At 43.6% G+C, this 119,408-nt stretch overlaps 1 protein-coding gene across 3 annotated transcripts; it reads right to left on the bottom strand.

Annotated features, from left to right (window-relative positions):
- Positions 1-58,932: 58,932 nt before the first annotated feature.
- PGM1 (phosphoglucomutase 1) lies at positions 58,933-116,102 on the bottom strand. Of its 3 annotated transcripts, none has more exons than XM_028511984.2 (11): positions 115,668-116,102; positions 86,426-86,588; positions 85,929-86,075; positions 84,338-84,463; positions 81,425-81,615; positions 79,807-79,961; positions 77,357-77,472; positions 68,122-68,257; positions 65,104-65,287; positions 61,908-62,042; positions 58,933-59,598 (listed from the first exon to the last, which is right to left on the bottom strand). In XM_028511984.2, the coding sequence occupies exons 1-11, from the start codon at positions 115,911-115,913 to the stop codon at positions 59,509-59,511; spliced, it is 1,689 nt and encodes a 562-aa protein (XP_028367785.1). In that variant the 5' UTR covers positions 115,914-116,102; the 3' UTR covers positions 58,933-59,508. The 3 variants fall into 3 exon arrangements, with proteins under 3 accessions (XP_028367785.1, XP_028367787.1, XP_028367784.1); XM_028511986.2 differs by lacking the exon at positions 115,668-116,102 and adding an exon at positions 115,250-115,579; XM_028511983.2 differs by lacking the exon at positions 115,668-116,102 and adding an exon at positions 92,134-92,448.
- Between the last annotated feature and the right edge of the window lie 3,306 nt (positions 116,103-119,408).

The raw sequence follows: 119,408 nt of genomic DNA, 5'->3' as shown, positions 1-119,408 counted from the left end.
TTTCTGCATAGTTGAAGCATGAAGTTCTTTTTTAAATGCCACTTTAGTTCATGGTGTGCTTATGTCAGCCTATCACCATAGCAACCATACCTCTGCATCGCATGCTGCATGGAGTTTGTGACCAGGTCTTAGGAGATGAAGAGGGTGATGCCATCTTGTCTCCAGATAGCGCAGGAGCCAGGCTCTCCCGGACTAATCCTAAATGACCACAGCTCCATGGCAGGCTTTCTTTTAGCCGGGAGGGTTATGGGGTTAGAAGATAATGGGTAAATATTTTAGGACCAACTCCTCGTAAAAGAACAGGGAGGTCTGGGAGAGGATTTTCCCCAAATCTAATCTATCCCTGGTTGGACAACAATCTTTAGGGCCATGCCAGTTCATAGTAAAAAGCTAACTGTTTACCATAAACTTGATCTATTTCTCAACCTAATGTTAAAATCAGGAAATATGCTTTTTGAAAAGATATATATATATATACCAAAAGGACATTTTTTCAGAATTAACAGTAATTTTTAAGGCACTAAAATGATCTAAAGCCTTATGTCTTAATCAAGTACTATAAATATCTCCCCTCTTTAGAATCTCAGCAGGATTTGAGATCGATCACTAATTAGTTGGGGGGAAAAGAGGACTGGCATGCCTTCACTTAAAGTAGGGAAAGATTCCGTTCTTTTTGAACAGAAAGGGCAAAGGTGAAAAAGATATAAACGAGTCCTTCTGCAACAGGCCATGGTTTCCACAGCTGAATGGCAGGTCCTAGAAGCAGGCTTCTGCTTCATAAAAAATGACCCCTTAATTTTAGTTCTAATTTCCCTTTGGTCATAATTACCTGTTATTATAATAATCTTATTACCACAATACAAAACTCTAGAGGATTGAGAAAATATAAAAATCACCACTAGTCCTATCACCAACCAATAACAACATTTTAGAGGTTTGGTTTTATTTTTCTCCAAGTCTGTCTCTGTCTGCATGAATTTCATTCATTCATTCAACAAATGTTTATTGAGCAGTTATTTACGAGTCAGACACTGTGTTCTTTTCCCTCTTTGTGGTAAAACTATCTTTCCCCTTGTTTTCACTGACTAGTATACACAGCTTATACGTCTAGCATCAGGAAAGAAAAAGGCAACATAAAAACCCTCATAATCAAATTCTGCCCCTGAAGCCCAAGGTGAAGTCTCAGGAGTTTCTTGGGAGAGCACATGAGTGGGGAGGATTCCCCTCCTTCCCCATTCGTTTCTCACTGCCATTCCTATCACAGTCCTCGTTCTTGGAGCAAAAGCAGCACAAATGAGGACTGAAAAATAATCCTGTTAATAAGTCAAAATGTCTCAGTGATAACAATGAGCCAGGTCATTTACTGTATTTTGCTGTGTATAGTGCACTCCCACGAACAATATGCACCCATGGTTTTGTGCACATTATACGTGGGATTATTATACCCATTATCACACGTGGTATGTAATCATTATACTCATGTATAATGCACATCCTTATTTTTCCCTCAAAAACTCGGGCAAAAAAGTGTGCATTATATACATGGCAAAATATGGTATTTGTACTAAGTGTGGATCATCTTATTTAATGTTTATAATAACATGTTAGTTATTATCCCCATGTTATTATACATGAGGAAATTTAGGCTTCAAGAGGTCATATGAATTTCCCAAGGTAATATGGCTACTAAGTGGAGGAGGTGGGATTTGAACCCAGGCAATCGCATTCCAGAGTGGCATTTCTAACCATTGTTCTAAACAAACTCTGATGCCATTTATTTATGCCTACCATGTTCCAGGGATTGTGCTGGGTCCTTTATACAGGTTTCTCCAATTCCAAATCAACTCTGTCAGGGAGGCTGTACTTCATAGTAGTAACCTGGAGCCAAATGGCTTTTTTTTTTCAGTCTTTTAAAGTCAATTAAGGCTATCACCTCTGGTTTTGTGCCCTTTCCTCTCTACCTTAATGTGCCATATTGCAAAGAACATGGATTTTAGAGTGAGGTAGGCCTGTGTTCAAATCCCACCTCTTTCACATAGCAAGTTTGTAATCTCAAGCCTCAGTTTTTCATACATAAACTGGAAATACATAAGGCCTCCCTAATGGGGTTGGTGGGTGGGGTGGGGTATCTAAGTGAGATAATGCAGGTAAAGCATAAGAACCTGGCATTAATGTCCAGTAAATGCAATGCTTATTAGTAATAAACATTAAGTATCAGAATGACACCACGCACTAAAGGCTTCTTGGCTCCAAATACCAGAACCTCTCCCACTGTGCCAGGGACCCTTCTGGGCCCATGGTAATGTCCTAGCGATGCAATCAAGGCACTTGCTTTGGTGCCAGAAACTTGAGTGTTTTTTAAACACTGGTTTGTTTTTATGGGGCATGCTTGCAGTGCTGAGAAATGTGCGCCTTTTCTCATTTTTCATGAGGAATAAACTCCTTTACAGCCCCCTCATCACAACTTTGCTTCAGAAGTTTAGCAACTCAGCCACATGGTATGTTAGAAAAGAATTCAGCAATATTTAACCCAGCACCCCTCAATTACAAGGGCAATGTGCTGCCATGGTTTTGCTCCATGCCACCTAGCCATATTGAGCACTTTGAGTTATATTGCACATTTTGAATTATGGATGGTGGAATGGAAAAAGGAAACCTTTTCTCGCTCCCATCTGACTCTACTAATAAATCAATTTGGTCTTCCAAGTAGCTTCTAATCGTCATACAGAGAGAAGAGAGCTGAACCTGGCATCAGCAGACCTGCCTTTGAGGCTTGGCTTTATCAACTGCTAGCTTTTTTACTTTGAGCCAATGAATTCCTCTGAGCCTCAGTTTTGCTATCTGTAAAAAGGGGGAAAATGATACCCAACTGCTAAAGCTGATGTGAGAACTAAATAAAATAATCGACATGAAAGGAATCTGAAAACCCTGGATAGCCACAGAGATGCCAGGTGTTATTGTGGCTTGCAATCATTAAAATCTCAGTTGTTATTGTTAGCCATAATACTAACAGTAACCCCAATTTGCATTTCATTCCTGGTAGGAAAAAAAGCACGTTCCAGGATGACATCCAGCTTCGGTCTGTGGTCATAGTTTACTCTTCAAGACTTGTACACAGGTGGCAAGAGACATCCCCAGATGTGTCTAAGGTAACAGTCACACCAGACAGCCATGGCTCCAGTGTCTGATTCCTTCTCTCTGAAAAACTTTACCCTGTTTTAAGAACTGGCACACACTTGACATGTTTGAAGAGTGCCAACGATGCCAGTGTGGCTAGAGCGTGGTGATCGAGGGAAAGGGTGGTAGGAAATGAGCAGTAAGAGACAAGGACTTCTCAGGTCACTGAGAGGGGAAGCCACTGGTGGACTGGGTAGAGAATGGTGTGATCTAACTCACACTCTGTCTTGATCATTTCAAAGCAAGAGTGCAAGCAGGGAGGCCAGTGAGGAGACCATAATCCCGACAACAGGCATGGTGGCTTGGGCCAGGGAGTTAGTGGTGGAGGTGATGAGAAGTGACTGAGTTCAGGATGTGAAAAAGAATGTGTGGGAGAGTGATGTCAGGGATGATCCAAGGTTTTGGCCTGAACAAATGGAAAAAGACAGTAGAGCAGGTCTTAGGGAGATTAGGAGTTCCACTTTAAAAATTTTTTGAAAGAATTACGCTTGTGAGTTTTATTAAGAAATTTTTCCACTGTGGTTTTTTTAAAGACACACATACACATAACATACACTGTACTCTTGAAAGTAATACCTCATCCATGATCTCATTTGATCCTTCTTGTGAGGTGGCTGCTTCTGTCCCCACTGCGTCTGTTAAGATTTGAGCAGAGAAGTGGAATCACTATGGTTGATAAGGAATTAAGGATTTATTAAAGAAATTAGACCTTCTGCAATATGTGAGCTGCTGCAGAAGTGTCTGTGGGATTGTCATGCCTAAAATTGACATAACTCAGTTGAACTGAGTTCAGGAAGGAAAGCTAGATGTGAAGCAATAGAGAGAAAAGACAGACTGGAACCTGCATGGAAAATATGGGCACTGTGAACATAACCTGGAACCTGCATCTGTCTCTAACCTCAGGGGCATGGATGAACCTGCAGGAAAACTGTGCCTTATGCATGCAACTACATGCACTCTGACCCAGGGCTTGAAAATGCTACAGGAATTTTGAATAGGAACTGAAGGGCCTGTGGGCCAGGGGGCAGCATGCCAAGGAGCTGAGCTAGGAGATCAGCAATGATGTACGGGTGCTGCCACAGGGCCTGCTCCAACACAGAAATGGCTCCTGCTTTACTACTGCCTTCCAAACCTTATAAACAGCTCTCAGTGGCATCCACACAGGGCAGGGAACTCTGGGAAGCATGATTCCAGCTTAGCTAGGCTGACAAGATATAAACTCACCATACCTACTTTAAAGATGCAGAAAATTAAGACCAAGAGAGATTAAATGCCTCGCAGAACATTTGTAGCAGACATTTCAGCAGGCCCTGGTTTTGTTGATGCCCTAGCCCACTGGTTTTATTTAGTTCAAATCTTTCGAATGCTTGTCATGTGCTAGACACTGAACCATCACCTCCCACGTACACAACTCTATGGAGTAGATATTATTATCTCCAGTTTATAGGTGAACATATTGAGGCTCGAATAGGTAAAGTCCGTGAACCAAGGTAACACAGCTATGGAAAGGGAAAGCTGAGATTCTAGTGCAGGCTCATCAGACCACAAGCCCCACGCTCTTAGCCTTCGGGTGTGTGGTCTTTCTCTCCACTCACTCCACACCCCACCCTGTCTCCCAGGGTGCAGTATCAGAAGATGGCTCTCACTAATAGAAGTCCTGGCACCCCCAGTAGTCTGTGGTGCTGGCCTGGGGCCAGTTCCTTCCACTCCAGGGACAGTGCAAACATGTGTTGGCAAATGTTTCTCTTAATATAAGCAGGAGTTGGCACTGAAGGGAATGTGTATTCCAAACACAACAGGGCAAAAGCACCAGAGCACAGCCTCTGGCTGGAGGAAGCCCTCCAGCTCTTGGCCACAGGAGCCAGAAGCATGGTCCCACTGTGTGATGAGAAATTTCCCAGCATTCCAAAGAAGCCAGAAAATAGAGCTGGGTGGGGTCAGGGGGAGATCTATTGCTTTCATAGTGAAACCTATCATTTGTGGTTTTAGAATTATCAAACAACTTTATATCAATTTAATTCTCTTGATAATAGTAGTAATAATAATAAATTTTTTAAGTTGATTGCTTATTTTGTGCCAGGCACTCCTTCTAGCACTTAACATAAACTAACCCAGTTAGCCCTCACAATTAGCATATATGGGAGGAAGTATTATTGTCTCTATTTTACATAAGGGGTAATTGAGACACAGAAAGGCTAGACAACTTGCCAACAGTCACAAAGCCCAGGGAGTCTGCCTCCAGAGCTGAACCTCCTCACCTTCATACTAATGTGCCTCTCAACAACCCTGTGATTGAGGATTGGAGGGTAGGAGACAGCAAAAGAGGGTAGCAAGATTACTGTGCCCATTTTGCAGATAAGGAAACTGGGGCTCTGAAGCCAGAGCTGTTGAACTTGCAAAGCCCATGCTCTTTCTGCTCTGCCACTGAGTCCTGTTAGGTTAGTGGCACATATAAAAGCAGCTGATAAAAATTTCTTTCATTATCCACTCAATGAATACTGAGTAAATTTACACTGAGCTTCTCTTATTTGTCAGGCACGTGTGCTAGGCATTTTGCATATGAATCACATTTAATCTTGATCACACCACTGTATGGTAGGTATTATCTTTACTTTACAGTTAAGAAAACTGAGTTATGTGGAAGGAAATGACTTGCTCAAGATCCCTGTGAGAGTATTTGTAATTCTAGACCCCAGATCTTCTGACTTATGGTTCATGATTTTTTAATCCCTCACAAGAGAAAGGGATTACAAGATCCTGGGGTAAATATAGGAGCAAAGCAAATTAAAAGGAGTGACAGAGGCAAATCAGTGAGGTTTTTAAATTTTTTACCTACCTATGGCAGGCAGAAGTGACCAACACTGACAACTTGTCCCACAAAGTGTCATGCTCTCCTTTCATAGTGGAGAGATGTTGCTGGTAAGTGACTGCCAAGCCAGGGTCTCGCTTCCCCCTTGAATCTTGTTATGGCGATGTGACATCTTCTCACCAATGGAACATGAACAGAAGTAACTATGTCACTTTGGGGTCGGGGTGTTTAAGAATTGGGTATGCCTTCTGTACTCCTGCTTTTCCCACCGATTGGTGGAAAGCAGGGGATCCCGAGGACACTAGCTCCCTGCATTCCTGCTGGGAGAAGAGCTGGCACGCTTGGGCTTGATATGAACAAGAAATAAACTTGTATTCTATTGGTCCATTATACAGTTAGGGGGAGCAGTATTTGTTACAGCATCTAGCATTACCTTAACTAAATGTAGAAGATGAGGCCAAAGTGCCAGGCTCTGAGTAGTTAGGAAACATAACTCATTCTACCTTGCAGGTAGTCAATAACAAATAAGGTACATATAGGTTAATCAGTCTTTCTGAGGACGAGAAAGGGCTTTGGTTGGAGGTCGGCCTTCACCAGACTATGAGCGCCTTGAGGGCTGAGTCCTGGTCTCACTGTTCCCTGCATCCCATGTCCAGCAAAGTGCCTGGCTCACAGGGTACATTCAACATGTGTCTGATAAACAGACCACTTCCCAGATCCTCCTTGCAATTAGAACACAGTGAATGAACGCAAGACAGGAACCTAGTGGCAAATGTCTTGAAACCAGCAACAGCAGGAGTATTTCTAAAATGTCTAGGAGAGTAGTTGTACTAAACCTGGAGCTTCTCTCAGCCAGACAGACCCAATGAACACTAAAGCAGATGGCAAAATAGAAATATTTTGGACTTAAGTCACATTACATTTACAATAAAACTAAATAAGAAATCCTTCAATAAAATACTTTTGTGAAGGTTTCCTATGTGATGAATTGAACTGTTCCAATCCATCTCCTAATCCATGACCATCCCTTGAATTCCCAAAGAATATTTCTGCTTAGGAAGTTTTATGGGGAGGGCCTGACGTACCCCAGCATAGAGCTCATTGTAAGTGTTTTTAACAGGGTACAGTAGCCAAAATATGATACTCGATGTAGAAGGAAACCCAGATGGTGGCTTAGATGTCAGGAAAGGCAATTTTCTATTTTACCTGGGGAAAATTCTTTCCCTGAATTCCAGAACCTGTGGTGATTTGGCCTCATAGATAGTCCATTTGAAGCCTCAACACAAAAGGATCTCTTTATACTTGTTAAGGAGGGGGTCCAGGGCCACTCCACCTGGGACCACTTAGCAACTGGACTAGCTCCCTCTGACTAAATTGCAGCAGAATTCAAATTCTTTGGCTAAGAATGAAATTCATTCATCTGAAGGCCTGTGGGGTGATAAACACTAATAATAAAAGGATGAGAGCCCATAGATGGCGAGCGCTCTGCAGATGTTAGTCCTTTACCATGGGTATTTTGAAGATATTTATATCATCCTACCAACTCTGAAAGGCAGGCATCATTACTACCACCTTACAAATTCGTCAACTGAGCCATGCCAGCCATCCAGCTGGGAAATGGCAGGGCCTGGCTGCCTTCAAGTCCAAGTGTAGATGATGCCAAAACTCACTGTGCGCTACAAATGCTGCTTAAAGGAGTACCCCTCCTGACTCCAGATTCAACAGGCTTTCCACCACATCACCACTGCCTGGTGGAAAGGGAAAGACATTCTTGCCTTAAATTACACACAGTTCCCACACATCAGGATTTGGCTTTAAGAAAAGGATAGGGTGAAATATCTATAATTTAAAGGATCAGAAGATGCCATAAATGTGATCTCTTAGAAAACCCCTTGGCCATTGCCTTTGGCACCTAGTTAATTCAGCTGTTATCACCACCAAGGGCAAAAAGAAAGATTTCTCCTCTTTTGCCTCTATCTTTATGAAAGTGGACCCAACAATTGCTCTGTAACCTTTTATAACGAGGTGCCTAAAATATAACACTCTCAGCAGCTTAGAACACAAAACTGATTTTAACACATTATGGTGCGTTTTAGGGATCGATTCAAACCCTGTGGAAGCAGGTCAAATGCAGGCACCCAGCTGTGCTGTAGAATTCAGCTAGCAGAGTCAGACATATAAAGGTGCCTTTGCATTCCAACCTGATATACCTCTAAACTCGGCTGGACAATTTCCACAAGCCCCAGAGCTGAGTGAGGAGTGCCAAGCTCTTTCTGGCTGGAAATGAAGTACAGTCTCTTGAATTCAAACCAAAGTTGTTCACTCTAGAACCCCTCAAAATGCCTGCCACCTTCTTCCTTTCCTGAATGCCCTGAACTCCCGTCTCTTCAGGCCAAGCATGCTCGCTCTTTACTCGAGCCATTTTCAAGAGATTTTTCTTTCCTGTTCTTTTTCAAAAAATCTTTGTCCTGTAGTATAATTCTTTTTCAATGTTTGCTTCCCTTGGGCATTTGAAACTGAGTATTTATCACAAAAATATGACACAAAGCATCACCCACAATCCTAACACTTATCCCATTCTTAGTTTATTTGCAAACACAATAGCTACAATTAGTATAATCAAAGCACAGGCACAATTTTGGCAGTTGCTATATTCCTCTATGGCTGGAATGAGAAATGGGTCTCATCTCTTGCCCTGACTCTGGCCAATGTACTTGGGATGCCAACCTGAAAAGAGCCTAGGCTCGGCAGGTAAGTGTGCTGGGAGTAATTAGTGCTTTTTGTCACAGGTTTGTGTCCTGGAGAGAGGGCAGTGTGGGAGCACACAGACATATCTGCTACGACTTGTGGCAGATTGTCTGAAAACAAGGCCTCTGCCAAGTCCTCTCAGTCCTGGACAAGCATGCAGATCAAGTCTCTTTGACCTCTCTTTGAATCTGGGCTGGTTTGTTCACCTGTTTTGACCAATAAAATGCAGTAGAAATGACATTGTAACTTCCAGTCCTTAACAGGCCCTGCAGCCTCTGTTCACTCTCTTGGCATCCAACTCCCATGTAAAGAAGTTCAGATTAGAATAGATGAGGATCCTTGACAGAGACAAACAGACAGACAGACAAATTCAGTCAGCCAGCATGTTCCAGCCACCTCAGTGAAACACCAGACGTGGGAATGAAGCTGTTGTGGACACGGCCCATGCCAGGCTTTCCAGCTGAATGCATCCGCATGAGCGATCTGGTTAGCACCACATGCAGCAGAAGAACTTTCCAGCAGAGCCCAGTCAATCCACAGAATCATAAGAAATAATAAAATGTACTGTACTTGAACAATGATTGAAATAAAAAAAAAAGAAAAGAAATAATAAAATGTGATTTTAAGCCACAATTTTGTGGTATTGTGTTACATAACAGTATGTAATGCATATAGTATGTTTGTTTGTTTGTTTGTTTAATTTTTAAAGAGAGATGAAGGGAGAGAGAAAGAGAGAGAAACATCAATGTAAGAGGGAAACATCAATCAGTTGCCTCTTGTACGTACCCTGACCAGGGACTGAACTGGCAACCCAGGCATGTGCCCTGACCAGGAATTGAACTGGCAACCTTTCACTTGGTGGGATGATTCCCAACCAACTGAGCAACACTGGTTATGGCAACACTTTTATTTTAATAGCTGATTTTCCTAATATCCACTTTAGACCATCAAGTCATCTCTTGTGTAACACTTTCTTTGGCCCCTCTACACCCAAATGGAAACTGCAGTTCTCCTTTTTGTGTCCTTTTGGATTCCTTGCCTCTCCTTGTACATGTTTGTTTGCATATCGGTCTCTCCTATTGAAATGTGGACTGCTGGAGGCCACGGTCTGGGTTTCATTCACATTTGTTTCAACAGCTCTCTATAGAGGGCCTGGCATAGTGTTAAGAACTCCATAAATGTTTGCTGAATGGAAGTGAATGAATTGATCATTGCTCTGAGACTTCCTTCTACCTGCAAAACTACCTCCCCTCCCCACAGGTATGGGCATATCTCCCTCATTTCACCAAATCTCTTATCAGCAAGAACCCCCTCTACCACCAGAATAGCAACTTCCTTTATTCCCCTCTACCCTTTTACCCTCTTTTACTTTCCCCCATAGCACGTATAATTGTCTGAGAGATTATATACCTATTTATTGTATGTCTCTCCCCACAAGAATGTAAGTTTATGATGTCAGAGACTTTGTTTTATTCATTGCTGTGTCCCAGTACCCAGAATAATGCTTGCCACTTGGTAGGTGCACAATAAATATTCATTGGATAACTAAATAAATGCATGTATCACAACAAGAACAACAAATTTTGGTGGTTTTTCCACTTTTAATTGGGGTTGTCCTTCATTTCAACCTGGACCCTTGCAGTAGGCATGATTAGTACACACCAATAACCAGTCCTCCCTTCCTCCTTGGGTACATGGAAATCTACTCATCCCAGCAATCTTGCAGTGAAGTGTGACCATGTGTATAGATCTGGCCAAGGGGCTCTGAGGGACAATGATGGCTGACACTTCCAGGCTGAAGCACAGCTGAGAGGGGCATGTTTCCCCCACAAGCTCTTGCCCTGCCTGTACTGAGATAACTCAGCTACCAAATCAAAGGAGTCTGGGATTGCTGAGCCACTGTATGGAGAACAGCTGCCCTGGAGGGGCGCCCATAACCACAGGGGACTTTGCATGACTCAGAAATAAACTTGCATTAAGTCACTGAGATTTTAGAGTGAGCTGTACATGCAACATGACCTAGCCCAACCTGATTAAAGAGAAAAAAAGCCTACTTGGTTTGAATTTCTTTACATCTGAGAAATAGATGAGGAAAATGTGCAGGAAAGAAGGAAAGAATGAGGTGTTTCCATCACTCAAATACAATCCTACAGTTTCAAAGTACAAAAGTGTCCACTCTAAACTAGGCATGGTGACAGGTCCCGAGCTAGGAATTGAGGGAATAGGGAGGAATCTGACTCAGTTCTTCCCTGCACAGAGTTCACAGGCCAGTGAGAGAGCCGGGCATGTAATTAAAATACAATGGGATACTGCATGGGCATGGATCCACTATGAACAAAGTGCTTGGGGTACACAGAAGGTAGAACACTTCATCTCTCTGTTTTCCATGTTAAAATTACTCTGAGCTCACTCCTAGAACATTGACAGGAGCCAGACTTGTTCAGACTGTCTCTGGCAGTTAAAGCTGGCAATCAAGGAAAGAGAACAAAGTTGCCCTTCCTGGCTTATCACACCTACTCTGGGCCCCTGCAGTTGGATCCTCTTTTTCAGTGTGGAAGGCCTCTCCTGCCTCTGTGGTCCTCCCCTAGGCCCGCACTTTTATTTATTCATTCATTCATTCATTTCAATTGGCTCACATGATTATGGAGTCTGGGAACTACCAAGATTTGCAATCAAGAAGTTGGAGACCCAGAATTGCCAATGTATAGTTCTAGTTCAAGTTCAAAGGTCTAAGAATTGGGAGAGACAAAAATATAAATTCCAGCCTGAAAGCCAGCAAGCTTGAGACCCAAGAAGAGCAAATGTTTTCGTTCAAATCTGAAGGCAAGAAAAGACTGATGTCCCAGCTCAAGTTAGCCAAGCAGGAGTTCCCCCTTGCCCAGCGTTCTTGTTCTGTTGGATGAGGCCCACCCATAACAGGGCGGGCAATTTGTGTCACCCAGTCTACCAACTCAAATCCCAGAATAATGTTTGACTAAATGTCTGGGTACCTTGTGATCTAGCCAGGTCGATGCATAAAATTAATCCTCTCAAATGGTGATATTTGTCCTGCCCACTTTTCCATGGATTCACAGCCAGTTCAACCTCTGGAAGTGAAGAAGAGAGGAATAGAGTCCAAAAGACCAATGCACAACAACAGTGAGGTCAGTTTCATTCACTTAATGGCTATTGATACCCAGGCATGTTAGACACATTCTCTCTAATCTTTTTTTTAATTAAATTTATTGGGGTGGCATTGATTAATAAGATCATATAGGTTTTAAGTATATGCTTCTATGATACTAGACCTGTATATTGCTCTATGTGTCTTTCACCTAAAGTCAAACCATCTTCTGTCACCATATACTAGGCACCTTCCACATCTACCCACCACTCCCCACCAGCTTCCCTCTGGCAACCACCACACTGCTGTCTGTGTTCATAGTTTCAGTTTTATATCCCATGGTTGTGTGCAATGGTTCTTAGCTTTTCCTGACTGACTTATTTCACCTAGCATAATATTCTAAGGATGATAACAGCCAGGTCCGTACATGCTGTTGCAAATGGCAGTATTTCGAATTTTCTTGTTGTTGAGTAGTATTCCATTGTGTGTATGTACCACATCTTTTTCATCCAATCCTGATCAAAGGACACGACACTTTGATTGTCTCCATGTCTTGACCACTGTAAGTAATGCTGCAATGAACCTAGGGGTCTCCAATCTTTGTAACAACTCTGCAACTGGGAAGAATTAGCCCCATTTCACACATAAGGAAACTCAAGATTAGAGTGGGCATTATCAACCTTCACTCTCCCAGCCCTGCATCCCTACACATTCTAAGTCTCTAACTTACTTCTCTGTTTAGTCTATATTTCCTATCAGTTAGTGTCAATTGTGGGATGAGAGTCTGAGGATGGCTTCTCTAGTAGGGCAAAACCAACTTCTCTCTATCAGAGAAAGTAAGTAATGACAACAAAGGTCACCAATGCCAACAGAATTCTCCAATTTGGAGTGCAGTAAAAGGAGAAACTTTATTCAGGTGAACAGTTTGCAAACCTGGGGAATTCAGCCTCCAGTGGAAACCAGAAGTGCTGTCCCCTGACACAAAGGGGAAGCCCTCTTACATAAAGTACCTGTCTTAGTTCCTGATTGGTTCATTTTTATGCAAATGAGGAACCCAAGTTTGCACAGTTTGATCCAAATAGCACTGTTCTGATTGGTCAGAATTGCGTGTTTTTATGGAGCTTATTGGTCCTTATGGAGCTGCTTTGATTGGTCCATGCAGGTCTTAGCCCATTGATTGAAGTACAGTTCCAGGAACTCCTTTATAAGGTTTGGCTCAGACAGCAGGAACATGGTGCAGAAGGCTTGGCAGCTCAGTCTGAGGCTTTTCCCTGATATGCAGTATATGCAAGAGGCCTCTGTAAATAATGGCTGCTGAACTCTGATTATAAATTTTGGCCCAGTTACCCACAAGGAGTCCTTTCTGGCGGGTATATTCTTTCTCAGAGTCACAGTGCCTGACCCAAAGTCACACTGTGAGTAAGTCGTTGTATCTGCTGATGGATCTTAGAGGGCTATACAACATGGACCTCCTCTTCTAATTCCTGCCCTGTGACTAAGTTCCTGACTTTAATGTCTGAGCTGTTCTGCCTGCCCCTGATCCTTGAAGTTACTGTTTCCTTTCCATGTGTTCACAATAGCAAGTAAAAAAATCCCAACCAACTGTCACTTAAGAAGAAAAATAATATTTTTAACTAAAAGGATGTGGTTATGGCAGCAGGAAGCAAGCCCATGTCCCTGTCTTCTCCCACCAAACTCATTTGGTTACTTCTCCAAAGTCATTAAGGGAATAGCCTCTGGCTCAGAAGGACATCTAAGAAAGACAATTCAGAAGCCACTGCCCTAATGGCAAGGTGTCCTCTGGGCCCACTTTCCTTGAGACTAGTGACTTCTATCACTTTTCTACCTGGATCGGTAAAATCGTTTCTGTAAAACCAGGAAGCTGGCACTTCAAAATGACCCCTTACCCTTTAGGCATTGGTCAATTCAAGCATGTGATCCTATTGCTTCTCCAGTCAGGAGCAATTAATGAGGAGGTGGTGAAGTCAGCCAGCTGGTCTGCAGGTGCAGGGTGGCCTCAGGAAAAATCAGGGTAACTGCTGCCACTGCAGCTTTGGGTGGAGGGTACATTAGAGGAAAACAAAGAGTAAAAACACAAGCACCAGTCAATGTCTTGATCCATCCAGGGTACTATAACAGAGTACAGTAGACTGGGTGGCTTATAGCAACATATTTTATTTCTCAGAGTTCTGGAGGCTGAGAAGTCCAAGATCAAGGTGCTGACAGATTTAGTGTCTGATGAAAGCCCACTTCTTGGTTCATAGATGACAGTCTTCTCACTGTGTCCTCATATGACTGAAGGAAAGGAAGGAGCTCTCTTGAGTCTTTTTTATAAGGTCACTAATCCCATTCAGAGCCCTTATGACCTAATCATCCTCCAAAGGCCCCACCTCCTAGTACTATCACTTTGGAGATTAGGTTTCAATATATGAGAGCTGAGGGAAAACAAATATTCAGTCCATCGCAGCCAAGGAACAGAATATCTTTAGGAACAAAGTATTTCTAGTCCTTCTCTTTTACTGACACATATTGTTAGTCCAAGAACCAGGTCATTTCCTCGGTTACAAAATTCAACTGGATTAAAGGACAAGATAAACATGTCATTCTAAGAGTTTCTAAAGACAAGCCAAAGGAGTGTGTGTGTGTGTGTGTGTGTGTGTGAGTGAAATAGGTCTTAACTACAATGAGAGTTGGACTAAAACTTGAACCCAAGTCAGTCTTAATCTAAGACCCACACAAATATGGTACATCCAATACAATGTCACCTACATGGGTGATATGCTTAAAATAAGAAAATGCTGTTCTTCCTACCTGACACACAAGCTCCTGGGATTTCACAGGAACCTTTTGAAGGTAGAGGTTTTTAGTCTTTGTTTTTGTCTCTAAATAAACCAAAAAATCAATACTCACACTTCCACCTGGAGCAATAACTCACTATGCACATTGTAGAATTTCAAAGCAGGGTATGAGCAGAGGGAAGAAGGCATGAGAGGACAGAAAAACCCTTCCAGTGATTCGGATACACTACGGGGAGATGGACAGGGAGTGGCCAGTCAAGCTATGGTCTGGCCTGGCCTTCAAGGGACAGGCCCCATGTTATTCCTCTTCTTTTCCTGACTCAAATTTAAATACTTTTTTCATTAATAAGACAATTAAAAATAAACTCTAATCTCCTTGGATCATTTTATGTTCCCTTTAGATGTTTGCTAGAAAATGAGACACAGATGGAAGCTGCATTTACAGGAGGGTGGTGGACTTTGGGATAAGAGTGATCCAGGCTTGAACTCCAGCTCCTCTCCAGGCAGGCCACTAAACCCTTTGAGCCTCAGTTTCTTCATCCTTAGAACCAGATGATCCTATCGCCTTTCAGGATTGTGAAGGTGTTACATGCCATAGACACTCAACATATGTTTTCTGGTCTGCTGCCTCTCACTGAATGTTACTTTGCAAGTACAGTTCTAAGATTCGCCAAGTGTGTGTGTGCCATTTGTGATAGCTATAGAGTACTCCACCATGACAATGACATAGTTTGCTCTGCTGTTTCCCCAGTGTTGCGAATCTCCATTATTTTGTTTTCCCTTCTTATTAATTGGACTGGTATGAACTTCTTTATTTTAGACAGATGACATTTTCCCCCTCAAATTATTTCCTTGGAGTAAATTCCCAGAAGTAGAATTACTGAGTCAAAAAGTAGGAACAGCTTTGTAGCCCTTGCTATTTATTTCCAGATGGATTCTCATTTTCTCAGAAGGCTGTCAGCTGGGAAAGCCCTACATATGTGGTAGATATTATGGGCGGTTTCCGTCTGCCACTGCTGTTCCTGTCACAAGCCCTACTGGAGAAACCATTCCCAGACTCTCATCTCATATTTGGCACTAAGTGGTAGGAGACCCGGACTAAATAGAGAAGAGAGAAAAAGACCTGGAATGTGGGGAGATGCAGGGCTGGGAGAATGAAGGCTGGTAGAGCTCTCTGCCTTTTGGGGTTAGGATAAGATATGATTAAGCACTTTGGTCTGGAGTTAAGAAAGCTGGGAGAAAATCCTTCAGATAAGTTAATATTTGTTTTGTTTTTATTATACATACATTTATGAGCACTTTTACCTAACAAGTGCCAAAGACTGATATTTATGTGGTGTCTGAACCAATCTCTCTATTCACTTTGTAATGTGAAGAAGGTGAGGAGTTACAGTCTGGCCCTGCCTACTGGAGGCTTTGCTTGGCTAAGATACTGGAAGAGAGAGAGAGAGATCTTGCTTAAGAAGCTGGGAAAGCAAAATTGAGGTATGAGGAGCACCTCAAACCAGAGACAAATAACAAAACTAGGGCACAGAACATGAATCTAGAGCTTCCCTGAGTTGTACAAATGAAAAAGTCAGGAACAAGAGCTGCGGGGGGACTTGGGAAGTGGAGGAGAGAACCGTGGGGCAAAGGGAGGGCCATAGTAAACAAAGGCACTTTCCCAAAGGCTGTTCAGATCCCAACTATCCTCGCCAATGTTTTCTACTTGATCTATCAATAACCAAGAAAGCTGTATTATAGTAGTGAAGTGTTTAATAACTCTTTGTAGATCTAACAAAGAGTTTATATATTTTGAAGCTATGCTATTAGGTAAATTTAAGTGTTCAATTGCTATCCTCCTGATAAATTGAAACTCTTGGCATGATGCAGTGATTCTCCTTATCTTTTAAAAAATCTTTTTCCTCACCCTGGCTGGACAGCCCAGTTGATTGGCGTGCCATCCCGCACACCAAAAGGTTGTGGGGTCAGTCCCTTGTCAGGGTACGTACAGAAGGCAATTGATCAATGTTTCTTTCTCTCTCTTCCTCTCTCTCTAAAATCAATAAAAACATGTCCTCAGGTGAGGAATTTTTTATGAAAGCCTTTTTTTTCCTCAAAATCTATTTTGTTTTGCATTGATTTAACTATAGCTGCTTCCTTTGACTTTAAAACTTTGTGTTCATATATTGGATTATAGTCTCTTACATAAATCACTTAAATGTTGTTTTTATACAGTTTGAGAGTTTTTTGTGTTTTAACAGGAGAGTTTTCAACTCATTTACATGTATTTAGATCACTGATTGATTTGAATTTATTTCTAGTCTCTTATTTCTATTGCCTTTTCTTCTCATGCTACCTTTACTGTTTGACACCCACTCTTCTTACCTTCTTTGGATCGACTGCCCTTACCCATCCCACTTCTCTCTCTGCTTGCGTGGAAATCAAATGCCCCATGTCTATTCTTTTAAGAAAGCCTAAATAGTGTCCTTAGTTTTTTTCTCAAAAATACCATCATATGCCTCATACTGGATGACCTACTGCTCCGAACTGTCACATTAGTTTTGACCACAGTTCAGTTCTAGGCTCTCTGCACCAAACAGACATTTGGCATTATCATTATCTTAGAAATTAATTTTTTTCCTTAGTACTTGTCTGCTCTTAGTAAACTTTCTCAGTTTTTGTTTTTCTGAAATTTTCTGTATTTTACCCTTATTCATGACTGTCACTTTTCTTGGGTAAGGAGTTATAGGTTTCTTTATTTTAGCACATTGAAGACATATTTTCACCATCTTCTGGCTTCAGTATTTTCTCTAGAGAAGTCAGCCCTCAGACACATTGCTGATCTTTTTTAAAATTATTTTTTAATCCTCACCAGAGGACATGTTTATTAATTTTAGAGAGAAGAAGAGAGAGGGAGAGGAAGGGAGAAATATCAATATGAGAGAGACATATCAATCAGTTGCCTCCCTTACATGTGCTCACTGGTGATCGAACCCACAACCTAGGTATGTGCCCTTACTGGGACTCCAACTCACCACCTTTTGGTGTACAGGACAACACTCCAACCAGCTGAGCCACCCGGCCAGGGCCACATTGCTGATCTTTTAAGAAAAGTCTTATCTTTTTTTCTCTGACTTATCTTCTCTTTCTCCCTGCCTCCATATATAGTTTGTATTTCCTGAAGTTTTGATTCTCTGAAGTTTTTCTCAAAGCTAGAGTTATTGGGGATATCTATAGCTATATCTGTATCTACATACACAATATCTATATATTATATCTATATTGAGAGAGAGAGAGAGAGAGAGAGAGAGAGAGAGAGAGAGAGAGAGAGATTATATATCCAGCTAGGAGTATATTGTTGTTTGGGTTCTAAGGATTGGTTTCTATTGTATGTCTTGTTCTCTGGAAAACAGACTAAGGAAAGAATAATATGCAGAAAGCTTGCTGGGAAGAGCTCTCAGGGGTCAAGATCTGTAGAGGAAGTAAATGAAAAGGAGTGGGCACAGGGTGCATTGAGGTTGTGAAATAGTCACAAAAATAACCTCAGCCCATCCCATAGGGAACTCCGGCACTTGCTTGGCCCTGAAGCATTGTCCCAAATTGGAGTAATGGAACTGGGCCTTTATAACCCCACAGCAGTGACTCATTGGACAGGGCTGTCCTCAAGAAAGGTGGTCGACATTGGGTAAGGCCATTCTCTTTAGCTGAGGGCAATCTCTGGCAATCTCTAGGGACTGACAGTTGTGCCCTGTCATTTGCCAAAACTCATGGCACACTCCTAGTGATTTGGCTGGGATGTTCCAGTGTCCACTGCACTTCGTCCCTCATGCTGCTCAGATCCATGTGTTGGTGTACGTCCCAGAAGCAGATCTTTTAGGATTCTAGTGGGCTTCTTTTTCTGGAGAAACTGAAAAATAAAAAGGTTATAGCACAATAACCTTACAGCACTGACTGTTACACCAGGTGTCAAGGACAAAGCAGGTTCTCATCATCCCTTTTTCTCCAGACTCTCATCCTCAGCTAGCACCTCTGCAAGTTAAATGGCTTACCTGGCAAGCAACACAGGCACTCACATCTAAGGGATCTAAACTCTTAGTCACCCTGCTGTTCACAGGCAATGGCTGCTGCGCTTTTCTATTTACCATCTAAAGTGAGCAAAGAAGTACCAAGAAACTCTCCTGTGAATCAACCTGGGTTTCTGATTTGTTCTCCCCTGCTCCCACTGTGTAGCATCAGCTCTGTCTCTTCCTGATAATCAGGATCACCTACCCCTGCCAGGAGCCTGAAGGGATGAGAGAAAAAGATGTAGCTGAAAATATAATGGGATTCTTGCTGTATCTCCTGATGGAAGCATTTCCCCCCATTGCAAGCTAAGACCTCTAAACCTGTAGAGCCCAGAGTTGTGGGAATGAAATACAAACCCCCCAAGTGAGTAACTGAGAGTAATGATAAGGTGGTTACTCCTACATAAAACCCTGGGTTTCCAGACCCCTGGATTCAACCTGTTATGGACACCACACCATCTCCATAACTTTCTGCAGATCAGCCTCTCCAGTCCTGCCACTCATAATTATTGTAACTTCCTTGATTCCAAAAGTTAAATGCTAAAATCTGGCCTTCGTGTTTGGGATCATATAGTCTCCATTGTCACTAGAAGATGAGCATCAGCTGTGGCCTACAGAGGACAGTCTTCACTGAGCTTTCTGGTGAAGCTGATCTTGCTCTTGTCAGTGCATTCTTTGTTGCTTTGCAATTCTTATTGCTTTGCAAGTGGAGCATCTTCTGGGCCTCCCTGTGCAGCATAGCTTCTGGTGGATTTCCCAGCCTTGAGTAGTTTATTTATTGTAGTTTGCATACTTCTATGAGCCATCTGATCTTTATTTTCAACATCTTCAGTAGCAACAATTTTATTTCAATATCACTTACTGTGGGTTCTTCAACTTTGTAAGAGTCATCCTGGAAGTGTGTTAGCACCTCCTCCCCAGAGTCCTAGTCAGAGTACTGCCATACCTGCAGACTTTTCCTTCTCCAGTTTTGTGGTCTGGGCCCTCCTTGATCAAGTGCTCTCAGCATCCAGTCCACATGCTCTCCGAGCTTCTGTTGGTGCATGTTGGCTTGGTTCTGGTGCTCATTTAGTAGAGAGCTCCCTTCTTCCTTTATCAGGCCTGCCACTTCCCTAACTGTGTTATGTTGTGATTTCTTTTTTTTTCTTTTTGGTCTGGTGGCAAATAGGACTGTAACGTTTTATTTTGCAAGACAAAGTCCTCTGCATTGTCTTCAAGCAAGGAGGAAGGACTTGCCTTCAACAGGGAGTGATAGGCTACTTCTGCAGACTCGGAAGATTCAGGCCAATCTTGAGACTCAAGATTTTGCAACAACCCAGATATTCTCCTGCCATATCTCAGGTTCCCATTCCTTACTGTTCAAGGTTCAACATTGATGGAGTAATCTTGTCTGGGTTTAGAATCTCTGCTACTCTTAATAATTAAATCCCAGGCCTGATCCTCAGTTATTTCTTTTCCAGATTTCAGGAAATGTGAGTCCCTGTATATGCTGCTGAATATTTATTCTCAGATTTTCATTGTCTTTGTCCAAAGCATTGATTGTTCCCAGCCATACCCATCCAATTCCATTCTCTTTATAGCTTACTTCCTCCATATTACTCAAACATTGGACACACCACTGTATAGAAATATACTTCTATACCTTTCCAGTTCACCATAGGGAAATTTTTGACAATTGCAATGTTTAAATTGTGCCCGAAGCCATATACCACCAGTGATGGCATTCTTATCACTAGTGGCCAGCTCAAAAATTTTCTATTAACATATGCATTTTTGGATACTCCAGGAACCAACTGCTGCCAGTCAAATTTTCTGGGAAGCAAATACTGGGATAGACATTAGCATATAGGAAACTTATTGGGGAATATTCTCAAAATAAACATCTTGAAGGACGTGAAGAAACAGAATTGAACAGAGGAAGAAGTGGGGGATTGGAGCACTCACAGTAAAGTTTTCAGCTAATTCCTGGTGGAGCTCTAGGGCTTCGGTGGACCTGCAGAGTAAGGCTGAATTGGGGCAAGAAGGCTGACTTGATTACTATGCATTCACTACTCACTGGACGCAGACTGCCCGCTGGAAGGGGGTGTGACCTTGGATGACAGCAACTGTTCACAAAGTTTCAAGTCAAAGAGTAGGAGAGAAACAGAACCACAGCTTGAGGATATGGCATGGTCAAGGAAAGTTTTCTTTAAATGAAAGCAACATGAGCACTGTTTAGGCTAAAGGGAAGGAACTGGAGGAAAGGGAGCTTTCCAGCCATCAGGAGGACTCTGGCCTGAAGACTGACAGAACACAGAGAAGATTAAAAAGGGGAGGATCGTGCATACCCCTCCCATTGCTGAGAACTGCCAACACCGTGAGAGAAGCAGCCCTGAAAACTTCGGACCATTCGGGGAAATAATTCTGTGTATGAGTGCAGATGTGTGTGTTTAAAAGCGACTCATTAAACAATCGTGAGAATGGAGAGCTATGCCTAAAACTCACACAGATGAGGAGGTCTTGAAGGGAACCAGACCTAAAAGAGAATCTATGCTTTGAGAGAATTTGCAATTTAAAAAGTCTGTTGAACTTACTGAATTTGTCTTTCCCAAACTTATATGACTTTTAATTTTCCAGAATATCTATTGACATGTCTCAGAACACTCCTCACAACACACTTGGGGAAATGATGAGTCAAGTGATAACCTCAAGAAGCTCATTAGTCTTCCAATGGCCCATCCATAAATCAGGACAGAAATGAAATGAAACAGCAGAATTATTTTTTAAATCAACTCTTATTCAATGATGTTTCAATTAGGAAACCATTTACAGAGCATATACTATGACCCTAAGGACACAGATGACAAGGCAAAAAGACCCTCCCTTCCAGGAGTTGGCAGCTTGTGAGGGGACTCAGACAGGTCTGTAATAAATATACTGAATAGTAGGTCCCTTGATAGGGAAGGAGACGCTGGATGACTAGCATGGAGCCTGTGCTTGTCCAGACTTGGCCTGAATATGCACATCCCTTCATGAGAATGTCCCTGAGGAAGGAGGAAGGCAAGAGTTGGCCTGGGCAAGGGGACCCTAGTAGAGACTGACAAACGCAGGAGGAGGTCAGGATTGGGGATACAGATTTTCCCTGGACTGACTCTGCTATTACCTGGTCATGTGATCTTGGCCTAGGCCAGTCATTCCATCTCCTGGAACTTCTGTCTCATTTGCAAAATAAGGACAGTAATAGTCCACACCTCACAGGGTCTCCATGAGGATCAAACAAGAGACAGGGGATGTGAAAATCACTAAACTGTGAAGCACTCCACAAAGAGAGATCTTATGACTTACTTATTCCTTCACAAAGTATATTTCAAAGAAAGCTAAACAAACTCCCTCAAACTTTCCACTCTCAGGGCTATTTTTATTTTGTGATTTTCCAAGCCTCAAAATGAAATTGAAAAAAAAAATAACCTTTAGCGGCTGCTTTTTATATGGTAGTTTATAAGAGTTGGGATGAAATAGAAATCATGATAGCACCAGGCCCCAAGTTTACATTCTCAGAGGGAGGCCGAGAGTTGGGAGCACTGATGGCTTTAGGGAGGGCAGCTGAAATCACCAACGCCAGCCTGGCTCTAACTAGCCTGTGTAGTTTTAAGTGGTCTAATCAGCCCTGCTTTTCACAACACAAATAAATAAAAATTGACATTACATCGGGCAACAATATGGCATGCCCCGTGCAATTAGAACCAGCTGAGTTTATGCACCCCACCGTTTATGGAGAAGGCAGCCATGCACTGCACTCTGGGGACAGATGTCTATGTGGCTTCTTAACACACATGTTCCAGGGGAGTGGTTCCCAACCCCTTGGGGGCTGCAGACTTCTTTCAGATGGCTCTGGGGATTCATATGTTACAATAGCCGTGTCAATAGACTGGCTAAATACGGGCTTCCACATACTACACATAGGCATAATTTTCAAGTGTGTTCCATTCTACTAGAGGCTTTGTTCTTTAGGTATTTTCTAAACTAACGGATACGAAAAGCACAGTGACCGTGATGTGGGGGTGAAGTCTGGTATGTTAACAAAGGGTCCTCATGCTCAAAGGGGTTAAAAGCTACTTATTATTCTAATGTGATGTAAGCCCTGGAACTTATTGAAATTAAAGAGAATTAAACTTACTGAAATTTGAGAATGCTGTGGCTCCTGAAGAAAAGGAACAATGGGGGTCTGAGAAACAACAGGAGCCAAAACTTGTTCTAGAAGTTCCAAAGGCTGGACCTGCTCTTGGAGTCAGAAGATTCTGCTGCACAATTATTGCTCTTACCCAGTCACCTAGCCTCTGGTCCTCCAGCCTCGCCTCCCTTCAGGGAGGGTGACACACTGCAGTGACTATGATCCTTCTGAGATTAAAATCTGAATGCGACACTCCAGGGACTCCCCACTGCCCTGGGCACAAAATCCAAACTCTTTCAAGTGACTCAAAAGATTGGACGCAAGACCCAGGCCAACCCATTTCCTCTGAGCCTTCATCTCCTGCCCCTCCCTCTCATACTCCAGACTGGGCTTTCTGCCTTATTTGAATACACCCCCTGCCTCACCCACACACTCCACCCCCACCCTGGCCTGTGTATTTGCACATATTTACACCCTTATCCTCAAACACTTTCTCCCCACCTTTGCCTGAATAATTTCTACTCTCCCAATTTCACATATTGGTTTAGATTTCATTTAATTTGGAAAGATTTTGCCAGAACTTCCCCCTGAAGATTGAAGAATAGGTTCCTTGGGGCTCCGGAGGATGTAGCTTCCTGCCATTGTTTTATGGGAGCATGAAATGTACCTGATCCTTAACTATCTCTCCATCAGCAGACCTTAAGCTTCACAAGGGTGGGGACTGAGTCTTGGTCCCCAGTGTGTCCTTGTGACAGATGGTTACTAAGTGGTCATTGAATGAATGTGTTCGATGAGCATTTTTCTATTGTGGGATTTTTTAAAATATATATTTTATTGATTATGCTATTATAGTTGTCCCATTTTCCCCCTTCACTCCTCTCCACCCTGTACACCCCCTCCCACCCACATTCCCCCCTTTTAGTTCATGTCCATGTGTCATACATATAAGTTCTTTAGCTTCTACATTTCCCATACTACTCTTACCCTCCCCCTGTCTATTTTCTACCTATCATCTATGCTACTTATTCTCTGTACCTTTTCCCCCTCTCTCCTCCTCCCACTCTCCTGTTGCTAACCCTCCATGTGATCTCCATTTCTGTGGTTCTGTTCCTGTTCTAGTTGTTTGCTTAGTTTGTTTTTGGTTTTGTTTTAGGTGTGGTTGTTCATAATTGTGAGTTTGCTGTCATTTTACTGTACATGTTTTTTATCTTCTTTTTCTTAGATAAGTCCCTTTAACATTTCATAAAATAAGGGCTTGGTGATGATGAACTCCTTTAACTTGACCTTATCTGAGAAGCACTTTATCTGCCCTCCCATTCTAAATGAAAGCTTTGCTGGATAGAGTAATCTGGGATATAGGTCCTTGTCTTTCATGACTTGGAATACTTCTTTCCAGCCCCTTCTTGCCTGTAAGGTCTCTTTTGAGAAATCAGCTGACAGTCTGATGGGAACTCCTTTGTAGGTGACTGTCCCCTTATCTCTTGCTGCTTCTAGGATTCTCTCCTTATCTTTAATCTTGGCTAAGGTAATTATGATGTGCCTGGGTGTGTTCCTCCTTGGGTCCAACTTCTTTGGGACTCTCTGAGCTTCCTGGACTTCCTGGAAGTCTATTTCCTTTGCCAGAATGGGGAAGTTCTCCTTTATTATTTGTTCAAATAACTTTTCCACTTGTTGTTCTTCCTCTTCTCCTTCTGGTACCCCTATAATTCAGATGTTGGAATGTTTAAAGTTGTCCTGGAGGCTCCTAAGCCTCTCCTCATTTTTTGGAATTCTTGTTTCCTCATTCTTTTCTGACTGGATGTTTCTTTCTTCCTTCTGGTCCACTCCATTGCTTTGAGTCCCAGTTTCCTTCCCATCACTATTGGTTCCCTGTACATTTTCCTTTATTTCACTTAGCATAGCCTTCATTTTTTTTCATCTAATTTACAATAAAATTCAACTAATTCTGTGAGCATCCTGATAACCAGTGTTTTGAGCTGTGTATCTGATAGGCTTGCTATCTCTTTGTCGCTTAGTTTTATTTTTTCTGAAGCTTTGATCTATTCTTTCATTTTGGCCATTTTTTTGGTCTTGATGCACCTGTTACATAGTGAGGGGCAGAGTCTTAGGTGTTCACCAGGGCATTGCAACCCAGTCACTGGGTTGTGACACTGTATGTGGAGGAGGAGTCCGAGAGGGAACAATGGCACTTGCTCTGATCTCTGCCAGATTTCAGTCCCTTCTGCTGCTTCCCCCAAGCAAATTGGGCCCTTCTGGTGCTGATTTCCATGTGAGTGGGTTTATGTACATTCTGGGACCCTGTGGGTCTCTCCAATGAACTCTCCTGTGAGGCTGGGAGTCTCTCATTCAGTTCCTCAACTCCCACAGGTGTTTTCAATCTGTGTTTTGAGGCTTTGTTTCCCTGCGCTGGGACCCTGGATTGCCAGGTCTGTCTCGCTCCCCAGTTTCACCTGGTTTGTCTGCGTGAGAATGTGGGACCACCTGATCCGTCAGCTGCCTTGTGTGCCGCACCCCTCCACAATCCACCACCTCGCTGGGCCCACCTGCTGCTGCCTAGCGCGCCCGGGGTCCACCAGCCACTGCTTTGCCTCGACCCCTCTTCACCTGGCCATCTGACTTCACCCCGCCTACCAGTCTGGATGAACGTGTCTACTTTAACTCCTTGGTTGGTGAACTTTCATACAGTTCAATTTTCTGTCGGTACTGGTTGTTTTTTGTTTTTAAATTGTTGTTGTCCTTATTTTGGTTTTGCGAGGAGGTACAGTGTCTCTACCTACACCTCCGACTTGGCCGGATGTCCTCGCATTGTGAGACCTGATTATTGATTTTATTGGACAGAGGAGCGGCATAGCCAGCCACTTACTCTGCAAGCCCAGATAGCCCTGGGCACAGGTACTAGCTCTTGTTGAAGAGCAGAGAAAAACTCTTAGACAGTTCTAGCACTGCTTACAAACTCTTGGAAAAACAGATGCTTGAGTTGAGAAAAATGAAGAAAGAAGGAGAGTTGACTCAGGGGAAAAGACAGAAGAAACATAACTAAATTCTCTCTGTCTCTCTCTCTCATCTGAGTCATTTGCTGATTAGAAAACATTGACATTCTCTTTTGACATCATAGGATTCTGCCAAGGGTGGAAGGGTCCAGAGAGGGCAATATGTTGCCCCAATTTACCCAATGAGAGAGGGACAGAGAACAAATGGGAACCCAGGTCTCCTATTGCCAAGCTGCCTCCTGTTTTCAGAACTCTATGGTGCTTAGATGCACTGCTCTGAAGAAATTGTGCCAAATCCCAGAAGTAGCATATGTGCCCTTCAGCCGGAGATTGCCTCAGTAAATACATTTTGCTTCTTGGCTTGCAAAGCAAATATTTACTCAAAACCCACATAGCATGGAACATAAGTTCATGACAGCCTTGGGCATTTTCTAACTCACTTATCATTTATTTTAAATTTGTTTTTTAGTGCGTATATTTTCTGCATGAGACCTGAAATAAACAGAGTTCAGAGTAGAGGCTGGGTGAACTGAAAAAATGGTTTTTATTTAAAAAAAAACCTCTAGTCTGCCTATTACCTCTAGATTCCAATTTCTGACAAGTCCATGAGAAAATCAATCAAGCTAAAATGGACTCAGTGCTCCATTTAAGGGTGGTCTTTAATGCAGTGCCACAGGCTGTCATTTGGGAAATGGGCTGAAGAATTAAAGAAACACAGTAGCTCTCAGCACATGCATCGGATTGAGACTCGGGGTCCCTGGGCTCTGGTTCTGACCTTGTCTCTAACTAGTTGGTGACCCTGAGCAGGTCACTTAACCTCTGTGAACTTCAGTTTGCTCATCTATATGATGGAACTAATGCTAACTTTCTACCTAATTCACTAAATCAACAACAGACCAAACTGAAAGTCAATTCAGGTATCTATTGGCCAAGTATTTATGAAAGGCCTGCTACAAGCCCAGCTGTTCTAGGAATGAGAAGACAGCAGTGAACAAAACAAAACCCTGGCCTGGTGGAGCTTGTCGTCCAGTGCGGGCAGACTGATGATAAGCAAGACATAAATAATAGGCCTGATGCTAAGTTCTAAGAAGAAAACCATCATGATGAGGAAATAGAGGATGATGGAAATGGGCTGCCACTTTATACAAGATAGTCAGTCAGAGGCTGTCTGATAGGGGGAGTCCTGAAGGAGGTGAGGGAAGAGCCCCAGGCAGGAGAAAGAGTAGAAACGAGGCTCCAGAAGGTTATGCCTGCAGAGTTCAGGTAGGAAGAAGAGGGTGTCTGGAGCGGAGGGAGAGAGTGCAGAGGGTAGGAGGCCTGTGTCCCTGGAGGTGCCAGAAAGGTAATCCAGAGTCCCCACCACCTCGATAATAAACAATAGCTTGGGGTTTTGCATGTGCTAAAGGGGCCCTGGGCCCACAGTCCACACCATCCCAACCTGACTCAAGAGTGCAGAACACTCCCTGGTTGTCCATGAACAAGCTTTCATTCACGCCACCTCAGCTCATATCAATTATATGGTATATACATGCCTGAATTTTAGCCTTTTTTGGGGTCGAGTCATTGTGTTTTAGAATATTTCATCTGCAGAGCTGAACATTAATTTGGACATTGTTAGATATGGGGATGAAGGACTGGATGGCCCAGCTGCCCCCGCCTTCATCCATGAGGCAGGCTGTGACCATTTATGTGAGACCTGACTCGGTTTCTAAGCCTCCATTCCATGATGCCTTATGTGGCAGTGCCTTGCCTACCTGTACTTGCCCTGAATCAGAGAAGAATAAGTATGTTGGGCTGGAGTCTTAATCACAGCCTAGAACTAGCTGGAAGCTCTACCTGTCAGGCTGGAGCCGTCACAGGCCCACATGGGCTGGGGTGGGCCTGTCAGGGTGGTCACTGCAGGAATGATGTGAGATGAGGAAGGCTTAAACCTGGCCAGGAGAGCACTGAGTAGGGCTTGTAAGGGAGGGAAGGGAATCTTTATTATTATTTTTTCACTTTTTTTTTAAAGATTTTATTTATTTATTTATTTTTAGAGAGGGAAGGGAGGGAGAAAGATGGAGAGAGAAACATCAATGTGCGGTTGCTGGGGGCTGTGGCCTGCAACCCAGGCATGTGCCCTGACTGGGAATTGAACCTGCGACACTTTGGTTCGCAGCCCGCGCTCAATCCACTGAGCTACGCCAGCCAGGGCTACGTTTTTTTTTTAAAATGTCATCTTTATTGTATTTTTTCCCATTACCATTTAGTCCCCTTATGCCCCCTTTCCCCCCTCCTTCCCTGCAGTCCCCACCCTGTTGTCCATGTCCATGAGTTCTTTTTCATTTTTGCTCATTCCTTCCAGCTTCTGACTTCCCCGTGTCCCCCATAGCTGTCATCCAGTTCTCCATCTGTGAGTCTGTCTCTATTTGTAAGAAACACCTACTGCTTTCTGGGCAGAGGGCTAGGCTCTTTTCACGTACAGTCTCATTAAATCCTCACTAACCTACAAAATAGAATTATTGTTTTAAAGAAGAGGAAACTGAGGCACAAAGAGGCTGAACAAGGCCACCAGCTCTAAGAGGTGACCGGAGAAGTTAGAGCTCACTAAACAAAGCCTGGCCTCTTTCCGTGACAACATGACTGCGGCTTTGAAATGAGTCACTCTATCATGGGCAGCTCAGTGCAGCCCTGACTGGAGTTGTGTCGTTGGGGTAAATCATCTGCCTGTCATCTCAGGAGTTGGGAGAGAATGGCCCAACTGTCCAGACAGATCTGGGGCTCAAGTGGGGGAGAAGGGATCATATTCCCCGAGGGCTCTACTGATCTATCCCTTTAAAGGGGATGTCCATCTCCTCAATATTGGGGACCTCATCCCTATGGTCCCCTCCATCTGGGCAGGGCTTCTAGCACTGGCCACCCTGTCCCCTTTCACACCCATCCAGCACCTGGCTACCCAGACCCTCCTCTGCTGCCCTGCACTGGGCTGGCTGAGTCAGAGATGTTTGCTCTCACCTCTGTGTCTCCCCACGTCTGAAACAGTGACTTGTTTTATAACCGTCTGCCTCTGCTTCCCTCTTCCTTCTTGGGCTTGTTGGCACTCGTTCTCGTTCATGAGCACCCTGGTTCATGAAACATCATCTGCAAATATGGGAATCTCTGCACCGGCCCCACATTGTTGATATCTCTGGAGTTGTTTATAAAAATATCCCTGGCATTCCCTGCCCAACACGGTTCTGCATCACGGCTCTGCTTGCAGGCAAGCTTTGCCAGCCAGATAAGGAGCCCTTTATTTGCCCTTTAGGGAAGTTATGACTCATACTACCAGCTTTCCTTCCCTTTCTACAGCTCACATTATCCGTAAAATGGCCATTATTAAGGTTATGGAGAAGATCGATCCCAGTCCTGGGTGGGAACTTGTGGCCAAAGTTTGGTTCGGAACCAGTGATGTTCACTGAGGGAAGTTTAGCTCAGTCAGTGACTCGTTTCTTCATCTTGGGACTGGCTAGTTTAGCCAAGGGCTGGATAGTTCAGGTGGAAGCAGGTTAGCAAAATGATAGGCTGGTTAGCTCATATTTGAATTGGAAATTGTAGCTCAGGTATCGGTTAATGTATCTTCCTGGCTGATTAGTTCAATTTGTTACAGTACCGGGTGTTGGAGGAAAGACCCTGATCCTTATCTCCCTGAGAGCAAGTCAGCATCACTCTACCAGTTTTACTGACACAGACTTCAGGCCAGCCCGGGGGGGCAAGCCTACCAGTGTGGACAGTCTAGATGGACCCCTGCAACACATCAGCATCTCAGGAAGAAGGGCTCCAAACACCAGCCCGACCTTTGTCCAGGACATCAGGTCTATGCTATTTATGAACCTGAAGCAGGACATAGGGAGAGAATAGTGGGGAAGAATACACGAGATAACATGTATCTATGCATTTATACAATGATGCTTACTGAGCATCCACTGTACCCCAGACACTGTGCTAGGTAGGCACTGAGGATGCAGACAAGACAATGTTGTGCACACTGTTGGATAAGCCTCCCTTGCACTTGGAATTGGCCAGGTGATGGAGGTTCGGCCAGTGGAACGTAGGCAAAAGTGACATGCGGCACTTCTGAGAGCAGCCTACAAAGTCTCCTGCACAATCCTCTGGGGTCTTCCTCTTGTCCTGTGTTTGCCAGTAGATGCAGAAGGTCCAGACAGGACCCTGAGGTCCCACAGGAGCCATAAAACAGAGCAAGTCCCGGTCTCTGAGAGCTGCGCAGAGCGGGGGCCTCTCTGAATCCACGCTGACAAGACTTCACGTGAGGAGAAATGAACTTAAGTTGTGTTAAGCACCTAAAACTCAGGGGTTGTTTGTTGCTGACTTTAGCCCATTCTGACTGACGAGGGTGCAGAGAAGACAGTATTTTCATTCAAAGGCCCTTCACCTCTCCATTGCATTCTCAGCAGAGCTCGCCCCTTCCTGTTCTAAGAAAATAGGCCATCCAGAGTCCTTCAGCTTCCTTCTGCTACAGCCTTGACTTGTCTGTGTGTCTTTGCCTCTATTTTCTCTTTACCCTTCGCCCCCCACAGGATGAATCCATTCACCTGGGTACTTGGTCCTGTTCCCCTGTCTATGCTGCACTTATGTTCTCTTGACTGACCTCTGCCAAAAATAAATAAATAAACAAAAATTTCAACTCTCCTCTATTTAAATTAAACAGAGTCCCATCTAGAAGCTGAGTAGTTGAGGCAAGACATCTTCCCTGTCATCCCAGGAGCCTGGAGAGATGGCCCCATTCTCTAAACATATTTAGGAGTCGGGTGGGGCAAGGGGTGTCCGAGTTCCCTGAAAACTCCATTGATCTGGGCCTCAGAAGGGGACAGCTGTCTCTCCAAGCGTGTGGGGGTGAGCTGTTACCCATGCTGCATTCTTTTAAAGCAACAGACCTATTAGTCTCTGACCATTTACCACCTCCTTTCTGATGAATAGGCCAGAGTTACTCTTGTTCCCTTATCACTCACTGATTCCTTCACACACCGCACTCTGGTGTCCTCTCCCACTGCTGTCCTGAGACTGTTCACTCAGAGGTCGCTCTTGACCGCCAACTGTCAAGTCCAGGGGATTTTTCTCTGTCTCTTCCAACTCACTCTCTCAGAAGCACCAGACACCTAACCAGTCTCTCCTCGAACTCACTCTTGCCCAACGTTGTCAGCTCTTCTCTCTCCTGGCTCCTTCTCATGCCTCTGAATGGAGGAATGCTGCCATGTTCTGCTCTCTGACAGCTCTTTTCTCCTGAAATTCTCTTGTTTGGCAAATAGGGCTATTACCACTAATAATAACATTAACTAACATTTATTGAATGCATATAGTTAGGTGGACTCAAGCATATCACACATTATCCCGCCTCACCCTAACAAGGACCCTCTGAGCATGGCAGTGCTAGAACGCCACTGTACAGATGACGAAGTCAAGGCAAAAAGCTGAGTAAAGAAACTCGTACAAGGCTATAGCTGGCCAGGGGTGGGACCAGATGAGGCAAGAGCCCCCTTAGGGTGCTTTTTTACTACATTTGGAAAAGGTGTCTCCTCCCCTGGGTAGACACTGCTCATTGGCTTTGCAAACAGAGGGGGACATTGAATTCCACTTGCCCCGTCAGTTAAACCCTCACATGAAGTACACAGAGCAGAAGCATACAACTTAACTTATGGAGCTGAATTCAAATCCTGGCTCTCTAACTCCAGAGACACTGTGCCTCTCACCAGTCCCCTGTTCCCCCACCGTGCAGGGCATCATGAGGTTGAAAACTAAATAGATGGCAAATATAAAGCTCTTAGCTCAGAGTTCAGCATATAAGAAATATATGCTATAAAGTTGTTACTATTGTTGTCATTATTCATATTAACCATTCTTGTCTACTTCCAAAATTTCAACATGTGAATTCATCAAATATTAATTATCTCCCATGTGCCAAACAGGATGCTAGATGCTGAGATTACTAAGATGAATAAAACTTTATTGAATTCAAAATCTAGCAGGAGAAAAATCTACATAAACAATGAACTAACATACAAAGCTACAAGAGCAATAACAGAGGTAGTACAAAGTGTTGTATAAACCCAGAGAAGAGAGTGTTATACAAGTATGGGGTGGGGACGGGAACCTATGCAGGTTTGCTGACAACTTCAGAGAAGAAGGATATTTCAAAACATCTGGATCACTGGGAGAGACAATCCAAAGAGGAGAAACTGCATAAACAAAAGCATGCAGGTGAGCACGTACATGGTGTGTGTGACCTGGAGGTTTGCACTTGGCAATGGGAAGTCGTTGGAAGCATCTAAGCAGGGCTGTGATGTGGTCAGATCCTAGTTTTAGAAAGAAAGCCCTGGCATCTAAAGCAGTATTTTGCACGTAGTGGGTGCTCAGGAAACATTTGATGGAGGAATAGATGGATGAAGGAATTAAAAAAATGAACAAACAACTTCAAGGAAACTACCTCCTGGTGTAAGCACTGAAATATTCACATGTGAATTTCAAAGTCCTCTGGAGTTGTGTAAACGTGTACGCTCATATGTTTACTTCATTCCACTGTGGAACAACCTTGGACTTAGGTAGAGACTGTTAGTGCTGAAAGAGTCCCTGATGAGGCATCATTCCGGTCCAACCCCTCCAGCCCAGAAGCTGAGGCCCAGAGAGGGCAGCGGCTTGTTGAAGTGATTTGTCTCGTGACCTAGCAACAAGTTGGGCTGCTGCCAAAACTGCATCTAATCCTGGGATCTACTGGCCTGTCTGAGATTCTGATTTGATCAGGCAGTCCACTCAGGGACCCTGCCAGGCCTGCGTGGAACGTGCTCTCCTTTCCACCCCCATGCCTTGCCTCTGTGAGTGCCCCTGTCCAGAATGCCTCCCCTGTGTTAGTTCCCCAAACCATCCATCCGTCAGGACTCATGTCCTCCAGGAGCCTCCCCTGGCTCCCCTGGCTCCCCTGGCATGAAGTGATTTTCTCTTTCACTCACAGGAGTTCTTGAATATTTATTATGTGCCAAGAACTGTGCTCAACAATTTACATTCTTCATTACACTTAACACTTGCAATGAAATATGGGCCATGATTATCTTCCATTTACAGAAAAGGAAACTGAGGCACCATCCACATAATAAAATTTAATAATGTGCCAGATAGTGGACTAAATACTTTTCATGGGTTACCTGCATTGTCCACACAACCACTCCATTAAGTTGGCACTCTCGCTGTAACGGCCACTTGACTGATGAGAAGACTGAGGCTCAGAGAGGTGAACTTGCCCAAGTTCTCGCAGAGATGAGGGTCTGGTTCCAGAATCAAACCCAGTATTCTGTGTCTAGAGCCCCAGTGACTTCCTGGTGAGGGCGAGGACTTGGCCAGCCCTGCCCTCCTCCACCTCACACCACCAGGGGGAGAGTCAGGAATCGTCCCCTGCACTAGAGAGTCTTCCATCACCCTGACTGTCCGTCCATCCAGACCACCTGCCTGACTCTTTCCTTTGTTATTAAATAGCATGATTGTTCTGGAGTTTTCCTTCTCTAACCCATCACAAGTGCTTCTGGGCAGACAGCATGCCTTTGAGATCTCAGTATCTCTCTGTTTTCCAACCCTGGGTGCTTATGCATTATTGATTCATTGATTAATGAGACAGCTCAATGATAGAAATAATCTTACCTTTCTTGAGTACAGAGAGGTTTGTGGAAGCCAGCAACCCAAAGTTGCACCAAACGCTCCACTTGCTTTTAAATACAGTATAAAGTAGACCCCAGGAATAAAAATGTCAATCTTATTGTTATATGCTCAGTTAAAAAAATAATTTTATATTTCTCTTGAAGTTAGGTTGCCTTCTTTGAATGCCACACTGGTTCCTAGAACACCAGCAAGTAGTTGCTCTATAAATACCGCTAATCAATTGGTCCATAAAGACACATTATATTTTAACACTGAGGAATATTTTTGTTAGGTTTTTGTCCCCTAGGCTCTTGTAATTGCAGCCTAAATTCCACTGACTTTATGCTGGGCCGTGTTTCTTCATGTGAGTTTCCTCCCTCACTAACATGAGGACGTACTCCCCGAGAACAGACTGTAAAGTTTTGAAACAGCTTTCTACGAGAAAAGATATAATTATTTTTTACTGCCAGCCTTTATTTTCCCAGCTCCTACATGAGGAGGTTAAATGTTTCCTGTAGGTTTGCTTCTCCCAGGGCCTGTTTTAATCCATTGTGCTGTCGTCCCCTACTGGTGACAAATGGCAGGTGACTTGCTCTGTAAGGTTAAGGCTGGGAGCTTCTTGCCTGGAAAACATCCTGAAAACTTTGCAGCCAAGAATGTTTTGTTTTCAACAGTAAATCTGCCAACTGGGGGTAGACAAGTTTTACTCATCCACATAAAAAAAAAATTCCCCCAATTCCCAGAACCTTCCAGGACTAACTGTACAATAGTTTCATTTTATCACAGTCATATCCTACAGTCTCATACTCTCAGAGCTGCTCCTACGGAATTCTATTTTGTTCATCTTTGTTTCCTCTGCACAGAGCACAGGTTTTGAAAAATAGTAAGTACTCAATAAAAGTTTGTTAAATATATATATATAAAGCATGAATAAAAGAAGGGGAGAAAGGAAGGGCAGGCATCTTTCTTCCTTTCTCTCTCTCTCTCTCTCTCCCTCTCTCTCTCTCTCTCTCTCTCATCCTCAACCGAAGTTACGTTTATAGATTTTAGAAAGAGAAGAAGGGAAAGAGAGAGGCAAACATCAATGTAAGAGAGCAATATCAGTTTGTTGCCTCCCATTCACACTCTACCAAGGATGGAACCTGCAACTTAGGTATGTGCCCTGACCAGGAATCAAACCCACAGCCCTCTGGTATATGGGACGATGCTCCAACCAACTGAACCACCCAGCCAGAGCAGTACAAGCATTCCCTATAAGCCCCTCTGCTTGTGATGAGCTACAGAGAGAGCCACATTTGGTTTACAGAACCATTTAGTCATCAGCAAGTGCTTCGAAACTTTCATCAACAGATTCTGAAATCAGGGTAAAAACTTTTTTCCTTTCTCCCTTTCTCCTGCAGCTGAGCAGATTTTTAAAAAAATCTTGGTGTTGTTTAAACTGTGGTCATTAGGCTCTCAGCCACACAGGCTGTGCTTGTCATTTTTTTTCCTTGAGGTTCTCAGTAATTGCAGAGCAGCTGAGATCCTTCCTCTCTTCTAGAAGGCACAGGAAAGCAGACGAGCCCTGCACAGCTGCACATTGGCAGGCCAGGTTGCCGGGCACGACCCCCTTTTCTATTAGAGCAGTGCCTGCGGTGCGCAGCCTGGCAATGGCAGTGCCCTGCCTCCTCCTGGTCCCCTGGCAGCCACAGCTCTGGCGTAAAACCCAAGATCAGCCCATTGAACCCTCTCACCCTGGACTTGGACTCCTTATGGGATGGTGGAAAAATGAACAGTCATTAAAGTTATTTATACCAGCAGCTGTTGTGGGGGGCAGAGGGGCGTCTCTGGCTGCAGTGACCACGTCTGCACCAGGAGGCTGGGTCCCAGCCACAGTCCCTCCAGACAACAGGGGCTGGGGCTCTGGCTTCTTGGCCTTCTGGAGCTGTCTTGGTTCAACCATCTGTTTTAAGTGTGGTCCTCCAGACTTTCTGGAAATTCGGTGAGGCTTCATAGTCCTCCAGTCAATTCCTCTTCTGATTCAACAAAACCAGTCAGTTTATCTGCATCTGAAAAAAAAATTGACTAGTACAATAGCAAGCAAAGAAGGAGAGAGAAGAGAGAGGGAGATAGAGAGAGATGGAGAGGAAGAGAAAAGTGAAAAAAAAAGGACAAAAGATAGGAGAAGGAGGAGGGAGGGAGGAAGGGAGGGAGGGAGGATGAGGGAAGGGGAGGGGAGTCACCTTCTGGTTGGCAAATGGATACCTAGCATATGCTCAATGCATAGTAAGCACTCTGAATGAAAACGTCCCACTCTAAAATATTAACATAATACAAACTTGTTTGGTAGCCTTTTTACCTCATCCCTATTTCAGTTCTAGGGGTCCCTTAGGGCAGGGGTCCCCAACCTCCAGGCTGCAGACCTGTACTGTCTGTGGCCTGCTAGGAACCAGGTGGTACAGCAAGAGGTGAGCTTGAACGTCATGCTCTTGAATCATTCCCAAACCACCCCCTGTGCGTGGAAAAATTGTCTTCCATGAAACTAGTCCCTGGTGCCGAAATGGTTGGTTGGCCTAGGAGTCAGGTAAACTCAAATCACCTATTAACTATTTCTCGCTACTCAGTGTGTGGTCCACAGACTGGCAGGAACCACCTGGGAACTTGCAGAAGTGCAGCATCTCGACCTGTCCCCAAATGCACTGAACCCGCAGCTGCACTTTAACGGGCCCCCAGTGACTCCTCTGCACAGTACAGTCTGAGAAGCGCAGGTCTGAGACCGTGGTTGAGTTACCGTCTCAAGTCTCTGATTTTTCACCTGCATAATGAGAATAACAATCTTAAGAGCTGACCTAGGTATAGGATGGAAGCACATGAAATTTTCACTATTTCACCATTTTGACCTATGGGAATAACAATTCCATATGGTTTGACCTAATACTTGTTTTTAGGATTAAATGAAATGATCCATAGAAAGCGTTTACCATGGTGCCTGGCACAAGGTAAGATCACTACATCTGTCTGTAGCCTAAGTTCTAGCATAATTTTTCCAACTTTAGTTTCACATGCTCATGACATGGGCAGTAACTTCCGATAATGCTTAGATGGGAGGACAAGGTAAAGTGATACAGGGAGAGTGCAAATGATTGTTTCAATTCAATGTCATTTCTCATGCACCCACTCTGTGCTGGTCGCTCTCCCAGAAGCAAGGGATCCTTGTACTGGCTCTATGGTCCACTCCCACCACTCTCCTGTGCTGTCCTGGATCTCATGGCCATGCTTGCGAACGTTTCTTGGGCTCCTTGGTCCCCAGGATTCCAGCCAGGGTCAGACAGTGAGAGGCATTCGTGGGAAGTGGAGGGCATAGGCTGGGGAGAAGCCAGGGTGTTGCTCCCTTTTTCTCAGCTCCAGAAAGCACCTCTAAGCCTAGTTACATCTCCTCTGTGGTCCCACTTCCTGTTGAGCACCCATCAGTCAGTAACAGGCAGCCCCTGCTGCGGGCCCTTACCTGATGAGGCAGGCCATGTGGCCCCGCAGATGGCCCCTCAGATAACCCCTGCTCTATGCTTCCAGCTCCCACCACGCAGCTCTGCTCCCCGACACTGGTAATGCTATCTCCTCCTAAATTCATTCATTTCTAGCTCACCATACCTACCTCTGGTTGCACTTTCTGCCCTTCAGTCACCTCTGTAACAAATTCCCTGAATTAAATCCTCTCTATCGAGTTCTATTTCCTGACTGGACTCTGACTAACATAGGCTTAATCTGTTATCTTTCCCTGGGGTATGTTCATTTTAAAAGAAAAAATATAGGCTGAGGGCAATGTGTATCACGGAGGTGGAGGCACGAAATACTGGAATTTTACTTGAGAGGAGAGGTGAGATTGAGGACAATGGGTTTCTTATAACACATCGTGTACGCTGGTGTGTTTTGAGTCAGCTGGACTTTGGATTGCAAAGAACACAGACTCCCTCCAAGTTTCTAGTCAGAACAAAGAAGGCAAGAAGAGCTGACCCCAGGCTCCAGCATGAACAGACAGTGGAAAGCCACTGTAGATCCAAGGCAAGGATCCTGGGCTTGAGGTGAGTGATGGGCTGGATAATGACCCCCAAGGATATCACATCCTAATGGCACCTGAAAGAATTACTGTATTAGTCAGCTCAGGCTGCCATAACAAAATACCACACACTGGGTGGCTTAAACAATAGAACTTTATTTCTCACAGTTCTGGAGGCTGGGGAGTCCAAGATCAAGGTGCTGGCTGACTTGGTTCCTGATGAGGTCTCTCTTCCTGTTTGCAGATGCCTTCTTTCTATGTCCTTTCATGTTGGGTTTTTTTTTTTTTTCCCATGTGTGCATGTGGAAAGCAATCTGTCTTCTTTCTCTACGGCCACCAGTCCTACCTGATTAGGACCTCACCCCTTTGTCCTCATTTAACCTTAATCAGCTCCTGAAAGCTCTCTCTCCAAACATAGTCACACTGAGTGTGAGGGATAAGGATGGGGGATGGGCAGGGAAGGGACACAAAATCAATTCAAAGCTGTTACCTTATTTGGACAAAGGACTTTGCAGACAGGACAAAATTAAGGATCTTCAGATGGGGAGGTTATTCTGCACTATCCAAGTGGGTCCCAAATGCAATTACAAGTATCTTTTAAGAGCCAGAGAAGGATATTTGACACACAGTAGAAGGCAATGTGACCAAGGAGGCAGAGATTGGAGTGATGCCACCACAAGCCAAGGAAAGCAAGCAGCCACCAGAAGATGGAAGAGGCAAGAAAGAGGATTCTTCCCTGGAGCCTCTAAAGGGAGATTGGCCCTAAAAACACCATGATTTCAGGTTTCCACCCTCCAGGACTATGAGAGAATACATTGCTGTTGTTTTAAGCCACCAAGTTTGTGAGCATTTGGTACAGCAGCCACGGGAAACCGATACAAGGCATGACTCATTGCCCACTGCGCTGCCTTAAGCATGCCCCAGCCCTGCACCACCTGTTCTGTTTTCTCACCTTCTCCTCTGCTGGTACATCTTTGCCCCACCTCATAGCCTCTGCTTCTTCACAGCCCCTGCTCTATCATAATGTTGGCTTACAGTTAGCCTGTCCGTGTTCTGTCCAACTTCTTTCTGTACTAGAACTTTTTCGTTTAGGCAGCCATTGCTTTTCATAGTTTGTATTTTGCCCCAGGACACATCAGTTTGCTAGTCAGCATGTAGGTTGGCTGCCCTTGTCAAATGCCCACCTGTGGTCCAGTTGCCCTGGCCTGACTGAGATTTGGGAGGAATGCACAGCGGGTTGCTATGGCTTGTGGGGCTATCTCTCCCTTGGGGTTGTGGGCAGAACATTTTCACCTGGGCAGGGCTGCGAGTGTGGCTGATGGTGCGGTAGCCAGATCTGGCTCAGCTCCAACATCTGGATTTTTAACCAAATGGTAGGAACTCAGTTCTATTGCAGCACATAAGAAATGAAGGAGAAAATGATCCTTCATAGAGCTAACTCTTAATGAGGAATTACCAAAAATGTATTGGTGGGCCAGTGCCCTCGTTAAATATGGCATTCTTCTTCCATGGCATGTTTATGTTGGTCGTGGGGCTGGGGCTGTTTGGGCAAGGTAGAAACTGGGTCTAGTTTAGTTTTACAAACGTACAACACTTGTGTTGCTGCCATTCAAAAACTGGGGGGCTTGATGAGACCTATCTACCCAGTGAGCTCCCTAGTCCATCGACTTCTTTTTGGCTACCCTGACCCAGAGCGGAGCTTCCCAGATGCCAGGACCTTCACATCCCCCGGGGGGTCACTGGGTCGGGCCCATGACCTGAGACTCTGCATCTCCAGCGAGCACACAGGTGATGCTGCTTTGCTGGTCTGAGCCAGGACTTCGAGCAGGAGGGCTCTTGAGCAGATTGGTTTCTGAGCTCACTTCTGTGGATGTTTCTAGGTGTGCCTTGAAAAACATAACTGGGCTCAATAATTTGGGGAAATATTGAGTAAAATATACATCATCGGGTTTGTTTGTTTTTTTAACCTTAAGGACTTCTTGCCTGTTCACATGCCTCGTGACACCAGAGGGATCCATTACATGCAGTACATCCCAGATTTTATTTAACCACAGGATCTTTGTTCCCATATAGCTCAAAGACTAGAATGTTATAAAGCACACGCCGGGAAACACTTTTCTGGGAACCCAGTCCTTACCCCGCCCTCTCTTGCAGCCTGAGACTCCAGGGGGAATTTTTAACAATGGGAAGAAGCAGGAAACTGTGTTCTTGGCTTCAGAGCTGGATTCTTCCTTCAGGCAAAGACTTAGTTAGGTCAGAGAGATCAACAGCTCTGAAAACTAAGGAATGTGTACAATGTAGTAGTTGGAGTAATACAAATCTAGGTGTGAGCACTTGCTCCACCGTTTACTAACTTCATGACCTTGAGTTAGTCATCCTCTCTGAACCTCAGTTTCCTGATCTGTAAAGTGGGGATGCCGGTATATTCCTGTGTTGTAGCATTATGGTGAGAAGTGAATGAGGCGAATGCATGTGGAGGACTCACTATGTTGCCTAGTACATAGTAAATGCCTGATGGAAGCTCTTATTATTACGATGATGCAAAAATGTCACAACATTTCACATGCACCCCATTTTTTACTTCAGTTTTTCTTTTTTTTATTTCAAGAGAGAAGGAGAAGGAGACGGGAGGGAGAAAGAGAAAGCACAAACATGCTGACTTGGAAGGGAACTTGTGCTTTGAAGCTGACAAGTATAATTTGTCTTGAGACTGCCAAGCCCTTGGGTTGAGCCTTCATATTGGAAAAAAGAGACAAGTGAGATTAATCTAGGGCCTTCATTACTTACTCCATCTGGCCTGGCTTGGCACGGCCCCTTCCCTCTACAAACCGATTACTCCTTCAAAAGCCTCAGCGGAGTGGCCTCTAATGGGTTCCGACATGGCAGGAATGGGGCTCACACAGCCCGGAGATAAGGGCCCCCGCACCAGGGCCAAAACACTTCCAGCCCTACAGCCCAGATGCTCTACCACAAAAGAAAGAAATGAACTGAAAAGGAGCCAAGGCCTCTGGGCCAGGGCAGATCTCAGGATTCCCAGGAGCACCTGGTTCCCCACAGTGGGGAGCAGCAGGAGCAAGCCTCACAGGGATGGCACCGCTGATGTGAAGATCCGACTGGGGCATGTTCCAATGACCAAGGGCCCTTCTAAATCTGGCTTTCTAGTCACAATGGGGATGGGAAGGTGCTTGAGGGAAGTGAAGAAGGTTGTTGTTTTTAGATGGTTGCCAGTAAAAACCCACTGAGTAGGCTTTCTCATGTTTTCTCCCTGTACATGTGGCCCCACAGTGCTGGGGAGAGGGAGAGGGAAGGGAACTAATGTTTACTAAGCACCTACTATGCTCTAGGTGGGGCACCAGGTGGCTTTCACACTGTTAGCTCTGTCACTCAGCACAAGCCTGAAAAGTAGATGCTACTATTCTTTTCTTGTGAAAAAGTGAGATATTTATCCTTAGAAACCCAATAAGTGGTAGAGCCAGGATTTGAACAGTGGGTCTGTGTTGAGAGTTGTGCTATTTTGCACCCTCAGTAGCAGCCTCTGGATTTGAGAGAAATTATGAGTAGGAAGATCTCTCACAGCCCCAGGAGGTAGCAACTCTGGCTTGAGGAGTCTTCTCTCCTAGGAGACTGCAGAGCATAAAAGCTGACAGGCAGCCTGGGGGCCAGCCTGAGAGATGGAATTCTTGAACAGAGGGCCAAACCAGATCAATCAATCTATCAGTCCAGGTTTGTTTATCTTGGATTGAGGGACTGCCAGTCTCTGAAACAAAGGCTCTACTTCTGAGTTGCTTTGAACACACAGCTCTTTCAAAGGGCCATGGGTTTTGGCTTCCAGGGCAGGAGGGGTCAAGGTCCAGACTGGTAGCTTCCAGGGACTCAGAAAAGTGAGTTTGGGAGCCTTGGAGAGTCAGAGACTGTGCAACACTGCCATCTTCTGGGGGCAAGGTCCGCTCTGGCCTTGCCAGGCAGAAACCTGGCTCAGAATACCAACCAAATGACACTGTTAGGTTCTCAACTTTGCTGCTGGAGCCTTCTTACTCACATTATGAATCAGAACCGCCAGTGTTTGTTTATTAGTTCACAAAGCCCATGGATATTGAAAGCATGGGCTTCCAAGTCAAATGCTAAACCATTATTTTTTCATTTGACAAATATTTACTGAGCACCTATTTTGTGCTGAGCACTGGGCTAGGCACGGAATACACAATGATGATCCAAACCAGTGGTCCGTGGCTTAATGAGGTTTATAGTCCAGATGGACTACAAGCAAGGAGTTATAAACAAGAGTCTGTTCATTATTACTGTGATGAGTGCTTACAAGGAAAAGTGCAGGGTGCTGGAGGAATACATAATGCAGGAGGGGAGAGGGGCACTCACACCTAGTCAGTCAGTCAGGAAAGTCTTCCTTAAGGACATGATATATATGCAGACACCTGAAGGATGTATAGGAATTAGCCAAGCAAAGTGTGACTTAGGAGACAACAGGTGTGAAGACCCTGAGACAAGGAGGAGCCTGGCACATTTTGAAAAAAGATTTTATGTATTTATTTTTAGAGAAAGAGAAAGGGAGGGAGAAAGAGAATGAGTGAAACATCGATGTGAGAGAGAAATATCAATTGATTGTCTCTTGCACGTCCCCAACTGGGGACCTGGCCTGCAACCCAGGCATGTGCCCTGACTGGGAATTGAACAGGTGACCTTTCAGTTTGTAGGACAATGTACAAACTACTGAGCCACACCAGTCAGGGTAAGCCTGGTGCATTTGAAGAAACAAAATAAGTTCTGTATTAATGAGCCATCAACAGAGAAAAAGAGTGGTGTGAGGTGAGAATAGAGAAAGAAGTAGCAACCATATCACAGAGCGCATTAGAATGCCATATTAAGGATCTGGTCCCATATTTAGTCAAGTTTTTTTTTTGTTACATATCACAAAGACCTAATGAAAACTAGTTTAAGTGAAAAAGCAATTTATTGGTTCATATAATTGGAAAGTCCAGAGTTAAAGCTTCAGGTATGGCTGGATCCAAGAGCTCAAGCAGGATCATCAAGACTTTCTTTGCTGACACTGTATATAAAGAACCCTAAAGACTCCACAAAAAAAACTACTAGAACTGATAAATAAAGTCAGTAAAGTAGCAGGATACAGAATGAATATTCAGAAATTAGTCACATTTTAATTTTTATGTATTTTTAAATTTTATTTATTGATTTTTGAGAGACACACAGAGAGAGATAAACATTGATTTGTTGTTCCACTTATTTATGCATTCATTCATTGATTCTTGTATGTGCCCTGACAGGGAAGCAAACCCACAACCCTGGTATATCAGGACAACGTTCTAACCAACTGAGATACCAGGCCAGGGCCAGAAATCAACTGCATTTTTATACACCAATAATGAACTATTGGAAAGGGAAACTAAGAAAACAATCTCATTTACAATTGCATCAAAAATATCTTGGAATACATTTAACCAAGAATGTAAAAGACTTGCACTAGGAAAATTATAAAACACAGAAGAAAGAAATTGAAGAAGATACAAACAAGTGGAAGTATATATCGTGTTCATGAATAGGAAGAATTAACATCATCAAAGTGTTCATTCTACCCAAAGCAATCTACAGATTCAATGCAATTCCTATCAAGATACCGATAGTGTATTTCACAGAACTAGAACAAATATTCCAAAATTTTAGATAGACCCACAAAAGACTCCAAACAGACACAGCAATCTTGAGAAAGAAAAATGAAGTTGGAGGAATCACACTACCTGATATCAAACTGTACTACAAGGCCATAGTAATCAAAACAGCATGGCACTGGCATAAAGACAGACATACGAGTATAGATCAATGGAACAGAATAGAGAGCCCAGAAATAAATCCCCACCTTTATGGTCAATTAATATTCAACAAAAGAGGCAAAAGTATACAATGGGGTAAAGACAGTCTATTGAATAAACGGTGTTGGGAAAGTTGGACAGGTATATGCAAAAAAAATGAAACTAGACTACCTTCTTAAACCATACACAAGAATAAACTCAAAATGGATTAAAGACTTAAATTATATATTCAAAACCCTAAAAATTCTAGCAGAAAATATAGGCAGTAAAATTTCTGACTTCTCTCACAGCAATATTTTTTCTGATGTATTGGGTTGGCCAAAAAGTCCATTATGATTTTCTCTATGATGGCTCTAGTAGAGCTTAGTTGTCTTTAACTTCATTTGAAACAATTTTATTAGATTGTAGTGTGACAGCTGGCATATTAGCATGCATTTAAACAAACATCAAAATTTGTGAATTTTTGTGCAGCCATTTTAATATTGAAGGTAGAAGAAAATACATAAGATTTTCAGCGTATTATGCTTTATTATTTCAAGAAAAGTAAAAACACAACTTAAATACAAAAAAAGATTTGTGCAACGTATGGAGGGAGAATGTGCTGTGACTGATCAAATGTGTCAAAAGTGGTTTGCAAAGTTTCATGGTACAATTATTGAAATTTTGGCCAAATAATTCTTTGCTGTGGAGCTGTCTTATGCATTGGAAGATGTTTAGCAGCACCCGTGGCCTCTACCCACTAGAAGTCAATAGCAAGAGATAGATGACATACTCAAAATATCCAAATCAATGCAGTTATTGGTGAAAATGAAAAATGTGTCTTTTATTCTATGGGGAAAACCTAAATGGACTTTTTGGCCAACCCAATGTCTCCTTGGATGAAGGAAACAAAATGAAAAATAAACAAATGGGACTACATCAAACTAAAAAGTTTCTGCACATCAATAAAATGAAAAGACAGCCCATTGAATGGGAGAACAGAGTCACCAATGATACATCTGATAATGGATTAATAACCAAAATTTATAAAGAATTTATACAACTCAGCATGAAGGAAATAATCAACTGGCAGCACCCATGGTGGTCCCTACATCTGCCTGTAGCTTCAACAGTGTTTGGGTGGAACTGACCCAGGAACGCCCCACCTTCCAGCCTCTGACCACCCTCTAACTTCCCATCCAGTCACCACCTTTGGACCCACCTCAGCAATCCTCAGCCTCCGAGACCAGCCAACACCAGTTTTTGACCTTGACTCCTTATTGCCAAACAACCATGAGCTCCCAAGTTCATCAGAATTATTCCACTGAGGTGGAGGCCTCCACCAACTGCCTGGTCAACCTGCATCTACAGGCCTCCTACACCTACCTCTCCTTGGGCTTCTGTTTCCACCAGGATGATGTGGTTATGGAGGCATGGAACACTTCCATGAGCTGGTTAAGAAGAAGCATGAGGGTGTGGAGCATCTCTTAAAGATCCGAAACCAGCGCAGTGGCTGTGTCCTCTTTCAGGACAAGCAGAAGCCTTCTCATGATGAGTGGGGTGGGACTCAGGGCACCATGAAGGCCACCATGGCCTTGGAGAAGGGCCTGAACCAGGACACTTTGGATCTGCAGGTCCTGGCTCTACCTGCACAGACCCTCATCTCTGTGACTTCCTGGAGAAGCACTTCCTGGATGAAGAGGTGAAATTCATCAAGAAAATGGGGACCAGCTGACTAACCTCTGAGGCTGGCCAGTCCCCAGGCTGGGCTGGGCAAGTATCTCTTCAAAAGCCTCACCCTCAAGAATGGCTAGGAGCCTTTGGAACCCAGAGGCCTTTGAAGGGCCCTCTGCATCTCCCTGGTGCCTGGCTTCTGCCCGAACCTCTCCCTGAAACCACTAGACCTCCTTTTAACCACCCTGGAGCCCTCTCCCATGCATCGGACCAAATGGAAACAATTAAACTTTCTCCAGGAAAAAAAAAGGAAACAATCTAATTAAAAATGGACCAAGGACCTGACTACACACTTCTCCAAAGAGGACATACAGATGGCCAATAGACACATGAAAAGATGTTCAACATCACTAATCATCAGAAAATGCAAATTAAAACCACAATGAGATACCATCTCACATCTGTCAGAATGGCTATCATCAACAAATCAGCAAACAAGGGAACCCTCACGTGCTGTTGGTGGGAACACAGACTGGTGCAGCCACTGTGAAGACAATATGGAGTTTTCTAAAAAAAAATAATAATAAAAATGAGCTCTGGCTGGTGTGGCTCAGTGGATTGGGTTTTGGCCTGTGAACCAAAGGGTCACAGGTTCAATTCCCAGTCAGGGCACATGCCTGGGTTGCAGTCTGGGTCCCCAGTGGGGGTGTGTTGCAAGAGGCAATCAAACATTGATGTTTCTCTTCCTCCTCCTCTGTCTAAAAATAAATAGATAAAATCTTTTAAAAATAACTCTGACATTTTAAGAAATTAAAAATGAAACTTTTTTTGACTTTTATTTTTTATTTTACTTTAATCATTGTTCAAGTACAGTTTTCTCCCTTTTACTCCCAATCCAGCTCCCCCTCCCAACCCTCCCCACTTCCCTCACATTACCACCCTCCCCCTAGTTTTTGTCCATGTGTCCTTTAAGTTTGGTCCCATGAACCCTTCCCAATGTCCCCTGAAATTCGCTCTTCTCTCCCCTGTGGTCACTGTCAGCCTGTCCTCTATTTCTGTGTCTTTGGTTATATTTTGCTTGTTTCTTTGTTTTGTTGTTTAGGTTCCTGTTAAAGGTGAGATCATATGGTATTTGTCTTTCACTGCCTGGCTTGTTTCGCTTAGCATAATGTTTTCCAGCTCCATCCAAGCTGTTGTGAAGGGTAGGAGCTCCTTCTTTCTTTCTGCTGCATAGAATTCCATTGTGTAAATGTACCATAGTTTTTTGATCCATTCATTTACTGATGGGCATCTTGGTTGCTTCCAGCATCTAGCTATTGTAAATTGTGCTGCTATGAACATCGGGGTGCAAAGGTTCTTTTGTATTGGTGTTTTAGTGTTCTTAGGATAGAGTCCCAGCAATGGAATTGCCAGGTCAAAAGGCAGATCCATTTTTAGTTTTCTGAGGAAGTTCCAAACTGCTTTCCATAGTGGTTGTACCAGTCTGCAGTCCCACCAACAGTGCACTAGGGACCCCCTTTCTCCACAGCCTCTCCAACACTTGTTGTTTGTTGCTTTATTTATGATGGCCATTCTGACTGGTGTGAAGTGGTATCTCATTGTGGTTTTAATTTGCATCTCTCTGATAGCTAGCGATATTGAACATCGTTTCATGTGTCTGGATTTTCTGTATGTCCTCCTTGGAGAAGTGTCTGTTCAAGTCCTTTGCCCACTTTTTAATTGGATTCCTTGTCTTCTTAGAGTGCAGTCGTGTAAGTTCTTTATATATTTTGGAGATTAAACCCTTGTCTGAGGTATCATTGGCAAATATGTTTTCCCATACAGTTGGTTCTCTTTTAATTTTGATACTGTTTTCTTTAGCTGTGCAGGAGCTTTTAATTTTGATGAGGTCCCATTTGTTTATTCTTTCCTTTATGTCCCTTGCTCTAGGGGACATGTCAGTAAAAAAGTTTCTTTGTGAAATATCTGAGATTTTCCTACCTACGTTCTCCTCTAGGACTTTAATGGTGTTACATTTTATATTTAAGTCTTTTATCCACCTTGAATTTATTTTTGTATATGGTATAAGTTGGTGCTCAAGTTTCATTTTTTTGCACGTGGCTGTCCAGTTCTCCCAATACCATTTGTTGAAAAGGCTATTTTTATTCCATTTTATGTTGCTGCCTCCTTTGTCAAATATTAATTGACCATAGAGACTTGGGTTTATTTCTGGGCTCTCTGTTCTGTTCCATTGGTCTATGTGCTTGTTTTTATGCCAGTACCATGCTGTTTTGATTACAGTGGCCTTGTAGTATAGTTTAGTGTCAGGTACTGTGATCCCTCCTACTTCACTCTTCTTTCTCAAAATTGCAACAGCTATTCGGGGTCATTTATGATTCCATATAAGTTTTTGAAGTGTTTGTTCTATGTCTGTGAAATATGCCATTGGTACTTTAATAGGAATTGCATTGAATGTGTAAATTGCGTTGGGTAGTATGGACATTTTGATGATATTAATTCTTCCAATCCATGAACACGGTATATGTTTCCATTTGTTTGTGTCTTCCTTGATTTCTTTCCTGAGTATTGTGTGGTTTTCTGAATACAGGTCTTTTACCTCTTTGGTTAGGTTTATTCCTAGATATTTTATTTTTCTTCTTGCTATTTCAAATGGGATTTTTTCCCTTGATCTCTGCTTCTGCTGTTTCATTGTTGGTGTGCAGAAATGCCTTTGATTTCTGGATATTGACTTTGTATCCCACTGTTTTGCCAAATTAAAAATGAAACTTCTTTATGACCCAGAGAGTCCCAGAGATTCCACTTCTGGGAATATATTCAAAGAAACTCAAAACACTGATTTGAAAGAATATATGCACCCCTATGTTCATAGCAGCCTTATTTACAATAGCCAAGATTTGGAAGCAGCCCAAGTGCCCATCAGTAGATGAGTGGATAAAAAAGCTGAGGTATATTTACACAATGGAATACTACTTGGCTGTGAAAAAAAGAAAAGGAAAAAAAAGAAGGAAATCTTACCTTTTGTGACAGAAGGGATAGACCTGGAGAACATTATGCTAACTGAAACAGTCCAGTCAGAGAAAGACAAGTACCATATGATTTCACTCATATGTGGAATCTAATGAACAAAATAAACCAATAAACAAAATAGAAATAGACTCATAGATACAGAGAACAGACTGACAGCTGTCAGGGGTAGAGGGGGTGGTGGGGCTGGGTAAAGAAAGTGAAGGGATTAAGCAAAAACAAAAAACCAAAAACCTCATAGACCAGACACTAGTATGGTGATTACCAGAGGGAAAGGGGACTAGGGGGAGGTAGAAGAGGGTAAATGGGGGATAAATGGTGACAGGAGACTTGACTTTGGGTGGTGAACACATAATACAACATACAGGTGATGTATTATAGAATTGTATACCTGAAAGCTATATAATTTTATTAACTAACATCACTCCAATAAATTCAATAAAAATTTTTAAAAGATTTTTTTCAACTAATTAATCGTCTCTGCTTGTTTCTGCATTTCTTATGAGTTGGCCTAATTTTCTCCTGCACCAACAGATTCTGTCAATCTGGCAAGGAAACAGTGGCTGATTTTTACTAGACCTATAACTTTAAAACCTGCAGTCTGAGAGTAAGAGAAAGTTACCCCTCTATCTCCATTTAGAAAAAAAACGAGGAAAATACTGACTGTCCCTGGGTCACAAGCCCATCCAATGAACCAATAAGTATGACCACCGGGATGTGGCACATGATTAGCCTAACCAGGCCCATGTCCCCACTGCTGCGGCTAGAATGAGGGTGGAGTGTGCAGAAAGCAGAAGGGGAGGCCCCGTGACTGACAGCCCAAGACAGTGTGGAATGTGCGAGGGTTTCCCCCAAGGACAAAAGGTGCTGGTTATAAAAGAGAAATGGGAAAGATTATAAGATAGAAACACACTGACATAGCAGTATCATAATTAGCAGGGAGCTATGAGAAATCACTGAAGGGTTGTTGCAAGTGAAATGAAGATAAGGTTTTTTGGGGTTTTTTTTAAGATCACACTGGCTCTTGTAAGAATGGAATGGAAGGGAAACGGTGGAAGCAGAAAGGACTTCAGATTCTAGGCAAACTGAAACACCTCCCAACAATCCAAAATACATCTAGAAATGCTCAGTAAACCATAGCAAAGATCTTTTTAGATGCACAGTAGAACTTGCAAGAAAGTGTAAGAAATCCTCACTGGGCAAAGACAAGTAGGAAACAGAGAAACAGAGGGTCAAGTAAGCAGCTAATACTGCAGGTCCCTTGGAAAATTCTTCCTAAATCGTACATAACCAAGAGACATTACATTTTAACAGCTGCATGAATAAGAGGGAAGGCCTTAGGCCTAAACGAAATGACTATTAGACCTAAGAACATTTCTCCCCCTGCCCACACCACACATAAATCTGTACACTTAAATGAACGGTGAATGATGGACCCAAAAAACGTATGCACCCTTCTCCATAGAGAGAGAATAAGAAAACATTTGTGTCTACACTTGGGCTCTGGGTGGAAAAAACCCTCTCCTTTGGGATTTTATAAACATAAGTCTTCTTATGGGTTTAGGGTTGAAATTCACTTCACTTGTATGGTCCTGAAACCTTCAACATTAAAAAGGGTTCCAAACTAGTCATACCCTGGTGTGCCGGGAGAAACACAACGCTCTTCTGGAGACCCCTCAATCTAGGATGCACCCAAAGAAAAATCCACTGAGCGTAGGTTCACAACCTCATGCTGAGGGTTCAGCCATCTCTTCTCCCTGGAAATGACCACGGAGACCTTTAACTGGCCACTAGCCACCGGGGATTTCCTGATCCCTCGAAACCTGGTCTGACCTTCCTGGTTTCTGTCCTTATGGTTCACTCCTCTTCCTGCCTGCGCCAGCACTGAGCCGGTGATAGCTCTGCTATTTGCCTCATTTCTCTGTCTCAGAACTTCTGTCTCCCTCTCAACTTAGTGTGGTGTTTCCTTAGTTATGAGGCCCCTGGCTGCCCCCATGACAATTTTTCTCCACCTCTTAGGCCCAGCCTGGCCTTCGTACTCTACATCCTGGCATGACCCCACCTGCAGGACGCCCCCTTCTATTTGCCTTGACCCTGAGCACTGGACCGAAACATGGGGGAATGGGAAAAAGGAAGAAGGGCACCAGAGGCCAGCTTCGGGTTGGCCTTCATCCCAGTCTGTGGCACCTTGTGGTGGTGGTTTGGCCTAGTAGAGCCTGACTCTTCCCAAGCCCCTTTGCCTTCCGGCTGACCAGGGCCAGGGCCAGCACAGGTCAGGCAGTGGGTGTGGGAAGCCTCTCCTGGCTCCACCCCCTGCGTGCAGCAGTGCAGTTTCAGACCCGGCTTCAGGCGCCCGAATCCCTTCTCACACCGCGGCCTGTGTGGTGAGGCTGGCAACATGGAATGCTGGCACTGAGTTCTGAGGTGAAAATCAAATAACTCTCTGACTTAGAAAAACAGATCCAACATAGCAGTCTTTGTGAGGAGAGAAAAGCCACTAGCAGGCCAGAAACTAAGGGAGCTGGTTGGCAGCTCCACCCTGGCCTGCAGCAGGGAAGAAAGACCAGCCTGCCTGCCTGCTTTCCTGGGAGACAAAGGCAGGGCCCTGACAGCCAAAGCCAGGGCAGGGTTCTCTGCCTGCGCCCTGACAAGCCGGGAAAATCCCCGAGTTGAGGCATCCTTCCCGGGCAGCCCCTCGGGGAGTTCAGGAGGGTGATGGTGAGCCCCCAGAACTCACACATGGAGCTGTGTTTTGCTAACAGCACAGGATAGAAAGGTTGGCACAGGCCCTTGGCTGTGCGCCCTGGGCAAGTGCCTTGGAACCACCATTCCCACAGCTCTTGATGCATTCCTACCTCCCCTCCAGTGCCTGTCCCAGGGAATTGCCCCTGGGGGTTTACTTGTCTTTGTTCTTGTCTTTGTTGTGTTGTGTGGCCTCCACCACAGTGCTGTGGCTGGCCCAACATACGGGCTCAGTAAAGAGCTGCAAACGCATGAGAGACCCCCCTTTTCCTGCTGCAGACAGAAGGTACTAGACCCTATTTCTGAAGGGCTTTCTGGTGCATACAGTTTAGATAGAAGTCGAGACACAGAGACCAGGTACAGGAGTTCAAAGTCTGGCTCCATCACTGCTATCTAGGACTTGTAGCAAGTTTTTAACCTCACCATGCTTTCCATCTATAAAATAGGCCTGTTACGGCACTCACGCAGGGTGTCATGAGGATGCAGTCAGGTTACCTTTGCAAAGCACTCAGCACCAGGCCAAGCCCAGAGCGTGTGCTCAGCAGACATCAGACTCTGAGTTTATTTGGGGTCTGTGTGTATTTGTGTCACAGTTCATTTGCATGTTTGGTCATTCATTTAACAAGCACAGTGCATACAGAGCACTGTGAAGACAGAGATGGACAGAACAGAGTTCATGCTGGAGGAGCTCACAGTCTAGGGGCATTTTCTTTGTGCTACAAAAAGAGCCCCACAGACACAAATGGTCACATGTCTTACAATTCCATTTATACCAAATGTCCACATCAGGCAAATTTGTAGAGACAGTAAGCAGATCTGTGGTTGCCAGGGGCTGGAGTGAAGGGGAATGGGAAGTGACTGCTAATGGGTACCAGGTTTTTTTAGGATTTTGTATACTTTCAAAAGGGTGAATTTTTGGTATGTGAGTTATATCTAAATTTTTTTTAAAGGGCTAGAGTCTAACTGCCTGCCACTTACAGCGCTGCAACCTCAGGTAGGCTCCACCCTCCCCGAGCCTCACTCTCCTCCTCAGTGACGTGGGACAAAAACAGGCACCTCACGGGGCACTGAGAAAAGCAGCTCGCTGCTCTCTGCTGGCCTGACCAGTGTGATTTGAATTTGCAGTATTGCAAAATAATTTCAAACTACCAAGCAGGGTCTGTTAAGAGTAAGAGCCATTAAAAAAACCTTTCATAAACATCCTGTTTAGGTCTTGTCACTTCACGTGATCGACAGAAAACACCCTATGTGGAACCCACACCACCATGGCCTCGGCTCTGGCTTCCAGCAGAAAGCACGCAAGGGCATGACTTGACAAGCTGGAAAATTTTCCTCCACAGTTAAACTTTTCAAAAGAAGAAAAGCATCTGTGGCTTCAAATCCCTTCTTGAACTAAGAGCAACTTGAACTGATATTTCAAAAGATATAATTTTCAACTGTATTTAGTCAATTTTCTCCACATTCCCTGGAACAGTACCTGGCACAAGGAAAGTACTCATTGTTAGCTTGAATTGTCACACCGCGGGACGTTCTCTGCCGAAGGCGTGGGCAAACCTAATAGAAATGAAGTAAGTGCTGAAGACACGTGAGAGTTATTGTCCCTCAGATACTCGTGTGGGTCCACTCTGGGTCAGGGATCATGCTAGGCAGTGGAATGGGGATCCCTGGTATTGTTGTTAGAGGTCCCCTTTCCACCCACACTCCAAAAAAGACATTTTGAAGGTAATTCTTCATTCTCCGGAAATTATATATGACCGAAAAGAAAATCTCCAGGAGACAGGAACATAAACATGAACTTAGGGGTCCTGGGATGACCCATTGCTATGAAGCCAAGCTCTTCCCCAGCAGGACGACCAGGACCAGACTGGGCCGGGGAAACTGCACGTATGGGGCTGCCCCCCGAGTCTCTCCTCCCTCCCATAAGGCAGCCACATTGCCAGAGGTTATCTGTTGATGACACTTGGGACTCCCGAACTTGGACTTCTGCTTTACACTAGACCTGACTCTCCCCAAGCGTCAGTGGTACAAGCTCCCTGCCACCACTACCCGTCAGTCAGAAACATGTTATCAAATTTTACATCGAAACACTTCATCAGTTCATCTTTCTAAAATCATCATTAAAAAAAGATACAAAAAACATTTAATTTCCCAAAGAAAGTAACTGAGCCCTTGGTTCCTGTTTTAGATTTTACTTGGATTTTGTTGTCTGATCAACTCCGTTTCAAATCTCAGTTCCACCACTGATCAATTTCAACCTTAGGCAAATTACTTAATTTCTTACCGTCTTCGTTTCCTCACCTGTAAGATGGGGCTAGTAACACCCACCCTTACGGTTGTGTTAAGGATTAAATGAACCAATGTATGAAAAGTGATTAAATGGTATCGAGCACCTAAAAGGTGATTGACATACATTATTATTAGTGATTTGTATGATTTGGGGCAAATAATCTGATTGTTAAATGTCATGTTTACTGCAAATCTACCTATTTCATGACACAATTGAGAAGATTAAGGGAAAGAACAAGAGTTGAAGTGCTCTGTTGGCTTTAGGAGCCGTGAAGTCGGACACGGGGGACTGTCACGGCAGAGGCTGCGGAGTGGGAGACGGGAGAGAGCCGAAGTATAGAAGAAAGCTGGGGCCACAACCTTAAAGCAGTAAAGTCACCATTTATTTCAGTTCTGAATTTAAGAATATCAGTAAAATCACTGGGTGCATATTTTTCATCAATTTACAAATAGCCTTCCCACCCACAAATGTTAGTTAAACACTTGTGAAAGTAGGAGAGTAGGAATATTCCACTGACGTAACAAATAAGATTTCATTCAGAACTCCACTACCACTGATTAATATTCCTTATCCAGGGCATTATCTTGAGGTTTTTGGAGGCTTTTCTAGGCTCAATAGAAAGTGTTGCAATTGATTAGTTTTGTCTGTTATGGGCATGGGAATGTGAGATGATAGCAATGCCTATACTTATATAACTGATAACCGGATCCTTTTGGTGAAAAGAATTTCTAAATTAAATTCATTCTCATACACACATGACCCAGAATGGTACATTTACTGGGGGAAAATGCTAACTTGAGGATTGTGACAGATGGTGTTTTGCAAAGACAGCTACGGAGGCTCCTATCTCCCATGTTCTGCGATGTAACCATGCTACCCCCAAGCCCCCAAGGAGAGGTGGAGTATAGTACTCCTCCCCTTGAGCTTGGACTGGTCTGAGTGAGTTGATCATAACTAATTGGATATAGCAGAAGCAATACCACGTGACTTCTGAAGCTAGATAGGAAAGAAAAATACATCTTCTGTCTGGCTCTCTGAGTACTCTTGTCCTCAGAAGATAAGACCATGCTGTGAGAAACTCAAGCTACGTGGAGAGGTTGCATGCAGGTGCAGTGGTTGACAGTCCCAGCTGAACCCTACCTTGGCGTCCAGGAGCATCCAGAGGATCCCAGCCCCTGAGCAGTTGTCATTGCCAGCTGTTCCAGTCTTCTCAGAAGAGGCTCAGACACTGTGGCGCAGACACAAGCTATCTCCCCTGTGCCCCATCTGATCTCCTGACCTAAGAATCTGTGAGTATGATAAGACCATGGAACAGTGCAGCACTACTAGATTTGGGGGTGCTTCCTTATACAGTAATGCTAAACCAAAAAAAGCATCCCAAACACCAAGGACAGGTAAAGTTCGTGGGTCTGCTTTCTCCTTCATCGTGATTGTGAGGCTCTTAATGGGCCACATAAACCCTGAGAGTCTCTCTTCCTATAGTCGGGAAAATAATAGTCCTGCTATCACAGCACAAAAATGTGGTCAGAAACCAATGGAGACAAAGCTATGAAACAATGGTCATGAAAAGCGAATACCTTGCTACTCTTAACTAGCCTTTCTGTCACCTGGAGAGCAGTACTTAGAATCACAGAAGACATGCTTTTTGGAAAACAGCCACTAGCCCACGTCCACAAATCCTACGTAGTGCTTTTGCAGTTGGTGAAAACCAAACCAAAGCGCTCCAGAGTCCCCACAGGATGAGCAGACAGACATGAGACATGCTCTTGCTAGCTATGACTACATTTCTTTTGTCTGATGATAAGCCAACTTTGTGGGAATGGTCCACACTCTGGTAATAGGGACCTAGAAGAGCTCTGAGCCTTCTGGAAGTACATGCTGCAGGCCCTGCCCTGTGAGACCCAGGACCTGGGCCCCCACCCAGCCCCATCACAGCTTCCCTTCTGCGAATGTGCTCAGGGGGAGCACAGGATGGGGGGAGGGTGGCTCAGGGCTCGGAGGTTTCATTGACTTTATTTCCTGAAGAAACATAACTTCTTTCTGTATTCAAGCTAATTTGGTGAAGCCTTCCCTGGCTACCTGCCCACTTAACTTTTGTAGCAATGGGAGATAAAATGCTGTTTAATATTTAAATAAGTTTTATTCAAAGTGACCTCCCACCTGCTGCTGGTATCCACCCAGACTCTCCTGGGTGCTTTCTCACCTTCAGCCTCTAGCAGGGGTGATCAACCCACAGCCCACAGGCCATGTGCAGCCCAGGATGGCCTTGAATTCGGCCCAACACAAAATCATAAACTTACTTAAAACATTATGAGATTTTGTGTGTGTGTGATTACATGTTGCAATGTATTTAATGTGTGGCCCAAGACAACTCTTCTTTCACTGTGGCTCAGAGACACCAAAAGGTTGGACACCTGAGCCTGAAGAGAGGTCAGAATTAGACATTCACTAGCTGTGAAAGTCACTTACCACCTGTAACGTGAAGGTGAGCATGCCTCAGCTGACTGGGAAGTTCACGGCATCGGAAAGCACTCTGCCATGCAACTAGATTTCATTCCCTTTTTCCTAAAGTTGTTTATTAAACTTGTACTGTGTGCTGGGCACAGGGCTAAATCCTGGATAAAAATGGTTAATGAAAAAGGCATTCTGTGCCTTCTAGGAGTTCCCAGGGCAGCAGGGGAGATGAAAAGTAAGCAGCCTATTCACACAGAGTGTGGTAAGTGCCATAAACAGGGCACCGTGGGAATACCTGAAAAAGCTCCCAAACCAGACATTGGAGACTCAGGAAAGGCTTCCTGGAGAAGATGATGTTGAAGTTGAGACCTGAGGAATGATGGGTCGGAGCTGGGGAATAGGGTGGGCGGTGTGGTGTTGGGGGGAGGTGATGCAGGCAGCCAGGAAAGCAGGAACGAAGGCCTGGAGACAAGAGAGCACAGAATTTCCAGAGAACTGCAGGTGGGTCCACAGGGCTGAAGCATCGACCATAGGCAGAAAGAGAGGGAGAGGGGTTGCTGGGGCAGGCAGCAGGCAGCAGGCAGCAGGCGGCTTGCACGACCTTGTAGGCTACATAAAGGCATCTGGACTTCGGCATTTGAAAGGGCACTTAGCTGATGTTGTAGGAAAACGATCAAGGGGCCAGGATGGAAGCCAGAGGACTTGAGGAGGGCTCTGCGGTATCCCAGGGGAGGTGCAGTGCTCTATGCCCGACGGCTGCTGGTACTCATTCTGCTGGGGGTTTGGAATGTGAAAACATACAGAGAGCGTCTCTTACACATAGGAATATGTTTTCTGGAGGATTCTTCTAAAACTACTGCCAATCCCTATCTAATGAGTGAATAAGAAATGCAGCAGAGAACAGCCTGGATGGACTCAGGGAGAAGGTGGCAGAAGGACACAGTCCCCAAAGCCTGCCTCCTCACTGCAGCGAGCTCAGCTTTTGCTTTTGTTCCCTGAGGCAGGGCTCATTTGTCCTCTGGAAGCCTGGCCATTTCCTGGGCCTGGGGAACACCCCTGAATAGGAATCTGCTTCTCCAAAATGAGAGCTGAAAGTGAAGAGGGAGGAGAAAAGTGAAATTTCAGAGTTGGGCCCCAAACAATTCCAACCTAATTTTCTCGGTGAAATCTGCACCACACCCCAAAGAAAATAGGCCTGACTCACCGAGCACGTCAGTGCTGGGAGGCAGGGAAGCTTGGCTGCGAGCTGCTGGCCAGCCTCTCAGTGCTCCGTCTCCTGGTATTCTTGGGGGCACAAGTGTTGGGGTGTCTCTTCGGAAGCCACAAAGGGAGGAAAGGTGGCCCTCACCCAACCTCACCCTGCACTGCTCCATGGCCCCAGCCACCTCCCTCTTCCTCCCCTGAGCTTTTAGCTCCCAAACCTGTAGCCAAGTGAGATCAGGGAGAACAGTTGAATTATGACCAGGGCCGAGGAGGAACTCTGTGAAGCCATTCCAGGGGCCACAGACCTGGGAGTGTCTGCAGCTGATTCAACAGATGAGGAGGCAGGGAAGGGTCATGGAAAGTGAGTGAGATTCAGGTCAAAATTCCATTTTTACCACATGGTAGCTCGGAACCTGGAGCAAATTACCTAATTCTGTTCAGCTTCAGTTGCTTCAACTCTAAAAGGAGAATAATAATGCCTCACTTAGCAGGTTGCTGGAAATCATGTAGCTCAACATCTGAAACAGAATAGATGTTTATGAAACTCAGATCCCCACAGCAGGTATTGCCCACACAACTCATGAGGCCCTTGTCCTATAGTCTCCCGTCTGTGCTGGGCTTCATTCCCCCAGCTGGTCTCACAGGCGGCGGGAGGGCAGTACCTGAGTCACACGTCCTTTTTTGCTCCCATGGTGCCTCACATTTAATGTGGGTTGATACATGTTTCCTGGCTGACTGATACACCCAGATATCAAGATCTTGAAAAAGGTACAGACAATAATGCTAAAACTACAAGTCTCTGGCATTCAAAGCACACAGTATCACCCTTTAATAAGTAAAATTACAGGAGTATTTGCAGCCAGTCAGTAGAAGAGGCAAAGAACTGGTAAACTGTAAAGGGCTGAGTTGCACTGCCTGGGGGCATGCCACCACACTCCAGCGGTGTGACTTTGGACAAGAAACTGGATTTTATCTGTCAAATGGTAGTATTCAAAGTACCTACCTCACAGAGTTATTGGGAGCATTTAGATATGGAAAGCACTTAGAACAATGCCTGGCATTTAAAGTTCAGTAAGTACGCATCTTCGTCTCATCATCACCAAAGCTCAGTTGAGTTTGCTGGGCTGGACTCCCTTGTTCAATGGCAACATTAGAAACATCATCCCAGATAAACACCCTGTCACCTGGAACAGGGATTCCACACTGGGTGGCAGCGGGGTAGAGAGCTGAACTATCTCTCTGGAATAGCTCATAAGAAACCATAAAATACATTGCAAATACCAGTGCTGTACTTTTTATTTTTCCAATACTTAAAAATCTAGAAATAGCCCTGGCTGGTGTGGCTCAGTGGATTGAGTGCCAGCCTGTGAACCAAAGGGTCACTGATTGAATTCCCAGTCAGGGCACATGCCTGGCTTGTGGGCCAGGTCCCCCTCAGTAGGGTGTGTATGAGAGGCAACCACACATTAATGTTTCTCTCTTTCTCCTTCCCTTGCCCTCTCTCTAAAAATATACAAATAAAATCTTTTTAAAAAGCTAGAAACAATATTATAATAAGCGTAGTCCTAGTTCCCACTTATTTGACAACCTACCATGAATTAGAGATTATGCCACTGCTTTTCACAGGCCCACTCACTTAAGGTTCTCAATGCCCCATGGAACTGGAACTATTTTCATTCTCATTTTAAAGAGGAGGAGAATGATATTCAAAGGTGACTCAAGTGGGACTCAAACTCAGGTGTGTTGGCTCCCAAGCCTGTGCTTTTAATCGTTTATAATCTTGGATTGATCGTTCTAAGATGAATAAGATGCCAGTGGGCTCAAGGCATCCCAACAAATGCTAGGAATCTCCTCTCGGATTCTGAGAGTTCTGCCTCCATCCCCTCAACAGGCATCACAGCGTCTCAGCACCGCAGGATACACGGCAGTGCTTGGCCATTTAAGACCTCCTGAAAACCGTCTTCCTTCTCCTCATTCCCAGTTAACCATGTCAAGCTTACTCCATCCTCCTCAGAAGAACCGAGGCCTTAGTTGACCCTGCTAAGATCTGAAGTTATAGCCTTGAGTGTAAGGATGTTAAACCTAGCACAGAGAAGTTCTTTTCTCTATCTAGGACATCCAAATAAAATACAATACCAAGCTCCCTCTCAACAACTAAGCTGTTTTCTTTCTGAAATAAAACATGCATTTTATAGTTAAGAAAAAAAGACACCAAGAAAGAATAGCTTATTTTGCTTTAATGACCCAAAGTATTTGTGTGAATGGGACTATGCTGCAAAACAAGGCAGAAATCTGTAGACAAGTACATCTCACTCTGACTGACGAAAGAGCTGATTGGAGAGAAGGCACCAGAAATTGCATTCGCTGGATTCCATGTAAACAGTAAATGGGGGGAAAGGGTCACCAAGGAGAAAGAAAGGTGCACTGTCATTTCACTGGCCCATCCTAAGGATGAAAAGTGGCCTCATTAGCTGATGCTCAACCTCTATGTTACATTGTAGTGTAAACAGAACTTGGCACTAAGGAGACAAACCCCCACACAGCAGCACAAAAAGGCCATGAAAAGGGACTGACATTAGCATAAGCCCCTGGGTCCTTTTCCCCTCTTTCCCACATGGCTCCCACGGGCATCTCAATTGGCAGTGCTTTGCAAACGTACCATTCATCAAAAACTGGTTAGTGGAAAAACCAAATCCTAAAAAGCCTGGGTGAGTACATGTTATTCTAACCATGCTCTTCCATCAGATGACTGGGGGTTCCCGTGTGGAGAGACGCACTGCCCCCGGCCCGTCTTCTTAGGTGATGACAGTAGGCGCGGAGCGTCCTGTCCTTTCCTGGAGTTGAGAGACCTTCAGAGCAATGGAAACAAGGGGGCCCAACATGACCTGAGAAAGACACAAAGAGAACATTTTCCATCACTTTCTCTACACACAGACCCGACACTCCAGCCCTAACTGCCTTTGAGCTCCCCACCTAGCTGACTGCCTAAGTCCCAAAGACTCCTCAGACTCTCCCAGTCTAACAACAAAGGCAGGTGCTCCCCCCCCCCAGCACTCTGTTGCAGTGAATCGACCCCACAGTCTACCACATAAAGCATGGGAACAACTACACCCTTCCTCCCCCACATACTTACCCCTTTCCAATCTACCAGCAAGCGTAAGTTTTCTTTTTTTTTTTTCTACATGTCTCTCAACGGCACCCACTTTTCTCCATCCCAGTGTCATATCTGTTGCTAAATCAATGTTCTCTCTCTAACCTGGAAAGCGGTGCTTCCAGATCCACTTCTGCATCCTCCAAGTCTTTCTCCCACACGGAACCCAAAGAACTCTTTTCAAAATGCAACAACCCTCCCTTCTCATCCTCCTCTTGTTTAAGGAAAAAAATTCTCCTGTTGCTTAAATAAATAAATAGTTTTAATTAAAAAATGAAAACTACTTATTTAGTTGAACAGCCCATTTTACAGATGAGGCAACCACTATCCAGGGAGGTGATCTGACTGTGGAAGTGACTCAAGGGCAAGGCCAAAGTAGTACATTTTCCCCTGCCCGCTGTCGCTCTCCCTCATCAAAGTCTCCACCAACTGATTACATCTAGGTGAAAGCTAGAGAACCAACCCCACGTGCGGACCACACCACATGGCCATTTCCCCGAGGGGCTCCAGCAGTCCCAACAAAGTGCGGAGGCCGCGGCCCAGCAGCTCCAGTGTGCAGAGGCATCGCCCCAGCCGGGGCGGTGGTGCACCTGGGCGCTGCGGGCACCCTGCACCCTTCGGCGCCCTTCCACCGGCTCAGGACTGTGCAGAAGAAACTTATCTTTCATACATTGTTTGCATCTACCATATTCCAGGCATTAAGACAGAGAAACACAATTCCTTTCCTTTTTTCCTCTTTATTATTTGTTGGGTTACCATGCAGACAACAATGTCTTTTGTTTAAGTTTTAGGGATGCCTGCAACACAACAGAGATCTCACAATGACTGAAGCTGGAGCCTGGTCCCTGGAAAAAATGTAAAGTGAAGTATCTTCTCACCTCCCTGTTTTCATAATAAAAACAAATATAAGAGCCACTCTTTCTCAAAAGCTAATCCTATATGCCAGGCTGGGTTTTTAGAATTCTGCATCGATTTTCTCATAGGTAGTATTCTGGCATTGCACAGACCAGGAAACCAAGACTCAGAACGTTGGAATGACTACAGCTAAGTGGCAAACACTGAATTAAAAGAAAGATCTCTCTAACTCCAAAGTGTATGCTCAAACCCACTGTGCCAGGGGTTTTCGAGTGAGTTTCACGGGTTTTAACTGGGTGTTAGGAGAAGAAACGCTTTGGGCAAAAATAAGCATGGTGAGTGCTATTGAAACAGGTGTCTCTACTACAAGTCTTCTCAGAGCCTTCAAGAAGCAGTGTGTGCCGTGAACTGCCAAGAAGGGGCTAATGTACAACGCTCCCCAGACATGTCTGCTCTGGTGCTCTGGTTGGGGAGCATCCGCCAAGACGAGGAGCGCATGTGGGAACACTCGACCCCGTGTGTCACTGCTCCCCCTTGGCTCCTCCCCTGGGGTGTCTGTCCTCCAGCTCTCTGTCCTGAGCCTGGCTCCCAGGACCCCACCATACTCTGACATACTTCTGGAGACTCTTTCCATGAGACTGGGAACCCAAACAGCCAGGCTACGAGTCCACTGAAAAGTCCACTGACGTTTCCATAAAGGCATTTCTTGCCGGGTCATGAAACTCTCTCCCTCACCACCAAACCTAGAACCAGCATGTGTTCCTCGGGTCAGACCAAGCACAGTGGCAAATGATCAGGGACAGAGCAGAGCATCAGCTGAGGGGCTGATTTAAAAATTAGCTATCCTGAATCTGTCACTTATCAGGCATGTGAGCCTCTAACTGCTGCTTCACCTTTCTGTGCCTCAATTTCCCCATCTGCAGTAGGGATAATAATAGAGTCCACCTCATTTGTGACTGAAATGAGTATATTCCTACAATGGGCTTAGAACAGAACTTGGCAAATAGAAAATGCTCAGATAATTGTTAGCTATTGGTGTTGCTAGGACGTACTGAAGGAGACATGCAGGAAAGCGAGCACACATGTTCGATGGCTTGAGAAATGGGCTATAATAACACAGGTTTGATGGAACCACTATCATTCCCTCTGACAGAAGGAACTGGTCAGGCTACAGCGCTCAGGCATTACCTGGGCGTCCTGGCAGATCTTGGTGACGTCCTTCTCATAGCTGTCGATATACAGTCGAATGGTGGCCCCTGCGCTCCCAGTGCCACTCAGTCGAAAGATGACTCGGGAACCATCTGCAAAAATGAGCCGCAAGCCCTGGAAAAGATAAGGAGGGATACTTTCCCCTTATACGCTAGAAGGGAAATTAAAGGCTAGCAAATTACAAGGGGTCCATTTGGAGATCTAATTTCATCTATACTTGATCAGTCAGGAGCTTAGATCCTTGAAAAATGGCAGTTGAGCCCCATGAGTCAGTTCCAAGCAATGGGGGATGAACTCAAGGGGGAGAGGCATTCGCAGGGTCAGGCGGAGACTTGATCCTGGGGAGGCTGGCGACACCAGGCCCGCGCCTTTCCCGGCTTCACTGATTTATGAACTAACCATCCCAGTTTAAAGCTTGATACAGTAAATAAATAAGGACATCAACAAATAAGCTACTAGATGCAAAAATTCGGCAGGAGGGAAATGAGGACAGGAAGGGCTGAAACCAGAGCAGAAGAGGCATCAGGCAGACGAGAGGAAGAACCCTCCGCAAAACACTGGCAGAAAAGAGAGCCTCCAAAAGAGGACGGGAGGCTGCACGCTGCGAACAGCAGAGATCAGCTGAGCCCCACCTATGAGGCGGGATCCAGTGGCTGGTCTCCCTCCGGGGCCTGAGGACTAAAGTGGGTCCATGTGGGTGTGATGCCAAGCCCAGCCCCCTCTCTCTGCTGCCCTCTCTTTCTCCTTCCTGGCCACATCTCTCATCCTCAATCATCTTCTGGCTTCAGAGGAAAAGGTGGGGAACTCCTGGGTGGATGTTGTACAGCCTGAGGTGAGAAGGCTGGGCCAGACAGTTACCTGAGGGTCCATCCATCTTTATGAATTCTTCAAGAAAGAGAAGAGTTTTGTACAGAGCCAAAGGCTGGCCTGAAGGAAAGACATCATTCGACATCTGCTATTTGTCGCCAAACCCCAGCCAGGGTTTGCCATTCGGCAGTGGAGACAGCAGATGAAATGCACATATGACATTCCCAGGTCAGTCATCATAGCAAAGTACAGTTAGTTCCCATTCCCCATGCCCTGCTTTCTAGAAACACACCAGGACTGGTTTCCTTCTCCCACAACTTCAACCCGAAGTTTCTAAATTCTTTGCGCTTGATTGCAGATGCTCAATCTGCTTCAGAAGATTTTCTCTCCTACCTGGTCTTCCATCTAGATACTCACACTTTCTGGCCCTGTCCAGGTAGCTCAGTTGGTTAGAGTGTCATAATGCCAAGGTTGTGGGTTCAATCCCCAGTATACAAGTATCGACCAATGAATGCATAAATGAGTGGAACAACAAATCAATGTTTCCCTCTCTGTCTCTTCCTTTCTCTCCCTCTCTAAAAGCAATCAATCAATCAATCAATCAATCCTCAGACTTTCTTATTATAGAACGAGGAGCTGCTGACCTCTTCCTCACAGAGCGCAGACACTGGACCATGCTCGTGGCGACCCTGCAACCCCGCACCCCTCCACTGCCCTTCTACCCCCTAGCCAGCTGCTGGAGGCAGGGCAGGGTAGGAGACTTTTCCTAAATGTCCATTCTCTCTGTGAAGGCTGTACTACAAAAACTTCTGCTCTGTTCTGCTCTGCCCTCCCCTGGATCCCACCCTCTCCTTTTCTACACCCACCCCTCCTCCTTCACCCCAGGCCTCTCTTTTTCTAATTATCTCAGACATAACTTACAATCACCTATACTGGACCCAAAGTTCCCACAGATGGTGAAAAGGCATAAGGAAGAAAAGCTACTGTGTTAGAGTTTTGAGAAAGGGAAACACCTCGCACTGAGGGTGGTTATGACAATGCTCCTTCCACTACCTGCTCTCCGGAGAGAGATTTTAAATAAACCCCACACCCTAGTTCCTCCAGATGCCTTGAGAAGAACCAGTCCAAAAATCTGGACCTATCAGGGAAAAGCAAACTGGAAAGCTATAACAGAATCTGCAACTTCCTCTTTACTATCTATTTCTCAATTATTACAGATGAGTCCATTCTGTGATGATAACAACAACAGAACCAGAGGAGAGAGGACCGTGGGCCCTGCGTGTCAGTGAGAAGCCTGGAGAAGAGCTGATGCAGCCTGTGGCCTTGGTCCTCAGCGAGCTCATAGCACGTCCCCACCCAGACCTGGTCCAGGTCCTCAGCCGTGAAGTCAGGGTTGGCTGTAACTCACAAGCTGTGGATAATAACAGCTAATGCTCCTGTGAATGGCTTATCTATTTCTGCTTCTTTTTTTTAAATCCTCATCTGAGGATATGTTTATTGATTTTAGAGAGAGAGGAAGAGGGAGAGAGAAAGCACAGAAAGAGAGAGAAAGACAGAGACAGAGAAACATCGATCAGTTGACTCCCATCCAGGCCCTGACCTGGGATTGAACGCGCAACTAGGTGTGTGCCCTGACTGGGAATTGAACTCACAAACTTTTAGCGCATGGGATGATGCTCCACCCAACTGAGCCATCCAGCCAGGGCTACTTTTTCTTTCTTTCTTCTTTTTTTTTTTAGAAATTACAACTATTAGTGTATAACAGTGCCTCTCACACTGGCTTTCTGCGCTAACCTCTTGAGAGAAAAGAGGGAGGTTGATACCTAATGCAGCAGTTCTTTTTCTCTAGATTCCGGGGCTCCTTCCTGCACACTCACACACAACATCCTGCATATGATGCAGGGGTGTCCAACCTTTGGCGTCTCTGGGCCACACTGGGAGAAGAAGCGTTGTCTTGGGCCACACATTAAATACATTGCAACACGTAATCACAAAAAAATCTCATAATGTTTTAAGTAAATGTATGATTTTGTGTTGGGCTACATTCATAGCCATTCGAAGTCACATGTGGCCTCTGGGCCACAGGCTGGACACCCCTGTGAGGGTATGAAAATCCCTCTGGACTCTAGACTAAGAATTGCAGAATGAGGGCATAGGGGAGTGCAAGGAACCAGGGCATAAACCATTTCCCCTGTGAGTACACGTGCAAATCACGTGTGATTCGGCAGAAAGCCAGCTGAGAACAGCTACCCTGGCAACACAGGGCAGCAAGAGAGAAATGACCATGAGGCCTTTTTCTTTTCTCCTTGCTATTTCAGAGTTGGAGCTCTGAGGAGTTTCTCCCACACCCACATAAATCTGTTCCTACCTGATTTCTTGAAATGCTTCCATCCACTGGATCACTGTATTCAAAGTTATCGATCTTCTCCACAGTGTAAGCTTTGTCACCCACTGAGAACTGTTTCCCCATGAAGGAGCGGTCGGATATCAGGGCCTCCAAGTCTTTCATCATTTTGTTTGCACCCTCAGCGTCCACCTCCTCGTAATCATACCTGGAAGAAGTCACGAAGCTGAGACCCACAGGCCGACTTCAGATCCCACCAACGCACATCAGTACTTTCTTCATCATTTGTCTGGCCCTGTCCCAAAACCAGCTAACTTCAGAAGAAGCTGGCAAAAAGACAGCCCGTCAGTCCCTGGGGATGTAGCAGGCCAAGGATAAAAGGAAGGGATTGGAGGATTTCGGGGAAGGGTTAGGAGATTCTGAATAAGCAGAAAAATCCCATCTTGGCTTTTCTGCAGAATAAAGCCCTAAGAAGCTTCAAAGGCTTTTGAGAGATACTATCTAACGTTTAACCATCACATCCTGAGGAGGTAGAATTAAAAGCAGTGTTATCTCTTGGGAACTCTGCATAAAGAAGCACATGACTCAGGCAACGTCTCTTTCAGACTCCTGGAGCTTCTGTGGGATAAGTGCTGGCACAGGTCCCAGGCAGGGACCTGCCTGAGGCGGCTGAGCTTTTGGTGAAGGAGAGTCCCAGTCTCCACAGGAGCTTCCTAAAGTGAGGCCAAGTCGTCACTGGCCAGAGGAAGGAGCCAAACCCTAACTCTTTACATCTGAGACACTTCCATCCTTTCAGTGACAGGCGAGTTTAATCCAAATTGCTTTGGGTTCACCCTGACAGAGGTAACCTGGTGTAGTTGCAAAAGGGACAAGAAAAAAAAAAGTGCATCAGAAATGGAAGTCTATGACTACTATTCTTCTTTCAAGAATTATTCTTGACTTGTTTCTCAGGAGGTTAAAGATTCTTCCAGGATGCTTTTCTTGACCTAGCAGGACACACCTTCTTAAAAGAGAGTTTTTTTGTAGAGGCTCAGGATAGCAGAGTCTGTATTTATTTGCAATAGCGGAACAAATATGATATGTGCAACATGATACCTCTGAGACATGAGAAATACCAGGGAATGGAGGCCGACCCATTCTGGCTCCAGGATTCTATGAATCAAGGACAGCAGTCCCCTTCATCTTGAAGTCAGTTCTTTCCCCCAGTTAAAATGATAAAGAGCCAGAAATTACAACCAGGTGTTTGTGCTTTACATCTGTGACCTCTGGGTGTTCAGGGGAAATGTTCTATAAATCCTAGGCACAGAGGGGTATAATGGAAAGAATCTGGGCTTTAGAATCAGACAGGACAAGCTATGAATCCAGCCTCTATTGCTTACTGACTGTGCGACTGACCATGGGCAAGTTGCTTCATCTCTCAGGATCTCAGCTGCCTTATCAATCACTGTTCTGAGGTCGACATGAAGCAATGTGTGCAATCACGCCTAGAACTTCTGTTCCATCAACAGAGGGCACAGTGGAGGCTTAACCAGCAATAAATGCAGGTTCTAAGAACTTATTTGCAACATTTATTGCAAGAGTTGCTTAACAGTTATTTGAAATTAATAAAAACTGTTAAAATAGTTTTTAGATAGACTTTTAACTCACTCAAGAGAGACCCTTTCTCTGAACAACCCCTCCTAACATTATTCCACTTTGGCAACTGGTTCCTTGTTAACTCATTCATTTGTCTACTCAAAGCATATCGGCAGTGTCAACTGTGAGTTAGGTGCTGGTGATGCCACTGAGCACAAAAACAGAAGTGGTTCTGCTTTCATGATTCTCTATGCTCTAGAGAGTTCACGACTGCTGTTCTAAATTACCAGGTTTTTCTGGTTCTTAGAAAGTACAGATTCTTGCCTTGGTTCCCAGGGCTACCATGTGGCAGTTATTACCTACACCTTCCACAAAAGAATTAACTCAAAGGAAGAAGAGAACAATGAACTTGTCCAAAGTTGAGAAAAGAATTTTCATGAAGGAGGTCAAGTTGCTTAAGATTGAATTCTTTCTTGACAATCCAGAGAAGATGGACTATTAAATCTGTGATATATTTTTTCAATTCCCTATTTGAACTCACCTATTTTATAGAAAAGGCAACTGAGGTCCAGAGAAATTACAACTATATAGTTTTTACAGATAAACAATTTACATAAAATATGTTTTTCTCATATTTCTGTTCCTTAATTAGGGTACTGAGGTCCAGGAGAAATTCTGTTAGACTTTTACACTTACTGGGGGGAAAGGCAAGTTAGAATTAATGAAAAACACTACTGGTAAAAAAAAATAGGTGCTTAAAAAATAGAAGTATGCATAGTAAAGAAGAATTACTAAGTATTCGAAGTATTCTGTCCACTACTGAATCCCCAGTGCCTGGTGGAAAACAGGTACACAGTCAATATTTGTTGAATCAATGAATGAAGTATTGACAAAGTATCGACAAGCACACAGCCTTTGGGGACCTATTTTAAGGAGTCAGAAAAGTTAATTTGGACTAAGCATAGTCATTTCCATAATTTCAGGAAAAAAGTTTCCATACTTTTAGTGCCCCCGAGTTTATCACACATTTTCTGGTTCATATTTCATTTAATTCACTCCATAGGTGGACTGTTATTCCCATTTCTACAAATGAGGAAACTGAGTACAGAGAGAGGTTAAATGACTTCCCAATCTACTGAGGGGCAGAAATGAAATTTGAATCCATTTTTTCTGAATTTAAATCCAATGCTGTTATCATGTCCACCTGATAGGTACACTTAAAAGGCTTAAAAAACATTCATTCTTTGAATAATATTAACTAAATTTTGTAAGCCTCGTTCTTTATGGATGACATAAAGGCTGACTTCATCGTGACCCCAACCTGATTATTTTAAAAATCCCCACTTGGCAGAGGCTGGATGAACCGGAGGTTCATGGTCCGTAAGACAGGAAAGAATTGGTGTGCATAAGAATTCTCCCTGCCCACTGTCCCACCCTACCTCACTCCCAAACCAGGCGGGGACTGACCTGGTGAAGAAGTTCCGGCCGTACTTCTGCCAGTGCTCTTTGAGAATGTCCTCCACGCTCTGTTTACGAGCAGCTAGGATGGAGAGCCATGCAAGGACGGCCCAGAGTCCATCCTTCTCACGGATGTGGTCAGAACCTGGTGGGGGGAGAGCAAGCAGCTGTGAGAAATGTGATTTCTCCAAAATACTTGGGAATAAACTCAACGGTAAACATGTAGATCCAGCCAAAGAAGTCATAACATTCTACTGAGGAACTTGAATACGTGGAAAGAAGCACACATTAAATAAAGCAACAGAATACTGAAAAGAAGTCAATGCTTCCCAAAGTAATTTAAAACTTCAAGGCAAATGCCAATTAAAATGTCAGTTGACTAATTTGGTGCAACTTGACATATCAATCATAAAGTATTAATGTGAGTGGGGAAAAAGAAATCTTAAATAAACAGTGGAGAATATGATCATTATAAATTTTAATAATTAAAATAATCTGGTAGCATAATGGAACAAAATGAAACACCTATAAAGAGACCTAAAGCTGTATGAGACTTGAGTATATGAAAAAGATGCCACTTCATGGCTGTAGGAAAGGAACAAATTATTTTTTAAATAGTATTTGGTTAACTAGCTAAACAGTTGAAAACAATTCAGGTTTTTTTCCTCTATAAAACACACAAAAATAATCTAGATAGATGACATATTCAAAAGTAAAAACTGGAAAACTTTAAACACTAAAATATAAATGTATATATTTGTATAAATGCTTTTTTACAAATCTTGGATGTGATTAATATATATAAATTCAGAATTCATAAAGGAAAAAACAATGTATTTGTCTTCTTAAGAATTAGCATTTCCAGACAATGAGGGGGATTGACTGTGGGAGTGGGGGGAGGGGAGAACAATGAGGAAAAAGGTGGGACAATTGTAATTGAACAACAATAAATATATAAATAAATAAATAGCATTTCTATCAGCAAAGCTACTACAGAAAAAATTAAAAGGTCATTTGCAAACTTTAAAAAACACATTTGCAATATAAAGTAGACATTTAATATCTGCAGTATAGAAAATAATCCTTACCTATTAAGTAGAAAAAAGCAAAACCTCAACAGAAAAGCAGGCCAAGGATATAAGTATGCAATTCACTAAAGAAAAAATGCAGGGCTCCCAATTAATATGATAAATATCTGACATTGCTTTTGAGAAGATGGAGTTAAAACCACAATAAGAAACTGCTACTTGCTTGACAAATAGCCACAGATTTAAAAATGACAACACCTAGTATCCGGGGAGGGGTAAGGGAAGTGGGCTTCCCACATGCTGCTGCTGGGAGGGCATGGTCCTCCTGGAGAGCAAGCAATCTGGCAAAAATTATTAAAGCCTTGAAAATGGACCTACTTGTCGATCCAGCTCCTCCAATTTTAAGACATCTTTCTTCAATCAATAGGAACTTGGTTAAATAAGCTACAGCACATCTGTCTCCTAGTAAGTTCCTTGCTAAAATCTTTACCCAAAATAACAAATTGACTCCTTTAGATGTGCTCATACGCATGGAGATGCTTTACCAAGAGCCTAATGTAGAACAAAACCCTCATTTTTTGCCATTAACTTCCTTATTCTAAAAAAATAGCAGACAATGCTGAACTCTACTTTCTAATTTTGAATAGGACTCCATACACTCTCTCTCTAATAGTGCTTTCATATTATCATGCCTTGAATTATTTATGTGCCTGTCTTTCTTGGCTCTCCACTGGGTCTTATTTCTCTTAGAACTGCCAAAGTATCTAGCACAATGCTGGCTAGTAGTGGGCACCCTTCCCCTCTTCATCCTTTGACACCCAGCTCAAGTAGCCTCTTGTCTTTGAGACAAGCTCCCAGCTTCCCTGGGCAGTTATGAGCTACTTTCTCTCTCTTCTCCTATAGTGACCTGCTCAAGATATCTGGTAAAGGTCCATTCTCCTTGAGCCTCACTCGTTTATTTATGAGTCTTTCACCCCATCAACCAAATATTTCTTGGAAGCGTCTCTTATTTTTATCTTTGTAACTAAGTCTGCTAATTAACATTGTACATGGAATATGGTATAGACAGCTAATTGTAAAGAAGTTCATGAATAAGCTAATCAATTAATTAATCTACTCCAACATTTTTTCTACTGATTCATAAAAACACACCAACTTTTTCTTTCAAAAGATTTTCTTTTTAGTAAGTTACTGGTTTCAGAAATAACAGTTCTTAAAACCTGAATGCTGGCAAAACTAGAGCTATTAAGCAAGACTTTTAGTGTTTTATATAACATATTTTGGAAATGTTACTTAATTTTATTATCTATGGATTTTTATTTGCCTTTACTACTATTTCAAGGAAGAAAAAGTTAGCTCTCTGACTCGTCAAGATTTTGCAAAGGATGATATGTCTTGGCGAGAGCTCGTCCTGGGAAGCAAGACCCTGGCAGCTTCCCCACTGCACTCGGAATTCATCATAGAAGCATGTAAGTTGAAATTATTCGTCTGTGCACCCTTGAGGTTTTTTTCTTCCTTCCTTCCTTTTTCTTTCTTTCTTTCTTTATTTTTGTTTTAGGCTAGACTGAGAGTACAGGGGTCATGTTCCTTTGTGTTCTTCCAACTCTAAATAAAGAATTTAGCTTTCTTTTATGTGGAAATAAAAATAAAATCTAAACATCATACCCAACTCAGATCAAGTTACTTGAAGATAATTCAATCACACATCTACCATTATAAACAAAATGCCTGCCTTGGATAACATAAACAAATATTCTACTCCATTTGCATGATCCTCGCTTGGTCTCTTGGATATTCTGATTAATCTCACTAATCACTTTGGATGTATCAAAGCTCTAGCTCTGACTCATACTCAGGATGTCTAAGCAAACTGTATTTTCTTTAGGGTTCACAGGAATGATGACAAGTTACTAGTGAAAAAAAGGCAATGATATGTGTGTCTCTAAAGCCATTGTTTTCACAATTGTGGCAGTTGCAGTTCAATGGGAGACACTTTATACTTGAGTCAGAAAACCTAAATCTGAGGCTCTTGTTATCTGGAAGCTGTTGAAATTTGGACAAGTCACTTAACTTTTCAAAGCCTCAGTTTCTTCAACTATAAAATGGGGATAAAGCCACCTTTCGCACACAATTGTAAGACATTACTCTGATAGAGAGTGGAAATGTTTTGTAAACTGGTAAGTACCATGTAAATGCAAGATACCATTATGAATAAGGGAACAAATAGAAAACCTCTTAGGAAAAATTTAAGTTTTCCACTATCTGATTAAGTTTCCAAAAATAATGTTCTTTAATTGTACATATTAGGGAAGAAAATGAAAGAATACAATCCAATGTGCTCTTTTCTCTGGGCAGTAGGATTGCAATAATTTTCTCTTCTTCCTTATCTAATTTTCCTATTGTAAATGCAAGTTACTGACATGCTTTTTAATGAAAAACAAAAACAAAAACAAAGTAAACAAAGCCAAGTTCACTTAACTGTGGAAAAGGGGGAGCACTGTCAGCAGCACCACTGGTTGTGGCAGCACAAAGGTGGCTGCGGGTTTTGCACAACTCTTTTCGTGCTTGGTCCAGCTCAGGGACCAACTGAGTACATAGGAATTCTGCTCTTTCAGCATCTCCAACCACCTGTCACTTTACTTCGGCCTAATCAGCACCTTGTGATAAGTATAAACTCAGCTCAGTCAGGGCATGCTCTGGGCCTCAGCCAAGAAAAATGTCAACCCTTGCTGAGGGAGCCAAGAGCTAAGGGTTTGGGGATTAGGTTCCATTGACAAGTCTGGGCATCTCAGGAGGGACCCGGCTCTTGCCCCTTCTAGGCAACAGGCCCGCAGATGGGGATGTGGCAGCTAACAAAGCTACATGGAGTTCTCTGAAAGCTGTAGCGTCTTTCTGTCTTTCTCTCTGTCTCTCGGCCCATTTTTCTCTCTCCCGAAGTTTCCCACACAGGCCGTTCTCTCTGCCTGGAAATTTCTACCCCACATATACCTGGCTAACATCTTCTGCAATTACTTTAAACTTCACTCTTCATGCAGGATGCCTTCCTTCTCGCCCTTTGTGCTCACCCATATTCTATCACAGCCTGTGTCTCCCTCCCCGACCCTAGACTACGAGTTGCATCCCTGGCTGGTGCCTGGCATACAGTCAACTCTCAATAAGCTTTTACCCAAAGAATGTCAGACCCCAGCTCATTGGCTGGGAGGTTCAGTGACCTGCTGGGCCCACAGTCCTGTCCTCTTTGGTTTTTACTGAACAAAGGACTTCACTCTGAAAGGCCAGGTAAGCTCCTCAGGAAGCCTTTTCCAGATCATACCAGCCCTCAGGGGCTCCCCTCACTCACCCTCATACTTTCCATTTAGCAATGAATCCCGCACTGCATTGGGACTGCCCCTGGAACTTTGTTTCCTTTGAAGAAAGGTAGTAAGCTGACGAGCAGGAAGTGTGTCTTAACCCAAACTGCATCTTTTACTCAACAAATATGAATTAGTGCCTTCCATGTTCCAAGCTCATGAGACAATACCGAGACTAGTGACACATATTCCTTGCCCTCACAGCTGAGTACAGACATACAGATGAGGGAGACAGATGTGCAGGTAACAGTTTAACTTAGTTATAATTAGGGTATTAGCCTAGTTCTATTGGGGTATTCTCTGTAGATCTCCAGAGATGGGGGGTGGCTTTACCTACAAGAAAATATACTTAAGAGATAAGCAAATGAAAATGGGCAGAGAACTAGGTAGAAAATCTGATCCTCTACACCACAGAAACAAGTTAGGTGCCCTGAGTATAAAGCTCCCAGAGCACCCTGTACTTTGCCCATCACTTTGCACACTTGTAACAACCAGCCGGGATCTGATTTCCCTCCCCAAACATGGACTCCACAGAGCCCTCCACCAGGACAACACTGTATCCCCAGAGCGTAACCTAGCATCTGGGACACAGTTGAGGCTCAATAACCATCTGAGCAATGAACTGATAAAAAGAGATACAAATATGAAGGTCTTTTCATGAGGTTAAAATTAAAAGAAATTTGTAAAGCATGAATGCTGCTGCACTTCTTCAAGTTAGTGCTCCTATATGATGCATCATCACTGGAGCCTTTTAATGATGGGACAGAGAAAGCTGCTGCTGACTTCTAGACCTGACCAGGTCACAATTTACTGGCATATTTCCACAGGATATCAAGTTGATCTTCAACCCAGTTTCCTAAGCTTTTTCCCAAAGCCCCATTTTTTTGAGGAAGAGTTTCAAAAGCAGTGATATTCTTTTTTCTGTTCTATTCTATTCTATTCTATTCTATGACTTCACTTTATTTCCTTCCCAATTTCCAAATAAGTTCAAGGTGAGACAGAAGTGACCACTCTGACCTCCTCTGTTGTATATAAACATGTATGTGATCATCCTGTTAGGGGGGAAAACAACTTTGCACCATGAGATCAACCAGAAATAATAGGTTCATGCTGTCTAGTACTAGTGTACATTTCTGAGTCCTTAACAACAAAAAAAACACACTTTTACACCTGGTGTCTGTAATGCTGATGTTGGGGGAAGTGTCCCAGCCTTGGTGGCTATGATAATCACACGAGACGGCTGCTGTTTCTCCAACATAAACAGGCTAATGTATAGTTGGTAACATTAGTAATATTGTGGCTTGGCTTTTAAATGCTAGTGGTTTGTTGTATTTGGTGAGCTATTTATTCTAAAGTCTAACTCCTTTGCACCTCTTGGCAAGTAAACTTCCCTTTTTCTTTTATAAAAGCTCATCTTTTCTCACACAGACCTTGGGTCCCCAACTTGGGACTTTAAAGTGTGAGTGATGGTGAACGACGGTGAGTCCCCATAAAAGTTGCAAACTGCTGCAAGAGGTGAGGTGCGGACTCTCCACTGAGGTGGGTGTTTAAGCAGAAGAGCACTGACTGGCCACTTACGATTCCAGCAACACATAGGAAATTAATTGGGAGACTTTTCGAGTCCTCTCCTTTCTGACACCAGGATTCTGTTTGTCTCAGTAGAGGGTGCCAAGCGAACAGTGTGTTCTCTCGTTCATTCAACAAGTGTTTGCTGAGCACCATTATGTGTTGGGCTTTACAGGAAGCTCTGGGAATGCGGTGGAGAATAAAACACATGTGGCTCCTGTCCTCATGGAGCCAACATTAATCAAGTAATCATAAATAACTGTAAAATTACAGCTGCAATACATGTGACAAAGGAGAGTCTATGATGCCACGAGAGCCAAAAATCAGGTTAGGGGGGCTTTGCTGAGAAATTGTCTCTGTTCTCACCTGAAAAAAATGCAGAAATAACTGATCCATACTCAATTAAGCTACAGAATGCAAACATTTCAGAGCATGCAGAATCACCAATGTCAACCCTGAGAAACTCTGTAAGGGAACTGCTAGATGCCCTGGCTGGTGTGGCTCAGTGGACTGAGCACTGGCCTGCTAACCAAAGGTCACCAGTCCAATTCCTGGTCAGGGAACATGCCTGGGCTGCAGTCCCCAGTTGGGGAAGTGTGAGAGATGACACATCAATGTTTTTCTCCTTCTCTTTCTCCCTCCCTTCTTTCGTCTCTGAAAATCCTCCCTTTCCCCCCTCTCTGAAAATAAATAAATAAAATCTTTCTTTTTTAAAAAAACATATTTTTTAAAGACAATTGCCATCAAGGGACCTAGCAGGTAGAAATTAACTCTTCTATTAAGTTAGGAGATCAGAAGCTAAATTAAGTAAGTTCAGCTGCACTCATTCACGGCAGTGGAGACCCATGGCTATCCAGTCTGGTTTCTAAACTGTTATCTTAGAAATTGTACAGTACAATCTTCTTTTTTTCCAAAGAGAGAGAGAGTTTGTGGATTCTTCTCATGATGAAATTTCTCTGTGTGTAAAAAAAAAGATATCTAAAGGAAGATAGAATGATGGTTGACACTCAGTATTTGCTGAGTAGGGTAATGAATAAATAAACAAGAACAAACTTTAACAAGGAATAATTTAAAGTCTAATACTTGGGTTTAAAATCAATTCCACAATGTAACATGGGGGACTTTTCTTGACCAATGCTCCTGATTAAAAAAAAAACCTAAAGGAGTTTAATTATCTACAACATGATACGGGGCCAAGGAGTATTATAAAATGTCCTAAAAGCTAACATAAATGAAAGTTATATCAAGCAAAGTAGAGAGCCCAGTTCTCTGGAAACAATCATCCCACTCTATTCTTTACCTGTCCGGTCAGCCCTAGAGGACTGCGTTCAGTTCTGGACATGATTTTCTAAGAGGAGCTGTGGTGAACTTGGAAGCATCTAGCCACTGGTGCTGGCTATAGACATAATGTGAAGTGAGGTGGCCTGCAGCAGAGAGAACCTGAGGGCTGCCTTCCAGCGTTTGAAGACCTGTCACATGAGAGGGGAGCGGCATGTGCTGTCCTGCCTTCAGGCCTGTTCCCAGCCAGTCAATGCAGGGACGCCTAGTGGGCTCCAGGCTCTGACCTACCTTGACAAGTGATTCCCTCACGCATCTGTGGAGCAAAATGTTACTATACAATAAAAAAGAGATAAGCAGTTACCTATGTTTAGATAAAACTTATGAACAGGATTTCTTACACTAGAATGTCTTGGAAACTTCAGATGTGAACATCATTGTGAAGCGCCAAGACAGAGAGGTGTTTGCAAGTTTCCCAGTCTTCACTGAACTCAGAACACTCTCCTGAAACTAGTATCCTTCCAAACACCCTGGGAAGCCTTGTTCTAGACTATCCTCTTTCATTAGCCTCAGCATTTGAAATAGGTACATGGGATTAGAAAACAAAGATTTAGACATGGTGCCTGCCTTCGAAGACAGCTTCATGCATGAAGAAGAATGACTGGTATAAAGCTTGCACTGGGTAACACTAGGGGGGATTGCATGGGAGAATACCACATTACAGGTTCATTGGCTAACCATCCAGCATCCTGTGGAGTGATGTAGCACTGTCCATATTTTATGAGGTAGGAAACTAAGCAATGCCCTTGTATTCTCTGAGTAAACACCTAGAACCTTGGGAAATCACCTAGTCTTCTTTGTGGATACCGTTCAATGTCACGATTCATTCATCTTTCTTAGTACCCTCCAATTCTATCAAGCCAATTCATTATTAAGAGGTATGGCCACTGATTGGAGGATGTTAATTTACTTTGAACTTTGTAAATAGATGTCTCAAAACATCCACCCTACCCTAGGACTTGTAGGAAAAGAAATGAAATCTACATTCTATTCTGTTTAACCTCACACAAACTATAACTCAATGGCAAGACTCATAGAATGCTAGATTTTGATCTTTTTTGTGCTAAAGAATGGAGGTAGGTAGTTTAGTACTCTACTGAAGGACAAAGAAGATTGGTCCTTTTATTTCAAAATATTGGTTAGAGAGAATAGGTGGAGAAGAAATAAACCCACTGAAGTACCTGGCAACCTCGCTGGAAACTACCACCTGGAAAAGGGCCACACGCCTAACTGGAAAGAGAGAGAGATTGATGTAGGTAGGATGGGGTGGTAGGGGAGTCAATAAGAGGTGGGAATTCAGGTCAATATTGGAGAGGCACACAGGAGGGAGAGCACAGAAAGCGGGGTCCAGGGGTGTTGGGACATCCCCCAAGCATGCCATGTCGCATTCTTTCATGGGACCACAATTTACACAAACATCCTCATGGTCAAGAACGTAGCTTTAATTTCTCGATCACTTAGTTCCACCCTAATGGTCTCCCTTCATTTAATCTCAATAAATCACAACTCTTTGCTACAGAAAACCTGGGCCTATTAAAGAGAATGATTTAATGCCGTGCTGAAACCTTCCCTTAAATAAAAATGAAAAACTGACTTGCTCCACCATATTTCTTCCCAGAAATGAAAACATTTATAAAGGTTTCCTTGACCACTGAGTGAAGAAAAATATGTTTATCACTGTTTAATCCCCACAGACTCAATAACCAGGCTGCCAAGGAGACCCCCAAACTTCCTGTCTCGGTAGATGTGATCCTCCTGAAAGTAAAATTAGCCCTCCTTGGCTGAATGTGCTTACTGCTTTTCAAATGTGTATACTTCATCAGGGTTGTTATAAATAAATTGTATCTTGATTTAGGACACATCAGCTACCGCTGCTATTTCAGTGCGGCCCTGGCAGTCTAAGCTTTCACTGCAGGTAGTGTTTACAGGAAAAGTGGGAGCGCAGGGCTGCTGCGCACTTACCGGTGCCGAAGCTCTCCTCCCCACAAAGGGACAGTTTGCCTGCATCCATCAAATTCCCAAAAAACTTCCAACCAGTGGGGGTCTCATACAAAGCGATCTTTGTAGCATTAGCCACCCTTCAAAGGCATGAAATCAAAGTTACATCACAGCAGGACTGTTAGCGCGGCCATGTGAGGGACGGAAAATAGCCACCATTATTGTAATCAAGGGGCCCATTTAGCATTACTCAGAGGTATACACAATCCTAAGTTTGGTGGGAAATCGTAAGAGAAAACTTGTGCACAATGGGCTATTCTATGTGGACTCAGAGGAGGGGGCAGAAGAGGAAGAAGAAAGAATTAATTCAGCTCACTGACTTTAATATCTTAGAAGAAGCAACAGTGGCAAAATGTACAAGGCTGTTTGGGGGCTATTTAAACACAAGTGTTTTGGATACGGTCAGCGTCTGTAAGCTTTCCATACAGAACAAAAGAATGATGTTTTGATGTACTTACAAACACAAAACAATAATATATGGGGTCTAGGTCATCAGTATTTTACAGAGGAAACAGGGTGCAGAATGTTAGGTGACCAGCCCAAGGTCACGGAGCCAGGATGACCAGCTGCCCCATCACTGTTCCTCTCCTCTCACCAGAAGGCCCGGCCAGGCCAGTGCCCAGCGGGCTGTGCCATTTGCACCAGCTCATCCACACAGACGCGCGGTCCCCGGCCCCTCCAACACATCGTCTGCTTCTCCCTACATATCTCTAGATTATTTAAGGACCTAAGTGACTTTTCTTTCAGATGTTTTCCCCTTTCCAGAATGCCTGCCTCACTGCTAGCAGAACACTGTCATGTTTCGATTCTAACATTTGAGGAAAAAGAAATCTATGATTTTGAAAACTGTGAAAGTACAATAAACTTTTATCTGGGTAATGAGGTATTTCCATTGTGATTCTATATGTGGATTATCAGTTTTTTCAAAAAGCAGAATTACACTGATCTAGGATGACACAGAAGGCATTTCAGGATCTGACAGGTCTAACATACAATAGTGAGGCCACAAACCAGCTCATGACTTCAGGTAAAGGACACAGAGCAGAAGCCCCGGGTTCTGATTCTAGCTCTGATTTAGTGCAGGATCCTAGACAAGACAGCTAACTTTTCTTTTGGTTCCCTCTTCTTGACAATCAGGATTGCTGTGAAGACCAACTGAGATGCTGAATGTGAAAAAGCACTGTGTAAACTATGAACCACTCTAAACACTGGACATTGTTTTTTTGTTAGCTGAAGTCAGCTCTATTCTGTAACACACACACACACACACACACACACACACATGCACGCTCGCACTCACATTAGGAAGCGACTACATGGCCCAGTGTTAGGAGCAAAGATTTCAGGTTCAAATCCTGACTCAGCCATTTACTAGCTGGGTGATTTTGGGCAACTTACTTAACTTCTTTGTCCCTTTTGTTTTCCCATCTGTAAAGTGGGGTTTATATAGCATTTACCCCATGGGGCTGGTCTGAAAATTAGTGACTTAAAACATACCAAGTACTCAGTGTCTAGTTACTATTATCAGAGCCTAGATATGTACATTCTGCTTTCCTACCTGGTCTTCACTTGTTCTTTATCCACTCATTCAGCAACCACTTAATGGCCACCTAACGTGTTCTCCCTGGTTACATATATTTGTCACTGATATTTTTCAGTTGTTTTAGATGTGAACTTATGAGCCACCTTAAAGCCTTTGTAAATGAGGTTATATGTAGTAAATAAATAAGCAAATGTCTCTATATCAACAGTTTATTGTCACTGGGTCCTTTCTTTATCATAAAGACTGAACACACTTTTCTCTAATATTTGAGCTTTCAGTTTCGTTCGATTTTGGATAAACGAGCATTTCCTGTGTCTGTCTGTGCACGAGCACCTAAGCAGGGATGGGTGAGCAATGTTTCTTTGCAAGTTCTCTTGAAACACTGACCTTACTTCAAACTGCTCTCTCACCCCAACCCTGCACACTGCTAAAGGAAAGTGTTTCTCTGGAATGATGTCCTGGCTACTGTGGAAGTGCCATCCATTCATGTATTCGTGAGCCTTCAATCATCCGGTTTTTAAACTGTGTGTGTGTCCCCTATTGTCTGTGAGCTAGGCACAGTATGGTCAGGCAAAGTTTAGGACGGTAAATGAGTCATTCTTCTCTCTATAGAAGTTTATAGTCTAGCAGGGCAAACAGTGGAGTACAAAGGCTATCAGAGCACATTGTGGCGCGTGGTGGGATGGAAGATGTATGGGGTGTTAAGGGATCCCAGAGAGGGGACATCTAATTCAGGAGAAAACTTCACCCATTCCTTCCTAAAATAAACACACTGAGCACCTACTATGCACCAGGTGTCCTGGCTGAAAGGGGAGGAAGAGTGTTCCAAGTACCAAAGCCTGCTGAGTGCCCAGGGAGTGGAGAGACCTACCTGTCCAGGGCTCCACTGGTGGGCATGCTGCGGGCAAAGCCTCGGACCCCAGTTTGCTGGAAATACGGAATGCTGAAGATGTTGGCAGCAATGACAGCCACGGAGTCTGACGGGTTCACAAAAAACCCGTGCTTGCCCAGAATCATGTTTCGATCCTTTAAGAAAAGGAGAGTTCAAAGGGAGATCTTTTAGACAAACTGTGGAAGAAACCAAACTATCTTCCATGGGGATTGGGAGGATAACATTTTAAATTATAAAACTTAAAATGGATACCTTTATTCATAGTGCGTTCTAAATACTGGATTTTGTTTTTAATGGATCTGTACACTATGGGCCAAAGAGCTAGCACTGTTTTCAATTAAAGTGCAAGTACAAACTCTTTTCAACTGACTACTCTGTTCTCCCTCCAGAGGCCAACCGACTTTAACCTCCCAGACCTTTTCCAAACTCTGGAACCAATCACCTCCCTCCCAGAGGACAGGAGAGACAGAAACAAAAATGGAAATGCTGGCTGTCCATTTATACATTTTGGTAGGTCTATCAGGCATCCTTCAAGGAACAAAGCAAATTTCTCCAAGACGCAGGACCCCAAAAAACATGCTGCCACCTTCCCTGCTTCCTTGGTGCCTGGTACATGGCAAGTGCTCGAGTATGGAGGAGAGAAACTCCCATCAGGCACTGCCTCAGAAAGATGCACTGCAAACAGTGTTTGCTATGGACCCCTTTAACTTCCCTGAAGTACGATATGGGAAAATTTATGTTTTAGGAAACAGCGAAATCCAGCTGATATTAAAGAACAACAGCACCCTAGCTGGTATGGCTCAGTGGACTGAATGCCAGCCTTTGAACCAAAGGTCGCTGGTTGGATTCCCAGTCAGGGCACATGCCTGGGTTGTGGGCCAGGCCCTCAGTAGGGGATGTGCAAGGGGCAGGCACACATTGGTGTTTCTCTTCCTCTTTCTCCCACCCTTCCCCTGTCTAAAAATAAATAATAAATAATTTTTTTTTAAAAAAGAACAACAGCAACAACAAGAATATACTTTCAATGAAGTAAACACATATAGTACCTACTGTCTCTGAGATACCGAGGATACAAACCTAAAACACATTTCCTTCTTTTCTGGCACATGTTCACCAATGTAAATAAAACAGCCGGTATTAAATATATTAATTATAGAGAAGGAATTAAAGGTTAGTTCTCTCATGATAGTTCCATCATTCAGCTAATGTGAGTGAATGAAGGGGTATATTATATTTTCAGAATCCTTTCCAGAGATTGAGTGAGAAGCTAGCTGGTACTTGAGAGCAGAAATCTACTTGAGGATGGGTGTCTAGAACCCAACCAGCTCAGGAATCAGTAGTCATTCAATCATAAACGGGCTCTAATTACCCTCTTAGCAAACATGCGTGTCTGAAATTTAAAATATGGGTTAATTTCAATGACTCTTATTTCTGAGAGAATCTTCTAATAATTTATCCCTGACCCCAGGAGCCATGAGAGGCCCTTGACTCTCACTCACGAGACCCACAGGGTCTGGCAGACATAGCCCGCTTCTTCCCCCTCTGTAGGATCAGGGCTGGCCTGCATCTGAGTTCACTTAAGTGCACTTGTCCCTACCCCATCTCCGTCAAAGGCAGCCCCAAAATCATGCTCTCCTGTCTTCATAGTCTCCACCAGGTCAGCTGCGTAGGTGAGGTTGGGGTCAGGATGGTGACCTCCGAAGTCCTCCAGGGGAATGCAGTTGACTGCCGAGTTTGCAGGTGCCCCGAGTTCTTCGCAGAGGATCTTCTTTACATATGGTCCCACAACTATGGAAGGCATGAAATGAACGATCAGAAGATAAAACTTACTAAAGTCTCTGAGGGCTGGGGGATGAGCTGGATGCATTCTCGGGGAAGTGGCATGAACAACAAAGAGAACATGCAAACTGGATTCAGGGGCCAGAAGAGAGAGAAGCCTCACTGGAGTAGAAGGTTCTGTGAAAAAAGTAGCAAGAGATTAGGCTGGAAAGGGTGAGGGTGGTTGATGGAGGAAAGGGTGGGAGAAAGCGAAGGGAGCTGACCATTACAAAGACCCTACTACACACCTGCGCCAGATGCTTCTCAACTGTTTTCTCACTCAGTTCTTCAAAAAGGCGCACACAGTGGTACAGTTTAGTGTTTAAGACCTTGGACTCTGGAATCAGAGTGCCTGGGTTCAAATCCCAGCTCTGTCAATCACTGACTGTACAATTCTGGGAAAGTTATTTAATCTCTCTGTGCCTTTGTCTACCCTATCTGCAAAATGGGGATAATAATAGTAGCTACCTAACGAGGCTAAATGAGTTAATAAATGCGAAGTACTGAAAACAGTACCAGTGCATGTTATGAATATTTGCATTATGATTATCACCTTCAATTTCTAGATAAGAAAACTGAAGTTCAGAGAGGAAGCTATTCGCCTAAACTTACACAACTTCAGAGCCCTAACCCTTCTACTCTATCAAGTTGACAAATTTATTACAATAATGCAAACAAACAGAAGACAGTAACAACAACAATAAGCAGGAAAAAAGTAGTCCCATACTTTATGGTGACATCTAGTGGAACTACCAAGAACATTCGTCTCTAAAGCACTGAGAATGTGTTTTAAGAATGTGTACCATCAAGAAAGGTACTGACGCCAATATATGCCACGGAGATGGGAAGAGAAGAAAATATGTGTCTCCCATTAGGGGCTACATGTTAAGGAGGCTATTGAGACAACACAGAACAAGATCTGGGCAGTCAGGGCTGTAAGGGATATATTGAATAGAAACCGAGGCATTAGCAAGACAACTGAAAGAAGTCTACTTCGTGACCAGCTTCTCCCTGCAAACACTCCATCAAAAGCCCCATTCCCAAGTCAACCCAGGCTTCTTCTGATTCCTCTAAGGTAGCATCTATTTTCCTATTTTGAGACTTAATGCACGTGCTACTACATTAGCCATTGCCTCATCTGAGAATGACCATCACTTGACTTTCCACGACCCTCTGTCTTTCTTTCATTAAAGCTAAGTTGAAATGGGAGTAAAGGATAGAAAAATGTACTTGAATAATGATTAAAATAAAAAATAAATAAATAAAGGCTAAATTGGTTGCCATTGCTTCCAAGAAACCTTTCTTAACACCCCCTTGTCAAACTATGCCATCTTCCACACCCCAGAGAGAATACTTGAGCGTCTCTCTAACCCTCATTTTGTTGGCCTGGCAGTGTGAGTTTTTGACCCACCTCATGTCCCCAAGCACTGCAAGCTCTCTGAAGGATGTCACCTGCCAAGCCCCTACCTACCCACCACGCATACATGTAGCAGGCACTCAATACAAGTCTGTTGCATGGTTTGAAAAGACAGGATAGCTTTTGTCTGAAGAAAAAAGTAGCCCCGTCCTGTGGGGTTCCAGGGCCAAGGGGAGGAGTTGCGGGGATGGAAGATCTCTGCCCCCAGGAGGAGGTTTTCTAACCACGGTGACACAGTGTCAACAGGAGGCTCTGAACAGTATCATCAAAAGGGTTCAAACACAAGTAGAAATCTTTCCCAACCAGGCAAGCAGCTAGATTCCAACCCCAGGGAAAATCCTGCCACTCAAAGATTCCAAAATTCTAAATGATTACAAAACAAATAAACAACCCAGGCATTCAGAAATTCCCATATCCATACATGCAAGGAAAGCTCATGGTTCCGGCTCATAATGACAGCTGCCGTCTCTGCTGACCTGGCCACACAACCCACAGAGGAAGAAGAGAGACAGACACATATCCTGTTGTTCCTGGATTTAATCCTGGTCTCGCTCTTGTCCTCTTCTAAGAAAAGGAGTGTGCGGGGGCAGGCAAGTGGGGCTGTGGGGCTCCGGAGCACGTTTACAGCATCTAGTAAATGACGAAAGGTCCCACTGGAAAGAGCGGGGGCGTTTAGGAAGAATGTAAGGTATCTGCTGAGGGGCAGGAAGAGTCCACAAAAACAGCTGCATGTGATGCAAAGCCCGATGCTTAATGTGGAAACACTGCCCTTCACACTACCTTACCATGAGGAATGTCTCAACTATTTTTGTTGCATACAATTAGATTTTTATCTGCATGGATATTGCTGAAGTGGTTGCAAAATAACTGTTTAAAAAAACAGAGATGGAAAAGGACAAGAACCATATGATTTAACTCATATGTGAGATATAAAACAAAAAGCAACAAACTAACTCACAGACATAGATAATAGCATGGTGGTTACCACAGGGGAAGAAGGGCAGGGGTCAAACACACGGTGATGGAAGGAGGCTAGACTGTGTGTGGGTAGTGAGCACACAGTGCAATATGCATACGATGTATTATAAAGCTGTATACCTGAAACATATATTGTTATTAACTAAAGTTATGCCAACAAATTTAAATTAAAAATGGTGGCAGGGGAAAGAGGACCAGAGAGAGTCTTGAGAAAAGGCTGTTATAGCATCACAACGTGCATAGCAGAGAGCAGCTTCCTGTCTGAGAGAAGGGAGTAGGAGAGAAGTGGCTCCATACCTCCATGCATGGCATCTATGCGGATCTTTAGTCGGTTTGGACCAGAAAGCAGTTCTTTCAGTGCATTGAAATCAAAGATGTTTCTCAGCATCGTAGCATAAGCTTCCACCGAATCCACAATTTCCACTGTGGGAACAGGCAATATTGAAAGATGGAGAAACTAAGCACATTTAGAAATATTATCCTCTGAAATGGTTATACTGCTGTAAACATGCCATAGCTATTTTAAAAAGCCAATTATTGAGCAGCCCCAAGATGCCAGCACTGTTATATGATCTCTTATTCAATACTAACACTTTTCCTGGGAGGTAAATGATTATTAGTCCTATTTTGCTGACAAGGAAATTGAAGGCCCGTAAGGTTAAGCCACTTGCCTGCACAGCTGGGATGGGGCACACAGGGGACTTCTGACAGAGGTTTGCCTGATGGCAAACTCTACTTTGCTGCTGCATTGACTCCCTATCCATCTCCATGAGAAGTGTATTTTGGTGCCATAAATAACAGAAAATATGACACCTACTTTCCTTTCCTTTTTCCAGGCCCATTGCCATCAAGACTTAATGGTAAAAAGCAGGAAACAAATAATTTAACAAATCACTTTCACATGCACTACTAAAGGAATAAATAAATATAAGAACTAAGAATTGCTGTTCTTTTTGTTTCATTTTCAGGGCTTTGAACATTTCCAAAACATTACGAATTTAAGAAATTCTCTACTGGTGTTTTCTAAACCGTTAAGTATGTCTTCAAGATGTAGCAAAGCACCATCTTCTCCTTGTTAGGATGCACTGTCAGCTCTCAATGGGTAGGTTCAAACAAAAAAGGCATTCCATAAATTATAATCCAGAGAAAGAATACATGTTATAGCAAAGGCAAAATGCAAGTCACATTGCCAACCATCTCATCCTCATTTGACTAATATGAATAATTTCATAAAGTTATTCCATCAATAATTGTAATGCCTTCGTATTTAACAACAAAATGTTTACCAATACTGCTTACACAGGCAGTTTCAATTTATCCCCCAAAATGGCCTAATTTGATTTTACTGAATATTAGGGCAAAAAAGAAAATCAAAACCCAGGCTTTGAAACCATTCACGCCTGACTTTAAATCCTGATTTCCCACTCACTTTCTGTGTGACCTTGAACCTGTTACTTAAGCTTTCTCAGCCTTTGCTTCCTCATCTGGAAAAAGTGAATACCAAAAGTGTTGCCCTCGCAGGGCTACTGAAACAATAAAATGTGACAATAAGTGATAACAGCTTGGCACATAATAAAAGCTCAATAAAACTTAGCTATGGATGTAATCTTCAGGTCTTTGAGCTAAATTCATCTTACAGGTATGGAAGCTGAGGCCCAGAGATTTGGAAATGACTTACACAGGGTCATACTACTGATCACTGGCAGGGCCCAGAGAGTCCAGGTCTCTAGACTCCCACACCCAATTCCAGACCTGTTAATTAAAGCATGTGCAGCTCAGTGACCACAATCTTTCTGAAGCTGAAGACGCATGCTATTAAAACCTGGAAAGATAAATCGCTCAAGTTGAAACTAGGAGTGGGCAGGAGGGAGCGGGTGGGTAAACATGCCTGTGAAGGGTTTAAACTTGTTTTCCAGGTCAAATTGTTGCTTTCCCAGAACTCCAAGGTCTACTTTGAGGTCAGGACAAATTGCATATTCTTCGATTGTCTTGCTGATTTGGAAAATCTTATCAGTTATTGCTTCGGGAGCAGGACCTGGAAGTCAAACAGCAAACAGTGGGTCGTTTTGTGCAGCTGACAAGTAAATACAAAAAACACTAAACTCATCAATTCCTCTTCATTAGCACATCTGCCATCCATTCATCATTTGAGCAGCAAAGTATCAGGGTTTTCTAAAAGAAAATACCATGTTGATGACCATTCATGCATGGTTCCTCATATTCAGATACAGCAGAATGAGAAGCATTTCATTTCCACCAAAAGGAAACAGAATACCCCTTGCTAAGTACCAGAACCAGAACCCACCCAAGCCTCCCAAGGCATTGATTATTGGGTTATCCTACTGAACATACAATGGACCATCCTCAAAATAACAGCAAACTCACCTCCATTGGAAATATTGAATTTGATTCCAAAATCTCCATTGGGCCCTCCAGGGTTGTGGCTGGCTGTCAGAATGATCCCACCAATGGCTTTGATCTTTCTAATGATGCAGGACACAGCAGGGGTGGAGAGGATGCCATTCTGTCCAATAACCAAGCGGCCAATCTAGGAGAAGAAATGCAGAATGCACACTTTAACCCCAGTGAGTCCAGAGCCACTGCACAGAAACACCGGAACAACCGGCAGATGAACAAAGAAATATCCTATTGGACCAGGAAAGATGTCTTTTAATGAATATTTACTGCTTGGGTGGTTATTATTATTTTGAAGTAGAATATTATTGTTGTTGAATAATATTGTTGTTGATGTAGAATAACTATTGTTGAAGAAAGTCTTCCTTTAGAAAGTTTTTTGGGACTTTGCAGTTTTAGAATAGTGTATGATCTTGGGGTACTGTAAGACCCTGGCAAAAAAAACATAAGAATATTCAACACAGAGTCTCTCCAGACCAGGCAGACCAGGTTTAAAATTTGGATATACTGAAAGAGTGTGAGAAAACCCACACTTTTGTCCAGTTCAATCATACTTTCATCCACACTGGGAGAAGAATGTAAGTTCAATTAGTTAAAGGAATTCTAACCCAAAGAGAAGATTGTAAATTAAAATACTCGAAAAAGTAAAAAGGGCAAACTTTATATGAAGACTATTAAAAAATGTACCTCACAATTTATGTTTCTAGTCAAGCTTGGATTTTAATGTAGTACCATGTTAGGGGGCACCTGAGTCACCTCCGGGCCTAAACCATGGAATGCTGGGAGTTACTACTGGGTAAACCAGTCAGAACGGCCCACGTGAAAGGGATAGTAATTCTGTTGCATTCTTAACTCACCTTTCCATATCTCTTAAAGATGGTATCAGTACAGCCACTGAATTTTCCTCCACTAAAATGATAGTAATTTATACCAGTTTCAACATGACCCAAATTGGACAAAAAAAAAGTTCTGTCAGTTTCTCCGACATACTTGGGAAAGATGTCACTGCTACATAAAAGATTTACAAAGTGAGGAGCTTGTGCCCTCCCTCCACTCTGCCTTGTGAAAGAAGAAAGGGGCAGGGACGTTTTTAAATTTTCCATTTGTTCTTTCCTTTTGTCCAACCAGAAATAAATATAATAGAAGAAATGACTCGATAGTAGAAGATGTGTTTCCAGTAGGGAACATGCCAGTAGGACACCTGGATTTTTCTGGGACTGTCACCTTTGCCGCTGTCCCATAGGTCGCCCTCCCATAATTCCACCCTTCCAGAACCAACCACCTCCCAGGGAGCAGCTGATTCAATTTCAGTCACCTCTTGGCTACTCTATGTCTATCTTTGAACAGTTTTTGTTGTATCCTGCCTCCCTCAGGAAGTGGTAATCGCCAGAGAAGGAGCTGTAAATAGGCTCCTTTACAAACAAGAGAAACCTAAAGATGGTGTGAAATCAATATCGATTATTACTGAGCTGCAGAGTGCTTTTTGCAGCCCATGGCACTTTCAAGTCCTTCTCACAGCTGCTCCTCCCATTGTATAGATGAAGAGGCTGAGGTCAAGGGTTGTCACGGTCCTGCCCATTTGTTCATTCTTACATCATCTAACAGCAATAAAAAAAGCAATTATGGAAAGGTGCTATGGTAGATCTTGGGGTAGATGACATGACAAGGTGACATGGCATCTAGTGACAGTAACTGGGGAAAGCATTGATGCTTCCAGACTCAATACAGTAGGAATGGTAACATCTGACACTTTCAGCAGCTTCCAGGTGTGGTTCTGATGAAAATAAAAGCCTATGGTTGCCCTGCCAGGTAGCTCAGTTAGTGTCGTCCCAAGGCTAAGGTAGAGTGTTCGATCCCTGGTCAGGGAATATACAAGAAGCAACCAGTGAATACATAAATAAATGGAGCAACAAACTGATGTCTCTCTCTCTCTCTCCCTCTCTCTCTCTCTAATCAATATTGTAAAAAAAAAAGAAGCCTATAGTTGAGGAGGTCCATAATTTTAATAGGAGTGGCTTAGAGATGGCAAGTTAATCATCCAGAATGGCTTGTGAAGTTATCTGGAAATTGTATTTGCCTATCAAGCATCCTGATTGGCAATACAGATTTCATATGTATTTGGTGTAGGAGGGGAGACCGATAAATGAATATTAAGCTATGTCACCAAAATCACCCCTTAATTCTACCCGTCCTTATGGTGATATCTGCAGTCAGTTAATGGTTCCAGACTAGGGATTATACCAGGGGATAAGAGTAAAAAAGAAAGTTGGGAAGTAGAAGCAAGGGAAGTCCTTAGTACCTTCTTTCTCTTGGGTCCAAGAAGAGGTACAGCTGGCCAAAAGATCCCCTTCCAGAGCAGACTCTTTCCCATGAATCACCCCCAGGAACATTATCCTCAACTTGATACTGGGGAAATAGTACCCCATTCCTTTAAGGAAGTCTGAAGCATTGTAACAGCTCCTGACTCTAACCTTCCCTCCTTCTTGCTCACCTGTACCTCTGTTGCCCTACCATGTCTGAATCAATCCTATCTCCTCAGGCCCACCCACGGAACTCATCTTTCTAAACTATAGGTCTGTGCCCCTCCACTACTCAAAAATCTTCTCTGTACCATTGATTCAAAAATTCCACTACTAGGTATAGACACAAAAGAAAACAGAGGCTCAGTCAAATAACTTATACATCCATCTTCATAACAGCATTGTACACAGCAGCCCAAGGTGGAAACAACCCAAAGTCCATCAACAGATGATGGATAAACAAGATGAAGTAAAATATACTCAGCCTTACATACAATGAAACATACAATGAAATATTACTCAGCCTTAAAAAGAAATGAAATTCTGATACATGCTAAAACACAGATGATCCTTGAAAACATTTATATTAAGTAAAATAAGCCAGACACACAAGGACAGGTATTGTATGATCCACTTAAATGAGGTGCCTAAAACTAAGCCAATTCGAAGACAGAAAGAAGAACAGAGGTTGCCCGGTGCTGAAGGAAGGGGGAATGGGGAGCAACTGTTTAGTGGGTATCGAGTTTTACATGGAGTGATAACAAAATAGTGCTGGAAAGGGGTAATGATGATGGTTGCAGAACATCATGAATGAAATTAATACCACTGAATTGTGCTCTTAAAAATGGTTAAAATGCTAAATTTTGCTATTTATACTTCACTGCAAAAAAATAAAAAATTAGAAAACGAAGAATCTTTCTCCAGCTCCCTAGTGTCTATGAACTTAGAGATAATGCCCTCAGCCTGGTGCTGAGACTCCCTCACCCAACAGCTTCTCCCACTCTTCCTCCTCTCCTGCTCTCCCTTCTGCATCACTCAAGCCACACGACCAAGCCGCATACCCCGCTGTTCGCCCAATATTTTACAGTCACACGTGACAGGGAGGAAACTTCAATTTTCCTTTTAACTGAAAATAGGGCCTGGTGTTTTCTTATGTTTCACAAAAAAACAAGATCCATTTTCTTTGCCTGCTAGTCACATACACGGGTTTTAGTCACATTTCTAAACATAGCTCTGAGTTTAAAGCTCTGGGGACCATAGGAGATATCAGTATTATAAATGAGGCTCCACCAATATTTTATTGTGCATATGAAAGTTTCCTGTAACTGCATACAGCTCTATGCAAACAAAAACAAAGAAAAACATCTAACAACGGTCAATTATATTCTACAATCAATAAATGCACCAGATAAAAGTGTACTGAAGAGAAAAAAACTGATCTCCATTTAGCTCCCTGGGCTGAAAAGTCCTCCCAAGAACGGGCTCACGGGTAGAGTGGGCATGGACAGAGTTGAGGAGGGAACGCTGACTTCTACCAAAATCTGTGGCAGCAGATTATCTTTCCTTTAGATTTCCTCCCTAGAGACCTGTCCATAATCAAAAGGATGGTAAAATAGTCAGAATTTAGAATATGTTAGAAAAAAAGAAGAAATCAAACTATGTAGCCTCGTACAGGCTTTAGCAGATTGAAATGCTTTACTGGTCTATTAAATGTGCGAAGCAATCCCAGTTGGGTGGTATGACTGCTTCAAAGGCAACCCCTCTTTTTAACAAAGAATGCCCTTGAAAAAATACTTGAAAATATTGCTTGCACTGCAACGACTCTAACAAATCAGCAGTTATCATATTTAGTCGATTACCATCACTTAAATGTATAATCTAGCAAACCTTCGGATTGTAAAACAGAGAAAGTCTATAGGGTCTGCCTGAATTACACATTCCTACTACCTCTTCCACATCCTTCAGCTCCACACAAAAATGAAATGAAGCCAAATATATCACAGCAAAGGGGACAGTGTACCAGATGCATTCAACAATCCAGATATATGCGCAGAAATAATGTTCCATTCATTCTCTCTCAAAAGATTAAAAACATCTTCATACCATTCCCTTTGCAGCGCTCCTCAAAGGTGAAATTTACAGCATGTCACATTTTATCTTAAAAATGCGTGTGTGTCATAATAATTTCATATCTGAGTGCTTTATCAGCAATTTTTACAGGAAAGGCATTCAGATTCTGAAACTAGGTATAAAGGAAGCTTCACATTATAAGCAATAGGATCTACAAATATTTTTAAATTTAATTTGGTAATGTTTTTTTTTTATTTTGCTTTCGTAATCACACCTTCTTGGCATATGATTATGAGTAAAATAGACTGAAAATGAATGCCTAACCCATTTGACGGCAATGCTAAATTTTAGGATCCCAGAAACAGAATCATTTCCAAAAAAGAAATACAAAGACTTTTTTTAAATTTATGAATACTAAAAAGACTGTGTGCTCCAAATTATTGCTAAGTATAATCTAAAGCACTAAAAACATCTTTTTTGGTCTCACAGAGGAATTTACAGAGTAAAAAATAGCAATGTCCTGCTGCCCACCTTCCTGCAAATCAGTGGGACTGTGCAGATTACTAGATTATCAAGATCAATGCTTTCTGCTGCAAGACTCCTTCTGAATTGGTTAATTCAGCCAACACTGTTTTTCACAATGCAAAGCATTAGCAGTGTAGTCTCCTTATAGTATAGTCTCACAGTTATTATCTCTACCTCGGTGCACAAATTCACCGCACACAGGGCTTCTTTGTGTCCAACGTCATTATAAGAGGTTCCCCTGTAACAGGTCCTTCTTGGAAGGCTCACACCTAACATTTTCCAATCCCCTCCTAGTATTTCTGCATGACTACCAGGATTCATAAACAACAGCATGCCCTTGCTTTTGTTTTCCTGTTTGACAAGTGACTGAACTTCAACAAGGACGCCATTGAAAGAAAACAAAATCCTCCTCTCTCCACTACTTGTTACAGCCTTCTTATAAAGGATAGAGTGCCCCTCAAAACCAGTTAAAATGTAGATAAGACAGCTAGAGGCTGAGGGTGCACTTTAAATGTCTAAAAAGCAACAGGTACTTGTCCAAGCAATAGGTACAAAGCACAACACATAAGAAATTGAACTTAACATTCCTACATCCCGATGTGACCTGTGATTTCAGCAGTATTTACACAACAGTCAATCTCTGAACTCACAATGAAACTTAACTGGATGTTAGTAGAATTGAGGTATATACCACAAACAAATCTTTGTACTTTCACATAGTTCTGCAAAATTAAGAAGTTATGTGGAGAACCAGAAACATAACAGTACTTATTGTATACCAACCCCATTGGCCGCTGCCATCTGCACTATAGTTTCTATTGCTGATTTATTAAAATACCGCCCATCTCCACCAACCACCAGTGAGGATCCCTGGCGATCCTTTAGGTCTATGGAAAAGAATATGCTCTGGATAAAGTTTTCCAGGTAGCATGGCTTTGCCTCAAAACAATAGGTTTTCTTCCGTAATCCACTAGTTCCTGGCTTCTGGTCATAGTAGGGAGCTGTAGCAAAAGTCAACAGAGGGACCGGACCTTCTTCCATTCTTCTGTATCTCCCAGAAATCCATTCACCAAAATCACTCATCTTTCATTTCCACCACTTGGCTCAGCGAGGGTATCCAGAAAGCAATCGAGAGTCCCACAAATAGTCTGTCCAACCTGAAGCTGCAGCGGTGTCGTCTGAATAACTGAAACAGAGGTTTTGTCTGGATGATCCCTCTCAAGGTGGAAGCTGGGTTAAATCCTGTTGTCGTCGCCTGTTGTGAAAAAGCTAAGGGCCACACGCCCACCCACACCCACATCCACACACAAAGCAGATCTTCAAAGTTGTTTTGATGAGGACACTTCTGCCCACGTAACCAGGCTAAATACCCTTCAATTATTTTTGCCTCCTGTCCCGTTAGGGTGGAGATGGCTGCGACGGTGCTGCATGCAGCAGAATTCAGTTATAAACACCAGAGGGCTGCCAGATTCCAACCTCAGAGCCCAGGCAAAGATGAAGCAAGTGCAGACCCAAGGAGCAGGTCCATGAATAAGACACCCTGGTGTGGCTCCCGCGGCTCCTGACACCCCTTAAACCACAGCCTCCCTGGGCATTCATCACCGAGAAGGCCATCTGAAGCTAAAGCCATTCCATGCCATCCAGCAAGTTAAAGGTCAATCTTAAAATGGAAGTGAAGGATCTCAGTTACCTCTGGTTTTTACATCACCGTCATTCTGACACCCAAGGGATTTTTTACTCCCCACATGCAATTCCAGTTAGAAGGAAAAAAAATCATTTAAGAGAAAAGATTTTATTTATTGACCACCAAGGGTCTAACAAAATAATATTGAGTTCTAGAAGAATAGATACCTACAAATATGCCATGAACCACAAACAGCTTGGTCATTCCCTTGAATTTATGGAAGAGCATGGATGCAGATGCACCAAAACCTTGACAATGTAAGCAGAGGAGAGGAGGTGGGGAGGGGGGAGTGTGTTTTTCTGAGTGCATGAAGTTCGATCAAGTTATCATTTAGAACAATACTATGAACATAAGATTAAATTTTGTGTTTTAATTTTCTCAGTTTTAAATAGACTTGATTTTTAAGAAAACATTTTCAGTGAAGTAGTTTAAGTCCTCTGTATTTGAAGAATCTAAAATGTTTTGAAACATACTATTTGAGTAAATTTGACATCCAACCCCATTTGATCTGTGAGATTTTATTAATAATCTTCTTAAATGCATACATGTGTGTTCTTTATCTGGTTCAGCGGAAGTTATTAATTAAGCTCCATTGTCAAGATTTTGGTGGACTTGTTAAGGATGCTTAAAAAGTAAACCAAGTCTAGTTACATACGCCACATGTTCGGGGAGTTTGACATGCACTGAGGAGTCAAGGCCTCCAAGGAAAAGATGAACAATCCACTGACAAACAGCATCTGAGTATTTTCCGGATTCCCAGCAAGACAGCAGGCTGCCCTCTCGGAGGTGAAATGCCCGTGTGTTCCAGGGTCTGCTCTGGGCAGGAGCAGCAGACCACCAGCCCCACAAAAGCAGCTAACAACCAGCAAGGGAGCCTGCTCTCCTTGCAATGGCACGTAGGGCTGGCCCACAAGCAGGGAAGGCCTCTAGACACAGCATTCAAACAGCTCACAAGGCACAGCCATACCATGGAAAACCAATAGGCTGAAAGACAATTACTTTTTATAGCTTATTTTTGCTTCTGATTATAGTTTTTAAAACAAAAATTCTTTAGAAATTAAATTACAAAGTAAGCTTGCTTTATTAACAGTAATTTATATACCCACTGTTTCTCAACTTCCTACAATGCATTTTTTTAATTCATATTTTTTTAAGTTCAGTGCCAGGTTTCCTCTGGTTTTAGATAGGCTTGCAAATTGGGCCAGTATATGCATCTTGACATATTTAATAACAGACCCAGATTCATGAAATATCAACCCAATAATCTTTTCATTGGGAGTAACAGAGCAACCAACCACGTAATTGGTAGTTTTAATGAGATCTTGAGATCCCAGGGTAGGTTCAGGGATGCCTGGTCACGAGGGCGCCCTGGCACCAACCACCCGACGCTCCCCCACCCACACGCCCCGGTGTGCTCTCTGCCGGTGGTCTGCCGCTGGGCTGGTAGAACTAGAGGAATAACGTTTTGTTGGTTTCCCCTCACACGTTTATTTACTTTATTTATAGTTTGTGGTTAATCAATTTCATAAAATGAGAAATTATGAGGAATCAAGTCATAAGTATGCAAATTCAAAATAGATATTCAACGTAAAAGTGGGTTCATTAGCAGCGTGAGATCCTAAAATAGATCTTGTTTCAAAGGATAGCAAATGCTCGCTTTTCTCCCTTGAAGATCGTGTCCACATCAGATACCAGAATACCTCAGCTTATCAGTGTATGTTCATGTGAACTAAAACTTGTTTCTAAAAATACTTTTTCACTTTGTAACTGTTGGAAAGCTACAGTTTTCTAGAATTAAGCCTCTTCTTAGACCTAGTGCCAGTTTCGAACTATCTAAAAAGTGGCTGACCCAGAATGTCTTCCATAGGTAATTATTCTAATTCTTGAAGGTCAAAACGAATGACTCTAAAGTAGTTATTGCAAACTTAATAATGCTAGTGCTATTCCAGTGTTAACTTTCCAAATACTGACACATGCCATCTTGGAGTTCATTACTTGTTTGCCTCTTCATTTCAAGAGTTTTAAATGAACCTTCCCAGTTGGTCATCTCCATATTTAAAAAATTACGTAACACAAGTGGAAACAGATAGCAGTGTTCGAGCCCTGATTGGTCACATATGTGTGGAAAGATCTCTAGATAAGCCCCGTGTCCCCTTCTTGGATGGGAATGTCTGTGTGGGCATGTGTGCATTTTTGCTTCCCTGCGTGTGAGCCAGCTTTGCAGCCAGGCACGGACTGGGGAAGATTCCCATCTCTTGTGGCTTGTGCACATGTCAATGAACACCCAGCAATTTAAGTGCATGCCAAATCTAAGCCTCTAAGGAAAGAGTTCTGTTCCTCAAAACGGAAAGTAACGGTTTCAGCTGCAACATATGTCTGTCATGGTGTTTGTCAATATGCAAAGCCAGACCAAAAAAGACATAATCCTTGCCCTAGAAAAGCTTCTATTCTAAAAATGGGCCTGAGTCATAATTTTATGGACACTAAAGTACTCAGCCCCATATAAAAATATTACCAGAAGCAGCAATGTTAGATGGACCGTGAAGTGTGGTAAAAAAAGGAGAGGCATTAAAAACATTAAGCTTCCTAAGACGCTCAGACTAAGTGGGGCAGCTATTAAGAAACTCATTTGTTTTAGCTCTCCAGCAAAGGTTGAACTTCATCTTCAGGAACGTTACTGTCGAGCATAGCGAGCCCAATTTGGCCTAATGAATTCGCCCGCATTGCCAGTACTCCTTCACAATGACACAAATTACATTTAAACCATATGGGGGATTTAAGGATTACTCCCTTCAGACAAGGAACTTTCACACTGGTCTTGGGTCCAATCAATTTCACAATGGCAGAGTTATGAACCCCTTCACTCCCGGACTCGCAGACTCCTGGCTCCTCTTCTGATCAGCAATGATGCCTTCCTGGTAGCACACAGCAGAAACTGTAGACTTTCCAAGCCTTCATTCATTCATTTTATCTTTCTTTCTTTCCTTCTGTCAATAAATATTTATCCGGTAGCTAACTAGTATGTCCCAAGGCTCATGTGAATGCTGGACCCAGGGCCTAAATAGATTTACCTCTTCATGCGAAGAGTTCTTCTTTAGCAAACACCATTGGAATAGGTACAGAAGACGGAACTGCTAACCCTGTCTCTAGGTGCAAGCACTTGAAGCAAAGCTGCTAATTGGGCTAAAAGCAGCAGGAATCATCAGACCCCCAGACCAAGGCAAGGCCCTGAGCTTGGGACTGGCTGCAGGTGTCTGCCCCTGACTGCTTGGGGTGTCTGACCCCAGTGACAGGACACAAGAGCTGGGAAACAGTCATTCGCTTGTCCAGTAAATGAGCATGTGTTGTTAAATGCCAGTCCCAGAGTAGGCACTATAAGATAATGCAAACACCACAGATTCAGGAGCCAGGCATGGCCAGGGCTCAACTCTAAAATGTGTGAGAGGTACAGCCTTAAGTAAGTCACTCAACTGCACCGAGCCTGTAAAATGGGGAGAGCTCTCAAGGTTGTCCTGAGGATTGAATCGGGTAACATATGTGCAAACACTCAGCACTGTGTCTGGCATGTAGCAAACTGTCAGTAAACTCGACCCCCTCGGCCGGCCGAGTCTCACCTCTATGGCGGGACAATAACACCTGCCTCACAAGGGCTTTCTGAAAATGACCTCTCTGAATGTCTATGAAAGCCTCTGCGAACTACAAAATGATGTAATAATATGAACTTTTTTTTCACATTCTGGTGGGGTGATGGAGATAGAAAAAAAGTGAACAGACTTTTGTTCTTAACAACTTCATACCAAGAGAAGCCACCATAGCACAGTAGCATTGGGACTGTCCTAGAGGTGCATGTACCAGCTATGGCTCTCGAGAGGTCACAGTGAGACTCAAGAAATCTTGGGGTAAGATCATAGAGTCTCATGAACCATACTGAAGTTTATTTTGTAGGCACAGAAGCTATGGAAACTTTTAAGCAGGAGGAATATAAACTCACATATTTTTTTGAAAGTTGAAGGCTCTGGTGGTGCATTGAATAGCTTGGAGAAGTAGAGACTGGAAGATTCACCACGGCTTACAAAAAGGATTCCTTCCTCAGCTGTGGTGGCTGCGAAGGATTCCTTCCTCTCCTGGTCAGCATGATCCTGCCTGGAGCTGCCCCTCTGCTGCCTCCTACACATGACCTTCACTTTGAGTCCCTGGGCCAGTTGAGCCCTGCTGGGTTTTCTTTTGCTCTGATACGAAGACACTACCCAAACATCTCTCTTTCCTCTGACTGCTTCTCCACAGAGTGTCTTCCATTCATTCCCTCTCTTCTTTGAAAAGTGCCCCCACCTCACTCCACAGGAGTAGATTCCTGGGCCCATGTTGCTACTACAGGATCCTGATGCCAGACCTGACCACCAGGGCGGACACCTAACCAAAGCTGGCTGGAGTCATGTTTTCTCTCCCAGCAATCCAGAGTTAGGACACAAATGTGTATGAGTCAGACTCAGTTATTCCTTAAACTGGGAAGGTGAGAAAACCCAGGAGCTGTCGGGCAGGGACAGTCATGTCATAAGAATCTCTACCGAGCTGTGACTGACAGCCAGACAACACATGAGAACACATGTGGGTTGTACTCGGGTCACTTAGTCATCTCTAGGAGTTTTGGGCCTCACCGATGGGAAGAAGTGGAAGAAAACCCAGAATAGAATCAAGCAGGAAACCGGTTACATGAATCTCCTCAAGAGGGTTGGATTTGTAGATTCATGACACATAAGAAGCAGGGAAAGTGGTTGAATACAAGCCACTTAAGACTTCAAACGGGCACTGCCGTCCTGGGCTGGGCTGGTTCCACATCCAGGCCTCGGGCCAACCTGCACCTCAGCCAGCGGACAATGTCACCCCCAATCCAATGGGAAAGGTAACTCCTCATCGCTTGGTGTGAGAGAAAGATTTAGAGTTAAGTATAGACCAGAGGAAGTAAATCAAACTCATAGGATACAGAAAAAGTAAATCAAACTTACGGCATTAATATTTGTGCAATATGTTTGGAAGAAAATCTAAGTATATTTGGTACTTTAAGTACAATAGTGCATCTGGGATATTAGCTTAACAGATTAGCCTTGTGAATCCAATTTATAATGTATAGTTGAGTAACTTATTTTGACTTATGATTTTAAGTTAAGCAGGCAAAAGGATTTTATCAAAATTATAAACATCATTGGAACATTCAAGAAAACTTTGAATGTACTACACTTACATGTTTAAATCACCTGATGCAGACAATGTGCTGTAATATTTCAGGGAATGGACTCTAAGGCCAGGGTGACAGGCATGCAAGCCCAGCTCTGCCAGTCACCAGCTGTGTGACCTCAGACAAGTTATTTAGCCTCTCTGTGTTTCTAATGCCTCATTTTTATAGATGTGCTTCCAGACCTCATCTGGTGCAGTCATGACCGACTGAGGTAATATTCAGAAAGCTCTAAAACCAGGGCTGCTACAGGATGCCCTACACAAGTATCTGTTGGTATCATTATTAGATTATATGAGAACAACTTGAATACTTTCAAAGTTTTGCTTGCTAGACAAAAAAAATAAAAAGTAAATAAACATATTTGCTTTATAAGCTCAAAATATTCATAGGAGTTTGAGTAAATGAGTTTATAACCAAGATCTTTCTCTCTCTCTCTCTCACACACACACACACACACACACCCCACTGACAACAACAATTTATATTGACAAGTGCATCAGCAGAGAGCAGAAATGAAGCAGTTGTGCTGGGATGAACAGACAGGAGAGACAGGTTCCTCCCATCTCAGGTTCTGATGGGGCCCAACTGTGCATCCCACCCTTGGCTTTCAGCAGACACCCCTCTAGTCTTATGATGTAGTCCTCCTGGGGGCTCACGGTAGTCTGATTGGGTTTCTGTCACTGTCACTGTGTTGAGCGGGGCTCTGTAGGGCTGGCTTCCGTCTGCCAGCTCCACGTCAGCCTCCCCCTGCTGCTGTCCCACCCAGGCAGGAAGACAGCGAGCAGAGACCCCCCCCCCCCGCCCTTCTCCTCTGAGCAACCTCAGTCAGCACCAGGGAGACAGGCGAGAGTACCTTTTACTAGTTAGGTGACTTTGGGAAAAGTACTTAATCTCTTGGAGCCCCCATTAGTGTCAACTTAGACTCACTGTGGTGACCATTTGAAAGTAACAGGAATATTGAATCATTATATTGTATACCTAAAACTAACAGAATGATACATGTACATTATACCTCAATTTTAAAAAAATGTCCCCCTTAAAGAGAGTTTAAAAAAATGGTAACTATTGCATGGGTCTGTTGTGTAAAATGTTGTGAGTTAATAAATGTAAGGAACTTTGCAGTAGCTGGTTCCAGTGCCTTGTGAGCACTACATAAGTGTTAGCTTTTACTACTGCCTTGAATCAACCTGAAAATATGTAGCTGTGTTTCATACCTATTTACTGGTTTGTGCATCTTAATAGAGTTGAGAAACATTCTTTAAAGAAAAGGAGAAAATACATAAAACTATAAAGAAGGTACAGAGCCGGAAGAATTACGAGGGCCAGATGGCTTGGAGCTGTACAGAAACCCAGGTTCAAAAAGACTCCTGAAGCATATGTTGAAGTTGAAAACCAACAGCTGCCTCAAAGCGTGTACATCCTTGAGCATCCGTCAGTCTGCGGCCCATCTGTTTATCCATCGAAGCACCATACAGTTACTGCATAGGTTGACTCACGGCGTTCATTTCGCCAGGCGCTGTGCACCACGGGAAGATGACAGACTCAAGCTGTCAAGAAACTTTTGGTCTAAAAGGAGAGTCAGGTAAGCCAACAAATCATTTAAAAGTGGAATAAGAAGTGCTAACCTGTGAGCTTGCACGGGACCTATGAGTACTCAGAGGAGAAAGAGAAGTTATGGAAGGTACTCCTCACCTCCATAAATGCCTTTCTGGACTGTGTGGTTAAATCTAAAAACAACCTCACTAACTCATTGTTACACAACAAGGTATAATTCACAGGTATCCTTCTATTAGGGCTCCGTCATCCCTGTTGTACATAACGTACATGTGAGGAGGACTCCTGTTTTAGTAGAAATTACCAATATTCAACTGTTTTGACCCATAACAACAGCAATTTATATTCTTCATATAAATTCATGTATATATCTCATTTATATCTTTATTTATATATATATCATATATATATCTTATTTCCTTTCTGGAACATTCTCAAGAAAATTTTCATTTAAATCATTTAAGAATATTAATTTGTAGCTAACAGAATATTTTCCCTCTTCTGGCTAATACCAGGAACTATGTATTAAGATCCCATGGTGAAAAACAGGTTTATCTACAGAATTGTTCCAATTTCTAATCATTCATGGTTCTATGTTTCCCTCTTGTGGTAGAAAACAGAAAAACAAGCAAGCATTCCCACAGCCTGTAACACTAACTGGCTCAGGAGCATTGCACCACTCTAGGGGGCCCCATTCACCTGGAATACAAGGCAAATCACGTCCCCAGAGTTTCGGGGCAGACAGCCGTCGGCCCTCTATCAGACAAACTCATAGATACAGACAACAGAATGGTGGTTAGCTGAGGGGAAAGGGGTGGGGGGACAAAAAGGGTCAAGGTAGTCAAATATAAGGTGACAGAAGATTAGAATTTAGGTGGTGAGCACACAATACAGTTTACAGATGTCACATTATAAAGTTGCGCACCTGAAATTTATATAATGTTATTAGCCAGTGTTACTCCAATATATTTAACAAAAAATATTTTTTTAATGACAGTCTCGGCATACTGATAGAGCCTTAATGTCTTCTTGGACAAATACTGTCACCCAGTTCCCCTTATAAATAGCTTTTTAGGCTTCCTAACCTTTTCTCCCTCCCTGCTGAGGTCATAAGATAATTTTCAGACTGAGTCTTAGGTTGGCCTGCATGTAACAGGGAGCTAGGGGGTTAAGGACCTGTGTGGTGATACCTGCCTTGCCCCCTCCTCCCTTCCTGCAATGCCAGAGCTCAGACAGTTCTATTTTAAAGTCTCGGCCTGTGGGCTTACTTTCCACAATGGCCTCTTTGTTTGCCTGTGCTGCTTCCTCTACCTAGAATGTCTCCACTTCTTCCTGACTTCCTTGGAAGCTTCCTCTGACCACCCTAGGCCTTGAAATGACACTCAACTCAACTAGACACTGTCTCACCAGATTATAATGTTCACGGGACGACAACTCCACGGGCAGCTGGAGACTGTACGTGCTGCGTATGCCCATATGCCCCAAATGCACAGAACAATGCAGAGCAGTGAGAAAGTCGTCGGTCAGCGTTTGCGGGATGGAAAGCACCCCCTCCAAAATTGTTTGGGAAGAGCTGCTGGAGCAAGCAGACTCGAGCAACCACTGCCCTAAAATTTCGTGGGGAGACATGGTATGTAAACAGCAGCACTCTGACCAGCACTTAAGCTACTCAGGGGAAGTTCCCCTTATTTGGGGGCTGGCTGCTGTGTCCTTGTGAGATGAGACAACTGAGTACCAGGCTGATAACATACCACTGAAAGCTTGAAGTTATACAGAACAGGTCCCCCACCCCGCTCCAGGCTCTGGGCATGAAACACTCTCCATACAAAAGACATTTCTGTTCATAATTTTGTAGCCGAACAGGTGTGGAGCATCTTGATAGGTCATTGACACAGCTGAGAAGAGAAGTGAAACTGAGAAGGTGCAAGGTGGCTGGAGGGCTATTAGCAAAGAGACGTTTAAAGTATCTGTATTTCCCATCAAAATCCCCACTGCCCAGTGCAGCAGCCTGCTTACTATGGCTAAGTGTGAGCCATTAGGCTAGGTAACTTCCCATGCATTACCTTATTATTTCCTAAACACACCTCTATGACATGTTATTTTAATTTTACCAGTGAGGAAAGAAAAAAAGAGTTCAAACAGTTTGCATAAGATGAAATAGCTAATAAACTGCATATCCAGGGATCACTCTCAAGTCTGTCAGACACCAAAGGTATACTGCAATAAAATTCTCATGTAAAAGAAATGATTTTGACATCCCGCTAACCTCAAAATGGCGTGGTAGCTTTACATTTTGGTTATTCTTTAGCCATCTGAGCTTTGGACTTTGAGAGATGCTAGATAAAACTGCACGCTGAGATTTGTTTTGGCAGGAGGCTGACATTAGTCCAGTGGGTGGCTTTCCTGAAGCAATTTCAAAACAACCCGAACAACTCACCTTTGGGTTGTACCTTGGAGTTCCCAAAACCTTTAACACCCATTATTTAATTGTTATAAAACTCTCTGGTAGGGCAGGTGTTAGAATTAATCCCATTTTACAAGTGAGAAAACTGGGTTTTATTTAGATCAGGTAAGCAGAATACATGAGACTGCACAGTGAATTGCACAACTGAAATTTGAACCCTTCAATTCCAACCCATCACTGTGAACTGAAGTGATTCGGGAAGATTCAGCGAGCCATAAAGTGGCACGTCTTCCCTTTGGCGTTATGGCAAGAATCTATGGAAGCACTGTGGATCACGGAGCTGAGTTCTGGAATCTTCTCATTAGCTATTACCATTAGTATACTTTTATATAGGACAACAAAGGTATTGGCTACATGTGTTGAACTAGTGACTGCCTGGCCTCCACCCTCACTTCTCTCTTCACTTAAGTTTCCCCGGTTCCTCTTTATCATTCTGCATTTGCCTCAAAATTCACCTCGCCTGGGGAAAGAAGACATCCTTGTTCTCTTCCCCATCAAAGTGGGGTTGGGTGGCTCTCTTCTGTGTTCCCATGATTCCTTGAATAACTCCTCTCATTCAGCTGTAAGTGGGCTGAAGGGTAGATACACCCACCCATGTCCCCACAGATATGTCCACCTAAAACTTGGTAATGTGACCTTGTATGATAAAAAGGGTCTTTGCAGCTGAAATTAAGTTAAGGATCTTGCAATGAGGCCAACCTGGAATACCCAAAGGGCCGTAAATCTGATAACGAGTGTCCTTAAATGAGACAGAAGAGAAGAAGACACACAGAGAAAGCCATGTGAAGGTGGAGGCAGAGCCTGGGGTGAGGCAGCCACAAAGCCAAGAACACTGGCAGCCAACCAGAGCGGGAAGCGGCGAGGAAGGCTTCTTCCCCAGAGCCTTTACAGGCCCACATTTTGATTTCAGACTTCTGGTGTCCAGAATGGTGAGGAAATATATTTGTGTGATTTCAAGTCACCCAATTTGTAGTCATTTGTCAGCAGCCAGAAGAAACTAATATTCTATTCACACCATGTTTTTCTAACTACCTACGGACACTCCTCTACTAGCATGAGCATCCTAAGACTTTGTCTTATCCACCTTTGCACCCCAACCACTTCACACAGTGCCTGGTGCATAAAGAGTGCTCCACAACGCTTGTTGCCTGAACAAACCCATGCAGTCCAGGAGGTTTACGGCACTGCCGGCAGACATTTCTTGTAGCTTCCCATCTGGCACATGACATTGGCCTAGGCCCATCCTAAAATATCCATCTTCAACTATCTACTGCTAGCTCTTGACTTCAACAAAGGGAAGGTCTGATATCACAGGCCAATGGGCCTGTGACTGAGACTTACAGCAACTGTGAACCTCTGCCTCCCAGGTCAAGGTCAAGGGAAACTGTATGGAGCAAGACAGGATAGGACATCTAGGTGGTGGAGGTTGCGGCAGACACAGAAGACCTCCTCTGCCCTCCAATGGCATCAGCATTTGTAATAATCATAATAATTGCTAGAATCATCAGAATCTTCTGTTTACTAAACACAATGTCAGGCTGTATGATAAGTGCTTCACAAATTTTACTTCATCCTCACACGGATCTTTCAAGGTAGATATTATTATTAGTCTTTCTATACCAAATCTACATATGGGGAGCTGGCTAGATGTGTGGAAAGTGTTTTCTCACGGACTCGACCACAGAGAGCTTGGTGCCAGCTGTGCGGCTCAGCTCAGGGAGGCAGTTTGGCTTTCGTGACAGGTGACAACCTCACTCCAATTCCACCTGAGTTTCCTACACTAATTTCCCTTCTGTTTCTTTTTTCCTTTTTAATGGATTTCAATTTGCTCCGCATTCCTCCAAGTCCCACAGAGGCGGTGGAACATAACAGTTTTCCTACTAAAGCAGAAGCTTTTTCCCGACCTCCACCTTGTTACGCCATCCCAGCTCCGTTTTCTGGCCTCTTTGCAATCATGGGGCAATCTCTTGGAGTCAGGTAGGCGCAGGCCTCACATCCAGGTTTCTGGTTCTGTGGCATAGAATTGACAGCCTGTCATCTTGGGTCAGGGCCACTCTGACTACTTGTGTTTCAGCAAACCTTCCCATTATGTACAATTTCTAAATGCCTAACCAAAGCATGTTTAGATGTTTACCGGAATGGAAGAACACGATGTCCCCAGGCCACCACGGGAGATGGCAGAGGAAGGCAGAGGCCAGAATCTCCCTCAGCACAGGGCAGTGGGCTTGAACAGTATAAAATACAGTGGCTCATTTTAAAGTTATGCCAGAGTATTTTCATCTAAATTAATGTTACTTCCTTCAAAACAATCACCTTGGGAAGTGGGCTGAAGGGTAGCTACCCCCCTATCAACCCTAACAATTTCAAAACAACCCTAACATATTTACTCAACATATTTACTCAGCACTATCTTTACTCAAACAATGCTGACATGGCACTAACATTTCTGGAACTCTTTTTCGGGCAACTGTCTTTACAGTCTGTGGCACTTTCTCTGAAAGTCTTCAGTCATAACAAATGTCATCCTTAGAGAATAGATTTGAACTTTGGAAAGAGACAAAAATTGGCTGGAGCCATGTCTAATGAATAAAGTGGGTGATCAAATCTTGTTACATCGTTTTAGGTGAAAAATGAGGCATGACTATAAAATAATGTGACTGGTTTTCCTAGGTGACCCATAAACCGACTGGCTGAGAAATAATTCCCATAGAGGAGTTTCAAAATGCTCTGAGCACTGGACGCATCACTGGAGTAAGTGTACCATTCCCAGGGTGGTGATTTGGCAGGATAGAAGACTAATTTGGATATATAAGTTCAAATATGTTTGCAAAAAAGGAAATCTGATTGCTTACACTCATGAAAATGAAGAAGCTATTCTCCTGGAGAAATTTCTCCTCCTTTCTGGACAGCCTGGTCTGCTCTGGACTGTCATTTGCTGAGAAAAACAGACTCATCTCATGCAGAAAGCCTCCTGGCCAGACCACCCCCTCGACTACATGCAGGCGGGGGCAAGTGCCCTTGCCCTGAGCTCCCACGCCATCTCTTTTCCTTTAGGTGTTAGTTCTCATACTAGATGGGGGTGGCTGCCTTTGTGTGTGTGTGTGTCCATATACTCCCATTCGACCTGTCTCCTTGAGAATGGGGTCATTTTCCACTGGGTGTTTCCAGCGCACAGAACTGGGCACCCAGAAGCCTGGGGCACTAATTCCTGGTCCAGACACGAACCCTCTGCCTTTGCTTCTCATACTTCTGGGGGCTTCTCTTGCTAAATGAACTGCCTCTGCCTGGCAACCAAAACTGAACATTTAGTCCATGTAAAATCCATCCACATGAATTTATAGAGACCTACAGTAGAGTGGCAGTTGCTTAGTTAGGTTTGAAAGCACAGGACAGCAGGAGGGATTAACTACTAATACAGTGGGCTTCTTTTAGGGTCATAGAAATATTCTACATTTAGACAGTGGTCACGGTTGCACAAATCTATAAACACACTAAAAAATATTGAACTGTGCACTTTAAATGGGTGAATTGTGTGCTATGCAAATTATATCTCAATAAAGTAGTTTATTTTAAAAGTCCACCACGATGGGAATATTTTTGCCTTGGTTACTTTCTAAGATGGAGGTTAGAATAAATGATAGTCAAGGCCTCTTCCAAAAACCTACTTAGGTATAGAAAAGTAAGTTTCTGTTTTCTCTCTGTGACCATGTCACTCGAAAATGACTGAGTGGTTTTCAAGTTTGGAAAGCATATTTAAGATAGCGAGGACTGTCAGGTGTTACTCAACATCAATGCTCCCGTTCATTTAGCTTGATACCCACACTGCTCAGCACCCAGCATAACAGCACCCAGCACACAGCACCCAGAATAACACTGACACTTCCTAGCTTCCCTTGCTGCTGGAAGAAGCCTTAGATGTACAGTCTCTGAAAAAAAAAAGTGCCTTGCTTTCTCTGTCTCCCATTCCTAAAGGCCAGACTGACCCTGTGGCGGTAGGCAGCCATCTGGGATCATGCAGGTAAGGGCAACTCGCCAGGGGAGGCTGAGCAACAAAATAAACATGGGTCCCCTTATACAACGGGGCTACCATGTAGGCCCTGGAGTGCCCACACCCAGCCTACCAGAAAGACCTGTTACTATGCATGTTTGTTTTGCTTAAGTGACTTACTTTGAAACAGTTATATAGCCAAATATACATTTTAGCTAATAATAAAATTTGGTTTTCTATACCCAAACAGAATCTAAAGTGTGTGGCATCGGCATACTTCTTATGCCATGGCATTAGTGTTACCACTGCCTCCTTGGAAGGCAGACCACTGTCCAACCAAGCCTGCAGCTCTAGGCCAATGGTTGGGAGAAGTCACTAGAGGAGTGTTGGGTGACCGCTTCTATATAGACGGGAGCTCAGGCAAGGACGAGCCAGTCTGCACAAATATGAAGGTTACTGCTCTGCTAAAAGATCTTCTTTGACTGTGGATTGCAAACACTATGGCTGGTGACTGCTCCACTTATAACTATATATACTTATTGGAAGGAGTTTGGGGAGCCTCTCCTGGGGAAGAGTCATATGTTTCCTGGGTGGAAAGAAGAACGGGCATGATTATCTGAATAGCCAAAGAGGTGGCCCCTGGCAAAAATTTCTAGTTGCACCTGCTATTTAAAGACATACATACTGGCTTAAATGTTTTGTTTTCCAATGTGGTACTTTTCTAAGAGATTTTAAGGATGATTTTGACTACACTAAAGTTTCACCTCCTGCTCTAAGGTGAGAGTCCGTCCCATGGGAAGAAGTGACTTCCCAGTATGAACTGGATGACAGTTCACAACTGTCATCCACCTGACTCCTGGGAGACCAGCTGGTCCCAGCATCATATTCTACTGGCTCAGTTTTTAATTTTTTATGATCAAAGGAAGAAAAACAGTCATGTCTTGATGTGGATTTTGCCTCTGCCTTTACATTGGGATTCCACAACTGGTTTCAATTCAATCTAATCGTGAGAAAGTGGCTTCAACCCAAGTAGCAAGGTCTGCACACTTCTCCTCTCCAAATGCTCATTTACTGAAAACTTCCCCCAACTGGCAGTGTCCTCAGCCACTCCCAGTGGGAACGTGGTACTAGGAGCCCAGTCCTGGGGTGTCTGTGTTCTCCTGTCACCTCTCTCACATTCTAGGAACACAACGGGCAGTTCCCAGTCTCTTGCCCTGGACTCTGTGACCCGTGAGACCTGAAATCTTTGCTGCAGAGGAAATAAAGTAATGCATGTGGAAGTACCTTGTAAAATATAAAACATGAGGTATGTTTGAAGTGAGGTTAACTCTTGAAGAATATAAAACAAAAGTATATAGTTGGGGGGTGGAGGAGCCTCCAACCTGCCTCTTCAGCATGCTCTGCTCTCTCACCTTTGGTTCCATCTGGGACACTCTTTCCCCTCTTCCCCTCCAGGTCTGGGTGTGGTTGTCACTTCCCTGCACCCTACACCTGAATCAGGTGCACCTCTGTTCAGCCCTCACCGCTTGCCTCGCTCACCCCCATCACAGCTCTGCCTGCACCTCTGCTTTATCCCAGGAGTCAGCTCTGTTTAACAGACAGGCTCATCCTGCGCTCCCTGCCAGTGTTCGTAGTCTCGCACTGGCCAGTCTGGTCCCATGGTGGCCACTCAGCGCACTGACTGAGCCCACTGGGCTCGCAGAGTATAGGAGTCATTTCAGCTCATTTCCGCAACAGGTGCTTACAAGCAGGCTGGAGTTCCGTATAAGGGACTAATATTTGATGGAAATCGAACCCATACCCCCAAATGCTACCATACAGTGATCCAGGCGGGAAGCACTCCTTGGGTTGAACCAATCACACCCAACAGCAGCCTAAAACAAATTCACAATTAGTTGTTAAAATAAGCCATACAGTTTATATCTACAGGAAAGCAAGATCTCATCGTCCTTACATGCCATTAACACCAGTTTAAAGGGAAGAAATGAAACTTAAATCTGGGAAGATTTGTATAACGTATGGATGGTCATATCAACCCAGGGAGTGCAAGTCGGCATTTTGCAAGATCATTCTCCAGGTCCTCTGGCAACCTGGTCAGACTCATTTATATATTAAAAGCTCTGAAAGTCCAACTTAAGACTGCCCAATCCAGTTTTCCCCAACTTTTAACCCTGATATGATAATAATCCCCAGAACTACCTGCTTTGGGATACACTTATTTATGGAAAAGAACAAATGTATGAAATACCAGAAGACCAGGGTCCAACTCCACCGTTACTACCAGTTTGAGCGAGTCACCCAATCTTTCTGTACTTGTCTACCACACTACATCTTTTCAGGAGCACTGGGGTACTCAGGAAGTGGGTAAAGAAAATGTTTCCACTATGAAAACACAATGTTCAAAGTGTCTGCCACTCGTGATTAAGCCTTTATTGGCTTGACTGGCAGTCCCCAGGCTTGACTCACCACTTCTATCTTCCACCTCAGAGACTCTGCTAATTAATGACCAGGAGAAGCATTGGGAAGGGGGACTTCCAATAATTAAAGTTTAACAAACAAACAAACAATTGGCATCCCTCTCCATACCCCAAGGGAAAGGCACATCCTTTTCACTCTCCCCCAGCAACATCCCCGAGGGCTGCCCCTTTCAGATTTTCTTCCCCTTCGGAGGATGTAGGTGAGAAAAGTCTTTCCCTAAAGCCCTCCGTGGGTCTTCAATGACTTAAGGCACTCAGTAGCCATTCTTAAAACGTGGTTCCGAACTTTGAGCACAGCTTCAAAGGTAATGGAATGCTGGGATATGTCTGTGTGGACTTCATTTAGCGGAAAATGACTGGACCAGTTCAAACCTTCCTAGTCAACTTTCTTAAAGGTGTAGCCCACTCAAATCATTCTCCTGACAGCTCTTTGAAAGTCTGAAGGGGGTCAGAATATGCCACTGCAGTGTAACAGTTATTCTGAGCTGAAGACATTTGAGAGAAAGCATTTTTCTGAACTCCTTTATCTGCCTACAAGCAGTCTCCTCGGTTGTCATACATCCCCTCCTGGAGACAGTTTCTAGAAACCAGGGATGATTGACTTTGCTCACCACACCACACTTAAATGGATACTATCACTATCACCCAAATAGATCGTCTTCACCCATTCTCTTAAGGTCTTATTTTTCCTAAAAGTCATTTGTCTTTTCCATAAGAGCCCTTTTCTCCCTCCCCCTCACCTAATAAAATGGTATATAAGCCTAAACTCTAATTGCTTCCTTAGCTGAGTCTCAGCTTTCTGTAAATTTCTACAAATATGATAAATGTGTGATAAAATCCTATCTTTTGTTACCACTCTGTCTCTTGACAGTTTAACTAGTAGGATCCATAAGGTTAGAGAAAAAGTTTTTCCTCCTCCTCAAATCCAAGAGGAGGAAACAAATTTATTTTTAAAATTCGATCAGTGTTGCTTAAACCTCTTATTTTGTCAAGATAAATTTATAATACAACATTTGTAATATACATATAATAAACTACATGTATTACTGGGGCCCTTTGTACAATGGAAATTTGTACACTTCTTTATTTGGAATGTAATTGTACAATGTGAAATGATTAACTGTATTTATCCTTTACTTTGAACTCTTCCCTTGCCTGGAAGTCTTCCCACAGAGAAGTCCGCACGGCTCACTCCTGCAGTTCATTCAGGTCTCTGCTCACCTCAGGGTTAGCAGAGGTTTTCCCAATTTGCACACTAAAAAGAAGAGCCCACCTATGATGCTCTCTCCTTTACCACGTTTTACTTTTCCTCAGAGCATTTACCATCTTCTGATACACATGCTGACTTATCATCCCCCTCCCATCAGAACCCCACAGCTCCATGCTGGCAGAAACCGCTCAGTTCACTGCTGTGTCCTTACTTCCCAAAATAGGGCCTGGCACACAATCGGTACTCAATAAATATTTACTGAGTTAATGAATCACTCTTTTCTATCTAATCTTGTTTACCAAAAGAAGCTTTACTGTGAAAAGGGAGAATGTTCTTCTTTCTAGTCTTTAATGATCCATGGCTATCAGATTTAGTTAAGAAAAGAAGAAAAAGGAGACCTGGCCGGGGTGACTCAGTTGGGTGGTGCATGTACCATTGATCCCCACTCTGGGTGCACCTGAGAGGCAACCAATCACCCATAGATGCTTCTCCCTTGCATGGACGGTTCTCTCTCCCCCTGCCTCTCTCTCCAAAAGCAATGGAAAAATGCCCTCAGGTAAGGATTTAAACAATGTTTTAAAAAAAAAGTTTTTAGCAAGAGCATTAGTGAAGCCAAGAAAGAGAAACTCTTAATTTTACTTACATATTTCACATAACAAAGATTAGTGGCTAAGTGCCCAGCTCTAAGAACAGTCCTTTTTCTTCAAGACACTTTGCCTTTCTGCCGTGTCCCTCTCCTATACGGTGGCCCTTTCTGTTTGCACGCTGTCTGCTCTTCAAGACACAATTCAATTTCCATCTCTTCTTTCCCCAGGTCAAAATGTTTTCTCCCTTATTTGCACTTTTTCTAATTCTGCTCTTTGCATGTGTATTTCTTTAAAAAAAAAGATTTTATTTATTTATTTTTAGAGAGGGAAGGGAGGGAGATAGAGAGAGAGAAACATCAATGTGTGGTTGCTGGGGGTTATGGCCTGCAACCCAGGCATATACCCTGACTGGGAATCAAACCTGCGACACTTTGGTTCGCAGCCCGTGCTCAATCCACTGAGCTATGCCAGCTAGGGCTGCATGTGTATTTCTTGTGCTGTATCTCCCCCAAGAGACTGCACATTCCTGAATGGAAAAAGACAGTACCTTATTCATCCTGGTACTAAATGTCTGTTCAACATCAGAAAGCTTACACAAGGGGAGAACAACCATTCATAAGCCCATCATAATTAAATAACTTTTTTTTTCAAACACGGGAGTTACAGCATGTTAAAAAGGGATCCAAAGATGTTTCTCTGCCAAGTCATCCCTGCTCGAGGGATATCAGATTTTAAGTATGAAAAACAAGAGGCCTCCACCTAACACCAATTACCTCAGGGCCCCAGAACATTCTCCCTTGTGCTGAGTGTTGTCATTTCCTTCTCAGAACTAAACATGTCCTTTCGCCTGGGTTTGCAGCTGGGCCTCATGAGAGTTCGGAAGAGTGATCCACCCCAAATGGGACATAAGTCCTTCTACTTAAAATGAAGTTCTCAAAGCCCCAGTGGTTTGGTCTGAGAACCCGAGACCTTTAACCTTTGAGTCATGTATTTAATACCCATTTGGTGCAAATACCTGACACTAAAAGGGAATCATTTGTTTAATGCTGGGGTCCTTAACTCTGACTCCTTAGGCCCATGAGATCCGTGGATGGGATGTAATGGGGTCCATGAATTTGAAAGGCAAAACAAACCAAAACATCTTTATTCTCACTAACCTCTAAATGGAATTTAGCATTTCCTTTAGTTATGAATGTAGGCAACAAACCACAGTCTTTATTATTTATTTTTATTATTATTACCACTGCTAATACTACTGCTACCTGGGACTTAATCATCAGCAGAAATCACAAGGATTTTCATTTCACAGTGTAATTATCTCAAAATATTGAGATTGTAGATATCTCAAAATACCATTTGTACTTATCACTACTCTAAAGTAAGACAATACTAGACCCTCCACTGAATCTTGTTATTTAGTATATCAATAATGGAGACTATATCTTGCTATGTTACAAATTTGGTTAATATTTTAATAATTGTATTTCAATATAGTTTTTTTCCTTTGCAATCCTTTGTACTTTTTAAAATGGAACAATTCTCAGAAGGGGTCCACAGGTTTAACAAAGGAATTCATGGCACAAGAACTCCTGTGACCTGATGGAAGAAAACATGCTTCTTCATCAAAATACTTCACAAGTTCCATAAGGGCATTCATTTTATTCTGCTGAAGATGATAAACTAACCTTCAAAATATCTAAACTTCCCTTTACTTATGAATTTGAACTTTCCCCAAATCCTAACACTGGTCATTTGCAGATCACTGGGCCCAACAGTGATTTTTAGAGACCAGGAATGGTTTGAACCAGTAGGGAGTCTGCAGTAGGAATCTCTTAGAGTTTTCAGTAACAGGGGCCAAGAAACTCCTTTTTCAGTTGGTCTAATCCAAGCTGTGTTTTTGCCACTTGTACCCAATCGGGTTCTGACCACCATGAATCCCTCTATGCTGGAACCAATGAGGGTTAGAGGAGGGTGGGAGACCATGCTGGTATCTCTGTGTGTGTGTGGGGGGCGGGGGGGGGGGGGGGTTAGTATCTGCATCTGGTTGAGTTGGCTGACTCAGTGTCCCCATATCAGCAGAATGTTGATGGCCTAAAGTCCCATCCCCCTCCAACAAGAAACGTCCAACAAAAGGTTTCTTCACAAGTGTCATCCAAACAGCTTCCAGGTGAGAAGGAGTGGCTATGTTCTTTTAAATGCACTGTTTCATTTGATCCTGACAAGAGCCTGGGTATGTACCACCACTTCCAACTCTTACACACAAGGGGAAATAGAATCAGAAAGTAAATAACTTGCCCAAGAGAACCATCCTTAAGTCCTCTGATATTTATCCTGCTTAGAATTCCTCTGCCTTGGCAACTCCAACTAATCCTCTAAGCCTCAGTTCAGCTACCACCCTTCTGTGAAGCCTCCCTCACTTACCATCCTCTCCCAAGTGCGGCCTTCCACGCTCCTGCCCCTTCAGAACCTGGTATGTACCTCCATCATAACCCAGAACTACTTATTCTTGTCTACTCCTCTTCTAGACTACGCATTTGCTGAGGGCGAGAATATTTTGTATGCCAAGTACTTAGCACAATGTCTGATATGAAGTCAGCACATGATAAATGTTCAATGAAAATAAACTTAAGTGCTGGAATACACTTCACAATTCAAGGCAACTGAACAAGGATTCATTGAATGCTACATGGTCCTAGGTACTGCAGATACAGATAAAACATAGATCTATCTTAAAGAAGCCTACTCTCTAGTTGGGGAGTATCACATGCAAACAGAAAATTTCACTAGGTTTGATTAGTCTATTCTAGAATTACAGGCCTATGGGAAAAGATCACTTAATGGGAGGAGAGGGCACAGAGGGGTTGTTGGGGAAAGGTTTCTGAAGATGCTATCCGAATTTAACGATACCAGAAGAGAAGGAAGACCGTATTTAAATCCATGGTAAGGAGAGAGAGAGAGACATGAGAGACAAAGAGACAGAGAAAATAAAATCAGAGAGCAGCAAGCTGAGGACAGAAACCTAGAGAATAGTTGGGGTTTGGGTAGGGCAAGCAGTGCAGGAAGAAACCCAAAAAGTCTGAGTAGAATCAGGAGACAGTGGTCAAGAGAAAGAAATGAGAACGCTGAAAGAGTACAAGGTCAGCAGTGATCAATGCAACAGGAAAGTCAGAGAAGATAAGGCCTAAAAAGTGGTCAATGGATTTAGCAACCAGAAAGTCAGTGGTAACCGGGTGAGAGAAATTTTAGTAGAGTGGTGGGGGAAGCAGAGTCAGATGGCAGTGGGGCTGGGAAGGAACGGGAGGTGAGAAATCAACAATAGTGAATGCAGACAAGTTTTACAAAGACTGGCCAAAATGGAGAAAACAATGGAACAGTATCGAAAAGGTGATAAGGTTCAGGTGCAATTTTTTTTTGTCTTAACTGTTTCCTTCCCACCCCACATAACTGCCAAATAAACCATTTTCCTTTGGACCCCTAAAATTCTTACTATGCTACAAGCTTTTTAAGGATGAGCCTTGGGTCAGAATTGTCTTTTTATTCCACATATTTCTCAGTTCACAGCTCAGTGTTTGTTGAACAAATGAATAAAATGCAAATTCACCACAAGTGATAAGGAAATGAAGGGATCTACTGGGATATAACTAGTTTGTTCTTTCAAGAGAATGTGTGGTTGTCTGAAAACTCAGGAGCATAAAGAAAACAAATCCAGACAATGTTTGACCCAGGGAGGCAGATGTAGATTAGGTCCAACTTAGATTTTGGAGACCCCTTAAGAACAGATCTTTAGATTTAAGCTTCCCTTCATTCCCAGAAGCTATTCGGGTTGTGTACTGCATTCTCAGTGCTGCTATGTCGGTTCCTGCAAATTATTTATCTTGCCTAAGCTTCCTATCCTCCTCGGCAACTTGAAGATGCCCATAATAGCACCTACCTCGCAGGGCTGCAGTAGGTTAAGTGAGATTCCAAAAGTGAAGGACTTCTCAGGGTGCTTGGCAAAATGGCACTCAATATGTTAATAAGATAAATAAAGCACTATTAGAGTGAATTAAAATATTAAATGGAATGAGTTTCAGAAGAGATAGTAAAGGTCAAATCTTATTTTAAATATAGAAAACTTGTTCTTTAGAAAAACTCGTTAGAAAACGTTTTATAAGAGTGAACAACCAGCTCCAATTTACCTGTTTCATAAATGTATTTTTTTCCGTGTATCAGGTTTACTGCAAAATCTATTTCAAAGTTTCACCTATCCCAGTGAACCTGCCCCATTAAGTCAGTTAACGTTCCTTAGGCGGGGAAAAGACCCAAAGTGTTGCATTAACTTCCTGGCCGGCTGTCACCTCTTGCCCAAGAGCGCCGCGGGCTGTGCAGTTTGTGTTCCAATGAGAATTCAGCTCCAGCCCCCTCCGGGGAACGGATCCAGAAGCACCAGTGGGCAAAGACTAATAGCCTTTTCAAAACCCTGCTCCCCAGCAACCAGGTCCGCAAGGGCAGGAGCTCCGTCCCTCTGCAAACCGAGGGGTAGGGAACAAGACTTCGCAACCCTCTCGGGGCTCCGCCGGCCTGACACACCAGGGGGCCAGTGCTCCCGCCACCCCGCCCCACGGGGTCGGGCTCTGGCCCAAGACAGCGCCAGTCCCAGACCAGAATAGAAGGCCACCGGGGATGCAGGCGAGGGGTTCTGAGCAAGGCGGTGGCCTCTAACCTTTCTGGGTTAAGGCGACTGCACTCCGCTGTGTAACTGTATCTTCAGTCGGGAAAGGTTCAAGTAAATGTCAGAGGCCCCGGGAGGGGAGGGAGGAGAGAGGGGAGGGGCGGAAGGCGGAGGCAGGCTCCCCAAGGTGGAGCCCCGTTCCCCAACTCGCACCTCCCAGCCTGCAGGGAGTCGGGGAAGCAGCTCCGGGGAGCAGAGTGGCCACTTTCCCACGGACCGCGACCCCTTCCGGCCTTCAAAGCCGGCAGGAGCGGGCGCCGAGGGGCTGGGGGTGGAGACTGGGGCAGCCGCGCACGCGAGAGGACGGAGCCCTCGCGGAGGCGGGTGGCTGGCGAGGGAAAACGGCAGCCGCACGTAGCGCACGGCCCCGCGCCCGCAGCGCCAGGCGGAGGAGGCGGCGCGCGCTTACCCCGTTGGCGGCAGCAATGCGAATGATGAGCTGAATGGCCTCCTTCATGTAGAACCTGCCGTCCCCGCCCACCACCAGGGTGGCCTCCTGCCGCTGCGCCGGCTCCACCGTGGAGATGATACTCTGGATGAAATTCTCCGCGTAGTTGGCGCTACTCTGGAACACCTTTACCCGCTTCCGCAGCCCGCTCGTGCCCGGTTTCTGGTCCGGGTACGCCTGGGTCTTAACTGTCACGATCTTCACCATGTTGGCGACTTGCTTCCTGGAGCCGGAGCGGACTCTGCTCACCGAGGGGCGGCCGGAGCACTGGCTGCAGCTGTTCTAGGGTGACTGGGCAGGCGGGGTCGGGGCAACGCTGGCCCTCCTAGCCGCGCTCGGCCCTTCTTAAAGGGACAGGGGACAGGGCCCTCCCTCCACCGCCTCCAGGCCTCATTAGATGTGGGTGGAGCCTCTCTGATTTACCCTAACACCCCCACTGCACCCCAACCAAGCCACTACAAAATGAAACCCTCAACTCCTCCCATAAATGGAAGGGCAGAGCTTGGGGTAGGGACGCGGTCATAGGACAACTTGAGGCAAGGTGAGAAAAATACAGAAAGAGCATAGCGATTTCATGTGGTTTGGCTAGAGTATCATATGTAAATAATTTTCTGGAAACCTGTTCTGGCAAAAGTGCCAGCCTCAGCTAGATTTTGACTCCTCATTCTTTCATTCTCTCTCCAAATATTAGGGTATGTGTGTTAGAAAAATGAGTCGCCTCTAAAGGTCTAACTCGCCCATGTAACTGTACTTCCACTGGTTAGGGTAGTATACTAATAACTAAGGTTTACTGAATATAATATTTTTAATTCTTCCTAAAGTACAGATTTCCCTCCTGTCCCCCGTTTTATGCTTACGAAACAGATTCAAAAAATAGAATGGCTCATCAAGGCCTTACAGATAAAAGTACAGGCAGGAGGCCAACTCATGTGGGTATAGCTCCAAAACTAGAGCTCTTACCATGATATTTGCCTGCGGTTGTCACCAGATTTGACAACTAGGAAATCAATGGACAGGGAGGCCTTGATAAACAGGGGTACCAATATAAGATAAGGCTGAAGACAATTACTGTCAGAGCCCACCAGTTATTCATGTAATGGAAATTTGGTGAAGAGATCAAGGAGGACTGAGGTGGCTGGAAAGGATTCATGGAAGAGACAGAGTCAAGGAGAGGGACTCCAGTATTTAGTAGGAACCTTAAGCTCAGCATCTCCCTTGATTTGGTGACAGTGATTGTCTCCTCTGCTTGAGAAGTGTGTCATTATGGTGGAGTGGGGAAAAAATGGACTTTTTCCTCCTACTTAACAAGATGTGTGACCTGTTAATATCTGTGGGCATCCATTTCTTTACTACAATGCACACAAAACCTGAGAGGATTTCTGCAAGAACCATCGAGGTTTTGTATGTCAGTGGTTCTCAGTTGTGGATACCTGGTAGAATAACCTGATACACTTAATAATTATCCATATCCAGTCCAAACAGACTCAGTCATTATCAGCTGATGTAAGTAAATCACTGGGCATGATACCTGAAACAGAGGCCCTCAAAAAATATTAGGTCCCCTACCCTAGTTCCAAAATCAGAACTTACCATTAATCTGTGAATGTGATTATATTTGTGCCCTTTTAGTGGTTAATTGGGGTATCTTGATCAAGCAGGGGGGTTGACAGACCTGCATGACCTCTGAATCTCAGCAATCAAGTGTTGACACACAGGCTGATGTAGGTGCTATGTCAATATCGGTAGGTTTTGACATAGTCATGATAGATGAGTTCCCGGGCAAATAACACGTGAAAAACGAATCCTGGACTGCTGGTAAGGATTTCCAGTATTTACACAGAAATTCACAAAGTTTATAGAGTATCAGCTGTGAATTAAGTACTATAATCAGCCCAGTTTATAGGCTAGAGAATTGATAAAGTGGTGAATGTAAATCCAAGTTACCTAACTGCACAAAATGAACATACAGCATTGAGTCACTGAGTCTTAGAAATGCTTGTCTTGCGGAGTTGCATGGATCAAATTAGCTCCCAAATATAGAGTTCCTAATACAATACTAATAAATACTCAATAAATGGTAACTTTATTATTATTATCCTCACCTGAGGACATTTTTTTCATTACTTTTAGAGTGAGAGGAGGAGAGAGAGAAACATCAATGTGAGAGAAACATTGATTTGTTCCCTCCTGTGTGCGTCTGATCTGGGGATCAGACCGAAACCTGGGCATGTATCCTGAGCGGAAATTGAACCCATAGACCTTCAGCTATGGGACAACACTGCAACCAACTGAGCCACACCAGCCAGGGAAATAACTCTATTATTATAGAGTGATGGGCCCAAATTCAAATCCCATGCTCTTTCTATATTCTTCACTACCTTCAGAACTAGGATGGGACTTTTCAAGAGGAGTTATTCCATAAGTCTCTCACCTCAGAAATTGTGACAATTAGCTTTAACTACATAACAAACCGCTCAAATTTAGTAGCTTCAGGCAATCACCATTTATCATCATCATCATTATTATTATTGTTCATGATTTTATGGACAGGTCTGCTGATCTTGGCTCAGCAAGTGGTCCCCTGGGTCCTTGTGTCCTGGTAACTATGCCTAACCATGCAATCTCCTTGTATTACTTATCTTGATGTGTAACAAATTACCCCAGACTCAGTGGCTTAAAATAACATCCTGTCATTATTCCAGTTCTATAAATCAGAAATCTCTGTGTGTTTGGCTGGGTTGAATGCTGTGTGTATGTGTGTGTGTGCGCGCACAACAGGCGCCAAAACTAAAATCAAGGTGTCAGCTAGACTGGGCTCTGCTCCCAGTCTCATCCAGTTTGTGGGCAGGATCCATTTTCTTGCCATTGCGGGTCAGAGGTCTTTGTTTCCTTGCTGGCTGTCAACCAGGATCCACTCTCTGCTCCTAGAGGCCACCTGCATCGGGTTCTTCTTATGGCTTCAATCTCTGACTCCCTCTTCTGCCATCAGCCAGAGAAAACTCTTGTGTAATTGGATTAGACACAGCTGGAAAATCTCCCTTTGCCATGTAATGCAGCAGTTATGGGAGCGAGATCTAATTGTGTTCACAGGTTCTACCTGCACTCAAAACTGACTTCAGAGATTTCCAAGTTGTAGTGTTGACAAAAAGCAGCAGAATGAGTTCTGTTCCCACGTGGGTGACACTGGAGTAGGAAAGAAGCCACTGCACCAGAAGAGCTTATGGAAAGAGAAATGAGAGTTCTTGACAGCGCAGACCAAAAATAAGACTGGATGACTGTGCGCTCCATAGACATTTGGTACCAAAGGGCAGGTATTCTTGTTCTCCAGTGCTTTGGCACTGTATGAACTAACTGGACCTAATGATAGCCACAGATGGGCTACCTCAGCCAAATGAAATAGAAGTCAAGATGCATTTTAGAAAAACGAATATTATTTCCCAAACACCTAACTGTGGACTGAGATGTATGCCTGCTCACAGAAATCTAAGTCTCTGCCACCAGAGCAGAAGGGCATTTTGAAAATATTAATTGCTATTTTAAAAAAAGTAAGTTGCCTTTCTTGCACAGTTAGATTATGGTGAGATGTGTAATCCTTTCACCTATTGCCTAATTTCATATTTTTTCACATTCATATGGTTTATCTACTTTCATTAATTAATAGTAATAAAAATCCAAGATGCAGTCAAAGATGTGTCAAAAGAT

This window comes from Phyllostomus discolor, chromosome 5 (assembly GCF_004126475.2).
Source record: "Phyllostomus discolor isolate MPI-MPIP mPhyDis1 chromosome 5, mPhyDis1.pri.v3, whole genome shotgun sequence".
Classification (NCBI taxonomy): Eukaryota; Metazoa; Chordata; class Mammalia; order Chiroptera; family Phyllostomidae; genus Phyllostomus; species Phyllostomus discolor.
This window is presented reverse-complemented; position numbering and strand designations above follow the sequence as displayed.

What these genes read in the sequence shown, in the direction of transcription:
- PGM1 (XM_028511983.2), bottom strand. Translation starts at nt 92,433, where the DNA reads ATGAGTGATTTTGGTGAATGGATTTCTGGGAGATACAGAAGAATGGAA. An exon ending in CTGCCTTTGACGGAGATGGG is followed by an intron (nt 79,962 to 81,424) that starts GTAGGGACAAGT and finishes CTTTTCTTAAAG; the next exon opens with GATCGAAACATGATTCTGGG. An exon ending in ACCAGTGGAGCCCTGGACAG is followed by an intron (nt 77,473 to 79,806) that starts GTAGGTCTCTCC and finishes ATGCCTTTGAAG; the next exon opens with GGTGGCTAATGCTACAAAGA.